This window comes from Xenopus laevis, chromosome 6S (assembly GCF_017654675.1).
Source record: "Xenopus laevis strain J_2021 chromosome 6S, Xenopus_laevis_v10.1, whole genome shotgun sequence".
Classification (NCBI taxonomy): Eukaryota; Metazoa; Chordata; class Amphibia; order Anura; family Pipidae; genus Xenopus; species Xenopus laevis.
In genome coordinates this window covers 129114523-129258701 of record NC_054382.1, presented here as the reverse complement: position 1 = coordinate 129258701, position 144179 = coordinate 129114523, and the positions used below count along the sequence as shown (strand labels likewise).

General features: G+C 40.8%; 2 protein-coding genes across 2 annotated transcripts in view; one reads left to right on the top strand and one right to left on the bottom strand.

Moving 5' to 3' along the window:
• Positions 1–3141, bottom strand: part of LOC121395121 (otolith matrix protein OMM-64-like) — a 3656-nt gene extending 515 nt beyond the window's left edge. Inside the window, exons 1-2 of the mRNA XM_041567705.1 lie at positions 3132–3141; positions 1–1575 (exon numbers count right to left, since the gene is read on the bottom strand). The exon at positions 1–1575 is cut by the window's left edge and continues 515 nt beyond it. Of these exons, the coding sequence (XP_041423639.1) occupies positions 1–1575; positions 3132–3141 (1585 nt within the window). The remainder of the gene's footprint in view (positions 1576–3131) is intronic.
• Positions 3142–26259: 23118 nt separating this feature from the next.
• kcnq3.S (potassium voltage-gated channel subfamily Q member 3 S homeolog) lies at positions 26260–120887 on the top strand. The gene is made up of 14 exons (XM_041568024.1): positions 26260–27164; positions 92921–93011; positions 93259–93385; positions 95371–95546; positions 97387–97542; positions 98418–98528; positions 99513–99608; positions 100860–100954; positions 113843–114045; positions 114266–114368; positions 114815–114946; positions 116013–116126; positions 117359–117437; positions 119611–120887. The coding sequence occupies exons 1-14, from the start codon at positions 26866–26868 to the stop codon at positions 120328–120330; spliced, it is 2502 nt and encodes an 833-aa protein (XP_041423958.1). The 5' UTR covers positions 26260–26865; the 3' UTR covers positions 120331–120887.
• Positions 120888–144179: the final 23292 nt, after the last annotated feature.

Sequence of the window (144179 nt, the reverse complement as noted above, 5' to 3'; positions counted from 1 at the left end):
GAGTAAGAGTTTCTACTGAATCATGAGTAAGCGTGTGTACTGAATAATGAGTAAGCGTTTCTACTGAATCATGAGTAAGCTTTTCTACTGAATCATCAGTAAGCGTTTCTTCCGAATCATCAGTAAGCGTTTCTTCCGAATCATGAGTAAGCGTTTCTTCTGAATCATGAGTAAGCGTTTCTTCTGAATCATGAGTAAGCGTTTCTTCTGAATCATGAGTAAGCGTGTCTACTGAATCATGAGTAAGCGTGTCTACTGAATAATGAGTAAGTGTTTCTACTGAATCATGAGTAAGCGTGTGTACTGAATAATGAGTAAGCGTTTCTACTGAATCATGAGCAAGCTTTTCTACTGAATCATCAGTAAGCGTTTCTTCCGAATCATGAGTAAGCGTTTCTTCCGAATCATGAGTAAGCGTTTCTTCTGAATCATGAGTAAGCGTGTCTACTGAATCATGAGTAAGCGTGTCTACTGAATCATGAGTAAGCGTGTCTACTGAATCATGAGTAAGCGTGTCTACTGAATCATGAGTAAGCGTTTCTTCCGAATCATGAGTAAGCGTTTCTTCCGAATCATGAGTAAGCGTATCTACTGAATCATGAGTAAGCGTGTCTACTGAATAATGAGTAAGTGTTTCTACTGAATCATGAGTAAGCGTGTGTACTGAATCATCAGTAAGCGTTTCTTCCGAATCATGAGTAAGCGTTTCTTCCGAATCATGAGTAAGCGTGTCTACTGAATCATGAGTAAGCGTGTCTACTGAATAATGAGTAAGTGTTTCTACTGAATCATGAGTAAGCGTGTGTACTGAATAATAAGTAAGCGTTTCTACTGAATCATGAATAAGCTTTTCTACTGAATCATCAGTAAGCGTTTCTTCCGAATCATTAGTAAGCGTTTCTTCCGAATCATGAGTAAGCGTTTCTTCTGAATCATGAGTAAGCGTTTCTTCTGAATCATGAGTAAGCGTGTCTACTGAATCATGAGTAAGCGTTTCTTCTGAATCATGAGTAAGCGTTTCTTCTGAATCATGAGTAAGCGTTTCTTCTGAATCATGAGTAAGCGTGTCTACTGAATCATGAGTAAGCGTTTCTGCTAAATCATGAGTAAGCGTGTCTACTGAATCATGAGTAAGCGTTTCTACTGAATCATGAGTAAGCGTTTCTTCTGAATCATGAGTAAGCGTGTCTACTGAATCATGAGTAAGCGTTTCTGCTAAATTATGAGTAAGTGTGTCTACTGAATCATGAGTAAGCGTTTCTACTGAATCATGAGTAAGCGTTTCTTCTGAATCATGAGTAAGCGTGTCTACTGAATCATGAGTAAGCGTTTCTACTGAATCATGAGTAAGCGTTTCTACTGAATCATGAGTAAGCGTTTCTACTGAATCATGAGTAAGCGTTTCTTCTGAATCATGAGTAAGCGTGTCTACTGAATCATGAGTAAGCGTTTCTGCTAAATCATGAGTAAGTGTGTCTACTGAATCATGAGTAAGCGTTTCTACTGAATCATGAGTAAGCGTTTCTTCTGAATCATGAGTAAGCGTGTCTACTGAATCATGAGTAAGCGTTTCTGCTAAATCATGAGTAAGTGTGTCTACTGATCTACTGAATCATGAGTAAGCGTTTCTTCTGAATCATGAGTAAGCGTGTCTACTGAATCATGAGTAAGCGTTTCTGCTAAATCATGAGTAAGTGTGTCTACTGAATCATGAGTAAGCGTTTCTACTGAATCATGAGTAAGCGTTTCTACTGACGCTGGGTAACAACATGGGACTGCCATCACTCTAAAAATGACAGTAATTCCAGGGTTCCCAGCAGACATTTGTCAAAAAAAACACATGCTTATTTTGTTTTAAAGGACATGTAAAGGCTACATTTTCCTACCATGTATATAAGTTCGGCAAATCTCCCCCACCCAAATGGCATTATTTGTACCAGCGTCATTACATTTCCATAAAACAAATAGCAGTTTTCACCCGGCAGTCATTTTCCCTCGGACACATCATCAGTGCATTTATATCTGCAAACAGCACATATGTGATGTAAAGTTCATGCAATTGAAGAATGCAGGCTGACACAGGCAGAATTTAGACAAATCCTGATTGAATTGAGCACTGTAATGATTACTCTGAGCTCAGGAGAGGGGGTTGGGATTTAAAAATATGATCAGAAATCTATAGCAGAGTTTTCCATGGGAACCAGCAATGTTGTCTCTTCATTGGCTGCTAGACTGGAGGGTGTGTTTATTAATCTGAGAAGAACTGAGCATGTTCAGTAGCCAACAGCCAAAGAAATTTCCCGAGGGAGGGGGCTGAGTGGGTTAGAGAAGCAGAAGAATCCTAAGTGATTAAGGGGATGCTGCAGCCTTACTATTAACCTTTGTACAACCAGAGTGGCAGTTATTTATAGTTTACAAAGAGGCTTTTCAATGTGAGTGGTTTGCATGTCCTTTAAGGCAAAGCGAACCCAATCCCCATTATGAAATTGTTAGCTGCCACTTGCACATGATTTTCAGACACATTACGCTTCTCTTGACTTATTCAGCACAAATGTGACGTTGTAACACCCCATACGCCCACATTTATGCTGGGATTGTGGGAAAAATGTGGCCTTTGGCAAGAGTGTTCCACTTTAAGGCAATCGATATTCACTTCTAACCGCCAGGCTATGCTAAGACCAGGGGCAAAACAAAATTTTATATAATAATACTTAATGCTAGACTTATAGATTTGACTTAATAATATACTGTTATTTCTATAAGGTAGCACTGTCAGCCCCAGGTCCTCAGTTATTAATAAACTAAAATTCTCACAGCTAGCAATGGGCAAATTTATTCGGCAGACGGGAATTTGCGGCGAATTCCTGCATTTTGCCGCTGGCGAAAAAAAAATCGCAAAAATTCGTCAGCGACAATTTGCCGGTGTCCAAAAAAAATGGATGCCAGCGGCGTTTCGTGATTTTTTTGTCGTTATCGTGAATTTCGAGGTGAAACGGGACAAATTTGCCTATCACTACTCACAGCTTTTGGGGGGGGGGCTGTATTCCGTTCACTGATATAAAATGTTTCTGTATTTCTCTTACTTTATTGTCTTCATTTTGGATTAATGGCACCATCTTGTTCTACTGTACCTTCCACCATCCTGCCCACTGCTGCTTCTTTATTTCACCTCACTATATGAAGGGCTCAACCTTGAGCACTAAAGCTCTAAGGGGTCCGTTTACTAAAGTGCGTTAAAGTTTCCGCATGTTATCGCTGAGAATATTTTTACGCCAGAATATTCGCAGCGACTAAGTTTACTAAACAGCGATACGCTCAGAAGTCATTGCGATCACTTGCGGTAACTACATTAAGGAACCAGCTTCCGTTAGCGGTAATTTTAGCGAGTTGCAAATTTTCTGGCGAAAAATTACATTTTTGCAAATATTTATGCTATAAAATAGTCTTGTTTTATGGCAGTTATTATGGCAATTTTTACTGTGACATTTATGGCCAGAAATGCATCCTCAAAACTCATGAACTTTATTGACTGATGATTAGACCATCCAACAACATCACCAGAGTAACACCAATCAAACATGTCTGCATCATATAAACCCTTCTGCAAATAGAATCATAGGAACAAGAAATGATACCAGTCAATCTCTTTGCTTCATAGAAATGCAGTGGCGTAACTAGATATTACTGGGCCCCAAAGCAAATTATTTTTCAGGCCCCCAAAATGTTTAGAGGTTGACTTGTTTCTCCAATATTTATTGAAATTGTATATGAATTAGGGTCTCATGGGGCCCCTATACCTCCTGGGCCCCCCTGCAGCCGCAGGGTCTGCTTCCTCTATAGTTACGCCCCTGTAGAAATGCACAGTTTAATGTAGCCAATCACAATGAAACCAAAAAAGCGTAGAGGCTGACGAATCCTTGGACTGTGATGCCGCTGCCAATAATACGCCTCTGAGCTGAAACTGCTGCTTTTGCACCATATAGAAGCAGAAGCCAAAACATGCTGTCAGCAATAGCTACAGATCTGTCTCCTGTCAGCAAAGAATGATGGGTAAAAAAAACAGTATTATGGGATATTTCCTGCCCCTTGAGAATTTTCTGGCGAAAAAAATACTTTTACGCCACTACATAGGTGGCAGTAAAAGGTTGCGAATATTCTGGTGTTAATTTTGTTGTTAGCACATTTAATGTGTACGTAGCGTTATTTTCAGCGAATGCGATAACTGGCGAACAATTATACTTGTGCAAGAAAATTTGCAAATTTATATTTACCGTAGGTTAGTAAACCGGCGATAACATATTTGGCGAAAATTCTGTCTATATATTGTGCGAATATTTTTAACGCACTTTAGTAAACGGACCCCTTAATCTTGCACCGCTCACGGTTAGAGGACGGATAGTTCATTGGTGGAAAGCGCCAACTGTTCTTGTTTCTCCATTTATCTCATCTCCTGCTGTCATTCACTGTCTTTGTGCTGCTTCTCTTATTAAGTTCCTTCTCGGATATTGATCCAAATCCACGCACTCTTTAGTTATTTGTAAAACACTTGCACAGTTTAAGAGATAAAAGCCGTAGCTGGGGAGGAATTAGGTTATCCTAATGCAACATTTTAGCCTTCAAAACGCTTCAGTTTGGTTAAACGGGTGATACATTGTAATAACGGGAAGCAGAATGGCCTCAGTCATTCATTATGAGCACCGACAGCTGATGTTTTAATTACGAGGTGCGAGAGGTCACAACCTATTAGATTTTATTTGGACGTTATAGGAAGGCTGATTGGTTGTGGGCTCAGATGTGCAGACAAGTGTTGCAACGAAATATATAGGTTGGCGTCAGTGTTGCTTGTTAAATATATCACAATTTCTCAAGCATCTGTGGCCTTGTTAGAAATATGGCCAAAGCAGAAACCTTGGACTTTAGGTCTCCCATGAGTTCAACAGCAGATGAAAAGGTGGGTGTAAACTGTTAACAGGCTCTAAAGGTAATACCATGCCCTCATGTTTAAAAAGACACTGACCTCAAATTCAGACAGTAAACTCCTGCATTGTTCACACCTGTAACACCTCTATTGTTCACACCCCTAAAGTCCTGTACTGTTCACACCTGAGACCCAGACTGTATGTAACCACGTTCACACTTCATAAAAACTGCTGAAGGGTCACCATCATTGTGTCACCATCATTGTGTCACTGTATGTAGCACAGTATGAACTGTGAGTTAGAGTTGTCCTTATAGGTTTCCTGTCTCCTGATGTAGTCTGCCTTCTTTATGCTCCCTGTGTGTGTCATACTCTGCCTGCCCTATGCTCTCTGTGTGTGCCATACTCTGCCTTCTATATGCTCCCTGTGTGTGTCATACTCTGCCTGCCCTATGCTCTCTGTGTGTGCCATACTCTGCCTTCTATATGCTCCCTGTGTGTGTCATACTCTGCATGCCCTATGCTTCCTGTGTGTGTCATACTCTGCCTGCCCTATGCTCCCTGTGTGTGCCATATTTGCCTTCTTTATGCTCCCTGTGTGTGTCATACTCTGCCTGCCCTATGCTCCCTGTGTGTGCCATATTTGCCTTCTTTATGCTCCCTGTGTGTGCCATACTCTGCCTTCCCTATGCTCCCTGTGTGTGCCATACTCTGCCTGCCCTATGCTCCCTGTGTGTGCCATACTCTGCCTTCCCTATGCTCCCTGTGTGTGCCATACTCTGCCTGCCCTATGCTCCCTGTGTGTGTCATACTCTGCCTGCCCTATGCTCCCTGTGTGTGTCATACTTTGCCTTCCCTATGCTCCCTGTGTGTGTCATACTCTGCCTTCCCTATACTCCCTGTGTGTGTCATACTCTGCCTTCCCTATGCTCCTTGTGTGTGTCATACTCTGCCTTCCCTATGCTCCCTGTGTGTGTCATACTCTGCCTTCCCTATGCTCCTTGTGTGTGTCATACTCTGCCTTCCCTATGCTCCCTGTGTGTGTCATACTCTGCCTTCCCTATGCTCCTTGTGTGTGTCATACTCTGCCTTCCCTATGCTCCTTGTGTGTGTCATACTCTGCCTTCCCTATGCTCCCTGTGTGTGTCATACTCTGCCTTCCCTATGCTCCTTGTGTGTGTCATACTCTGCCTTCCCTATGCTCCCTGTGTGTGTCATACTCTGCCTGCCCTATGCTCCCTGTGTGTGTCATACTCTGCCTTCCCTATGCTCCCTGTGTGTGTCATACTCTGCCTGCCCTATGTTCCCTGTGTGTGTCATACTCTGCCTTCCCTATGCTCCCTGTGTGTGTCACACTCTGCCTTCTATATGCTCCTTGTGTGTGTCATACTCTGCCTTCCCTATGCTCCTTGTGTGTGTCATACTCTGCCTGCCCTATGTTGTCTGTGAATGCCATACTCTGCCTGTGGGATGTGAGTCTGGTAGGGTTTGTTAGCATTTGAAATTGTTGTTAGGGGCCCCTAAGTTGTTTAATCATGTGCTGGGGGAGTGCTGTGTTATCCACAGGGGAGGATGCAGCATATGGATTTAAAGGTATGTTTTAATATGACTTACATTTTTCAAATACTGTATCCCACCAACCATTTGTTTTTTTTGGTGTTTTACCAGCAATAATGTGGACATGGTCTTAAAAGTTCTTGGGCGTGATTTAAAGTGGGTGTGGTTTAAAAACAGGGAGTGTCTAACACTCGCTTCCATTGTCGGCCCTCCAGCACTGGCCTATGGGAAAGCTTAGACTGTAACAGTGTTGTCATTTCAAAATGTATTTCTAAAGATTTTCTTACTGATCTTGTCGAACTTGCCGTTTTTACTAAAACCCTTTCTGTCCTTATCATATTTAAAGTATTTCAAGTTCCCTAGAACATCCTCAGAATATGATATTTGGTGCGTTCCCACCTCCCCGACCCATACGCAGTATGAACATCTAGAGTTATTGCTTCCATCTTGGCACTTATGTCCCCATGGAGAGAAGTTATCATATGTTTGGGCTGTGCCTAATTATAATTGCAAATCTGGAAAAGAGCCTTGATCAGGTTTAATGAAGAGTTTTCTCTTGCAACTCCAGTTTTTAATACTTTCTCTAGCCCCTTACTGAGATGCCGATATTCCTTACCCACAACCACAGAACTAGATAAGAGTATTACTGATTCTGTGCTGAGTCACATCTCGGGGACACTATTCTCATAGGGGCAGATTCATCAAGGGTCAAATTTTTAGTTTATGGGAGTTTCTAAAACTCCCATAAACTCGAAATTAAAAAAAAACAACCAATCGAAATTAATTTAAAAAAAAAAAAATCTAATTTTTTTTTAAAAAATGGGTGAATATGATCATGCTGCAAATTCGAATCAAATTTGATCAAATTCAATGTGAGGTTTTTCACCCCCAAAAAAAATTAAAAATAATTTTTTTGGGAAAAAAAATGTTTTTTTCAAAAGTCCACTAAATAACTCCAAATTGATTGTAGGAGGTCCCTCATAGGCTAAAAAACAATAATTCGGCAAGTTTTAGATGGCGAATAGTTGAATTTGAATTCTTAAAGGGACAGTACATGATAAATTCGAATTAATAATCTAAGTAATAACGCATTCGAAACGTACGATTCAAAGCTTTTCCCCCCCAAAAATCTTTGATTTTTAAAAGTCCACCAATTGACTCCAAATAGGTTCTAGGAGGTCCCCCATAGGCTAAAACAGCAATTCGGAAGTTCTAGATGGCGGATGGTTGAAGTCGAATTTTAAAGAGACAGTACATGATAAATTTCGAAATTCAAATTAAACCTTTTTTTCAAATTCGAATCGAATTTGGAATATTCTCTATTTGAAGTACACAAAAGTTAGCTTGAAATTCAAATTTTCATCTTGACCATTGATAAATCTGCCCCTAAAATAAACCAGAGAGCTTCCAATCTAACTTTAGTCCCCAAGCAAATAAAGATGTGTCCAGTAGCATGTAAATTGCTGCCTACATGCTGATCAAAACAGCCAAACATTGATTTTGTGAATTATACACCCAAGTGGCCATGGTTTGAACAGCAGAGTTTTGTAGTTTATGGCTGACCATTTGGATTTGAAAGAGGAAAGTAGGGGTGTCTCTGTCACTTCCATAGGCAGATGAAAATCAGTCTTCAATTCTGGTTTCAAGAGGTTCTCTGGGATCCTTTGTTACTGTAAAATAATCTGTCAAGACTGCCTGCTGCTGCCAATGAAGCCTCTATTTAAATAATCATGGCATTAATGTACAATAGGGGATACATTAGTCCATATACAGTTCCCTGTATAACTCAGCCTGCAGCCTTGTGCCTTTATATGGTCACAGAACAACCCCTCAGTGACTTCTAATATCCTTATCATTTACAGTACGGGGTACATTATCCCTTATAATACATGAGTGATACTCAGAGTTCCCTGTATAACTCAGCCTGCAGCCTTGTGCCTTTATATGGTCACAGAACCCCTCAGTGACTTCTAATATCCTTATCATTTACAGTAGGGGGTACATTATCCCTTATAATACAAGAGTGATACTCAGAGTTCCCTGTATAACTCAGCCTGCAGCCTTGTGCCTTTATATGGTCACAGAACAACCCCTCAGTGACTTCTAATATCCTTATCATTTACAGTAGGGGGTACATTATCCCTTTTATACATGAGTGATACTCAGAGTTCCCTGTATAACTCAGCCTGCAGCCTTTTGCCTTTATATGGTCACAGAACAACCCCTCAGTGACTTCTAATATCCTTATCATTTACAGTACGGGGTACATTATCCCTTATAATACATGAGTGATACTCAGAGTTCCCTGTATAACTCAGCCTGCAGCCTTGTGCCTTTATATGGTCACAGAACAACCCCTCAGTGACTTCTAATATCCTTATCGTTACAGTAGGGTGTACATTATCCCTTATAATACATGAGTGATACTCAGAGTTCCCTGTATAACTCAGCCTGCAGCCTTGTGCCTTTATATGGTCACAGAACAACCCCTCAGTGACTTCTAATATCCTTATCATTTACAGTAGGGGGTACATTTTCCCTTATAATACATTAGTGATACTCAGAGTTCCCTGTATAACTCAGCCTGCAGCCTTGTGCCTTTATATGGTCACAGAACAACCCCTCAGTGACTTCTAATATCCTTATCGTTACAATAGGGGGTACATTATCCCTTATAATACATGAGTGATACTCAGAGTTCCCTGTATAACTCAGCCTGCAGCCTTGTGTCTTTATATGGTCACAGAACAACCCCTCAGTGACTTCTAATATCCTTATCATTTACAGTAGGGGGTACTTTATCCCTTATAATACATGAGTGATACTCAGAGTTCCCTGTATAACTCAGCCTGCAGCCTTGTGCCTTTATATGGTCACAGAACAACCCCTCAGTGACTTCTAATATCCTTATCATTTACAGTAGGGGTACATTATCCCTTATAATACATGAGTGATACTCAGAGTTCCCTGTATAACTCAGCCTGCAGCCTTGTGCCTTTATATGGTCACAGAACAACCCCTCAGTGACTTCTAATATCCTTATCATTTACAGTAGGGGGTACATTATCCCTTATAATACATGAGTGATACTCAGAGTTCCCTGTATAACTCAGCCTGCAGCCTTGTGCCTTTATATGGTCACAGAACAATCCCTCAGTGACTTCTAATATCCTTATCATTTACAGTAGGGGGTACATTATCCCTTATTATAAAAAATGGGAGCAAATGACTTTTCCGTTACATATACCTGATGTTTGTTCAGCTTTTCAGAAGCGAAACACGAGGCATCAATTTTATTTTATTCCCTTTGGAAAACGAATACATTTTTTTCTCTAGCAAATGCAGTTGAGTTAATTAGAGACAAACTGCGATTCCATTAGTAATTAGGGAGCTGCTGATTAGCACAGGGTGGGTTATTGAAGGCAGACCCTTATTAATCACTAATGCTCGGCTTTCACAGTTTCACTAGATCAGATCACACTGCGACGGAGATTTGATTTCAAATATGAAAACTTTCTTTGGCAGCAGCTCAGATGTCTCTTATGTTAAAGGGCCGATGTTGTTAAATAAACAGTGTTTGGGGCTGAAAACAATGTGCCGTATTCAGTGAATAAAATACAAGAATTATATTTGCTTTGTTTTCACATCAATATAGCGGAGCTGCCATCAAAGTACCCGATTCTGTGCCGTTTGCTTTTTGGGTGTTTGTAGAATGAGAGGCAAGGGATTAGCCGGTCACTACACACACTGGTTTTGGGCGTGAGAATACATATTTTAGCCACATTTCTATGCCGAAATCCACTGTGTGTTCCCTGTTCTCACTGTTCCAATGTCCCTTCCTGTGATTAGTGGAGGAGGCTTGAGTCCTGACAGATATATAGACCCCCTGAGCCTCACAATATGAGCGTTGGAAAATGCAAAGACTCCTTATTGACTAAAGCATAAATAAAGGTGCAGTTATTGCTGTAAAATAAACAGAAATGAAGGTTTCCTTGAGCTTCTTTGCTATAATTGCACCTAGAAATGTTGCGGCAGCTGTTAGTTTATGGCATAGCGGAGTTATCCGTTTGGTATAAACATACCTACAGTACATTTATATAATTCTCCTTTATTTATTAAGGTAAATGGTAATAGCAGTTGATTTACTTGTTAAAGGAGAAGGAAAGGTTAAAACTAAGTAAGCTTTATCAGAAAGGTCTATATAAATACACCAGTAGTGATGGGCGAATTTGCACCGTTTTTGTTCGCCGTTTTTGATGCCGGCATCCGTTTTTTTTACATCGACGCCAGATTTCTGACGCAGACGCCCGTTTTTGATGTCGGCTAATTTTTTTTGTGACACCAGCGAATTTTCACGGCCATTGTGCGAATTTATTCGCCGGTGGCGATTTGCGCAAATTCGCCGCAAATTTTCGCCTGGCAAATCAATTTGCCCATCACTATACACCAGTAAACCCTCAAAGCAATGCTGCTTTTAGTCCTCTGACAAAAGAAACAGCACATTTCTTTCCTTCTATTGTGTACTCATGGGCTTCTGTATTAGACTAACTGTTTTCAGCTTAAACCTCCAGGGCTAGGTCTTGAGCATGCTCAGTTTGTTCCTCTCTCCCTCCTCCCCTCCCTGCTGTAATCTGAGCCCTGAGCTATGAGAGAGACTCAGGCAGGAAGTGATGTCACATCAAGCTAATATGGTAGCTGCTATCCTAAACAAACAGAGAGAGCTTCTAGAGCGTTTTACTCGGGTATGGTAAAGCATTCTACAGAATAAATATAGTGTTATAGTTTGCACTATTGCAGCTAATCTATTGGCAATAAAATGCCTCAGAAGCTTTCCTTTTCCTTTAATATGCTATATTCTAAAATATACAAGGATTTAGAGTGTTTGCCTCTTGTATAGGGGGCAAGACCACATCCTCCACAACAAGACTTGGTCAGATATCTGCCATTGGACTGGAAAATCCTACAGCATTGGGTGGTTGAGGTGACCCTTCTCAACAGGTCTACGTAGGCTCTTCATGCTATCTGCTCTTTGGAGCCAAATGGTTAGAAGAGCCCAATTTGTCTTATGTCATGGGTGGCCAAATCAGGCAAAGATCTGCTGGTTTGATTTCATCAGATCAGATCTTACCATATATGGCTGGCACAGCATATTTATTCATATCAAATACGAGCTATGCACAACATGCTTGTGTAGAGTCACCATAAAGGTGACATAAACAGTGTAGCAACAGAGAAACAGATACAGAGTACATCTAATAAAAGTCATTCTAAGACAACTGGACTTGCTGAGTAATTATTGAAGACATTTCACTACTCATCCGAGCAGCTTCTTCAGTACAACTGACTGGTGTGGGAAGTTCTCACCATATAAACTCTTCCACTAATCCAATCACAATGGCACATTGTAACTCTTCAGAGAGGTGACATCTGAAACTCACAGAGGTGTTGATTCTGTGTAGTTACTGTGATAGGGAAAAAAAAGGGACCACTGACACCTGAGCCCACCGGGAATTTTCCTGATTTCCCTGCAAACCAGTCCGACACTGGATGTGTCCACATTCTAACACAAATTGTGTACAAATTCCTTGTGAGCAGTCTGGCTAATGGATTTTAATTTCCCTCAATATTGGTCCATTATGAGTGAGCAACTTGGTGTTTGCCCACATTTACACTGGAATTCTAGGATTACACTTTGCATTGTGGCCACTGAAATAGCAAACGGCAGAGCTGCTGAATAAAAAGCTAAATAGCTCAAAAACCACAAATAATAAAAAAATGAAAATCTATTGCAAATTGTCTCAGAATATCACTCTCTACCTCTACCTCTCTCTATCAGGGATCCCCAACGGTTTTTTACCCATGAGCCACATTCAATTGTAAAAAGAGCAACACAAGCATGAAAAATGTTCATGGGAGGTGCCAAATAAGGGCTGTGATTGGCTATTGGTAGCCCCTATGTGGACTGGTAGCCTACAGGAGACTCTAACAGTACACTTGGTTTTTATTCAACCAAAACTTGCCTCAATTCAAATATAAGCCCTGCTTTGAGGCCACTGAGAGCAATATCCAAGGGACTGGGGAGCAACATGTTACTCACGGGCCACTGTTTGGGGATCACTGCTCTACAACATACTAAAAGTTAACTCAACTGTGAACCACCCCTTTAAAGGATCCCTACAGCTTTACATTATATACACCCTTCCCCTATGATATGGTTCCCCTTAAAGGGATACTGTCATGGGAAAAAACATTTTTTTCAAAACGCATCAGTTAATAGTGCTACTCCAGCAGAATTCTGCACTGAAATCCATTTCTCAAAAGAGCAAACAGATTTTTTTATATTCAATTTTGAAATCTGACATGGGGCTAGACATTTTGTCAATATCCCAGCTGCCCCTGGTCATGTGACTTGTGCCTGCACTTTAGGAGAGAAATGCTTTCTGGCAGGCTGCTGTTTTTCCTTCTCAATGTAACTGAATGTGTCTCAGTGGGACATGGGTTTTTACTATTGAGTGTTGTTCTTAGATCTACCAGGCAGCTGTTATCTTGTGTTAGGGAGCTGCTATCTGGTTACCTTCCCATTGTTCTGTTGTTTGGCTGCTGGGGGGTAAAAGGGAGGGGGTGATATCACTCCAACTTTCAGTACAGCAGTAAAGAGTGATTGAAGTTTATCAGAGCACAAGTCACATGACTTGTGGCAGCTGGGAAATTAACAAAATGTCTAGCCCCATGTCAGATTTCAAAATGAAATATAAAAAAATCTGTTTGCTCTTTTGAGAAATGGATTTCAGTGCAGAATTCTGTTGGAGCAGCACTATTAACGGATTCATTTTGAAATTTTTTTTTTTCCCATGACAGTATCCCTTTAAGGATTAAACTACTGATTTAGTGTGTCTGGATATCTAGATCCCTGTGGACTAGTCTCCAATGCATTTTCATAGGGGAATTTTAACTTTGTATGGATTCCAGGCACCAATTTCCATACTGATGTAAATACACTGGAGGTAATGAGAGGAGAACAAATCTATGGGTCACAACGTACATAGGGAAATTAATTTATTGATGAGAAACCCTCCTTTTAAAAAAAACACTCTTTAGTACAATTTTATGGAGCCTTTGGATGGGGTCTGTTTGATCCCCATAGCTTCCCTGCTTTGTCATATTCATTCTGAATTCAGCTTTTGGGATTATTTCTAAACCTGCCTCAGTGTCATTTTAAAGTGTTTGATTATGGTCCATTTAGAAATAAGCAGCTTACTGTGGCCACATGTGGGTGGCCGATAGGCTTCCTTAAAGGGGCGGTTCACCTCTAAGTTTAGTATGTTATAGAATGGCTAATTCTAAGCAACTTTTCAATTGGCCCTCATTATTTATTTTCCATAGTTTTTTTCATTATTTACCTTCTTCTTCTGACTCTTTCCAGCTTTCAAATGGGGGGGGGGGTCGCTGACCATCTAAAAACAAATGCTCTGTTAAGGAGGCCACAGACGCACCGATAATATTGTACAAATTGAATTTTCGTACAATATTTGGTATGGGTGTATGGTGGGATACGACCGATATCGTCAGAAGACTTCGATATCTGTCGGCTCGCCGATTGGACTGGACGGAAAATTTTAGGGTGGGTGCCTTTGTTAATGCTTGCCTTTTATGGCGCTCCACTCCTCTTCGGCATCCAAGATGGTGGCGCCCTAGCTGCCACGTGGATAGTGGCACCATCGCAGTGACGCCGGCGCACAGATGCGTGACATCATTATGTCGTGTCTGGTGCCAAAATTTAAAATAAAAAGACGCTGAGGTTACGGGTTCAATGCCCGATTATAGTAATTGCTGAATCGTGTTCCTGGGTTTTCTAAGTTCCTAAATTACTGTTTCCTGGATTCCTGACCCTCCCTGACCCCTGCCTTATTGAACTCTTGCCTGCCTTTGACTACACTTACGCTTGGCCCCTTTGGATACAACAAACTTGGACTTTAACCCCTAAGCTTCCTTCTTTGTTCGGACTTCTCCGCTAGGAGCCCCTGACAGTGTTAAATCGTCAGATAGAGGTAGAATTCTATTGTTCATATCTGTATATTTGATGATTCAGCTCTACACGTGTGTGTAAGGAAACCTTTAAAATAGGTGAATGTAAAATTGATGAGGGTGTTATTCTAAGCACTTTTGCAATGTACATTCATTATTTATTTTTCTTTAATTCCGAGATATTAAGGGATACATGTGCTGTTAATATGAATGAATTTTGTTACAACAGCGCCACCTGCTGGTCAGTTTCCCACCAGTCTGACCACCAAGTAGTCAAGGAAGTTGTCAGGAGAAAGAAAGAGGCTGATGTTCTTCTGCTTAGGAAAGATGTGAGAAAGGTTTCTATTTTTTTTTCTAGGCAGAAGAATATTAGAGCAGCCTCTTTCGAGAATGCTCGGGACCTGTGGTTTTCTGGATAATGGATCTTTCTGTAATTTGGATTTTCATACCTTAAGTCTACTAGAAAAATCATGTAAACATTAAATAAACCCAAAAGGCTGGTTTTGCTTCCAATAAGGATTAATTATATTTTAGTTGGGATCAAGTACAAGCTACTGTTTTATTATTACACAGAAAAAAGGAAATCCGATTATTTGGATAAAATGGAGTCTATGGGAGGCGGTCGTTCTGTAATTCAGAGCTTTCTGGATAATGGGTTTCCGGATAACTGATCCCATACCTGTGCAAGTTTACCTGTGGGGGTTATTTTATCATTTTCCAACGTGAAACAAATGCATCACCAGTAAAGATCTATAAGTCTCCGTCTTGGTTAAGGATTTATATATCTAATATGTATCCAGGTTCTCTGATATAAAAGCTGAGCGTCGCTTGCTCCCTAATGAATATTCATGGGCACGGCTCAGAGATTCCAAGCTGAAAGCAGAGGCGACACTGGTCTTAATAAAGACGCAGTCACTTACAGGATATTGTTTGTTGTGTTCCAGTCTGTAGCAAAGCCACTTATACACACACATACACACACACACCACTTTGTATGGATGCAAACTCTTCTCTCATTTGCTTTTGTGCTCTTTACTCATATACCAAATGCATGGGAGTATATGGAATAAGCTCATCTGGATTTAAAGGAAATCAACAGCTGAATCACAGCAGAAATACACAATCGCTAATTGCTAGACAGCCGGGAGAGTTATGGCTCTTACACACGGACGTTTTTGCCTTCACTCCCCTTCGCTGCGTTTTCTTCCGTTCAGCCGCAGGGGAGCGCAGGAGTAGACGCAGTCAATTATTGTGAAGGGGGCTGTACTCACACAAATGCAGGTGGGACGCGGCATGTTGCATTTCACCTGCGTTCAGAGCATACATGCGTCTGTGTGAGTACAGCCCCCTTCAAAATAATTGACTGCTTCTACTCCTGCGCTCCCCTGCAGCTGAACGGAAGAAAACGCAAGGGGAGCACAGGCAAAAATGTCCATGTGTAAGATCCCTAAAGGTGGTCATACAAGATAAGATCTGCTTGTTTGGGGAGGTCGCCAAACTAGCGGATCTTTCCTGATATGCCCACCAATGGCACGGCGTTATCGGGTTAATATGATCGGAATATACAAAGGAAATGGACGCCGATGGATTGTAGGAGCGCATCAAGTATCCGATGCGGTCCTCGATTGCAGGAAAAAATTAAACCTGTCCCATCTAAATCTGCCTGATTTTTGGGCTGATATCGATAGGGGAGACCCGTCAGATGCCCCCAAACACGGGAAGATAAGATGCTGAATCGGTCTAAAGGGCAGATATCGCCAGCTTTAATCTGCCTGTGTATGGCCACCTTTAGGCATAAAACGTTTGTGTCACTGACCCCGACAACCACAATGCAGACTGAAAGGAGAAGGAAAGGCTAAAACTAAGTAAGCTTTATCAGAAAGATCTATATAAATACACCAGTAAACTCTCAAAGTAATGCTGCTCTGAGTCCTTTGTCAAAAGAAACAGCACATTTCTTTCCTTCTATTGTGTACTCATGGGCTTCTGTATCAGACTTCCTGTTTTCAGCTTAAACCTCCAGGGCTTGGGCTTGAGCATGCTCAGTTTGCTCTTCTCTACTCCCCCCCTCCCTGCTGTAATCTGAGCCCAGAGCTATGAGTGAGCAGGGAGAGACTCAGGCAGGAAAAGTTGTCACACCAAGCTAATATAGCAGCTGCTATCCTAAACAAACAGAGAGCTTCTAGAGATTTTTACTCAGGTATGGTAAAGCATTCTACAGAATAAATATGGGCCGATCAATGAGCCGAACGTTATCCAAGCCAGCTAGAATGTAAATTGTCGGCGGGATGGCACTCGGATGGCACTTGGACTTCGGAAAACGAACTGCTCCGAGTGCCATCCTGTCAGCAATTTTCATTCTAGCTGGCGGGAAGGCAGGGTAAGGCAATTTGGGGAGATTAGTCGCCCCGAGGAAGAGGAGATTTGTCACCGTTTGTCTCTGCCCTAAGCCTGCTAGTCCAGCCACTGCCTAGTTTCTAAGGAAGGTGGGACCATAAACAAGAGGATATTTAATGGCAGAATCAAACCACAAATATAAGTAATAAGACCCATTAAAATGTGTCCTACCCCAGTGAATAGTCCAATGGGAATGACAAAAACAAAATAAAAAACAAACAAACCCACGGTACATTTGAAAAACACCATTTTATGAAACTGTCACCTGGTCTGTAACAGAAAGCTGTATAAACTTATATGGGGATAAAATGACAAATTCCTTGATTCTAATTCCCCAAATGGTCTTTCCTTATGACGTTATCTCCCCGTCCCTGAGCTCTTTCCAGCTCTATAATGTATATTTTATGAACTGGAGCCTGAAAGAGCTGAGAGTATTTACCAGTGATTGTAAAGTAGCTGAATAATACATTGACTTCATCAGTCTTGTGCTCAAGTAAAAATGACCCAATACACCGGTAATTTCTGAGCAGAACAGCACCTTGTTCTTCAGGAAGGGTTTATAGTAGGGATGCACCAAATCCAGGATTCGGTTCCGGATTCGGCCAAGATTCTGCCTTTTTCTACACGGCCAAACTGAATCCTAATTTTTGTCACAAAACAAGGAAGTAAAGAAAGTTTCCCCCTTCCCACCCCTAAATTGCATATGCAAATTAGGATTCAGATTCGATATCAACCCAAATCTTTTGCGAAGGATTGGGGGGTTCGGTGCATCCCTAGTTTATAGTCAACTGAAGGGTCTGAGCAGGGGGGGTGTTTCAGGACTCCTTGCCTTTCTGATGCCGCCCCCCTTGCACCCGGGCCATAGCATTTTGAGTGCTGGAGCAGGGGTATGGGGGGCACATTGCTAGTGCGGAGGCTTTTTTGCTGCCCCTGGTAACTTGAGGCTCCTGCAGCCTGAGGTGACTTTCTCAGTAGCAGCAACACCTCTGGGTCTGAGGACTGCCAGGCTTCTGCCATAGGGACCCCCGCTACCCGTCCCAGCTAAAACCCCCCTCCAGGCCCCCCTTCTTAACAGCAACCCCCCGACACCCCTGCACACACTGTTGTCTTGTTGAGTTCGGGGTAGAGTTTCCACCTTTCTTCTGGACTGGGGGCTTTGACCTGGGCAGCCTTTTAAAAAACTCGGCTGTCTGGGTTAAAAACTGTACAGGTGGCAACTCTAATTCGGGGGCAGTGCAGGGTCCCAGACAGGAGCGGGTCTGGGTCAGCAGGGCCCACTGGGTTTTTTCCAGCCCATTCCGACCCTGTTTATAGTCACTTTGTAATCTTTACTAGGGATGCACCAAATCCAGGATTCGGTTCGGGATTCGGCCAGGATTCAGCCTTTTTCAGCAGGATTCGGATTCGGCTGAATACTTCTGCCCGGCTGAACCGAAACCTAATTTGCATATGCAAATTATGGGCAGGGAGGGAAATCAAGCGACTTTTTGTCACAAAACAAGGAATTAAAAAATGTTTTTCCCTTCCCACCCCTAATTTGCATCTGCAAATTAGGATTTGGTTCGGTATTCGGCCGAATCTTTCACAAAGGATTCGATGGTTTGGCCGAATCCAAAATAGTGGATTTGGTGCATCCCTGATCTTTACTGACACTGACTGGGCCACTCACAGACCCTCCTTCAGCTGCATATTTGTGTTTATTCTTATCACTGGGGGCAGCCATGATTGTTCTGAAGAGTTAACCTCATCCAAAGACTGGAGTTATGTGCTTGGGCTTTCCTGCTCTTATATCTCAGCTGTTACATCATTTTCACTGCCGGCCATTACTACACAAGCAGAATACCGCTAATAAGAATTTAATGTATGCTCTCATGCACTGCACATTTACATTTAATGCTAATTTACCATTCAGCATGAACGTTAAGCTGTTCCTTGCTAATAACACTGTGCATTACAGATCTTAGTGCTTAGCTGCTATGCAACAAAATCTTCAAAGACGAACTTGGTGGTTAGGGTCAGGCCCATGTCCTAGTAAAGGCATCTTACGAAAAGAAACTACCGACTAGTGCTGTCGATAACTAATGTGGTTAGGGTCAGGGCCGCCATCCAGGGAGCACAGGGGGTACAAGTGTACACGGCCCAGGCCTAAAGGGGGACCCAGCAGTGCTGAACTTTTTGTCAAGGCCCCCCTTGACAGTGCCAAAGCCCGAAGCAGTGCCACCTCCTTCCAAAGTCCTGAATGCGGAAGTGCCGAAAAGCCAAACAGCTGAAGTCCCGAAGCGGTGAAAAGACTGAAGCCAAGAAAACAGGCAAAGCCAAAGTCCCAAAGCGGCGAAAAAACCCGAAGCCACGAAAATAGCTGAAGCCTAAGTCCAAAAGTGGCAAAAAGACCCGAATCCACAAAAATAGCCGAAGTCCCGAAGCGAGCAAAAAGACCTGAAGCCATGAAAATAGCCGAAGTCCTGAATCGGCGAAAAGACCCGAAGCCACAAAAATAGCCAAAGCCGAAGTTCCAAAGCGGCGAAAAGACCCGAACCACGAAAATAGCTGAAGTCCTGAAGAGGTGAAAAGACCCGAAGCCACGAAAATAGCCAAAGTCCAGAAGCGGCGAAAAGACCCAAAGTCACAAAATAGCTGAAGTCCTGAAGCGGAAAAAAGACCCAAAGTCACGAAAATAGCCAAAGTCGAAGTCCCAAAGCAGGAGAAAAAACCCGAAGTCAAGAAAACAGCCAAAGTCCTGAAGCAGTGAAAAGACCCGAAGCCACGAAAATAGCCGAAGTTGAAGTCCCGAAGCAGCGAAAAGACCCAAAGCCACGAAAATAGCCGAAGTTGAAGTCCCGAAGCAGCGAAAAGACCCAAAGCCATGAAAACAGCCGAAGTCCCAAAGCGGCGAAAAGACCCGGGCTGATATGCAACAAAATCTTCAAAGATGAACTTGGTGGTTAGGGTCAGGCCGCCATCAAGGGAGCACAGGGGGTACAAGTGTACATGGCCCAGGCTTGAAGGGGGGCCCAGCAGTGCTGAACTTTTGAAAGAGCCGGGCCCCCCTTGACAGTGCCGAAGCCCAGAGCTGTGACAGCTCCTTCCGAAGTCCTGAATGCGGAAGTGCCAAAAGTCCTAAAGCGCCGAAAAGACCTGAAGCCATGAAAATAACTGAAGCCGAAGTCCCAAAGTGACGAAAAGACCCAAAGCCACAACAATAGCTGAAGTCCCGAAGCGGCGAAAAGACTCAAAGCCACGAAAATAAATAAAGTCCCTAATCTCCGAAAAGACCAGAAGCCACAAAAATAGCCACTCAAACTCAAATCACTCAACCAGGACATTATTGTATTAGAGAGGGGACAGAGAAAGGCAACTAAGCTGGTAAAGGAAAAATCTTAGCTATGAGGAAAGACTGGCCAAATTGGGGATGTTCACTCTGGAGAAGAGGCGCTTAAGGGGAGATATGATAACTATGTATAAATATATAAGGGGATCATATAATAATCTCTCTAATGATTTATTTACCAGTAGGGCTTTCCAGCTGACACAAGGTCAACCATTCCAATTAGAAGAAAAGAGGTTCCAGCTAAATATTGGGAAGGGGTTTGTTACAGTGAGAGCTGTGAAGATGTGGAATTGTCTCCCTGAATCAGTGGTACAGGCTGATACATTAGATAGGTATAAGAAGGGGTTGGATGGTGTTTAGCAAGTGAGGGAATACAGGGATATGGGAGATAGCTCATAGTACAAGTTCATCCAGGGACTGGTCCCATTGCATCTTGGAGTCAGGAAGGAATTTTTCCCCTCTGAGGCAAATTGGAGAGACTTCAGATGGGGTTTTTTTTCCTTCCTCTGGATCAACTGGCAGTTAGACAGGTTAAAAAAAAGTTAAAAGGTTGAATTTATGGACGTGTGTCTTTTTTCAACCTAACTTACTATGTTACTATGTTAAAAAATAAATAGACACAAATTGCATAAAAAATGCATAAAAATGGGATAGGATTATGTTTCATGCATCTTTAAAATGAGAAGGCAGGCCGAGCAATAGGTTTAGTAAAGTCTGGTGTAGCAATCAAGCTGGATAATTGCCCATTGAGCCTTCCTATGTCCCAGCCCTGGATACACAAAGCTAAAGTGCAGGGTAGGTGAATAGAAAGACGGTTGCCCCTCTGGGGGATTCTGTACAGTCAACATTAACACCCCGGTGCCTCAGGCAAGGGACTCTGCAAGGGACAATTACACGCAATCAGCTTTTTTGAAGCCTCTGCCAGATGTCAAGGATCCTTGTTTGAGGAAAGATGTTAGAAATCTGGAGGCTGAAGAGCCCGGGGAAGCTTTATTTCCATATAAACAATAGGTATGTAGAAAGGCCTGTAGCTGAATCGTAGTCCCTCAGTTTGGTTGCAACCCTGAAATATGTGTAAAAAGTGCATTTTTTGGTGCAGCACAAAGTCAGTTTTGTCCCAAGCTCCGTCACAATTACTGATGCTCATGTAGAGTCATTCTATTAATGTGTGGGTCAGACATAACTTAACCCGCACCTAACCCATAAAACATTAAGCTAAAACCTTAAGGTACACGAACAGGAAAAACCGCCGCTCTATCCAGACAGTAAAAGTCAAAAATGTTAGTGAAAAACCGAAGCCTGATATATGACCTGACCTGGGTGTGTGGTCCCTGGTCCGTCGCTTATGGGCCCAGCATTCTCTAAAACATATCAGTCTGACGTTTAACCTATGAAATTTAGTTGCCTGTTAAAAATTATATCCCGATATCTTGTAAGTTTGTACATTTTTAATTCTATATTGCTTTATAGATCGTAGCTATATATACATTTCCTCTGGATATAACGTTCTAATAGTAACTATGTCTATAATTTAAAATTAATGATTTAAATGTTAATTTAATTAGATATATATAGATATATGTTTAATGTGTTGAACAGTATCCATAGGGTTGAAATCTGTATTGAGGTTTGTCCTCACGTCATGTCCTGTTTTGAGGTTGAAATATTTGGAACGGTTCGCTTTGAGTTTGTGCCTATGATTACGTAACTCTAGATACGAAACGCGTTAGGACAGTTGCTTTTAACCTATGGAATAAAGAATGAGATTGTGGTGTGGTGTGTAAAAGGAGTGCATGCTGATTCCACAATTTTCCTGCAGAACCTTAAGCTAACCCACAAAATGTTGCCTTTGTAGGACCAACCCATATCCACTTCATCCCAACCCATATCCACTTCATCTCAACCCACATCCACTTCATCTCAACCCATATCCACTTCATCCCAACCCATATGCACTTCATCCCAACCCATATCCACTTCATTCAAACCCATATGCACTTCATCCCAACCCATATGCACTTAATCCCAACCCATTTCCACTTCATCTCAACCCATATCCACTTCATCCCAACCCATATCCACTTCATCCCAACCCATAGCCACTTGATCTCAACCCATATCCACTTGATCTCAACCCATATCCACTTCATCCCAACCCATAGCCACTTGATCTCAACCCATATCCACTTAATCTCAACCCATATCCACTTCATCCCAACTCATATCCACTTCATCTCAACCCATATCCACTTCATCTCAACCCATATCCACTTCATCTCAACCCATATCCACTTCATCCCAACCCATATCCACTTCATCCCAACCCATATCCACTTCATCTCAACCCATATCCACTTCATCTCAACCCATATCCACTTCATCCCAACCCATATCCACTTCATCTCAACCCATATCCACTTCATCCCAACCCATATCCACTTCATCCCAACCCATATCCACTTCATCTCAACCCATTTGCACTTCATCTCAACCCATATCCACTTCATCCCAACCCATATCCACTTCATCCCAACCCATATCCACTTCATCCCAACCCATATCCACTTCATCTCAACCCATATGCACTTCATCTCAACCCATATCCACTTCATCCCAACCCATATCCACTTCATCCCAACCCATATCCACTTCATCTCAACCCATATCCACTTCATCCCAACCCATATCCACTTCATCCCAACCCATATCCACTTCATCTCAACCCATTTGCACTTCATCTCAACCCATATCCACTTCATCCCAACCCATATCCACTTCATCCCAACCCATATCCACTTCATCCCAACCCATATCCACTTCATCTCAACCCATATGCACTTCATCTCAACCCATATCCACTTCATCCCAACCCATATCCACTTCATCCCAACCCATATCCACTTCATTCAAACCCATATGCACTTCATCCCAACCCATATGCACTTCATCCCAACCCATTTCCACTTCATCTCAACCCATATCCACTTCATCCCAACCCATATCCACTTCATCCCAACCCATAGCCACTTGATCTCAACCCATATCCACTTGATCTCAACCCATATCCACTTCATCCCAACCCATAGCCACTTGATCTCAACCCATATCCACTTAATCTCAACCCATATCCACTTCATCCCAACCCATATCCACTTCATCTCAACCCATATCCACTTCTTTCCAACCCATATGCACTTCATCCCAACCCATATCCACTTCATCCCAACCCATTTTCACTTCATCTCAACCCATATGCACTTCATCTCAACAGGGCCGGATTTACATAGTGGGCGCCCCTAGGCCCACTGCCGTTTGTCGCCCCTGTCCCCTCCCCTTTATTCATGCAAATTTTCATAATCTGAACCAGAGCAATGGGGATTTAAAAAATGATTGTATCTCCAGCGCATCCCCAGTGTTTTTGAACCAATGCGGGGGTGGTTGGGCAGCATGCCGCCCCCCTAAAATCCTGCTGCCCTAGGCCTGGGCCTAGGTGGCCTTTCCACAAATCCGGGCCTGCATCTCAACCCATATCCACTTCATCCCAACCCATATGCACTTTATCCCAACCCATATCCACTTCATCTCAACCCATATCCACTTCATCTCAACCCATATGCACTTCATCCCAACCCATATCCACTTCATCCCAACCCATATCCACTTCATCCCAACCCATATCCACTTCATCCCAACCCATATCCACTTCATCCCAACCCATATCCACTTCAACCCACTCTGTATGCTATGGTTCCATTCAAGGGAATATTCAGGAGTGATGTAGGATTGTACTTCTTCAATCTAACCTGCACCCAACCCAACACAGGGGTCACCGTAGTTTTCAGGTCAACTATCCTGTTCCGCAGTTTGGTGCTTCAAATTCTATATAATAAGATGTTTGCTATTTTAGTTGATCTATGCTCATACTGCCAAAGCAAACTACTGGTGTGTTGCTATTGGTTACAAATTTTATATACGTCAAACCTATGTAAATAAAATCCCAATATCTGTTTAATATGATGGCAATGAGCTCTATAAGAACCATATCACGGATAGATATTGCCACATAAGGCTACGTGTTAATGTATTAAGGTTTTAGATTGCAAGCTCTTTTGGACAGGGTCCTCCTCATCTCTTGTATTGGTTATTGGTTGCTATGTGTGTAATTCTGTATGTTCAATGTATAAACCCATATATTGTAAATCGCTTTGGAATATGTAGGCACTTACATAATAATTCAGCCACATTCTAACACTTTAGCCAGGGGCCCCTGGTTATGGTTTCTCGGGAATTATACATTGCATGGAAACCAGGGAGACTCTTTCCATTATGAAGGGTAATTTGGGATTGAGTCAGCCCCACACACACACTAACAGCCTTTAATGGATGAATCATTTAGTAAATATGGATGAGCACTAATGCCTATATTAATGTATATTGCTGTTTCACATTAGCAGTGTTCCAGTGAGCTCAGATTTAGGTGTGTCAGTTTCCATTTGCACTTTCAAAAAAATTATGTTGCCCATTAAAAATAGCAGGAGTCACAGAACCCCTCGGTGACTTCCAATATCCTTATCATTTACAGTAGGGGGTACATTATCCCTTATAATACATGAGTGATACTCAGAGTTCCCTGTATAACTCAGCCTGCAGTCTTGTGCCTTTATATGGTCACAGAACAACTCCTCAGTGACTTCTAATATCCTTATCATTTACAGTAGGGGGTACATTATCCCTTATAATACATGAGTGATGCTCAGAGTTCCCTGTATAACTCAGCCTGCAGCCTTGTGCCTTTATATGGTCACAGAACAACCCCTCAGTGACTTCTAATATCCTTATCATTTACAGTAGGGGGTACATTATCCCTTATAATACATGAGTGATACTCAGAGTTCCCTGTATAACTCAGCCTGCAGTCTTGTGCCTTTATATGGTCACAGAACAACTCCTCAGTGACTTCTAATATCCTTATCATTTACAGTAGGGGGTACATTATCCTTTATAATACACAAGTGATACTCAGAGTTCCCTGTATAACTCAGCCTGCAGCCTTGTGCCTTTATATGGTCACAGAACAACCCCTCAGTGACTTCTAATATCCTTATCATTTACAGTAGGGGGTACATTATCCCTTATAATACATGAGTGATACTCAGAGTTCCCTGTATAACTCAGCCTGCAGCCTTGTGTCTTTATATGGTCACAGAACAACCCCTCAGTGACTTCTAATATCCTTATCATTTACAGTAGGGGGTACATTATCCCTTATAATACATGAGTGATACTCAGAGTTCCCTGTATAACTCAGCCTGCAGCCTTGTGCCTTTATATGGTCACAGAACAACCCCTCAGTGACTTCTAATATCCTTATCATTTACAGTAGGGGGTACATTATCCCTTATAATACATGAGTGATACACAGAGTTCCCTGTATAACTCAGCCTGCAGCCTTGTGCCTTTATATGGTCACAGAACAACCCCTCAGTGACTTCTAATATCCTTATCATTTACAGTATAAAACATGAGTGAGTGAGTTCCCTGACCTGTACAGATAGATCATTTACATTTTACAATATTAATGCCTATATAATTATATCCCTCTGATATCAGCAGGCAGGTTATTACAATACTATTATTGGACACATGCAGCTCTAGATCTGGTGCTGCGTTTCGGTAACATTGGACTAATAGCCCAATTTTGTGCTTTTTTTTTTTTTTTTACTAAACATGGGGAAGATGGAAAGGTGTGAATATATTATTTTTACCAATAATTGGTTTTCCAGCAATGGAGGGTAATTTTAGACATGGCTGTGAGACCTCATTTTGTAGCTGTTGTTAGACTACAACTCCCAGCATCTGCCTTTGAGAAATGCAGTCATGCCCCAGCCTAATAATGGCACTGGCTCTATCTAATAGCTCGGCTCTCTCCATTCCTGCGCTCACTTCTGTACATTCAGTTCAGTGTTATTATTATGTGACAGCCCCTCCTTCTCTCTCCTCCTTCCTCTGCTCTCTCATTCTCTTCCTCAGACAGCACAGAGCAAGCACCGGAGAAGGCTGGGCTCCAGGAAAGCAATGAATCAATGAATGAGTGGCAGCTGATTCCTACGCTCCCCCCCCCATGCATATTCCTTTATTTATGGGAAGAGCCCACCGTCATCTTCCATCACACGCACATAAACAGGGGGCAGGGGTTCTGTCGTTCCAGACCAGGAGGAGAGAAGGTTCTACGGGAATCATCTTTGCTCGGTAGCAGGAAGGAGCCTCAGTCGTAGGAGATGGACCACTTTGGTATCTATGGAGATGCTCTGGGGGCTCTCACCATCTAAGAGCTTTGCACATCTCTGCTTGGAACATGTGAGCGTCGGATGATGGGACTAGAACAAAAAAATGCAAATGAATCGGTGTCTGGGAGGTGGTCTCTGAATGCCTGTAATGTATAATGGACCACTCCCTGACCTGAGATTGGGGATTGAGTAAAAAAGGCACAGGACAGGGGCTGGCTGTGTGTTGTGTTGGCCATTCCCTGCTATGATAATCACATGGATTGAGCTCCTTCACCTGACGGATATGTAATTGCAGACCATGGCACTGGGGTTCCCCAGGCTTGCCCACAGCTCACCTTTCAGGACCAGTCACCATGGGGCTCAAGAGCAGACACTCGGCTGGGCAAGTGGAGAAGAAAGCTGCTCATGTTGGGGATGGTGAACAAACCTCTCTTGGGGCAGGAGTGGATAAGGATGGGACCTTGTTGCTGGTGGGACCTGGGAAGGAAGACGTCAAGCGTAACCCTCAGGGAATAGGGCTCTTGGCTAAAACCCCTCTGAGCTGTAGCAGACCCATCAAAAGGAACAACGCCAAGTATAGGAGGATCCAAACTTTGATATATGATGCTTTGGAAAGACCTAGAGGATGGGCACTGCTCTACCATGCCTTTGTGTGAGTAATAACCATAACTTCTGCCAGGGGGACACCATCAGGGACATGTTGTATATTATTCCTTCATAGAATTTTTTTATTATATTTTATTATAACAGAGGTTTGGGGATGTTAATAATTATTAATAATCTATCTATCTGTCTATCATCTATCTATCTATCTATCTATCTATCTATCTATCTATCTATCTATCTATCTCTATCTATCTATTTATCTATCTATCTATCTATCTATCTATCTATCTTTCATCTAACTATCTATCTCTATCATCTATGTATTTATTATCTATCTATCTATCTATCTATCTATCTATCTATCTATCTATCTATCTATCTCTCTCTCTCTCTCTCTCTCTCTCTCTCTCTCTCTCTCTCTCTCTCTCTCTCTCTCTCTCTCTCTCTCTCTATCTATCATCTATCTGTGTGTTGTAACTTGCTTTATGGGTGGAACATCCTAATGTTGGATTCCATTTAAGAAATGACACTCTCCCTCTCGGCTACTAAAGGCTTGCAGTTATATGTCAGAAGTACAAAGGTTCTGTTGATTGATAAGTGTGTAAATCATGTTGGTCGTGCCCAGATTTCATAGACATCAAGGCAATTTAGGAAATCTGAAGAATCAATTCGAAATGACTGGCAGCAATTCTCTAACTAGTTGTGGTTTGTAGACTATGTTTCATGGTTTTCACAAAAGAGCATCAGTCTGAGAGTAAAAATTTGGAAAAAGGATGGTTTCACCCTTGGTGTTATAATTATAATGACGTGGATCATGTGACTCTATGGCACCTACTTTCCCCATGATACAAGTTATGATGGAAAGAAAGGCTTTAGGTCATGGTTGGTTGGTTAACTAATCACTTGAGGTGATAAAGTTGTCCATAGAATTATAATCCTCCTCGTAAAAGTTGATGGATTGGAGAGGTTCTTACTGATTGTTACTGGGAATTATCAAGAGGGATTTTGAGGGAGCATGTAGATAAAGCCTGAAACCTACTCAATTCACTAAAAGGCGAATTTTCATCTGAGAAGGCTCCACCACATTTCGTGGCACTTCACCAGGCACAAATTCACTACCACTACGCTAATTAACTAAAATGCGAAGTTGAATCTCGCCAGCCGAATGCTGGTGAAGTTTCGCTAGCCTTAATTCGTCAGCGTGAACATTTCATAGAGAACTTTCACTAACATTAATTTCTGCCTAGCGAAACTTCGTTAACACATTTACGCTAAGGTCAATTTGAATAGGGAGGGTACATATAGGTCATATATATGTCTTTATTAGAGATGTTGGTGCAAATGCCACTTATTAATAAAAATTTCCAAGGAAGCAAAATAAAGACAAAAGAGATTCTCTAATGCCCTAGACATGAGCCCACCCTAAAACAAATGTTTTTTTTTTTTAAAAAAAGGCTACATTTTTTTAATAGTTAAAATATTAAAGGGAATGTAAAGTCTAAAATAGAATAAGGCATGAACTTACTGCACCACAAGCCTAATCAAACAAATGATTTATGCTTTCAAAGTTGGCCACAGGGGGTCACCATCTTGTAACTTTGTTAAACATCTTTGCAAGACTAAGACTGTGCACATGCTCAGTGTGGTCTGGGCTGCTTAGGGATCGTCATAAACAAAGCTGCTTGAGTTCTGCATGGCTGGGAAGTAAGGCGGGGGCTCCCCCTGCTGTTCATAAGTATGATTGTTTCCCTGCAGAGCAGTAAGGGACTGTCTGACAATTCCTATCCACAGCAGTAAATGAAGGGAGAATTTCACTGCATACAGTCAGGTTTCTTATAAAAACGGTACACATTTTCTAATTAAAGTATATTGGAGATAGGTTTCTTTTTCATTAAAGAAAGTAAAAATGGGATTTTATTCTTTTGCCTTTACATGCCCTTTAAAAAACGCCTGGTGCCTGGCGATAGGGCTTGAAACTGCGCTAGTGATGGTCTCTAGCTAATTGTCCTCTACGCCTGTTAGTATATTGGCGATGTCCCTGAGGATTGGATTTCTGGTGAATTTTCGCTATCGACGGCCACTTCACCCTTTAATCTGCCCGATGTCTTTACCGCAATTAGGCCATTTTTAATTGGTGGCTTCACTGGGATTTTGTCAGCATCTTCTATTTTAAAGGAAAACGTAATGGAGGGGGTGTCAAGTTGTTCCACTCCCCCACGTATTCTAAGCACTCTCTTTAGACTTCAGGCTGGTGCTCCTCTTCTTCTAAAAATTCACCGGCCTAGGGTACTTTTGCTCTCAGTGCTGCTCCGCCATTCTTTTTGGATTTCTGTACTGCGCATACAAAGATCGTTGAGGCACCAGAAGAGTGCGGTGACACTGAGAATAATAGTGCCCATGGCCTGCGCATTTATTGAAGAAGAGGAGTCAGGTTTATAAAGTTGTGGTCCTTGAATATCAGGTTTAGAGGTAAGAAAATGAGCAGTTAAAGTCATTATTTTCCATGTGTTTGGGGTGTTTCTATACCATGAAATTTATGGTATAGGATCTGTTATCCAGAATATTGGGTTTTCTGACTAAGAGTTCTTTCCATAATTTGGATCTCCATATCCTGTCTGCTAAAATATCATTTAAACATTAATTATACCCAAAAGGATTGTTTTGCCTCCAATAAGGATTAATTATATCTTAGTAAGGATCAAGTACTGGTATGGGATCCGTAATCCGGAAACCCATTATCTAGAAAGTTCCGCATTACAGAAAGGCCCGTCGCCCATAGACTCCATTTTATCCAAATAAGCCAATTTTTAAAAACGATTTCCTTTTTCTGTGTAATGATAAAACAGTCGCTTGTACTTGATCCCAACTAAGATATAATTAATCCTTATTGGAGGCAAAACCAGCCTATTGGGTTCATTTAATTTTTAAATAATTTTCTAGTAGACTTAAGGTATGAAGAGCCAGATTAGATGTTATCCAGAAAGCCCGAGCATTCTGGATAATAGGTCTCATACCTGTACAAGGTACTGTTTTATTATTAGAGAGAAAAAGGACATTTTTAAAATGTGAATTATCTAATGAAAATGGAGTCTATGATGTATATTTGTATAGATACACAGTATAAAGCAGCATGTACCCATTGTGCATGGCAGATTCATAGCAACGATTCTTGGCTCAAGGCAATAGAAGAGCATAGGGCAAGTGGAAACACGGAAATGTTATCTGCCCTGTTACAGATTAAACATCACGAGCATAAAAGAAAGATCTGTGAGATGAAATTGAGTTCATTATCTCGGCTACACTGAGAACTGGCACCTCCTTATCTCCAGGCTGCATGCCCTGTTCTTCTCATTCTGTACTGATAAAGAGAGGGGGGTGGAGAATAAAAGGAATATACATCTAGAGTTATGTCAAAGTCATGAGATATGTGCTGTTAGGCTAGTGACGCGCTAAGACTCGGCGAGATTTAGTCGCCCGGCGACAAATCGACTCTTCTTCGAGCGACTAATCTCCCTGAAAAGCCCTCCTGCCAGGTAAAATCTAAATCGCCGACGGTATGGCACTTGGAGCGCTACCTTTTGCGAAGTTGCCTCACGAGGAACCTTGGGGCGACTTCGGAATACAAAGCGCTCCAAGTGCCATCCTGCCGGAGATTCAGAATCTAGCCGGCGGGAAGGCTCAGTGTCGGACTGGGATACCAGGGGCCCACCCAAAAATCTTTGGCTAGGGGCCGACCAATTAATCTTAGACCAGGGCCCACTCTCAGTACTATTATTTTTCCTCTCCTCACTCAACCGCTATTCTCCTAGTCTCTTTTCTTTACATACTATAATCTATTATTCCATCTATTTAGCCTCTTTGTTCTCATAGAAATAGGGAATGGCCATGAAATCGGCCAAATGTTTATCAGCATGAGGTTCCACTGACACTTGGGCCCACCGGGACTTTTCCTGGTATCCCTGTGGGCCAGTCCGACACTGGGAAGGTTTTTAGGGGAGATTAGTTGCCTGAAGAAGAGGCGATTTCTCCCCAAATCTTAGCGTGTGTCACTAGCCTTATAGTGTCCTACAAATTATACAGGCAATAATGGACCTGTTGGGCCCAATTAACATAACAGGCGCCCCTAGGACCATTGCCGTTCATCGCCCCTGTCCCCACCCCTTTATTCGCACAAATATTAATCATCAGGACCGGAGCTATGGGGATTGGCACACTGGAAATTTAAAAAACTATTGTATGGAAACTCATTATCCAGACAGCTCCAAATTATGAAAAGGCCATCTCCCCTAGGGGCAAATTTAGTACCTCCAAAACCTCCAAAAATTCGCCAGCGACTGCTTTGCTCGCAGTGCATCACTTCGCCAGGCGTATATTTGCCAGGACAACGCTAATTCACTAAAATCTGAAGTTGCATCCAGGGAGTTGAACGCTGGCGAAGTTGCGCTAGCGGTACTGCGCCAAGCGAAGCGAAGTTGCGCTAGAGTAGGCTAATTTGCATACAGCGGGAAGTTAAAAAGCCTCGTACATGTTCAGAGCAGGTTTATCAGACATTCATGAGGCTCCTCAGCAGTTCCATTATCCAGAAATCTCCGACCCATTAAACAACACTTTCCCAAATGAGCTTGATTTCTTTGAGCAGCCGAACACATTCATTTCCATGGGGTGTTAGTGCTCAGTGCAGTGCTGATATCTAACACACATCCCAATTGGCGATGGGCAAATCTGACCCATTTTGCTTCGCCAGAAACTCTCAAAACGACGAAACTTTCACCAAATGCATTGAAGTCTATGGGTGGCACTTTTTTTTTTTTGATGCAGACAAATTGGTTTTTTTTTCTGACAATTTGCGACGTCTATGGTCGTCTTTTTTACTGCGAAACCTGGAGAAGAATTCCGTTCATCGCTACTTTAATCCCTGATTCAAATTTTTTGCAATGTGCGGAGTAAATTTTTCTCGTTGCATTTGCGTGAAAATGAGTCGCAGCACCAATAACTGTGTTGCCGTGCGATTCATTAGATGCAAGTCTGTTGAGTCTGTAGGTGCAACTACCCCAAGGCTTGGATGTCCTGTTCTTGCAGTAAGACAACAGGGCTCTATCGCATAGAATATTTTTTGTATAAATATACTTCCCCTTTTACTGTGGTTAGCAAAGTGTTATCCTCCTGGTTTCTGAGCCTCAGATTTCTGACAACCCCAGTCGTTAGGATTGTAGGCTTCTGAAATATCCAGGGGAAACTCGATCTGCGAGGGCTGCCAGCGCGGGGGTATCGGAAAGATCCCAAGAGGAGTAAAATGAGACGCTCAGCACCAGGGAATCCCTTTCTTTCTGCTTACACGAAATACTGTCTGGTGTTTTAAAGTCACAGGGAGACAAACTAACAGAATCATTTGTAGATAGCACCGAGCTTATTTTTTATTTATTGTGGCATTTATTTTTGCTTTGCAGGTTTTTAATTTGAGACTTCTGTCAGATCCTATCTGATCCCCATTGTAAGCAGCAGTCCTGTCCTGCTTTATGGTAGCTGAGATTCTAGCTACTGCCCCACTGTAATACATCTTTAAAGGAAATCCGATTAAGAACTATATTTGGGAAAACACTAATTAATAATCATATTGGGAAATCTTACAGATTTCCACAGGTGATAAAACGCTGGATTTGCAAACTGAATAACATTTCCAGAGAGTCTCCAAAAACTACAAGATATTGTTTCTTTTTTTTATGTTCTGTTGTGCAAATCAGTGTAGGACTGACTCCATCTCTCCCTACTATACCTGCTATCCCACAGTCACACTCCCTTCCCAGAGACTATTATCATTCTGTTACTATAGACACCATCTCTCCCTACTATACCTGCTATCCCACAGTCACACTCCCTTCCCAGAGACTATTATCCACTGTTACTATAGGCACCATCTCTCCCTACTATACCTGCTATCTCACAGTCACACTCCCTTCCCAGAGACTATTATCCACTGTTACTATAGACACCATCTCTCCCTACTATACCTGCTATCCCACAGTCACACTCCCTTCCCAGAGACTATTATCACACTGTTACTATAGACACCATCTCCCCCTACTATACCTGCTATCCCACAGTCACACTCCCTTCCCAGAGACTATTATCCACTGTTACTATAGACACCATCTCTCCCTACTATACCTGCTATCCCACAGTCACACTCCCTTCCCAGAGACTATTATCCACTGTTACTATAGGCACCATCTCTCACTACTATACCTGCTATCCCACAGTCACACTCCCTTCCCAGAGACTATTATCCACTGTTACTATAGGCACCATCTCTCCCTACTATACCTGCTATCCCACAGTCACACTCCCTTCCCAGAGACTATTATCCAGTGTTACTATAGGCACCATCTCTCCCTACTATACCTGCTATCCCACAGTCACACTCCCTTCCCAGAGACTATTATCCACTGTTACTATAGACACCATCTCTCCCTACTATACCTGCTATCCCACAGTCACACTCCCTTCCCAGAGACTATTATCCACTGTTACTATAGGCACCATCTCTCCCTACTATACCTGCTATCCCACAGTCACACTCCCTTCCCAGAGACTATTATCAACTGTTACTATAGGCACCATCTCTCCCTACTATACCTGCTATCCCACAGTCACACTCCCTTCCAGAGACTATTATCCACTGTTACTATAGGCACCATCTCTCCCTACTATACCTGTTATCCCACAGTCACACTCCCTTCCCAGAGGCTATTATCCACTGTTACTATAGGCACCATCTCTCCCTACTATACCTGCTATCCCACAGTCACACTCCCTTCCCAGAGACTATTATCCACTGTTACTATAGGCACCATCTCTCCCTACTATACCTGCTATCTCACAGTCACACTCCCTTCCCAGAGACTATTATCCACTGTTACTATAGACACCATCTCTCCCTACTATACCTGCTATCCCACAGTCACACTCCCTTCCCAGAGACTATTATCCACTGTTACTATAGGCACCATCTCTCACTACTATACCTGCTATCCCACAGTCACACTCCCTTCCAGAGACTATTATCCACTGTTACTATAGGCACCATCTCTCCCTACTATACCTGCTATCCCACAGTCACACTCCCTTCCCAGAGACTATTATCCACTGTTACTATAGGCACCATCTCTCCCTACTATACCTGCTATCCCACAGTCACACTCCCTTCCCAGAGACTATTATCCACTGTTACTATAGGCACCATCTCTCTCTACTATACCTGCTATCCCACAGTCACACTCCCTTCCCAGAGACTATTATCCACTGTTACTATAGACACCATCTCTCCCTACTATACCTGCTATCCCACAGTCACACTCCCTTCCCAGAGACTATTATCCACTGTTACTATAGGCACCATCTCTCCCTACTATACCTGTTATCCCACAGTCACACTCCCTTCCCAGAGACTATTATCCACTGTTACTATAGGCACCATCTCTCCCTACTATACCTGCTATCCCACAATCACACTCCCTTCCCAGAGACTATTATCCACTGTTACTATAGGCACCATCCCTTCCTACTATACCTGTTATCCCACAGTCACACTCCCTTCCCAGAGACTATTATCCACTGTTACTATAGGCACCATCTCTCCCTACTATACCTGCTATCTCACAGTCACACTCCCTTCCCAGAGACTATTAACCACTGTTACTATAGGCACCATCTCTCCCTACTATACCTGCTATCCCACAGTCACACTCCCTTCCCAGAGACTATTATCCACTGTTGCTATAGGCACCATCTCTCCCTACTATACCTGCTATCTCACAGTCACACTCCCTTCCCAGAGACTATTATCCACTGTTACTATAGGTACTATCTCTCCTTACTATACCTGCTATCCCACAGTCACACTCCCTTCCCAGAGACTATTATCCACTGTTACTATAGGCACCATCTCTCCCTACTATACCTGCTATCCCACAGTCACACTCCCTTCCCAGAGACTATTATCAACTGTTACTATAGGCACCATCTCTCCCTACTATACCTGCTATCCCACAGTCACACTCCCTTCCCAGAGACTATTATCCACTGTTACTATAGGCACCATCTCTCCCTACTATACCTGTTATCCCACAGTCACACTCCCTTCCCAGAGACTATTATCCACTGTTACTATAGGCACCATCTCTCCCTACTATACCTGCTATCCCACAGTCACACTCCCTTCCCAGAGACTATTATCCACTGTTACTATAGGCACCATCTCTCCCTACTATACCTGCTATCCCACAGTCACACTCCCTTCCGAGAGACTATTATCCACTGTTACTATAGGCACCATCTCTCCCTACTATACCTGCTATCCCACAGTCACACTCCCTTCCGAGAGACTATTATCCACTGTTACTATAGACACCATCTCTCCCTACTATACCTGCCATCCCACAGTCACACTCCCTTCTCCGAACTGCTATGCTACTTCCTACCAAGCTGAGTTGTAAAGTATTTGTTTGCACCACATAATAGTGACTTCCACTACATTTGGTTGGTTACAGTTGATATTCTCTTGATTTATGCTCCTGTCATCATACAGTAGAAAATGGTATACATCTTTTGCACTTGACTACTGGTAATTCCATTAATTAGGACCCAGGGGTCTCCACCCGAAAGAAGTAATTTATCTTGAGTTGGAGAGTAGATTGCACCAGTCCTTTTACAGTATTGATCCAGCTTCTATCTAAAGAAAATGTTACTATTCCGCATTTCCTTCAAGTTTCCTGCCAGAAACTGCTTCTGCCTTGCACTCTCTTCAATAGCCCATTAGCAACTACTAATGGTCAGAAAAATAAATTAGATATTCAACTGTTAAGGCATTCGTGGTCTGCTCCTCAGGAGCTTATGTACAAGTGAAGCCCATTTTACTGGCCATTTTTATGGGAGATGTCCCACCAGTGCTAATGCAACAACTTCCATATTTACACCATTAAATTCAGAAATAGTAATTTTTTATAGTATTTTGAATGATAAAGTGGTAAAAATACCTGGTTGGTCACAGTGTGGATTTGTGGACCTTCTTGGGACATGGAAGAAGAGAATACCTGTACAAATTGTAACCTTATGGCATTTCTCTGAGCTCCTTTTGTATTGGCTGTTAACACATTTAGATGGATGTTCTTGTTGTTGCTGCGAAAGATCATAACTGACTTCTTAAATGATCAGGAAGACTTCACCCAAGTCCTACTCGGCCCATTCAGTCCTTCTGAAGCCAGGTCAAATATATGATGGCAAAGATGGCAAGTTGAATACAGGAGAAGAGAAGCTCTTGGCATCTTCTGCAGCACCTGGTCAATGCCTAGGTCTGTATAGCAGGGAATGGAAGACGTTTTCTACGAGGAGGGTCTATCTGGGAGCAGATATAGTGGATGAGCTTTAGATACCATGTGAGCATGCTCAGCGTAGACCAATGAGACTGCAGTTGGGCCAGTACTTCAGAAGTCCCCACCAGAACAGAGAGCCAGAGTTAACAGAGATAAAGGTTCTCCTCAGGTTTGCTGGTGAATGTCTACAGAAGTATTTTGTGAACTGTACTGCTAAAATTCTACTCTAGAATCTAAAGGTTTGACCCTTAAATTAAAGTATATAACCCACCAACACCCAATATTTGTCAGCAAAGTTAGGTGGTGGCACACTGGTTGAGCTACACGTCCACTGAGACATGGGTCAAATATGAGTAAAAGTTGTTTTGAATTAATCCCTCCTAAACTGGAGGCATTATGGGTGCCAAATTTTAAATTCCTTCAATTATTATGCAAATTACATTAGATGAGCATATGATAATTAAGTCTCTCAATGAGCAATCAAACCTGATTCTCTGTGGGCTTTGGTCATGCTAATAAACTGCACTTCCTGCATCTAATTGTCACCTACTGTAATTGTCACCTCATGTGCAGCCCCAGGCAAGTAAGCAGAAAGTGGTGCACAATGAGCTTCCTCCGGCCAACAAGAATTACATATTAATGTAATTAGCCAGCCTGGCCCAACTCTGCCCTTATAATTAACCCCTATAACACTGGGAAACTGACATTTGCATATGATCAGAACACCATTGGGGGTTTAAAGGATAAGTAAACCTTTCAAATAATTGAATGTTAAATTGATGAGGGTGTTATTCTAAGGACTTTTGCAATGTACATTCATTATTTTTTTTTTTTTAATTCTAAGATATTAAGGGATACATGTACTGTTAATATGAATGAATTTTGTTACAACAGCGCCACCTGCTGATCAGTTTCCCACCAGTCTGACCACCAAGTAGTCAAGGAAGTTGTCAGGAGAAAGAAAGAGGCTGCTGGTCCTTAAACTAACAATTGGATCATCTAGATCCAAACAGATTATCTAACTTGTTTGCATGTGTATGGCACCATCCAATGGGCCTGAACAACCAATATCTGGCCAGATACGATATCAGTTGAGTAGGTTTGATTTTCCCATTGGATCAAGGAGAGCATCTGCATGTTTATGATCCAATTGTTAGTTTAAGGACCAGATCAGATTACCAAAAACTCCCCACCTCAGGGTGGGCATATTGGAAAAGGTCCACTCGTTTGGCAACACCACAAACGGGGGATTCTATTGGCAGCTTCACTAATCGGTGGAAAAGTGTAAGATGCAAAAAATGCCAATGATGCACATTGCACCCCCAGGTGCACCTGATGCTTTTAGGTGTAAACAGGGGTGATCCTAGGCATTTTGCCCCCCTGAGGTGGCCTTCCTTTTGCTGCCCCCACCCCTCCCCATGGCACTCACCTTTTCAGCAATGGAGGGGGTCGGGGGAGGTCCACGTCACACTCTGCACTAGAAGAGCCGAATATCCAGGTTGAAAAACTGAAATACGGCTCTTAGTTACCAGGAGCGGCATTTTTGCTGGGGGGTGTTGCTGTGACTCAACTCGCCTCATTGATGGACTGCCCCTGGGTGTAACTTCATGGGCTCCCATTATGAAATGCTATAAATTGTGACTCTCTATGTGAGGCATCTGCACTATGGGCAGAAGATGGATATCCCCTGGCAAGACCATAACCTGTATAGCGTTCAGACACCGGTATAACATTACTAAGTCAGACCCCTAGAAAAATACATTTTCAGGCCCAAACTCCCTACACTCACTTGCTGCAAATAGCAAGGAGTGGGAACCATACAGCAGACCATCACCCCCCTTGTTTACAGGGTCTACAGTATATCCACTGAATTCCGTCTATACAAGGGAAGAGAAATATTAGATTTAACCTCTGGTACGAATTGTCTTGATGCCACTAATTATTCAGCTGGGAAAAATAGACTTAGAAAATATCAAATAACAACATACAAATAGAAAAATATTATTGGCCCTATCATAAAAAAGTTCCTTTGGGATGTGTATGTAAATGATAACTTCTTGCTGAACAATTCATTGAATAAAAAAGAGCTAGTGCAGAATGTGCAGAATGTTTGCAATACAGGGTCGTCCATGTAAGAAGAAAATGGGCCCACAGTGAAGGAGGACGAAGGTGATCTGTACTCCACATGCACAAACAGTCCACTAAGCATGAAGTTGAATTTTCATGGAAATTTCAGCAGCACAGCTCATTGATTATAAAGAGATGAGCTCATTAGAACAATCATGGCTACCGATAAGGATAGATATGTGGATAAACAAAGGTCCAAGTGCAGAAAAATCAGTGTTGAGAAAATCAAAATCTCAAAGAAGTGGAGGCTGTTTTTCTGAAGTATTTCAACTTCAAAATCCGAAAAATTTCTAAAAAAAAAAACGACTCTGACCAAATCGGCACATATTCTTACCTCTTATTTATCAATACATTTTCCCGAAAATTCCTTGTGCGGGAAAAAACTTTGAATCGTATAAATTTTTCAGATTTGTAGACGAAAACTGCGACTTTTTTGTATTTGACACCCGAAAACCACAGAATCTTCAGATTATTGCACAAATCCAGTGCAGATCATATCTTCGGGATATCTCTCATTGGGGCTCATTTATCAATACTGGGCAAATTTGCCCATGGGCAGTAACCCATGGCAACCAATCAGATTGCTGCATTCATTGTACTGCTTGCAGCTGGCTTTAAAAAGCTGATCACCGATTGGTTGCTATAGGTAACTGCCCATGGGCAAATTTGCCCAGTATTGATAAATGAGCCCCATTGACTTCTACATGAACTCGGCAAGTCTGAGTTGAAGTACTTTTTTATTTAGACCCTCTGGGTTTTATAAATCATGAAAAATTCTAGTTTTTTTCCCCATGAAAAGGCCACTGAGAAAAAAAATATGACTTTAATAAATAATCCTCAGAGTGAGTGGACTACATAAATCTACTTTATTGTGAAAATCCAGCTTTTTAGACATTTTCAGGTGAATAACAACAAACACAAAGGAATTTCTAAAACCCTTTAGATAAACACAGTATTTAAGTCCCTAACTTGGACTGGTTCCCTACTGGGATTCATGGCTCGAAAAATGCAAGTCCACAGGGTCACTCTACCTTTTTGGAAATCATCTTGAAATGTGAGCTTTTTCTATAAAAAAGAAATTGTATTTAAAATATATCTTAAATTCAATAATAACTTACTTAAAAACTTACTTAAAAACTAGTGACATATTTTCCCAGAATTTACAGCTCATGAAAATCACGTGTTTGGAGAAACATTTTGCAGAACTACCCAACAGAATCCCGATTATGTGCCAGATGATAGTGGGCAATGATTTCACCAACATCATCAAAACAAAGATGTTTCATTAAATGAAACATAACATTTTATTTCATATTGTGAATCCCAGTTTATCTGTGGATTGAGTAGACTCCACTGGAAGTCACCATGCAAATGTGGTTGGTTGCAGACAGCATTTATTTATGTTGTATGTTAGGAGACAAACAATGGATGCAGATTAGAAGGGCCTAGGTTAGAAGGATGTTTTTCTACCTGCTGCCACCGTCAAAAAAGGATCTGCATTTTCAATTCACAACATCACATTTGTATGCTGCGTATACCCCAACTCCTAACACGTTTGCTCCCGAACTTTCTAGCTTGGTCAAAGCATCCTTATTTTTCCGTAGCTCCATTCAGCAGTAGACTCTCACGGGGGTAAATTTATCAAAGAGTGAAGTTCCGCCACTAGAGTGAAATTCTGCAGCTCTCAATTCATTTCTATGGGATTTTGAAAGGCGTATTTATCAATTGGTGAAAGTGAAAGTTCACCCTTTGATAAATACGCCTATAAAAATCCCATAGAAATGAATGGAGAGTGGCGGAATTTCACTCTAGTGGCGGAACTTCACTATTAACTTCACTCTTTGATAAATATACCCCATGGTCTGTAGGTGCTTATATCAGTACATCAGACACTCATACGAGCACTCAGCCTAGTGTGACCTTTGGAGATATATGTATATTTATTTACTTTTCATATAGTTACATACATATCAGGATGTCTTCAGTTATGGGGTCTGTTCAGTTTCCATACAGTTGAGTTAGATTATAGCAGTAATACGTTTAAATTTAAAATACAAAAAAAAAATACACAGAAGGCAGTTAATTGAAACAAATGCCCAGAAGTATTTAGAAGTGACAGTTCTCATTCAAGCGGCCAAGGGAAGTGTTAAAAATGTGTCTCGTATTTCATACCTACTCAGCGCTTTCCCTCGGTAATGGAGTGGTCTCATTTGCAAGAATTCTTGCTGAGAAAGCTTGTGCCTGACTGCCTTTTAGAGACGATTCTCGTTAATTCCCGTTCAATTAAATTTATCATTTGCATCCTTGGATAGAACAAGGCTCTGTGATAAAATCTGAAAATTCTGAAAACAAATCTGAAAATTTCCAAAATCTTATTATTACCTTGTTAACAACATGGGGTTAGTTCTTGGTTTTACAGTATATTATAATATATATGATATATATTAGGGTATATCTCTTCTGAAACATTTCTAAAGATTCTGTCTGGGTTTCCTAACAGCATTGCCCAATTTTCCCAGTTCAAGGAAAGTAAAAGCAACCAATGAGCAGTTATTTATTAATGGAAGTGTCCAGTTAGAAAGATAAAAGCAAACATTGTATAACAATCTGTTTACCTCGGATCCCGGAGGAAGGTAGCTGATCCAGGAGAACTGATGGTAACAGGAACCTCTCTACGGCTCCGGTATTCACCGACGCCCTTTTGGGGCCCCGGGCTTTCTGCTGCGGAGGTGGTAGAGAAGCCAGGCGAGTTACCAGGAGCGAAGTAACAAGGGATCAGGCAAGGCGTAGTCAAGTGCAGGCAAAGGTCGTTTCCAGAAGACGGGTTTCAAAGAAGCGAAGTACCAAGGGGTCAGGCTAAGGCGTAGTTAAATGCAGGCAGAGGTCGAATTCAGGCAGCGAAGGTTCGGAGGTCAGGAAAACAGGCAGAGGGTCAAAACCAGGAAACTCGAACAACCAGGGCTTTAGCAGGAACAGTAGGAACTGAAGCCAGCTTGGGCAATGTGAGGAGGAAGAGGAAGGTATTTAAGGGAACAGGAACCAATCAGGAGCAGGCTGAGGAAGACGGACACATCAGGGACCAATAGGAAGCCAGGCGCCTAAATTAGAGGTCATTGCTCCTAAGTATGTGAGCGTCCATTCCTGCGCAGGCGTCCGATTTGACGTGCACGGGCGCCTCGATGCCGGCGCCCAAGTTGATGCGTGCCTGCGCTTATGCGCCGGCGCTCAAAACCAGCGGCGGGTGTTACAGTACCCCCCCTTTCAGGAGACCCCTCCGGGGGCTCCCAGGGTTTGTCGGGAAACTTCCTGTGGAAGGACCTCAATAATCGGGGGGCATGTGTATCAGCAGCATTCACCCAAGATCTCTCCTCAGGACCAAAGCCTCTCCAGTGGACCAGGTACTGGACTCCCCTTCTAGACTTACGGGAATCGATGATGTCTTGTACCTCAAATTCTTGATGACCATTCAAGAGAACAGGAGGAGGAGGTGCTTCCATAGAAGAAAATGCGTTCTGGACGAAAGGCTTGAGCAAAGAAACATGGAACGAGCTTGAAATGTTCATGCTGGGAGGAAGGTCCAACCTCACTGACACTGGGTTAATGATTTCCTTAACCTTGAAAGGACCGAGGAAGCGGGGACCCAGCTTAGGACAGAACTGCCTGATCTTGATATTTCTGGAAGAGAGCCAGACAGTGTCCCCTACCTTGAACCTGGGAGCAGGGCGACGATGCTTATCGACAGCCACCTTCTGGCGCGAAGAAGCCTTAGTAAGGGCGGAACGAGCATCTGTCCAGATCTTCTGGAAGTCCCGAAACAGGGAGTCAGCCGCAGGAACATCCACCTTGACAGCAGTTGGAGGAAGAGCTGAAGGAGAGAGACCATAGACACAGAAAAAGGGAGAGCAGTTTAAGGAGCAATGCTTAAGGTTATTATGTGCAAACTCAGCCCAAGGAAGTAGATCCGACCAATTGTCCTGATTTTGCGAGATGAAACATCTGAGAAACTGCTCCAAAGACTGATTCGTCCTCTCAGTCTGGCCATTACTCTGAGGATGGTAAGCCGTGGAAAAGTTCAAGTGAATGTCCAAAAGTTTACAAAAAGCCCTCCAGAATTTTGAAACAAACTGAACACCACGATCAGAGACAATGGAGGAAGGAATGCCATGCAGACGAAAGATCTCCTTGACAAAAAGTTGAGCAAGAGTGGAGGCGGTAGGCAACTTCTTCAAGGGGACAAAATGTGCCATCTTCGAGAACCTATCCACGACAACCCAGATGGTAGTCATCCCTGAAGACTTGGGTAGGTCCACCACAAAGTCCATAGCAATGTCAACCCAGGGTCGGGAGGGAGTAGGTAGAGGTTGAAGAAGGCCACAAGGAAGAGATCTGGGAATCTTCTGTTGGGCACAGATAACACAGGAAGATACAAACAAAGAGACATCTTGTTTCAAGGAGGGCCACCAAAAATATCTGGACACCAGGTCAAAGGTCTTACCGACACCAGGATGCCCTGCCAACTTTGAAGAATGAGCCCAGCCCAGGACTTGAGGAACAGAGGAAGCAGGCACAAAGGTTTTCCCAGGAGGACACTCAGGAGGAATAACTGATACAGGAGCAACGATGCATTCAGGAGGGATAATGGGAATGGGAGGAAGAACCAAAACTTCATCAGTAGAAAATGATCTGGACAAAGCATCAGCCTTGGAGTTCTTTGAACCAGGACGATAGGAGATAATGAAGTTAAACCTGGAAAAGAAGAGGGCCCAACGTGCTTGACGAGGATTCAGTCTCTTGGCGGCAGAGATGTATTCCAGGTTCTTGTGGTCCGTAAGAATGGTAATGGGTTCAACCAAACCTTCCAAAAGATGACGCCATTCCTCCAGAGCCAGCTTAACCGCCAAAAGTTCCCTGTTGCCAACGTCGTAATTCCTCTCGGCAGAAGAAAATTTCCGGGAAAAGAAGGCACAAGGGTGTAGGGGACCCTGGAAATCAGGCCGCTGAGAGAGAATGGCTCCAACACCGGACTCTGAAGCATCCACCTCCAAAAAAAAAGGTCGAGAGACATCTGGATGAACTAAGACGGGAGCAGAACAAAAAGCTTGCTTCAGATCGTCGAACGCTCTCTGAGCCACAGGAGACCAGACAAATCGTGTTCCCTTCCGGGTAAGAGCAGTAAGGGGGAGGACAATGCCGGAAAAATTCTTGATGAATTTCCTGTAAAAATTGGTGAACCCCAAGAAGCGTTGGACTGCTTTCATATTAGAGGGAGGAACCCAATTCAGGACTGCCGAAACCTTGGCCGGATCCATTTCAAAGCCGGAGGGAGAAATGACATAACCAAGGAAAGAAATTTTCGACTGATGGAACTCGCACTTGTCGATCTTGGCGAACAAATGATTCTCTCTGAGACGTTGAAGGACTTGCCTCACATGAGAAGCATGGAGAGACTCACAAGAAGAAAAAATCAAAATGTCATCCAGATAGACAACAACAGAAGAATAGAGGAGATCTCGAAAAATATCGTTCATAAAGTCCTGGAAGACAGCGGGCGCGTTGCAGAGGCCAAATGGCATAACTAGATATTCATAATGGCCATCACGTGTGTTAAACGCTGTCTTCCATTCGTCCCCTTGACGAACCCGAATCAGATTATAGGCTCCCCTCAGGTCCAGTTTCGAAAAAATGTTGGCGTCCTTGAGTTTATCGAACAGCTCAGGGATAAGGGGAAGAGGATACCTGTTCTTAACGGTAATCTTGTTTAGACCCCGGTAATCGATGCACGGCCGAAGACCCCCATCCTTCTTCTGGACGAAGAAAAATCCAGCACCAGCAGGCGAGTTGGACTTCCGAATAAACCCCCTAGCCAAATTCTCCTGGATGTACTCCTTCATGGCTTGGGTTTCAGGCACAGACAGAGGGTAGGTTCTTCCCCTAGGAGGGACAGTTCCAGGGATCAGGTCAATAGGACAGTCATAGGGCCGGTGAGGGGGAAGAACCTCGGCACTCTTCTTCTCGAAGACGTCAGAAAAGTCTCTATAACAGGAAGGAAGAGACTCAAGCGTTGAGACGGAGCAAATGGAGACTGGAGAAGAGGATGAGGAGGATAAACAATTAGAGGAACAGCAGGAACTCCAGGAGGACAGCTTTCCAGAAGACCAATCAATCATAGGGTTATGTAACTGGAGCCAGGGTAACCCTAAAATGATAGGGGTCGAAGGACAGGAGATGGCCAGAAACGAGATCTCTTCTTTATGGAGGTCACCGACTTGCAAATACAGAGGAGAAGTGGAGTGGGTGATAAGACCAGGAGAGACGGGATGTCCATCAATCGCATGAGCCGCCAGAGGCACTTGAAGAGGGACAAGAGGTAGGGAAGAAGCTGAGTCAATAAAGGCTTGACAAGGTATGGTCCTGGAGAGACGTTTAATACAGCAGGGAACCAACAGACGAGAGAAATTTCTTGATGGAGAAGAAGTGACAGTGCCCAGGACGGTCTCCACCCGCCGACCTAGGCTTTGGAGTTTCCCTGCGGCCGAGTTTGAGGCTTATTAGGACAGGTCTTAACAAAGTGACCCTTCAGGCCACAATAAAGACACAGACCTGCTGTACGGCGACGAGACCTTTCCTCAGGCGTAAGTCTGGTAGCCCCCAGCTGCATGGGTTCCTCCGGCACAGGAAGAGAATTAGCCGGAGCAGCTGGAATGTTGGAGTCAAGGAGCAATCTATGGGCTTGTGACTTGGCCGAAAGCCTCTCCTTCAGGCGCACATCAATGCGGATCACCAGAGAGACCAGGTCTTCAAATAGCGGAGGAAGATCTCGAGCAGCCAATTCATCTTTAAGGGACTCATTGAGACCATTCCAGAAGGCAGCTACAAGGGCCTCATTGTTCCAGGATACCTCCGCGGCAATGGTACGGAAATCTATGGCGTACTCAGCTGCGGAGACTGCCCCTTGGGAAATTTTCAGGAGGCGGGTAGAGGCATTCTCCTTCCTGCCGGGGGCATCAAAAATCTCACGAAAAGTGGAAAGAAATGCCGTGGAGCTGTGAACCAACGGATCATCCCGTTCCCAAAGAGGAGAAGCCCAGGCCAAGGCTTTCCCATGAAGCAAGGTCATGACGTAGGCCACTTTGGACTTCTCATTCGGGAAGTGTGAGAGTTCAAAATGAATCTTGCATTGATTCAAAAAACCCCGACAGGTCTCTGGATCACCAGAATAGCGAAGAGGAGCTGAGATCTTGGGTCTCCAGGAAAAACTCTCCCCGCTGGACAATGGAGCCGGAACCAAAACTGGGGTTGGTGGTGCAACAGAGACAGGAGGCAGCGGAGTCTGGGAAGCCTGCAAGGCATCAAGGCGATTTGAGAGGTGCTGCAAGCTCTGGGCAAGGTGCAACTGAGAAGCCTCGGAGTTCTCGAGACGCTTCATAAGGGCCTCTAAGACTGTCTCCAACGAGGAAGAACGACCAGCGGCTTGGGAGGGATCCATCCTTTTGGGCCCAAGCTAACTATAACAATCTGTTTACCTCGGATCCCGGAGGAAGGTAGCTGATCCAGGAGAACTGATGGTAACAGGAACCTCTCTACGGCTCCGGTATTCACCGACGCCCTTTTGGGGCCCCGGGCTTTCTGCTGCGGAGGTGGTAGAGAAGCCAGGCGAGTTACCAGGAGCGAAGTAACAAGGGATCAGGCAAGGCGTAGTCAAGTGCAGGCAAAGGTCGTTTCCAGAAGACGGGTTTCAAAGAAGCGAAGTACCAAGGGGTCAGGCTAAGGCGTAGTTAAATGCAGGCAGAGGTCGAATTCAGGCAGCGAAGGTTCGGAGGTCAGGAAAACAGGCAGAGGGTCAAAACCAGGAAACTCGAACAACCAGGGCTTTAGCAGGAACAGTAGGAACTGAAGCCAGCTTGGGCAATGTGAGGAGGAAGAGGAAGGTATTTAAGGGAACAGGAACCAATCAGGAGCAGGCTGAGGAAGACGGACACATCAGGGACCAATAGGAAGCCAGGCGCCTAAATTAGAGGTCATTGCTCCTAAGTATGTGAGCGTCCATTCCTGCGCAGGCGTCCGATTTGATGTGCACGGGCGCCTCGATGCCGGCGCCCAAGTTGATGCGTGCCTGCGCTTATGCGCCGGCGCTCAAAACCAGCGGCGGGTGTTACACATTGGTTATTCTAGGTTATTGGACTTCATAATCCCTAGGGGCACATTTACTTAGCTCAAGTGAAGGAATAGAAGAAAAAATACTTCGACTTTCCAATGTTTTTTTTTGGCTACTTCCATCGAATTGGCTAATTCGACCTTCGACTACGACTTCGACTTTGAATCGAACGATTCCAACTAAAAATCGTTTGACCATTCGATAGCCGAAGTTCTGTCTCTTTAAAAAAAACTTCGACCAACTACTTCGCCACCTAAAACCTACCGAACATCAATGTTAGCCTATGGGGAAGGTCCCCATAGGCTTTCTAACAAATTTCTGATCGAAGGAAAATCATTCGATCGTAGGAAATGCGGTAAATCTTTTGTCTTCGATATTCGAAGTCGAAGGATTTTACTTCGACGGTCGAATATTGAGGGTTAATTAACCCTCGATATTCGACCCTGAGTAAATGTGCCCCCTAGTGTCCACTTTTTATAATCCTTTTAAACTAAGCAGTGTGTTTGGTAGGTATTAAAAATGTGATTTGAACACAGGACAAGGTGTCAGCTATAAGGAACTAGATGATAAGATCAAACTATATCATTTTGTATTTCTAAGATGAAATATTGTAATGCAGTGGTTCTGGTTAGAACTTGTGTTTTTCTAGGGAGATGATGAAATAACAATCTGAGACTTACTGTATATTCTCACTGTAACTTCAATATTAATGTTCTAGATCAGTGTTCCCCAGCCTTTTTTACCCATGAGCCACATTCAAATGTAAAAATAGTTGGGGAGCAACACAAGCATGAAAAAGTCCCTTGGGTTGCAAAATAAGGGCTGTGATTAGATATTTTGTAGCCCCTATGTGGACTAGCAGTCTACAGAAGGCTCTACTTGGCACTATACTTAATTTTTATGAAACCAAAACTTGCTTCAAAGCCTGGAATCCAAATATAAGCACCTGCTTTGAGGCCACTGGGAGCAACATCCAAGGGGTTGGAGAGCAACATGTTGCTCAAGAGCTACTGGTGGGAGATCACCGTTCTACATGAATGAGCCCTGGGTGTTGACTATGATAGAAGACCTCTGTGAAAAAGGTAGAGAACCAAAGAAGTCAACAATGGTCTTACGTCTGGTGGAAACCTTCTCTGAAGAGAAAAAGCTTTTAGTGGCAAAGGGAGGACCAACATCATATTCATACTCTTGTTTTGGGATTAGATGTTGGACAGGCAGGTGTCCACATACTTTTGGGTTTGTAGAGTAGATTTACCTCTTTTTTCAACAATATATGGATATGTAGAATAGATTTACCTTTTTTCAACAATATATGGAAATATATGGTTAGTGGAAGTTTCTCAGACCTGGTGGATACTCTAGGCTCATGAAAGCAGGCACATCAAGAAAATGATGATCAGTACAACTGGTTTGGGTTGAGTTCAGTCCTTCATTTTCTTAACTGGTGACCACTTTTTCCATAGTTCCCCAGGACGTTTGGCTACTGCCCATAAATATTCATCAGAATGCACACAAAGCAGGGCAATAACTAAGTGGGATGAAGACAAGAAGTGATGAAAAACATCTTCCCCATCTTCATGTGCTGGAAATTATAGCAATTTTATGCAAGCATGGCTGGTATCTCACAAGGGCTGTAGAAGGGCTGTAGAACTCAGAGAGACACTTTGACAGGCATCAGGGAGATTCTTTAGTATCAGCTGTCATATTATGTATTGTACATAACAGAACAAGGAGGCTTGACTGACATTTTGCAATACACAGGCTGATTTTCTTTCTTTTTTATTTTATTAAATATGGAATGTTTTTTCATGCATGGCCTTGGAACTGGGAATCTAGCGGTTATTTATCAAAATCTGATTTTTTAAGTAAAATAAAATCCGGCCAAACTAGAATTCATGATTTGACCTTACTTGTCATTAAAAAAAACTCAATAAAACCGGTTTGCCCGCAACGCTTGAATTTTTTCGACAAATTGCTTGAAACCCCAGATTTTTTCGGATTTTTGCCCGAAACTCAACGCAGACCATGATATCTTCAAATTTGAAATGGCACCTTTGACATTTACTTCTACAGGACCCTGACAGCTTGGAAAATTAGTATTTTCGGATTCTGACTTTTAGCAGCCTTGGGGTATAATAAATAGGGATGCATCGAATCCAGGATTCGGTTCCTTGTGCCTGGCCGAACCGAATCAGAATCCTAATTTGCATATGCAAATTGTGGGGAGGGTGGGATTTCACGTGACTTATTGTTAAAAAACAAGGAAGTAAACCAATTTTTTCCACTTTTTCCTTCCCCCGCCACTAATTAGCATATTCTAATTAGGATTCAGATTCGGTTCGGGATTCGGCCGAATCTTCCAAGATGGATTCGGGGATTCGGCTGAATCCAAAACAGTGGATTCGGTGCATCCCTAATAATAAATCACAAAAAATTTGAGTTTTTTCCCCACTAAAATCCGGATTTTATTGTAAAAAAACCTCGAATTTTTCAAGTTTTTGGCATTCAGAGTAATAAATAACCCCCTTAGAATTTTCCATTGGCTTAGCTGTCTGCTAAATAAGTTCTGTTTTATTGTGTGAATCTTTGACTGATGAAACTGTGTGCTGACTGGGTGCTATGGGTATAAACTTATACTTATACTAAGCTTATATAATAAAAGGTGTAGAACCTATACCAGATTAATAAACTCATAGCAACCAATCAGCAGGTGGCATTTGCTGGTCACGTGTGTAAAAGCAAACACGTATTAGCAACTATGGCTTATGACAACCTCGTTGTCTATTTTAGAGCAAAAGTGGGATAACACCGTTTTTTTGGTCCTGGTAATAATATTTTTTTATATATAATTAATGATGTATTGCCCCCCCCCGAGCACTGAGTGGTTGAGGTCAGATAAATATATAAAAATTCGGCTAAAGGGTTTCTGTTTCAAGAACAAAACCCTTAATTAAAAACAGCACACTCTGAAGTGTCCTTGTGTATGCGCAATTTGCAGGGAATTCGATTTTACAGGCGACGTCCTCCATGACTCAGACACACAGATTTCCCAATAACTTTAATTTGTGAATGACTGCACCGTTCAGTATGATTTATATTGGAGGGAAGGCTGTGGAGGATTGTGTTGGTTTTCATTGAGAAGGGAAGAGCTACCGACACAACTGCAAATTGTGAATCAAGATAAATTGAGTTGGTATCTGTAAATATTTCTTGTACAATAATGGTCTCCCGTGCCTTTAAATCCATAAAGAACCTCCTAAACGTGTAGCCTTAAAAAGACTTATGACTCATCCATGAAAATCCATGGTTGAATTCACAATAACATTGGGTGAAGGAGAGGTTATTTGGTGATCATGTAAAGCCGCACGAGTTATTGTGACGTCGGTAGGGTTGTAAAAAAGGGGGGCTGATTAGAGAAACATATAGACTTCTGGGCTTTTGTTTCATTAAAATCTAATGATTATGATGGCAGCTCTGGAAAAATGATCATTAAACACTTAGGGGCTGATTCACTATGGGTCGAATATCGAGGGTTAATTAACCCTCGATATTCGACTAGGAATTGAAATCCTTCGACTTCGAATATCGAAGAAAATTTGATCGAAGGATTATTCCTTCGATCGAACGATTAAATCCTTCGAATCGAACGATTCGAAGGATTTTAATCCAACGATCAAAGGAATATCCTTCAATCAAAAAAACTTAGGCAAGCCTATGGGGACCTTCCCCATAGGCTAACATTGACTTCGGTAGCTTTTATCTGCCGAACTAGGGGGTCGAAGTTTTTTTTAAAGAGACAGTACTTCGACTATCGAATGGTCGAATAGTCGAACGATTTTTAGTTCGAATCCTTCGATTCGAAGTCGTAGTCGAAGTAGCCCATTCGATGGTCGAAGTAGCCCAAAAAAACCTTCGAAATTCAAAGTTTTTTTACTTCGAATCCTTCACTCGAAGTTAGTGAATCAGCCCCTTAATCTGTGCAGCACCCCAACCTGATTTTATAAGGGGGGCAATTTGTTTTTTTTGGATACGAAGAACCTTTAATTTTTGCAAATATCTGAAGACCCCTATTTGTTAATACTATAACTAAAACAAATATATACAAATGCAGTCTAAATAAGAATAACATCTTTCAATCATGATGATGATAAGGTACCCGGTACCTGACCAATCAAGTCACCTCCAAACTGGAAGTATATGTTATTTTTAATGGTTTAGTTCATGAATAGAAAAGACTGAGATTCCCAACCTGCCTCAATAACTGGCCTTTTCAGAGGATGCACGGTAGCCACTTCTGGTTGGAGCTATTATATTGAGAAGACAATGTGCTGGTCGAAGTGTTGATGGGAGAGGCAGGCCACCACCTGTTCCAAAATGACAGTTATTCATTATGATTTAGTGCTCATCAATGCGCCACCGTTTTTTGATTTGTCAGCGAATGGTGGAGCTGATGGAAGTCCAACAATAACAGCAGTAGAAGCTTTTAGCTGTTCCTAAATAATGGAAGAGCATACATGTGTAACACCTATTTGGGCTGCATAGCACACAAATAGTTAAACTGTCCAGCTAGCAGTAGAAGCATGGGTTACACGTGACTTCACACAACAGGGTCAGGGCCTTCGCCATATGGAAGTGTTCCCTCTATGGTGTAGTGCAACTACATCCCCCAGGCTACTGTGCATACAACAAAAGATGGGCGCCAGGAGGTTCTTGCAGTAAAACAGAAAACGGTTTATGTAACTATGCACGAGGCAAGTGACCACAGGTTTAGTAGTCACACAGGAGCTGAGGCAATAGCACATTTCTCACACAGAGCTGCAGGCATTAGGCATTTCTCACAGAGGAAAGGTCTCCATTAGGCATTTGCAGAATTCACACACATTCCCTCCTGGAAGTTGTCAGGAAGCAGCTTGTACCCTACAGTCCCTCTTCACTGAGGTCCCTGACTGGAGGCAACACACAGAGCCTCTGGGAAGCTCCTCCCTTACTGCAAATCCTTGTTGGAGCTTCAGCTGCTCTTTCTCTCTCACCTCTCTGCCTTTCTCTCCTAGAGAGACTATGACAAGTCTGCCCTAGTGTAACTATTCCTTATTCACGGGGTTACCTGGTCCCCGACTTCTTCTCCAAAGCACATGGGCCTTTCTGGGCCTAGCTGTACCCAGTCTCCCCTGAGCCCACCCAGCTGGATCACCATCCACAGGCCAAAGAGGAAGTGGCCACTCCCTACACACACTATATAGCAGTGTAGCAGGGGCGTGTCATTCTCTCCTGGCAGATCACTCTAAGAAAAAAGGTGGGGGCCTTAAAGCTGCAGGGCAGATTACCCAGTAGGGGTCCCTACATACACCCGGGGGAAAAACCCATTTCGTCCCGACAATGGTTTAAACATCCCCAACATATATCAACTTACAGTACCATCACATCCACTTCTGGTATCCTCTCCTAAGGCATACCTGGTAACAATGGTCACTGTAAAGGAAACACAGCATGCACAATACTGTATCAAACATTTTCAATTGCATAATAAACAGTTGCAGTTGGTCAACTTTATTACACATCAGCAAAAATACTTCTCCCCCTCCCAAGGGTCCACACAGGCCAGTCCTTGGGTGCAGAAACACTACTCAGCGAGTAGGTGAAGGCAGAAGAAATGGTGGTGGGGATCAATAGTCCTGAATTAGAACCCACTTAGTCCAGCAGTCCTTCCAGCCACAAAAAACAAGCAAGCAGCACTCTAGGCATCTCACTCTGCAGGAGTCCATAGAAGAGCTGTAGCAAACATCAGAAGAATCCATCCTCCAGGTTCTCCTCTTCCAGATCCATGATCCGGGATCACACATGAGCAGGAAATGGCTCCATCCGGGACATCCATCTTCCTCCCATCCAACTGACATCCTCAGGCCTTCGTGAAATTCGGGGCGAACCTCCAAGCCCGAACCCACGGCCAAATACTTCGAAGGAAATCCATACGATTTGAAGAATTCGTACGTTCCGTTTATCCACTTTGAAAAATTCGTACGATCCATTCGTACACTCCGACAAATTTGTACATCCATTCGTACGATTCGAATAAAACAATGCACAGCCTGGTTTTAGGGAATCGAGCCCCACGTTGGGCAGCCAAATGTAACACCTATTTGGGCTGCATAGCACACAAATAGTTAAACTGTCCAGCTAGCAGTAGAAGCATGGGTTACACGCGACTTCACACAACAGGGTCAGGGCCTTCGCCATGTGGAAGTGTTCCCTCTATGGTGTAGTGCAACTACATCCCCCAGGCTACTGTGCATACAACAAAAGATGGGCGCCAGGAGGTTCTTGCAGTAAAACAGAAAACGGTTTATTTAACTATGCACGAGGCAAGTGACCACAGGTTTAGTAGTCACACAGGAGCTGAGGCAATAGCACATTTCTCACACAGAGCTGCAGGCATTAGGCATTTCTCACAGAGGAAAGGTCTCCATTAGGCATTTGCAGTATTACACACACATTCCCTCCTGGAAGTTGTCAGGAAAGCAGCTTCTACCCTACAGTCCCTCCTCACTGAGGTCCCTGACTGGAGGCAACACACAGAGCCTCTGGGAAGCTACTCCCTTACTGCAAATCCTTGTTGGAGCTTCAGCTGCTCTTTCTCTCTCACCTCTCTGCCTTTCTCTCCTAGAGAGACTATGACAAGTCTGCCCTAGTGCAACTATTCCTCATTCACGGGGTTACCTGGTCCCCAACTTCTTCTTCCAAAGCACATGGGCCTTTCTGGGCCTAGCTGTACCCAGGCTCCCCTGAGCACACCCAGCTGGATCACCATCCACAGGCCAAAGAGGAAGTGGCCACTCCCTACACTCACTATATAGCAGTGTAGCAGGGGAGTGTCATTCTCTCCTGGCAGATCACTCTAAGAAAAAAAGGTGGGGGCCTTAAAGCTGCAGGGCAGATTACCCAGTAGGGGTCCCTACACATGTTTTCCTCCTAGTCACATTTCTATGGGCTTGTACAATTACATACGTTTTGTAGAATTATATAGGGTTTGTAGGATGATGTGGCCTTGTTGGGTTTATAAAATGCCGAGGAATGATATCAATGAAGGCTCATTCTTAGCCTATAATATCAAATGTTTTCATCATTAAAGACCCGCCATTCTTTAGTGTACCTTAAGCTTCAACCTCCTCTCTTCTTACTTCAAGGGAGGTCCTCTGGTTTCCTCTAGGAAGATCTACTGGAGAACAAAGAACCAGAGGATAATGGCATTGAACAGACTGCCAGTACGGCTGCTCTCATATATAAAAATAAGCAAAAATATGGAAAATATATTCATTAGCAGAATTATGTATATAAAATACTATTTGGACAGGAACAGGACAGAATATTTTAACATTAAAGAAAGGAAGCTTCAGTACCAGTTTCTTACAGTGAGTGCTGTCTTCATGAAGAGGTGGTACAGGCAGATACACCCTCACTCCCAAAATACTCCTGCTCCCTTGTCTTTCGAAGGTAGAGTTGTGCAGTTGTCAGCTATTATATTTGGGGGCAGATTTATATAGGGTCGAATATCGAGGGTTAATTAATCCTCGATATTCGACTGCCGAATGTAAATCCTTCGACTTTGAATATCGAAGTCGAAGGATTTACCGCAAATAGTTTGTTCGATCAAATGATTAAATCCTTCGAATCGTTCGATTCGAAGGATTTTAATCCATCGATCGAACGATTTTTCTTCATCCTAAAAATTGATAGAAAGCCTATGGGGACCTTCCCCATAGGCTAACATGGTACCTCGGTAGGTTTTAGGTGGCGAAGTAGGGGGTCGAAGTTTTTTTTAAAGAGACAGTACTTCGACTATCGAATGGTCGAAGTCGTAGTCGAAGGTGGAAGTAGCCAATTCGATGGTCGAAGTAGCCAAAAAATCATTTGAAATATGAAGTTTTTTTCATTCTATTCCTTCACTCAAACATTCACATTTGGTCTCTTCTTTGCTCCCTGGCACTGATCATAAAAAAAGATGCTAAAAACCAATTTAATCCCAACTTTTAGTGCTCTTGCTTCAGGCTGCCTATTGTTATCAAGGATCAGAAGTGAATGAACGTGGTAGCCACCAACCCAGTGCTCAGTACATCGGGGGGGGGAGGGGAGGACAATTTTGCTGAGGGGGATTCAGTATGGGACATCTAAAGGGGTTCAGTTCTCTTTTATCTCTTTTGGGGCTCATGGATCAGATGGGGGATCTTGCCTTCTCTGGATTAACTAGCAGGTTTCATATAAAAAAGTTGAACATGTGACATCAGAAATCACGGGGCCCAGTATAACAAAATTTTGTGGAGACCCCCAAGCCCCAACCCAGATCCTGCCCACACCACAGTAAAAATGGCCACTAAGAGCTAAAAACGGTAAACCCCCGCCACACAAGTTGTAAAAAGCCCTTGGTGTTCAGGACCACCTCATAAGTTAAAAAAAATCCATTGGTGCCAGGGCCCCCCATAAAAGTTTTTAAAAAAACATTGATGGTCAGGAACCCCCCCATAAAAGTTTTTAAAAAAAGATTGGTGGTCAGGGCCCCCTACAAGTTACAAAAAAATTATTGGTGGCCAAGCCAACCCCCCATTAATTAAAAAAAAAAACCAGTGAATCCAGGGCATCCATAAAAGTTTTAAAAAAAACATTGGTTGCCATGGACCCCCTGACAAGTTAAAAATAAAGACTGGTGGTTATGGGCCCCATAGAATATTTAAAAAAAACATTGGTGGTCAGGGCCCCCCTATAAGTTAAAAAAAATAATAGATGGCCAAGGCCCTCCCCAATGAATTAAAAAAAAACAAACATTGACGCCAGGGCCCCCATAAAAGTTTTAAAGAAAACATTGGTGGCCATGAACACTGGTGGTCAGGGGCCCCATGGCCATGAACACTGGTGGTCAGGGGACCCATAGAATATTTAAAAAAAACATTGTTGACCAGGGGTTTAATAAAATAATTTAAAAAAAAATTGGTGTTCAGTGGAAATTAACTTACCGTAGGCTCCTTTCATGGCTTCAGGTCTATTTGCGGCTTTGGGGCTTTAGCTTCAGCTCCTTTTGTGGCTTCCGACCTTTTCGTGGCTTCAGGACTTAAACTTAGGGTCTTTTCGTGGCTTCGGATCTTTTTGAGGCTTCTGCTCCGTTCCTGGCTTCAGGTCTTTGGTGCTTCGGATCTTCTGGACTTCAGATCTTTGGGTTTGGTGTTTTGGCGCTTGAATTCTGTCGATGTCAAGGGGCCCGGCTAATTGAAAAAGTGTAGCACAGCCAGGCCCCCTTTTTAGTTCCGGGCCCGATACAACAGTACCCTCTGCCCCCCTGATGGTGGCCCTATGTGACCACATTTCATCTAACTTGGTATCTACTCCATATTCTCTACATGACTTAATTCTTTCTGAGACACCATTTTCCCTGTTGCAGACATGGAAGATCATTCTCTTTCTCTCTCTTCTCTCTGTGCATCAGTTGTATATTGCTCCGGCTCTGAGCTTCCCCCATACCCTTATAAAATATTTATTCTTGCTCTGATTGTATTTTCTAACATTAGCATTGAGCAAAGGAAACAACTGACTACTGAAGGGGCCTTATGAAATCTGAACTTTAGTTCTCTATTCACTAGCTTGATAGATAGTGGGTTAGGGGTAAGATTTGCCTTTTAATGTTGGCACTGAATGAGTGCTTGCATGAAAACACTGCCCCTCTCTGGGGCTGGCAAGTAAGTGCCACTGTTTTTCTTCGGTTTATACTTAATTAACGGCCAATCTTATTGCTTATGAGAGTGCAATGAATAAATGTGATGCTCGTGGGCAGAATCCAGGGTTTTCAGCTTTGCTACAGTAACAGAATGATGCCGCATCCTCCTGGGAAATCATTTTCCAAGCAACACTGTAAACTCAATTAAGCTTCTTACCATTATTTAATTTGAAAGCTGCAGTTTGTAAGTATTAAAAGATTAGTGTTTGGGGTAATTATTAGACCACAGTCCTGTTTAACCAGCTAGGGAGTTCCTCACAGTGATACTCGTTCACTACTCACCTGTTACACTGGTGCACAGGAGGTAGACACATGGGAGAGGGAATACCCTAATTTTCATTAGTTCTACAGTGATATAGATAGTAATAATTAAAGGGCATGTAAAGGCAAAAGAATAAAATCCCATTTTTACTTTCTTTAATGAAAAAGAAACCTAACTCCAATATACTTTAATATAAAAACGTGTACCGTTTTTATAAGAAACCTGACTGTATGCAGTGAAATTCTCCCTTCATTTACTGCTGTGGATAGGAATTGTCAGACGGTCCCTAACTGCTGAGCAGGGAAACAATCATACTTATGAACAGCAGGGGGAGCCCCCGCCTTACTTCCCAGCCATGCAGAACTCAAGCAGCTTTGTTTATGATGATCCCTAAGCAGCCCAGACCACACTGAGCATGTGCACAGTCTTAGTCTTGCAAAGATGTTTAACAAAGTTACAAGATGGTGACCCCCTGTAGCCAACTTTGAAAGCATAAATTATTTGTTTGATTAGGCTTGTGGTGCAGTAAGTTCATGCTTATGTTTAGTATACAAAATACAGCATTTCTAGCCTTATTCTATTTTAGACTTTCCTTGTCCTTTAAATAAATAGGGAAAGACCATAAAATAGGCAAAACTAAAATGACATACTGAGCCAGTAACACTTCTCCAAGAGTTTGAGAAAATAATGTACATGGAAAATAATTCTACTTTGAGAAAAATTACAAGGAAATTACTATTTATGAATGTGTATTTGTTATCGTCTCATCATTAACATGTGAAATCCTTGCCCTACTAAGAGGGGTACAGTAATAGTGATGTCCAGTTTGGCCCACAGTCCCGGCGCTTCAGGCTGAATTCCACGCACTGTTTGTTTGTTTTTTTCATTCTCCTTGCCTACTAGCGATATGCGGGCCTGCCTGAAGCCCATGGTTTTGGGCCAACTTGCGCACAATGTCTTTGGGCCACGGGTGGGTGCGGGTTGAACTTTAGCCTACGCTGACCCTACTCATGATCATCTACTGCCCCACTTCCACCTCCATGCGCAATCTTTCATATACTCAAGTCCCAGTCCCCTTCTGTGACATCAGAGTGGGGCGGGTGCAGGTATATAAATGAGGGAGCACACCAGGTTAGGGTTGGGTGCAGGTGCTGCTATGCTGGGTTAGGATCAGGTGCGGGTCTAGTTTTAGTCAACCCACACATTACTACCACCCATGACCTTACTGTGTCATCTTCTTCTGGCAGCCAATATTTATAGGCACATGCCTGCCCTCTTTTACATCATCTGAGATGGGCAGGTTGGACGTGGGTTCAGGTCAGGTGTGGAGTTTGTGGGTGCAGGTCAACTTCTTGTCAACTCACACATCAATACAAAGTACCTACTATACAGATCCATTCATGCCAAGCCTCGCTGCAGCTAATGTTACATTGGACGACACTTTCAGTTGTTTATCCGCTGTATGAGATAACCTATAGCCTGCCCCATTCATGCCCAGGTAAGTGATCCAAGCTGGTAGCTGTATTCTGATCTCTGCTCTACTAATGAATCGATGACTATACAACAGAATGTTATGGGCCACCACACACGTTGGTCATTATTATTGAGAATAATTTATATAATTATAATTCTGGAAATACCTTTCCTTTAAAATCAAGTCATATAGAAATAGAATGCTGTATATAGTTATATATATGTTAAAGGAACCGTTCCAGAGAATTCTATTAATAGTTCAGCTTCATGGAAGGCAAACAGGCTGGCACAGTGTGTTCAGTAAAATGAATTATCCCATTCTCAGACAAAATAACATTTTATTTGGCTGAAAGCCATAAATAATCTTGTTTTTGATACTTCTAGCCTAAGGTTATGTTCCCTGGCCCCTCCCCTACCCTCGGTCATTGGGCTGGAAAATCAAGTACGAGACAATTTGTCACCGTGTCGCATAAACCTCATGATTCTCTGCTACGTCCCACAATGCACTGCGGCTCCCCTGGGAATAACCGTCAACATACAGCAGAAACCAGATGGAGGCATTTCTCTCCTTTATGTACCATCTGTTTAATATTGGGCTCGGGTGTGTTCCAATTTGATGCTGTTCCCTTGTTTGACTCAATACATTATTTGAGCCTTTTCTGCTTCAGACGTGACCCGTGTCTTTGTGCTGAGATAGAATGTGCAACAAATGGCAACATAACAAGGCAAATGTTCAATGCAGATTTAGGAATAGTTACCCTTTTATTTGTTACAACAAAGCTCTTGCTAGTCGCCCTGTTAGAATAATCATGGATGCCTCTCATCCCTATGTCTAAATACAAGTTTCCAGAAAAATCTGAATCCCAGTGAAAAATAACCTGTGCCAATATGTTTTATGAAATTATACAATTATACATATCCATTATACATATCCATGAACTTCCCATAAAAAGCACTAAAAGTCTAGTCCAAAATTAACTCTATGGTTCTAATTGTTTGCTGTGGGTTACTAGATCATAGTAACATAGTTAAATTGGGTTGAAAATTTGGGTTGAAACAAGTTCATCAAGTTCAATCCCTCCAAATGAAACCCAGCCCCATAAACACACTGACCCCTCCATGCCCTCACATAAACTATATATACTCATTCACTAACTATAGAGTTTAGTATCAAAATAGCCTTGGATTTTCTGCTTGTCCAAGAAATCATCCAAGTCCCTCTTATAGTCATTAACTGAATCAGCATCACAACATCACCCGGCAGTGCATTCCCCAACCTCACTGTCCTGACTGTGAAGAACCCTCTACGTTGCTTCAAATTAAAGTTCTTTTCTTCTAGTCTAAAGGGGAGGCCTCTGGTACGGTGATCCACTTTATGGGTAAAAAGGTCCCCTGCTATTTGTCTATAATGTCCTCTAATGTACTAGTAAAGTCTAATCTCTAATGTAAAGTGTAATCATGTCCCCTCGCAAGCACCTTTTTTCCAGAGAAAACAACCCCAACTTTGTCAGTCTCCCCTCATAATTTAAGTCTTCCATCCCTCTAACCAGTTTAGTAACATGTCTCTGCACTCTCTCCAGCTTATTTCAGGTGCAGACTTTGCTCCTGTTATTACAGAAAGGTGGCCATACACGGCAGATAAAAGCTGCCGACAAACCAAGTTGGCAGCTTATTGGCCCGTGTATGGGGCCCTCCGATGGGCTTCCCTTATCAATATCTGGGCACAAGTAGGCCAGATGTCCATCGGACAGAACTAAAAATCCCGTCGGATTGCGGACCGCACCTGTTCGTTGATGCTGTCCTGCGATCTGACCGCTCGTTTACGATTTGTTATGTTCCAATCGTTGGGACCTAGGGGGCATATAGTGGAGAAATCCGCTTCTTTTGCCGATGTTTGGAGAGGATCTCTACATGTATGGCCACCTTTATATTCTTCACGTGTAAATTTACAGTTGGTTTATCTGGCCGATTCATATAGGAAACCCTGAGCTATTATTAAAGGGCATGTAAAGGCAAAAAATAAAATCCAATTTTTACTTTCTTTAATGAAAAAGAACCCTATCTCCAATATACTTTAATTAAAAAATGTGTATTGTTTTTAAAAGAAACCTGACTGTATAAAGTGAAATTCTCCCTTCATTTACTGCTGTGGATAGGAACTGCTCTGCAGGGAAACAATCATACTTATGAACAGCAGGGGGAGCCCCCGTCTTACTTCCAAGCCATGCAGAACTCAAGCAGCTTTGTTTGTTTCCCTGTAGAGCAGTCAGCGACTGTGTAGAGATTTCTATTGGATTTTTATTTTGGCTTTTTTCAACCCCTTTAGGGCAGAGACACACACTGCTATTTTGGGAGATTGGTCACCCAGCGACAAAACGCTTCTTCTTCGGATGACTAATCTCCCAAAACTGCCTTCCTGTTGGCTAGAATGTAAATTGCTGGCGGGATGGCACTCGGATCACTTCGGCTTTCCGAAGTCGCCTGAAGTTTCCTTGTGAGGCAACTTTGGAAAACAAAGCTTTCCTAGTGCCATCCCGCCAGCGATTTACATTCTAGCCGGCTAATCTCCTGAAGTAGCAGCGTGTGTCTCTGCCCTTACTGTTTCCAACTCCAGCTGCAGGGACAAAGATCATGGAGCAAGATTTAAACAGATAAACTTGGTTTCTATTTGGAGGATTATTTTGCTGCAGCCACTGGTTCTGCAGAGTTGGAGAAAGTTTGTATTAAACAATACAAAATATATAAAATCCACATTGGATATTCTGATTATTAATCAGCCTTGCTGTATCGGCTTCTGGCAGATATTATTTGACTTTTGCAGTTTTGATAATTTATGAAGATCCCTAAGCAGCCCAGACCACACTGAGCATGTGCACAGTCTTAGTCTTGCAAAGATGTTTAACAAAGTTACAAGATGGTGACCCCCTGTAGCCAAATTTGAAAGCATTTGTTTGATTAGGCTTGTGGTGCAGGAAGTTCATGTTTATATTTAGTATACAAAATACAGCATTTCTAGCCTTATTCTATTTTAGACTTTACATGCCCTTAATGGCTCTTGTCAGTGATATCATTCACATGACATGATGCCCCTCCCACCAAACAGAGCTTTTTTTAAAGAAATTTCTCCACTATTCCTTTGGGAAATGTGGCCATGCTTTTACCTTCCTTTCTTGAGATCAAAGGGCAAGTGTTCATTTCAATTGAGAATGCAAGGCCGATGGAGGATATTGATTTTTGCTTTGTTCATTTGTCAATATCTGTACTTGTCTTATATAGACCTTTTAGCAGCACAAAAAAGGGTCTTTGCTGAAATGTTGAACCTGTGGTGGCCATAGTCTTCTTCAATATCCAAGAATCAGTTCTCTTATCTGGAAACCCAAAATCCAGAAATCACCAAATTACCGGAAGGACATCTGCTATAGAATCAATTTTCTGAAAGCAAATAACTCTAATATATCTTTGTACTTGCTAATGATTAATCTGCATAAAACTATACTGGTGCCAAATCTAATGAGTTTATTTAATGTTTCAATATCTTATAATAGACTTGAAGCATAGTGATCCAACCACTTAAGCCATAAACCCCCATGTCCCAAACATTCTGGATAGCAGATCCAATACCTTGAACTATTTTTGATGGACACCATAGCAACATTTTAAACAGAGGCTAATGTCATAACTCCTTTGCAGTCATTTCTAATGAGGATATAATGTTACAACTGTCATATTTTCTTCTAAACGGCCTCATTATGGAACTCAAAAAATGGTGCAATGTAATTGTAGGGGAGTATTGTAGAAGTTCTCAAGCTGTGAGGCCATCCTGAGGGTCACTTGCAATTCTGTTGAGGCCTCCAGACTTTTACTCAAATACTGAAGATATACTCATTTGTGTTTCTAGGATACGCAGTGTCAGGTTTCTCATATGTTTTTATGGGGTAGCAATTTTTTTTGACTTTGACAAGAATGTGAAGCCTTGGTAAAAAGATTGAAAAAGCCCTGGCGTAGTGGATAGTCTTTTCTTTACATATTTTGTTACATGTTAAAGAACAGCTGAGAAGAAGACCATGTATGATGTCCTACTGCAGTACAACATGGGTTTCCTGAGCATTCTTTGGTCACTGCATGATGATGGATAAGGTTTGTGTCTGTACGTCATAGAAACACCCAAGAAGCCATTTATCAAGCTTTTTAACAAGTCTGGAAACTCCATGGGAACCTCATTTCATTGTACTCAGAGGGGTCTGAAAGTGTTACAAAAAAGATTGGCTTTGAAATAAATCATATATTGCCATGATAGCTATTGTAATACAACCCAGTTTTAAGATGTGGAGTTCATTTTGGTGTAGCAGGGGCTACAGTTCTGTAGTAAATAGAGGTTCTTCACTTTCCTTGCCAGCTCTGTTGATCTATGATGCTTGGCATGTTGTCCATAAACACGACATACAGCACAGATTAGACAGAAGCATAGGCTTCACAGTTTTTCAGAGCTTGTTCAGGCAATCGGGTGAATCCAGGGGAATTCAAAACTCTGGGGAAGGTTGTAAGCAAAAATATATATTTATGAGCAAGTGTGAAACAACACAAGGACCGGTCCAGTCATATTTTTCCGAGGTTGCACCTTGATTGCTGGTGCTACTTTAGGGATGTATATGTCATGTTGTTTTGACCCACTTTAGTGGAACAGGGATTATGCTATCTAGAGAACTTATTCTCAATGATGGCCACCGATGGATCTTCAACAATAACCATTTATCAGATACAAAAGAGGGAATAAAAACTACCCTTGATGATGTTGTGCTCCTAGAATACTTCGGCTTGGGATATAACTCTAACACTGGCTTATTCTCATTCACTTGGTATTCGGCACTAACTCAGGCTTAAGGTGGCCATAGACGTAACAATTATGATCTTTCCAAGAAAGATCGTTCATTTCAATACACATGTGTAGAGCTGAATCATCATTTATACAGGTAGAAACAATAGAATTCTACCTGTATCTGATGACTCAGCACCAACAATGGGCGAGCAATGGTCAAAGTTTTCCGTCTAGCACGATCGATGAGCCGAAGGATATCCAAATCTTCTGCCGATATCGATCGCCTGTTTTCCCACCATACACGCACCGAATATCGTACAAAAATTTGTTTCATACGATGTTATCTGTACGTCTATGGCCACCTTTACACTTAAATCTAAAAGACTTCCATGACTTATATGGTACATTTTATACATTTGAGCAGTGGTTGCCAAGTTATGGTGGGGTGGTTTGTTAGGTGAGATATGAGAAGCATTCTTATTTGATGCCTGTTAACTACAGCTAAAAGCTCAGCTTGAAGGTTAGCTTTATGGGGTGAAAATATCTTAGATATTCTTGGAACTATGGCTAAATGTCTTATACACCAATGTCTTTCATTATCTGTAAACTTTATATTAACTATGGGGTCTCTGACCAAAGGTTGTCCAACCAAGGGGTCTTGAGCTGAAAAAGTCCACCAAACTAAGGGACCACCTGACATATTCATTAAGTCATTGGTGGGGTCACACTTGTTCTCCAAGTCTCCCTTGCCCCAGGAAACCCTCAAAACTTGACATTATGATATGTTGCTCTGGATGTTTATTAAATAACATGCCTACATATATAAACTGTGTATCCTACCTGTACAAAGAGCATTCTTAAAGGATTTATTTAGATTTAGGGGGATCAGAAAGGGTTAAGCTCAGCACGGTTATGTTTAGGTGTTTAGATTATACTTTAAAATATCCGTGAGGTTTGTGCCGCTTTTGTATCGAATTTGTCGTACATTTGCTTTGATCAATATGTCATCTAAAATGTGTCATTTTTCACAAGCAAGTTGACAGAAACACCGGGATTATAGATCCATAAAATTGCAGTCCTTTTACAGGCGAGTGCTTCGAAAATCAGAACGATACAATCCCTTGGTTATCTTGAGGATTTGCTAGTTAATGAATGTGGAAAAGTCACTGATTGGTTCCCATGAGCTCTTGTCATATTGCATTCGTCCTGTGAATTCCCCCGAGGACCGGAATTGATGTGAAACTCAACGGATAGAACTGAAAACGCAGTTAGAGAACGTTTGGCCAGTGGGAAGATGAGGAAATGATGGCCATTGTGCAGGACTCTATTTAGGGGGTGCAAATAGGTTGACTACCACAGGTTTGTGTAGCAAGGCCTCACAAAGGAATAGTTGTGGATAGGAAGAGTGGAAAAAAGAGCACATGGGCAAGTATATCCCTAAACAAGAATCATGTTGGAGAAAAGAACAAGAGGTCTACAGTAGAAGATGATGATGCCAGTTACTCCCAACAGTTGACATTTTGACCCCTCAGCTGTTTCTGACACATACAACTTCGCAGTGTCCCCAACAGTCAAGGCAGCCATACTAAAAGAAGATTTAAAGGGAAGGCATACAATTTTAAATGTAGGGGGTTATCTTCCCTTTAATTCCCCTCCCCATATTTCTAACCCTATTGTGACCTAAGGTGGCCTATGACCAATGATTGGACCTTCAAGGTGGGGGTTTGAACAGAAAAAGTCAACAACTCTTGTCTTAGACAGTATGGTATAGTATATGAGAAAATGGCTTATTTTGTTTTGAAGCATAAGATCATATTTTTGGCCAATTAAATGCAATATATTGACTTTAACTGCAGCAGAGCATTGCATTTAACCCCCTGCCCATAATAGGCGAAGAACAGGAGCTCTTCGTAACAAACAAAAGTGTCCCGCAAGGACAATAAATTGCTTTGCTGCTCTCTTAGGATGAAATTTGTCATGCAAACAGATAATACTTTAATGTGAGAGGACTAGTTCCAATCGATAAACCCGGCACTTGTCTCCACAGATGACGCCAAATGCAGCTGCAGGCAAAATGAATATATGTAGGTGATGATAAATGGATACAGATGCCCAGTGGGAAGGTTATTTAAGGTGCAGTTTGGCAATGGGAACAGTGCGGTGCCACTATCAGAATGTTGCGGTGCCGAGAGTGCATGGCAGTGGTTCAGCTGATTACTGGAGGAGGCTAAGATGGAGCAGAATGCTGTTGATTTATAGGTTTAGCTGATTTCTGTAAAGCAGCTTTTAGTGGATGCATCATCTCTCAGCGCTGGCATTGATATGTGCCGTTCCAAACTGTATTTATCTACTGAAATGGATTGTTTCCGCAATAGTATGCCATCTCTTGAATTGGTGCATGCCATGTTCCCCTTCTCCTAAATGTTTTGTGCTGTTGGGTATCACAGTTCTATTGTTTGCATTACAGCACTTCAGATATATTTATAGAAACATGCCAGTCTACTTGAATCTATTAATATATACAAGAACCAGGCCCAAAACTAGGGGTGAGGCACATGTCTTGGACACAATCGAAGGTGGAGGCTTTGGAGAGGGAGCAATTGGTGGTGGAGGGAGAGGAAGGAAACGGGAGCTCGGGAGCCATGTGGACAATAGTGGAGTTTGGGTTGAACGAGTGAGTGAGGGATACAGGGGTAGGCAGGATCACTGTGCCAAGTAGTATTGCACAAATACTGACAAGAATTATGAATAATAATGTGGTTTATGTTGGTGCCAAAAAAATCTATATAGGTACTACTACAAAACGAATTAGTGATTCATAATCAAATATTAATGAAGTTAAACATGGGGAATATACTCACAATTCACCCCAGTCCTAGGGTGTAAGTCCAAGTCAACATTTCAAAAGAGAAAAATGTAAGTGTCCCCCAAAATAATGAATCAATCAATTAAAAAAATGAAACATTTATTAGGACTAGGTCTTGCTCTGATGTCCTAATACATTTTTCATTTTTTTAATTGATTGATTCATTATTTTGGGGGACACTCACATTTTTCTCTTTTGAAACGTTGACTAAGAATTATGAATATCCTGCAAAATTTAGTGGTCATCACTTAAAATTATTGTTTATTGATCTCATCTGTGTCACATGACTCCTGTTTGTAGGTGAAACCCAAGTATTATTAAAAATGTTCTGTCCCTGTTGTAAAATATGAGAATATTAGACTGCACCTCGTAGTTCCTTAACCATATAATGGTATGAGGACTATAGATTATTTATCTAAAACGATGGTTTCCAAACTGTGATGGAGAGCCATAGCAGGGGTTCTGGGGGGGCCCAGCTTGGCCCTAGATATTCTTAGCACTATGGCTATATATATATTTATATTGTGGTGAGTTTACCACTAGGATACCTGGGAAAGTCCAGGATGGAGCTTATTTATGTCCCAGTTCCTAGTAGAGTGGTTCCGGGACTGCTAGTCCAGCCCTGGTGTTTTGTGTTTTCTCAGACACAGGGAAGCTGCCTATGTGAGCTCAATGAGAGGATTGAAATCACCACAACGTTTGGGAATTTGTTTGGCTTCTGAATGTTCTCTGTTTTGGGGAGACAGGCAGTAGGCCTACTCCTGGTTAGTTAGGATAACTGACCTGTGTTAGTTAGAAGCCCATTAAGTGACAAGGATTTTATTTTGAACTGTTTATTTTGTTTATGTGCTGCAATTGAAAATAAACTGCAGAAAAGAGACTACACTCTCCTGAGTTGTGATTGTGCTGTGGGCTGCTTTACCCCAACAAAGCTGATCCCTTACAATATATATATATAGGTATAACTAAGGGTGCCCTTTCTAAATACGAGAACCTTAAGAGGGGGGATTGTACCTGAATAAAACCTGTGCAGGTTACTGGCTGCAATTGTAGGTTATAGCAATGTAAGACACATTTAATGCATACTCTCAGGCTACACTCGTTAGATATCTTATAAGAGGTGTTTGTGCTGGGTAAGTCAAGGGGAGATTAATGGAGCAGAGATGAAATCACTAAAGATGGTCCACTGGTAGAAACAGCAGGATGCAGTGCAGCAGGACGTGAATGGCAGGCAAGGGTGCTTATTATGTGGGTGCCCATTATATAATGTAGGACATTGCTTTTCAAGGAGAAAGTAGGACAGCATGCAGTATACACTATATATATAAGACAGCATGCAGTGCACACAGTAAGATATCCTTTTATATTTGGCATATGTTTAAGAGAAGCCCCCCTGGCAATTTTTATGGGGAGCATTAGACGTCACATGCACATGAAAGTGACCCGCACTGCTTACATGCAAGTGGATACGGATTTCAATTTAGTCATGGGACTTGACCATGCCAACAAAGACTGTTTATATATGAGCACTTCAAATATCAAGAGTTAACAGGCAAGTTGTCAATAATCCAGTGTTTTATGGTAAACATGAGGCTTATTAATCCACTCTGGAATCTCCAGCCACTTAGCTTCATACTCTTTCATGATACAGTCACTGCACTTTTACATAAAATACAATATGTACCTATAGAATCCATGTCCATTTAAATTAGCTCGGGCATTTAATTGCAAGTTTTGCATCCTACAATTATCCAAACACTGTTTAAGGGGTTGTTCATTTTATTATAACCTTTTAGTTTATTACAGATAGACTTTCACTAACTCTGAAATTGGTCCTCATTATTTATTTTGTATGCTTTTTGAATGTACAGGTATAGGATCCGTTATATCCAGAGCGCACTGAGTTCTTTAAAGGCCGACTCCCATAGACTTCATTTTATCCTTTCTCTCTGTAATAATACAACAGTACCTCATACTTGATCCTAACGAAGATATAATTCATCTTTTTTGGAAGTAGAACCAGCCTTTTGGGTTTATTTAATGTTTAAATAATTTTCTAGTAGAAGAATATTCAAATTACGAAAAAAAAAATACATTATCCGGAAAACCCCAGGTCCCAAGCATTCTGGATAACAGGTCCCATACCTGTATTAGCATTGCACTCTGCGTTTTATCTAGCCTTTAAATAAAAATGCTGTCTGGTTATTGGGGCAGTCACAGACCCCAGCAACCCAAAAAAATCCCCAAAAAAACAAAAAATTGACTGTGACGCTTCAGTGTTATTTTCATTTTTATTGGTAAATTGGTAAATTTTAGGTTTTAGCCCTTGCTTATTATTCTTCCATTCTGACTTCAAAACCGATGCCTGGTTGCTAGGATAAGTAAGTCCTTACAGCCATATAACAGTTGATGTCGTAATCCTGACAGTTGAAGAACAAAAAAAGTAGATATTTTATAATAAAAACACAAAAATAAATGAAGGCTAATTGCAGAATTTGAATACTGTAACTACGTAATGATACATGTTCATCTTAAGGTCAACCATCCCTTAAAGGTTTAATAATGAGACTGTTTATTTAAGAATAATAATAACAATCATATATGGCTGAATAACATAATTGTTGATTTTGCTCAGGCAATAGCAACCTAGATTCTTGTTAGTGGCATAAAATAATCTAATGCTGTCTCTAGAGAAATTGATTTTATTGTAGAGTGTGCACATCAGCATTATTGTTAATATCCACCATAAATAAGCTCCTTCCTTCCAATCTCAGGGGAATTGCTGACATCTTCTATGTAAAGTCACATTAAAGCTTTGCCTTAACCCAGTAATCCATGAGCAGTTACCTTTATCTTGTCTAGTCCAGTTAGAATAATGAGAGGTCACTTGTAGACACATTTGGAAATCTTCCTTGTCAGTTATGAGGATGCAGTGCTCTAGGTAACGTTGCATCGATGACATATGATCAATACTTTCCAGCTGTGACTGTAACACAGGACAAATGTATAGGTAACAGGATGGGTAAATTCCAATAAGAGTTTTTTTTTGGTTCAGGAAACATATGATCTGTCTACTCTGCAAAAAAAAAACCCATCTTTTATAGGAGGAGTCAACTGATCAGCCATTCTGGCCTCTTTCGTGGCATCTGACTGGAGGCATGGAGGTCCACTGGGGCTTCTACCACAGCCCCTCCATCTTGGTCCCCATCCCCTAGAGACCCCCAGCCACAACCTACCCTCCGGACCCCTGCAGTACCTGTGTGATAGTAGCAGCCATTATCAGGGGTGAGGTGGTATGCCTTCAGGAGGCAGTAGGGGCTCACCGGGGCCCACCAACCCTGTGCCTTGGTCAACACTTTTAAAGATAATTAAACCTCATACACCAGTATATAGAAATACTCTTTAATTCACTTATTCTGACCCATGTCCCAGTGGGGATTACAGTCTAATTCAATTATTTTGTGCATGTTGAATTTAGGCTTTCCTTTTAAGCTGCAACATTTGGTAGAATATGTCTTACCTTAAAGTTACAGACATGCTGAATCCGTCCTCCTGCCAGAGTTCCAAGAACAGGATTGACTGGCCTGCCAGAGTACCAGAGGATCTTCTTCTGGGCAAAAAGCCTAGAGAAATAGCTTTCCATCAACCATTTTTAATTCCCACCATAGACCTGTACAATTAACATTGTCTCCAGCTAGCTGTTGAGAAAGTGGGGCCTAGATGTCAGGTTCTCTGTTTGGGACTAAGGAGCCCAGTCCAACAATACCTAGGAAAGCCAGTATTTTTCCACACAAAGTCCGCTCAATTAATCTACAAGGTGGGTGTCCAGGAATATGTTGGAGGACAAGAATGTCCTAAATCTCCCTTTAGACTGAGCACCCTTATTCAGCTCCTATAAGGGGGAGAATCCCTATGTTCTAGTAACCAAACGTGCCTATGAACTAATGAATCACAGAAGTGTTTGACAGTATCTTACACTATAACAAAGTAATTAAAACTTAACGAGTGAATTGGTTTTCAGTAGCATTTTTTCCTCTTGAAGAGAAATTCATTATAGCCTTGTCAGCTACTTTGACAGCTGTGCCAACATCAATTTAATCCATTAAAGCAGTTACTGTAACTAACAGAGCCCTTTGTGGGTCATTACTGAGTCCAAACAATGAACCCACCAGGGTAACGTTGAACATATAAAATAATCATATGATTTGATACTTTCATTAACAAGATGACCACTTCTGAAGGTTCAGGTTGTCGTAGCTGTTTGTGCAGTAATTGCCATTTAGTAATGTAATGAGTAGAACACATGAATGCATAGCCAGGGGAAGTGTAAAAGGACAGGTAATGGAATAGAAAGAAGCAAACACGGGCAAATAACTGCATTGTCTCTAAACACAAGGATGCAGTCATAAGTTGAATTGTGGGATCAATAGAGAAGAAGATACAGAGCAGAAAATTGATTGAATGCTTACCAGGGCAGGTAAGCTTTAACTAAGGACCCAACAGAGGTGGGGGAGACTGGGATAAGCCTTGTTTTTCTCCAGAGGAACAATGAGTGGAACCCTACAGGTGATGGTGACAGGTGTTCATGCTTGTAGACTTCTACTAGACATTTTTCTTGCTGTTCAACTGATCATAAACTCATGAGTGCTACGCCTACAGAATCATAGCAGAAGGCAACAGTCATAGGAGAATACAAAGTAGACTTCAAAAAGTAACATTAGTCTCTTTAGATTGACCTTTCCTTGGTTCTCTTGAGTCCTGAAATCCTACAGAAAGCATTTGCTGTTTGTTTCTATGATAACAAAATTAGATTGCTGGTCACCAAAAAAAAAGCCAGAGAAGAAAAGGGGTGATATACTCAACCAAATTTAATTCTGGCCTGGTATCAGTTGACCTCTAGAAAGTGACATAGTAAGTATAATAGGGAGAGATGGTGCCTATAGTAACAGTGGGATAATAGTCTCTGGGAAGGGAGTGTGACTGTGGGATAGCAGGTATAGTAGGGAGAGATGGTGTCTATAGTAACAGTGGGATAATAGTCTCTGGGAAGGGAGTGTGACTGTGGGATAGCAGGTATAGTAGGGAGAGATGGTGTCTATAGTAACAGTGTATAATAGTCTCTGGGAAGGGAGTGTGACTGTGGGATAGCAGGTATAGTAGGGAGAGATGGTGTCTATAGTAACAGTGGATAATAGTCTCTGGGAAGGGAGTGTGACTGTGGGATAGCAGGTATAGTAGGGAGAGATGGTGTCTATAGTAACAGTGGGATAATAGTCTGTGGGAAGGGAGTGTGACTGTGGGATAGCAGGTATAGTAGGGAGAGATGGTGCCTATAGTAACAGTGGGATAATAGTCTCTGGGAAGGGAGTGTGACTGTGGGATAGCAGGTATAGTAGGGAGAGATGGTGCCTATAGTAACAGTGGATAATAGTCTCTCGGAAGGGAGTGTGGCTGTGGGATAGCAGGTATAGTAGGGAGAGATGATGCCTATAGTAACAGTGGATAATAGTCTCTGGGAAGGGAGTGTGACTGTGGAATAGCAGGTATAGTAGGGAGAGATGGTGCCTATAGTAACAGTGGATAATAGTCTCTGGGAAGGGAGTGTGACTGTGGGATAGCAGGTATAGTAGAGAGAGATGGTGCCTATAGTAACAGTGGGATAATAGTCTCTGGGAAGGGAGTGTGACTGTGGGATAGCAGGTATAGTAGGGAGAGATGGTGCCTATAGTAACAGTGGGATAATAGTCTCTGGGAAGGGAGTGTGACTGTGGAATAGCAGGTATAGTAGGGAGAGATGGTGCCTATAGTAACAGTGGATAATAGTCTCTGGGAAGGGAGTGTGACTGTGGGACAGCAGGTATAGTAGGGAGAGGTGGAGTCTATAGTAACAGTGGATAATAGTCTCTGGGAAGGGAGTGTGACTGTGGGATAGCAGGTATAGTAGGGAGACATGGTGTCTATAGTAACAGTGGGATAATAGTCTCTGGGAAGGGAGTGTGACTGTGGGATAGCAGGTATAGTAGGGAGAGATGGTGCCTATAGTAACAGTGGGATAATAGTCTCTGGGAAGGGAGTGTGACTGTGGGATAGCAGGTATAGTAGAGAGAGATGGTGCCTATAGTAACAGTGGGATAATAGTCTCTGGGAAGGAAGTGTGACTGTGGGATAGCAGGTATAGTAGGGAGAGATGGTGCCTATAGTAACAGTGGGATAATAGTCTCTGGGAAGGGAGTGTGACTGTGGGATAGCAGGTATAGTAGGGAGAGATGGTGTCTATAGTAACAGTGGATAATAGTCTCTGGGAAGGGAGTGTGACTGTGGGATAGCAGGTATAGTAGGGAGAGATGGTGCCTATAGTAACAGTGGATAATAGTCTCTGGGAAGGGAGTGTGACTGTGGGATAGCAGGTATAGTAGGGAGAGATGGTGCCTATAGTAACAGTGGGGATACAAGGTAGCATGACGTATCAGTATTTCTAACCTAAGGAAATGTTTTGCCATGCACAGCTTTTTTTCAGGTTTCACAGAATTATTTGACTTATTTACCATGAATCTCTATGGGAAGTGAAACAGCTCAGTTCTCTGTGTGGAGCAGAAAGCCATCGCTCATATAAATTATTCAGGGCGCTGTAGGAGGGCTGATACTTTTAGTGTCGGGTTTGAGTAGTTTCTCTCATTTTAAGTCATTAACAATTTATTTCAGGATGATAATTAATTGATATTATGGTTACTCTGCAATTGTCATTAAATTAAATAAAAAAAAGACGATCTCTTAGTTACATTACTGGATAATAATTATGTGTTTCAATGTGTTGGAATATTATGTGCTTTAATCTGAACGCATGCAGTTAACCCCACTGTGTGACCCTATGGAATGTTTTACTTTTTATGCCCGTGTCTTTATTACTCATTGAGCGCTGCACAGTTAAAGGGGAAGCTCACATTTACGTTAAATTTGTAGTATGTTAGAAATGGTCCAACTCTAAGCAACCTTTTCAGCTGGTCTTCATTATTTATTTATTTTGTGCATTGGTTTTATATTAGTTGTTCTATTCTGCTTTTATCCTGTCTGCAGTTGGTAAATGCTGTCTGGATGTGAGGGTCACTGACCCTAGCAACAAGAGAACAGATTAAAATGCTTTTATTACATATCTTTCTTTTCAGGGCCTCTACTCTTCATCTTCTATTTGGATCTGAAAACTGCTCTCTGGTTGCTAGGGTAATTAACCCTCCTAGCGACCCCATATATTTCATTTTAAGACAGAGAGCTTTATAACAAATATGTCAATAAAAAAAAAAAAAAAAAAAAAAAAAACAAATAACAAAAATTTAAAACTGTTGCAAGTTGTCTTAAAATGCATGAGCTTGTTCATGCTGAAAATTCAAAAATAATCACCTGCTTTGAGGCCACAGCCAAGGGGTCGGAGAGCAACATGTTACATACGAGCCACTGGGTGGGCATCACTGTCAGCTGTAACTGTCAGTTATACAGTATTGTGTGCGATATCAGAGGACAGTCTCATGCAGGAGTCACATAATTGCACATTCATGACACGGCTGGAAACACACGTCAATTAAATTCAAATCTTTCTCAGAATGTTGTTTCCTTGGTTTCCCCATAGGAATAAAATGGTAAATCTGCCGGTATAACAGGAATTTGTGTGAATTCCAACAGCCTCCTAAGCTGTTGTCAAAGCAACCAGTTCGGAAAGCTACACAAATAAAATGTATAAGGGAAAGTCTCTTATTATGTTGTCCTAATGCTTCCTAGCCAGGAGCTTGCGTGTTAAGACTTGGGGCAGATTTACTAAAGGGCGATTTGCACACATCGCAACACTTCACCAGACACACATTCTCTAACGCTACGATAATTCACTAATATGCGAAGTTGCACCCTGGGCGCTGAACGCTTGTGCCTTTTCGCTAGCGTTACTTCGGCGGTGTGAGCATTTCATAGTGAAGATGCGCTAGCGTTCGTTTGTGCCTTCGCTAGTGATCTTGCGCTTAGGTCAATTTGCATACAGCGAGTAATTTAAAGTTGTAGGGACGTCTTTATTATAAATGTCGGTGCAAATGCTTGAAGTTACCACTTTTTATTACACAAGTCCAGGGGAGCTTAATAAAGACAAGAGAGTTAATATAAAGCCCTACACATGAGCCCACTGTAAAATGAATGTTCCATATGTTATGAAATGTCTAGAGAAAAACAGTTACCCAAAAAAAGTCTAAAGGTGGCCATAGACGCAAAGATCCTATTGTACGAACCGAGGATTCGCACGATTTTCGGACCGTGTGTGGAGAGTCCCGACATTTTTCGTCCGGCGGAGATCGGTCATTTGGTTGATCGGACAGGTTTGATTCCCGCCGGAGCCATAGGACCGAATGTTCAGATTAGCCCTGATATAGCCATGCCCGTTGGTGGCGTATCGGGTAAAGATCGGCTCATTTGGCAATGTCGCCAAACGAGTGGATATTTTCGTCCATGGCCACCTTAAATCAGGACTTTTGAAGCCAATCCCACTTAAAAAAAGGAAAAGTCGCCAGTGTTTTTTGAACTTTGATGCATTTTCAGCTCACAGGATATGATGTAAGTGACAGAAGATTGAGGAAGATCTGGCTGCTTTTTAGCACTTCGCTTGGTCTGAGGTGTCACCAAAGTCAACTTGAAAGTGAAAAGTGAAAGTGGTAACGTTCAGTAATATCCACAATTCAGTGAATTTGCGGAGTAACTATTGTTTGCCAGAGCGCAAAGTCGCCTGGCGATAGAGTGTGAATGAACGCTAGCGACAGTCCCGTTCACTAGCAAATTGGCGCCTGCACCTGTAGGTGGCAACGCTGGCGAAAAGTCACTAACTTTAGCCACTTCGCCCATTAGTGAATCTGCCCCTTGGGTGATTATTTAGCAAAATTCTCATGTTTTAAATAAAAAAAGACCAACCAAACTAGAATCTATGATTTACCCTTATTTAGCAATAAAAAAAACACGAAAAAATAGGATGGGGAAAAAACTTGACTTTTTCGTATTGTCTCACAATTTTTTTTTTTGGTTTTGATGCCTGAAATGTCCGAACTGAGGAAAAGCCCGAATTATCATACGAAACCCAGCGCAGACCATAATATTTTCAAATTGCGAATAGGACTTCTGCCATTGACTTCTACAGGACCTCAACAGGTTGAAGATGGAGTATTTTTGGATTCAGACTTTTTGCAGCCTCGAGGTATCATAAATCTCAAAAAAAAATTGTTTTTTTTTCCACTAAAAATTTGGATTTTATGGTAAAATAAACTCAAATTTTTTTGAGTTTTTACCATTTGGACTTCAATAAATAACCCCCTTGATATTGTTGGTTATCCTGGAAGGCCTTGCCATTGAAACCTGTTGGCGGAAGAGCTGTCTTTTTAGAGGGCAAGAGGGGGCAAGATGGTGCCAGGGAAGGAGCTATATGGTTGTATGGATTGTAAGTCCAGCTTGGGTTGGTTGGTGTCAGTAACACTTTATATACCTGTAGTCAATGATACAAGCTCCAACTCTTGGTGACCTACACATTTCAAGATGTATCAACACCAAAAGGCTCTAACGGATTGTTGGGAGTTATATTTATTGATGCACCAAATCCAGGACTCAGTTCCAGTCTAGGCAAGGTTGCATTGTCCCATCAAGTCTTTGTCTTTATATTTTACGTGTATTGGTTTTATCTCATTCATTATATGATACACAGCTCATCTGAGAGGAGGCTGCTCTGTGTATCTATCTGCAATATACTTTTATTCCATTTCAGCCTCCTTCCATTTCCAGACTGTCATCTCTTTCCAGCTGTCTCCCTCTACTGAAAAACACTCCCCCCCTAATAAGCTGGAAACTGCGATCCCTTCACGCTGATGTGCCTGAATCCTCCCACTCACCACTCGCTTCATATCCTTTTTTAAGCATTATCTTGTCATTCATTTTTATATGATAATTATGGATGTTCCTTCCTCATGTTCATGCATTGGTGAGAACCTGAGCCCTGCTACTGTATAATGCAATGGAGGGCACTGTGGGTGGACATGTAGCCTACCTTTCCATGCAAATTCCTTCAATGACTTCATTTTTGCTCAAATAAATATATATATATATATATACACTATATATATATATATATATATATATATATAGTATAATGTAATATTGTCTTGTCATGTTAGTGCTTAGTATCGCATACAAGTAGTGATGGGCGAATAAATTCACCAGGTGCGAATTTGCGGCGAATTTTCCCGTTTCACTGCCAGCGAATTAATTCGTGAAACTGTGGGGAAAATTCGCTGGTGAAAAATCTGGCGAGTCAAAAAAATGTTGGGTGCATGTCCGCATTCGCATAAAAATTGTCGCGCGTCAAAATTATTTGGATGCCCCTTGACTTGAATGCAGTTGGACAAAATAGGCACGCATATAAAAATTATCGCGGGTGACGAAACTGACGCGCGTCAAAATTATTTTGATGCCCATTGACTTCAATGCAGTTTGCGAAATTTTCACCGTTTCACGAATTTCGCAGTAAATTCGAAATTTTTTCCACGAAGCGTAATGGAGAAATTCACCCATCACTAGTTACAAACGTTAGACTATTTATTAAACTTACCAGTGCCCCTTCCTGCATCTCTACCTTCATCTCCAAATAATTACTCCTCACAAGGTCTATGCTTTTGGCCTATGCTTCTTTAGTCCTTTCGTAATCTCTTTTACAGTTGCAGCATTTCTGTTGAGCCTCTCCTATCACAGACTACCAGACTCTATCAACCTTCAAGTGCTCCATGAAACCCATCTGATTCAGGATTCCATTATGGGCCAGAGTTACAGATGAGAGGTCTCTGTAGATTGCAAGAAGACTGAGGTCCATTCTGAGGGGAAAATCTCATGATTTTTCCTTTATAGTTGCTTAGAAACACATTTTATTCACTTAACTGACCTTCTTCCTGTCAAAAAAAAAAATAAAAATGAATATATTCAAAGCACAGCTTCAAGTTTCCAAAAGGTCTTTTAACTTATAGCAAACAATCAGACAATAATATCTATAAAGTAGTAGAACTGTTGGAAACATGGATCTGTAGTTTTAATGTCTGAAAGTACTTCAGTATTTGCTCCAGACAGGAGGTCAATACATGACTACAAATGACTATATACAGCATGTGATTTCCCCACAGAATGGAATTAAGTCTTCCTACAATGCCATGAGATCACCCATCTGTAACTCTGGACCTGAACATTGACTTACTACTAAAGATAAGTCTTCATGGTGGGTAGGAAAAGGGTATGTTCTGGTAGACATTGACAATAGAGGCTCAACAGAATATAGATCAAATTAAAAGAGTGTTTCCCAAACTATGGGATGGCCCCTATTTTGGTCCAGAGCCTTGAATAGGGCTGATCAGCCTGTGGGTCATTTGGACTGAGATTTGGTTAGAATGCTAATTTGTTCCCCTAGAATAGATTCTAATGGAAGTCAAGCTTGATGGCCAACTTGAGTAAGATATGGTTGTGGACACGGGATACTGTATTTGCTGCCCTAGATATTCTTGGGACTATTTCTGAATGGCTAAAAAAGTTCTGTTGGAGGTCTTTACCTTGTTATAAACTAAGGGGGCCCTGGCCAAAAATTGAGCTGTGAAGGGAGACTTGACCTGAAATATTTGAATACCACTGCTGTTATTGTTACATGTTGTTATTGTTACATGTATTGTTGACCCTGAGTTAAAGGGCATGTAAAGTCTAAAATAGAATAAGGCTAGAAATGCTGTATTTTGTATACTAAATATAAACATGAACTTACTGCACCACAAGCCTAATCAAACAAATAATTTATGCTTTCAAAGTTGGCTACAGGGGGTCACCATCTTGTAACTGTGTTATACATCTTTGCAAGACTAAGACTGTGCACATGCTCAGTGTGGTCTGGGCTGCTTAGGGATCATCATAAACAAAGCTGCTTGAGTTCTGCATAGCTGGGAAGTAAGGCGGGGGCTCCCCCTGCTGTTCATAAGTATGATTGTTTCCCTGCTCAGCAGTTAGGGACCGTCTGACAATTCCTATCCACAGCAGTAAATGAAGGGAGAATTTCACTGCATACAGTCAGGTTTCTTATAAAAACGGTACCCATTTTTTAATTAAAGTATATTGGAGATAGGTTTCTTTTTCATTAAAGAAAGTAAAAATGGGATTTTATTTTTTTGCCTTTACATGCCCTTTAAAGGACAAATGTGTTCATGCTGGAATAACAGTGGGACCTCTAGTTTAAACCAGTTTTATTAATTAACAAATTATTACAAGGCCCTACAGGTTATATCAATATCAGACAAGTTTGACATATTCAGTTAACTGATTGGATTTAAATTAAAATGAACTGCTCTTTGCATTTGTTTGACATGCCCCTAATTGTGTCATAAGATAGTAAAGGCAATAGATAGCGTGGGGTTTAATAACTCCAATTTCTGTTCTGGGCTGCAGTTAGATAGACATTATGGCAGCTTTGCCTCCTGTATAAATAATTCTTCCATATTGATTTTATAAGATTTGTTGGTTCAACAAAACCTGATTTTTATCCCCATGAATACGGCACATTTTAGTTCTTTCATCCAAAGAAACATTTTTGCATAAAACATCTGCTCGCTCTGTTCCATTGTTTCTCCACCGCGCAGCCTTTGCCGTGACTCTGCCCGCGAATCATGAAACGGCATTTCCTTTGGCAGATGGGGTTGTATCTGCAGAGATACAGCAATAACAAAAAGAGACTTGAAAGTAGCTCGGATAACTGGGAAAGATGCTCAGCATGATTGAGGCTTTGGCAGAGATGAAACTATAAGCTCAGAGCCAGCTCAGAGAATGGAGACAATAACAACGGCCTGTAGACCAAAGACACTTGTTAATGAAAACTTGAAAGCTGAGGCAGCTCTTAATAAAACGGCAAATTGAAAAGCAGCCCAACAAATGGAGCAAAGTGTATGCAGCTGCTGTAACAAGGCTTAATTCATTCGAGAACAAGTTTTCCTTTGATGGCAAGAGAAATTATTGCTATCATCCTATCTTTGCTCCTCCTATGCGGTTCCTCACTCAGGTCTCACATTGTTTTGGAGCTGGCATGAAAGGAAAGAGCTACACTAAGGGGCTGATAAAGGGTACATGTCTGGGAGGAATTAAAGGGAACCTGCACCTTCAATGGCTGTTTTAGTAGAATGAGATTAAAAAAAATTGTGATCAGTTAAAAAAATGTTGTGTGTGACAAGTAGCAAGGTGATGGAGTCATCAGATGAACTGAATAAAGATTACCCTTGGATTACTAGGAAACGTGTTTTTGTTGGTGAAGCCCCTTATGAAGGTCCAAATTTTCCTTGGGGCCCCCATTAGCTAATGCTGAGGTTATTGATATATAAAAAAACACTACTGGGCCACCCATTAAACCATATTCCAAGAATATCTAGGGCAGACCAACCAAAATCTACGCCTAATTAAAAGTTAAGCTGGGCTTTCAGGGTTACCTATGTCTGTTTTAGGTATCACTACTAGATATACCAAGGGAATCTTTGTAAAGGGCCCAGCAAAGCCTTATTATTATTATTAACATTTATGTATATAGCACCACCATATTTCACAACGCTACATAAATAAAAGCCTTAGAGAAATATTTCACAAACTGTATGACTGACCATCACCCATGGAGCACTAAATAAGTTGGGGAGGCAGCCTGAAATTAGAGAAAAATGCCAAAATTGGTGCCAATTGTATTTTTTTTTGCTGTCTTAGATATTTCTGGAACTATGCAGAATGACAATGGCAAATATATGTTCATATGTGCCTGACCTTGATTCATGCTATAAAGACAATGTCAAAATGTCCCATGTCAGGCCCATTGCTGGGTATGAGATCTTCATTTAAATCTCACCCAATAAACAGTTCTGGTACAGATATTTTTACATAATTTACATGATTCCCATTGTCAAATGAGGGTGCTCGCAGCCAGCATCAGATTTATATCTGCACTAGGCCCCTTCTCCTATCCGAATGATGTTTGTGCACTTACACCAGCCATATTTCTCAGCAAGTAGCTGGTGGTGGGCTGAGGGCTTAAAATTATAGGAAGCCACATTCCCACCCAAGATGCTTCCCTGGGCGCTGATCCTGGGGTAGAGTGAAAAAAACATGATAGGTAATATCCCCCTAAATCAGTATTGAGATATGTAAGTTTGAAAGTAGCATAGACTACAGTTTATCAGATGACAACTGCCTATCTTATATTGATCTTTATAAAATGAAATGTTCTTCATATGTGGTTCATATGCCCCTATGTGTACCAGAGCATCTAAGGAACTCTGCCTTTAAGCCACCTTTCATGATATGAAGTGTAAAACATTGTTCAAGATATTCAGCAAGCCTACTTATGTGCTTATAACTCATGGTTAGTAATTTGGATAACATGTAAAGAGCCCTTTGTTGGGTTCCCTCTTGACATGTAATATTGGTACAAGGAATGGAAATGTTTTGCAACACTTTTCCTTTCTGCTCTTGAATTTCTCGTATAACTGAGTCATCGTCCCTCTGAGATTGACATGGGAATTTCACAAGCTTAAAATACAGAGGAGTCAGGCAGACCAGAAAAACAAGGCCAGCAGATTGAGATGTCTGCATCATGGAAATGAATGTCGGCAAGCCAAAAGACACTTTGGATTTCTTAAATAGAGTTCACTGGGCTGTAGGTCACAAACGTATATTATTAAGAGAGAGAGAATGTCAGAAATTATCTTGTGGGAAATGTATTTGGAAGTTGTGTGGCACACTATATGGCACCCTATATTTTAAAGAAAGCAGGACTGTGTGACCTTGGTGCCTTTGCTCAGTGGGCACTGAGAACTGTAAACCAACATCAGCTAAAGGGCACAGGTTGAGCAACACAGAAAGATATTTACTTTGGCCATTTTGGTTTAATGTCGCCATATTGCTCTTCTGTTGGCATCTTGCTTTCTCCTACCTCTTCAACTGCTACTGCCAAAAACCAGTATGTGCAGGACCCTAGACAGTTGTCCCCATATAAGACAGCTATAAAGTTCATATTCTTGCCTACGTGATATTAAGCATTGATGTGTGTACTTTTACATAGTTACATAGTTAAATCGAGTTGAAAAAGACCAAATTCATTAAGTTCAACTCCTCCAAATGAAACCCAACGCCCATACATACATACACTCACATCGACCACTCCATACATTCACATAACCTAAAATGTATACCACTATCTATTCTAATTGTAGATAATTGTAGATAATATCCTTGTATATTATGCTTGTCCAAGAAATCACCCAAGCCGCTCTTAAAGGAATTAACAGAATCATCATCATTTAAGTAGTCTTTGGCGCCAAAAATTCAAATTAGCCGCATCCTGATGACGTCATGACGCCAGCATCACTGAAGAGATGAACCTGGAAGTGCATGCGCGCCATTATTTGCAGAGAGATGCGCCAGGTGGTAAGGTCCCGAGGAAATTTCCCGGTGTGTCTTACAGGCTGGAGCATGTTCAGAGCAGGATGTTTTTGGAGATCTCTGTACTGTGCAGGCGCACAGCTTCAATCAGGACCGGGGCATCCTAGGAGCCTAGAAAAGATGGTGCGGCAAGCTCTGCATAAAGTTTCCCAGGGCTGGTGCAGTTTTACGGAAGAAGGTTGCCAACCCAGGGTAGGAGCTTAGCGTTTATAATCACTGGGTGGTGCCCAATGAATGTGTACTAGTGATGTAAGGGTTAGAGAAAAACTCAACCCGCACCCAACCCTAAACCGCATAATGTTGCCATTGTAGGCCCTGCCTCCAACCTGTATCTGCATGTTCTCGCTCTGTACATTACTTCTGTCCATGACTCAGAAGCATTGGAGGAGTGTCCTTCCTCTGTCTGACCCACACACAACCCTAACCTGCAATTGTTGGCCAAATCTCAACCTGAACCTGCCCAACCAGGGCCGGAACTAGGGATAGGCATGCGCCTACTCTGCGCGCAAAATCCGGCTAGTTGCACTTGTTTGCTTGCCTGCGCACGCATTAGGGGGGGGTCAACACTCATGCTCATGTACGTGCGGGCTACAGAGGGGGCAATGGGGCAGACCGGGTTGTCTCGGGCGCCTGGCTGGTCTGGCACGGCCCTGTGCTCAACCGATGGTAAACGCACACATCACTAATCTCTAATGTGTACCCCCTCTAGTGAGTTAGTTTCTTTTTTACAAACAATATAAAATCATGTCCAAGTGTCTAAGAGAAAAGACTGATTGTTATTATTAAAGCAGTGTCAGACTGGGACACCAGGGGCCCACCCAAAAACCTTAGACCAGGGGCCACTCTCAGTACTAGTTTCTTCCTCTCCTCACTCAACCTCTATTCTCTTAGTCTCTTTTCTTTATATACTATAATCTATTATTCCATCTATTTAGCCTCTTTGTTCTCATAGAAATAGGGAATGGCCATGAAATAGGCCAAATGTTTAGCAGCATGAGGGGCCACTGACACCTGGGCCCACCGGGACTTTTCCTGGTATCCCGTTGGGCCAGTCCGATACTGTTATCAAGAATAGCTGATTGTGATCATTTTCTCCAAAATGGTTCTGTGTACCCGCAGGAAGCCGACTGAAGCGATAATTCTGTGGTATAATGTGCCCTTTATTTCCTGCCGCTGCTAAAAATGCTCCATAACACTGGAGTATCAGCTGCTGTGGGGAACAAACAACACACAAGGCCCCGGTTTATTTGCATATTGTATTAATTACCATTTCCAGCAGTTACTCGCTGTCAGTTACTACGTTTCTCATTAGCGGGTGATGCCAGTGCACATTTCAGCTTTTGGAGGTGTAAAGAAACGGAGCGCAGAGCCATGGAAACAGGAGGGAATAAACAGTATAACGGCAAAGTGGAAATAACTGTTATTTTTGGATGAATTCTAGTAAATAAAGAGGTTTTGGGATTTTGTTGTTTGGGTAAAGCTGGGGACATGGACAAGGCTTAATGGTCCTAAAATTCCATAGAGAGCAATGAGACTGTTGACCCTTGTTTATATTCCTGGGTAAGAACGAAACCCATTGTACTCTACAGAGTTTATCTGCCATGAAACCTGTTCCCTAATTCCCCTTTTTCAACTTAAACTGCTTCCCACTTAGCTACACAGCAGCTTATTGATACAACAATAATAATAATATATAAATAAAAAATGATATATTTATTGATATAAATGTTTTCTAAAGCAAGCGCCCAGTTGTTACCAGTGCAGGACAACAGCACGTTGTATTTAAATCTTTCATTTGAAAATGATTCCCTGATAAAATATTCCAGCAGTTCCAATAACAACGGAGGAATCCACGTAAGCTTTTAAAGACATCATTTGCAAACACGAAACGAAAAGTTATATCAAAAGTAAACGTTTATATGTTATAAAGTCTTTCACTCTGATTGGCTGGGCTGGCAGGGGCATTTCCTTGTAAAATAACCGGATTGGCTAGGCTAGCATGGGTTTTCCTTGTTATGTGATTGGCTGGGGTGGCATAGGTTTTTCTTTATAATCTGATTTTACTATCTTGGATTCCTTCTAATCTGATTGGGGTGGCTGGGCTAGTATGGCTTTTCTTAGAAATCTAATCCAGTGCCTGTAACATGAATGCGGCAAAAAGGATAATACTGACATGTGAGATCTCAATTTGATCTTGGAGATAAATCTAACACAGGACGACAGAGAGTTTAAATTGGATTAATGGAATTCTTATGTTTGGGAGGAATGAGACTGCCGGGGGACATCACTAAATAAAACATCAATTCTGATGTGCTGAGCTTAAAGGGAAACTATGCAGCAGTGTACAGGAATGGGATCCGTTATCTGAAAACCCGTTATCCAGAAAGTTCTGAATTATGGAATGGCGGAGTCTCCCATAGGCTCCATTTTATCCAAATAATCAAAAATTCCTTTTTCTGTATAATAATAAAACAGTATCTTATACTTGATCCCAACTAAGATATAATTAATCCTTATTAGAGGCAAAACCAGCCTATTGGGTTTATTTAATGTTTATATGATTTTCTAATAGACTTTAGGTATAATCCAAATTATGGAAATATCTGTTATCCGGAAAACCCCTAGTCCCGAGCATTCTAGATTACAGGTCCCATATCTGTAGTACTTTCCCTTTATATTGTTTATTTAAAATCACTGGCTATTCTGTATAGAGAGCAGCACCTAGATTTGTATTTGTATCTTTTAGTTTCAGTGGTAGCTGCCATATTGTATTCCCTGCTGAGATAAGATACTTTTTATTTATTAAAATTATAATTATAATTAATTATTATTATTATTATTACTATTTTACCTCTTACCCATCTCTGCCAAATATATTTATCCTCTCCTTATGCTCCCCTTGGCTATTAGTAGGGAAGCACCAAATCCACTATTTTGGATTCGGACGAACCGCCGAATCCTTCGTGAAAGATTCGGCCGAATACCGAACGAGCCTTCCCCTTGGTGGGACTGGGAAAACAGCTTTAACTTCCTTGTTTTGTGACAAACAGGCATGCGATTTCCCTCCCTGCCCCTAATTTAGAAAATGCAAATTAGGATTCGGTTCAGCCGGGCAGAAGGATTTGGCCGAATCCTGCTGAAAAAGGTCGAATCCTTGCCAAATCCCGAACCAAATCCTGGATTCAGTGCATTCTTAGCTATTAGTGTAGCCATAGCACAACAGGGAAGAAATAGAGACAGGGTGCTATAGAGTGCGCGAGACAGCTCCAGTTGAATAACAGGAATTATTTGTAACAGTGCAGATTTATTCCTCCGGAAGGCAGTCATTTCATGAGTCATTGGATCTCCCCATTCAGTTTTCAATTTTATTTCTGGGAACTTGAAGCGATTTAATTTACAGCAGAATCATTAATTCTCTCTGCTTGTGTGTTTCACTATTAATCCCGCATGCTGCGCACTCTCTGAGCCTGCAATGAATTCAGACTTTGCACTTGGTGGTACATGACAGCAGCTTTATAGGAAATTGTGACATCACTCATGGCCGTCTTCCACCGTTATTTGCACTTGAGTCCAGAAGGGGTTGCATCGCTAGTGGAATGAGCCCTATTGCACTCGCTGCACTAGCCGTATTCTGTGTTAAAAAACCCATGGCAGGAGCTGCTCTGCACTCTCTACTTCATAAAATTTAATTTAAAGGTGAACAACCCCTTTAAAGGAGTTGTTCACCTTAATGGAAAAGGAAAGCTACCGAAGCAGTTTATTGCCACACAATAGTGCAAGCTATAACACTATATTTATTCTGCAGAATGCTTTACCATACCTGAGTAAACAGCTCTAGAAGCTCTCTCTGTTTGTTTAGGATAGCAGCTGCCATATTAGCTTGGTGTGACATCACTTCCTGCTTGAGTCTCTCCCTGCTCACTCATAGCTCTGGGCTCAGATTACAGCAGGGAGGGGAGGAGGAACAAACTGAGCATGCTCAAGCCCAAGCCCTGGAGGTTTAAGCTGAAAACAGGAAGTGTGATACAGAAGCCCATGAGTACACAATAGAAGGAAAGAAATGCTGTGTTTCTTTTGACAGAGTAGCATTACTTTGAGGGTTTACTGGTGTATTTATATAGACCTTTCTGATAAAGCTTACTTAATTTTAGACTTTTAGCCTTCTCCTTAAAAAATTATTTATTTTTTCTATGTTATAATAAAACAACACCTTGTACTTGATCCCAACTAAGATATAATGCATCCTTATTGGAAGCTCTGGGCTCAGATTACAGCAGGGAGGGGAGGAGGAACAAACTGAGCATGCTCAAGCCCAAGCCCTGGAGGTTTAAGCTGAAAACAGTAAGTCTGATACAGAAGCCCATGAGTACACAATAGAATTAAAGACATGTTTCTTTTGACAGAGGACTCAGAGCAGCATTACTTTGAGGGGTTACTGGTGTATTTATATAGACCTTTCTGATAAAGCTTACTTAGTTTTAGCCTTTCTTTCTCCTTTAAATCACTTTTTTCCATTCAGTTGGTTTCAGATTGTTAACCAGAAATAAATACTTTTTCCAATTACTTTCTATAGTCTATGTGAGACTGTTCTTCTAATATTGAAGAGTAAAGTTTTAGAGAGGGGGGGTCACCGACCTTGTAAAGTGTTCTAAATGGATACATTTAGCTGATACATTTGTTATCTTTGTCCCTGCTGAGCAGAATCTCTGGGTTTCATTACAGGCAGCTGTTAGAATTGATACAATAGTTGCTGATATTCCAGCAATGCTGCTGAGAAATGGATCAACTAATTGTTGCAAAATTGTAACAGAATCTGCACCTGAATTACTTAGATTTTGTAAATCTTAGATTTTGTAAATCTGGAAAACAACTGAACTGGAAAAAAAAGGGTTTGGAAACACTTAGAAAGAAAGTTATGGAGACCAGGTGTTCATGAATTAAATCAATATCTCTTCATAGTTGTATTTGATATTGATACATATCCTACTTTTTCTTTCAATATCCAACAAAAGATCATTACTGACTCATTCACAGTGACCCCAGCCCTATAATTGCCACATCTCCTATTTAACGTTATTCAATTCCATATCCTGCTCTACCTGAATTATAGTTCACTGCAGTTTCTATAGTTACACAAACAGTTTTCACAGCCGCAAACTGCAGGCTTTGTGGGCAAAAACAAAATGTAAGCAGTTTCTCAGCATTAGATTTATGAATACATTCAGTATGGAACACATGAGGCAGGGGTCCCCAATGTTTTTTTACCCGTGAGCCATATTCAAATGTAAAAAGAGTTGGGGAGCAACACAAGCATGAGAAAATCCCTTGGGGTGCCAAATAAGGGCTGTGATTGGCTATTTGGTAGCCCCTATGTGGACTGGCAGCCTACAAGAGGCTCTTCTTGGCACTATACTTCGTTTCTATGCAATTAAAACTTTCTTCCAAGCCTGGAATTCAAAAATAAGCTCCTGCTTTGAGGCCACTCAAGGGGTTGGAGAGCAACATGTTGCACATGAGCCACAGGTTGGGGATCACTGACATAAGGGGTAATGAAATAAGTGGTTCAATGTTTTCTACAAATCTATTCAAAAATAACAGCCAATCAGCCTACAATACATTTTTAGCCTTACAGAGCATTTCTTTGAAGATGGGGGTCAATGGCCCCCATTTGAAAGCTGGGAAGAGCCAGAAGAAGAAGTCAAATCATTAAAAACAACTATAAAAATAAATAAATAACGAAGACCCATTAAACTGTTGAATTAGCCATTCTATAACATACTGAACGTTACCTTAAAGGTGAACCACCCCTTTAATATTCCTTGTAGGATTCAGCCGAACCCCCGAATCCTTCGTGAAACATTCGGTCAAATACTGAACCGAATCCGAATCCTAATTTGCATATGTAAATTAGGGGTGGGAAGGGGAAAATATTGTTTACTTCCTTGCTGAGGCAAAAAGTCACATGATGTCCCTCCCCACCCCTAATTTGCATATTCAAATTAGGATTCAGTTTCGATTCGGCCTGGCAGAAGGATTAGGTTGAATCTGAATCCTGCTGAAAAAGGCCGATTCCTGGCCGAATCCCTAACCAAATCCTGGATTCGGTGCATCCCTATTCCTTGTGAATTTGTCTAATGTTCATGCCCTGGCCACACCATTCTTTTTGTTTTGCTTCATTCTACCTAGCTTCTATGAAGGTGTTACTGACTTATCTTGCAGTTTTAGGCTTGTCCAAGATTCCTTTGACTCCCAGTACCCTCCTGTTGTGTTATCAACCCCTAAAAAGAAGCCAGAGTGGCTTAGCAGGCCTTTATGAAGGAGACTCATGATGACAGTTTTTCTTCTACCAGCTCAGTACAAAGATTGCCTGTTAAATGTAAAGAAAAACATAAATCATAGTACAGCATCACTGGCGTAGGTATACAGCTTGGGAGTTGGCAGTAGGGCAGTAGGGCAATATGGCAACAATAGGACAAGACTGTGATAGTAGAGTAGTAGCCAGATGGTGACAGAAGAGACAGATGAAGGCTTTTCCCTACAGTTCTGTTGACCTGTGGATCTTCAGCTGCTTCGCTCAACAACAAAAGAAGACCATGGGTCAGGCCATTCTGCATTGTTTAAATATAGATCCCCACAAAATCTGTTTTGACACTGGTCCTTCCACCACCAAAATTAGCCCAGCTATCTTAATTTCATTATTCATTAGGTTCTACCACCAATTCTTCCCAATGTGCTTTTTCTAATGTGGTATACTTATAGTAACGGATTCGCACACACTCAAGTTAATGTAGTCGGGGAGTATCCCCTTTTATTTAGCCACCAAACATTCAACGTTCGGTGGGAACACCCTCCCTTCATCAGGCTACAATTCTTAGTGCAGTAACCCATTTAAACCCAACTTCCCACGTCCCATCCCAACACATTTTTCGGCAACATTTTTACACATTCTACACACTTTTCTAATAGGAATGAATTTAGTTACAACAGCGCCACCTGCTGGTCATTTTCCCACCAGTCTGACCACCAAGTAGTCAAGGAAGTTGTCAGGAGAAAGAAAGAGGCTGCTCTGATGTTCTTCTGCTTGAAACCTTTCTCACATCTTTCCTAAGCAGAAGAACATCAGCCTCTTTCTTTCTCCTGACAACTTCCTTGACTACTTGGTGGTCAGACTGGTGGGAAACTGACCAGCAGGTGGCGCTGTTGTAACTTAATTCATTCATATTAACAGTACAGTATCCCATAATATCTTGGCATTTAAGAAAAATAAATAATGAATGTACATTGCAAAAGTTCTTAGAATATTCCCCTCTGTATCTGATTCCGCTCTCACCTTCATAACTGGATATGAACACTCTACCTCATATATAATAACGTACGGCTTTTAAGAGCTGCCTGGTGTATTTGCGTGTTCCCTAACCAGCGAAGCAGGGAAAACACAGCAAGGTCAAGATTGCCAGGCATATTAAATAATTTAGAGTGATTCCCTTGACAAAGGACTTACTTACATCGCATTAGTGCTCCCAACCATACCGTGAGCGCAATGGAACAAGACAAGAGAACAATAGAGGAACATAGCACTTACTTCAATTTCTTATACTTTTAAAAATGCCTTCTTTGAGGAAATGAATATACAGTAACCATATCAATTATGGGTTCATTAAGTGTGAAGTTGGGGGGGGTATATTAACAATTTCTGATTTTCTGTGATATTGCTCCCACAACAAAAATTCACACCAAGGTCCTACATCATCTTGGGGTTGAAGCTCGCTTTTGCAGAGCAAGTTTTTTGGGCCATAAGAAGGTTAGAGATATATAAGATATCCTAAGACTTACCATCATTATATGGTATTTAGCAGTTAAATATAATCACACAAATGACTGTATATCTGGATTGATGGTTCAATTAAGACAGGGGGCAGATTCACTAAAGGGTGATGTGGCTAATGCTAGTGACTTTTTGGCAGCGTTGCCACCCGCAGGGACATCGCCAATTCACTAACCAGTGAAAAGTCGCCAGCGTTCGATCCCTGGGACGCATTTTAGTGAATTAGTGTTGTCTGAGTGAATTTTCGTCTGGTGAAGTGTAGAGAAGGGTGCGAAGCAGTCGCTGGCGACTTTTCACCCTTTAGTGAATCTGCCCCTTGATCTAATACTCTGAGTCCCCAGAATATAGGGATTTTCAGGGATTTGACTCCCTTTGGTCTCTTCTCGTTGGAATTCTTTCATGGTCAGATAAATGTAAATTGTATCTAAACAATACAAATGGTCACCTCTAGTTTCTAGCAAAACATTTAGAAATTTCTAATTCTCTCATGGGGAGGCCCACTTGCCTTCCCCAAAAAGGGGGGGTGCAATTAGCAATTACAAGTTGAGACAGAACTCTCTGTGCTCTAGTCTAGAAGAAAAAGAGATGTTCCTCAAGGCAAAACCACAGGCAGTAAGTGGACCAGCCAGTTATGGGTAATGCATACAGTATAAAGAGAGTGTTTCCTGGTTACAGAATTCACTTACTTATCATTTATGTATCAGAAGAACTTCATTAAAATGGAAACCTTCCAGATACAGATGTAGTTGAGGCTGGGCTTCCTTAGTCATTATCTTTATGACTGACTGAGGACATGGCTACTTCCCACAAGCAATAATTATGGCCGTGTTTGTTAAATTCATTTCCATCCCAAGGAACTACTCGGGGAGAGGTGGGTAGGGGTTGCAATTATGGTAGGGTGAGACTTTGGAGTGGACACAAGAAAATGGGCAAATATATGGATTTTGGGGTGGTGTTTAAGGAATTTTTGGTCATGAGATGGTGTGAGAGCTTGTGGGTCTCTAGTTACACTGCTCATTCTCTGTTTGGTAAAAGTTAGGACTATCTTTAATGTAAAGCTGGCCATCATGTTCCCAGTCTTTTGCACTTTGCACCCTGATCTGCACAAACAGCAGTAAATGAGCCCTTATGTATGAATTATTGCATTACTTCCACAATTCTCCTGATCATTCTCACAGTTACACCCCATTTTAGTAAAGCCGCATGCTGAGCCACTTACATGTTTATAGATGCCGGGGGGACCAAGCGAATGATTAACACTAATCATAATCCTAATTCAATGTAATTACTGCCTTTCCCTAATCTGATCAGAGGCGTTTGCTTTGGGCCTGTCCTGTGCTGGTTCTAGAGCAAATATGTCATATGTTCTATTCATTGTTGCCTTAATCTCCCTCTGCTGCTCCAGATAAATGTCCCTGTGGCTCTTGAATATTTGGATCCCAGTAATGGGGGGGGGTCTGTTCTGAGCTGATAACTTGTGACAGTGCGTAAGTCTATCTTCAGCCAAGAAACCCCCCTCCATTCTGTCTCTTGGCAATCTCCCCCGTGCACCATGATTGCCCGATTCATTGATTAGAATCACAAAGAACGTGTTGCTGGCACCAATGTGCACATGTTAATTATTAGCAAAGAGGAGGCAGGATTTGGGATGATGTGTCAATCAAGGCCCAACAGTTCAGCGGAGGAAAGAATTCACAGCTCTGATGACTTGGAACAGGCAGACGCTGCCCTATATTTAGGATCTGGCTTGGAATTTATAGTTGCTATGGTAAAAATGATTAATGTTTATTTCAGATCCATTCTGCCCCCCTTTCAGCCATGAGATTCATTATGAAAAAGTGAAGAAAGGCTACTTTACTGCTTATATATCTTCTGCTACATGTGGGTCTATCTGCTTTCCTCCAGTCATGTGACACTAGCTCTGTCTCATCGTCTCATTGGTCTGGAACACTACAAGTGCTTGCCTATAGACGTCCCCATAGGTGTCATTTGAAGCTATTGGCACATTAGGCTTTTTCATGTGTTCAGAGACCTCCCAGCACTGGGGACCCCATTGAGAAGGATGACTTGGGTTTACAGGAAAGTAGACTGGGTTTAGGGTGGATCTGGTCTAAGAAAAACTGGGTGTGGACAGGTTGTTTCCCGACCATGAAATTAAACTTCCTGATTTTACATAGTAGATAAGGTTGAAAATGAAACCTTTGATCCCAACACTAATGCTCAGAGCGGCCATTGGACGGGTGTAGGGTATACCTTAATCAGGGGCCCTCTGGCAGGGGCCCTGTCACGACACCTTTCCGTGAGAAGACATGGGCATAGGGCAGGACTCACACAACACAGCTCCTTTAGGGAATGCAGCTCTTTATTGTATCATGGCAACGTCAACCTCACAGGTTTAGAGGGTAGCCAGCCGGCATTCAGTAGTTCTACTCGTGAATGATGCCCGGGTTGAGCACTGCTAATTTTGGTTACTGGAGCATGTGGGGACAGCTGTGATGGTCTACAGCCGGGCAGTCTCTGTTATCCTCCATGTATGTAAAAAGACTAACAATTTGAAATTGTAGGTAGCCAACTTTGTAAGCCAGAAAGGGAACAGCCCCTGTCGTAAATGCAGAACAGGGTTTGATTCCCTCTGCCAACCTTCCAGAAGGGCCAATAACATGATAGACCAGGCGGGCCATTATAAGGCCTAATCTGGCCATGAGTTTTAATGATGCCAATCACAACTAAGACTGCTGGGCCAATGGGGTGCCAATTGGGAAGCATGCCCAGTTTAGTCTGAATGTAGAATCCAGACAGTACACAGCTCTTGCATAGGGTCTCTGGGCCAATTATGTGTATTGTGTTACAGAGGGTTCTGGTTTGTTTGCCCTAATGGTAGGGGTCACTTACTAAAAAATGCGGGTCTGGCTATACAACATCAAAACAGCAAAGGTTATCATACACATACCATTTGTTGAAGCAGTTAAGAGCAACTAAAGTTTGTTTTATCACAGGCCCCAAGTGATAGAAAAGTGGGATGTATCAGGTCCTAAAGGGGCGGGGGCAAGGCCTGTGTCGAATGGGCTGGGTTTGGGTGGATTGTGGATGGGGTTTTGGTAAAATGGATCGTGGCTGTGGTAAATCAAGGTCTTCGGCCATTTTTTTTAATTGGGACCCTGTTTTGGGACCCTGTTCTCGTTGTTGCCTTCCATGCAAAGGACTTGATAACCAATGGTTACAAACTGGGGCCATTTAGGGCCCTGCTAATGTAGTACTATGGGGCCTATGAATTCTGATGGAGACCCTGCTAACGCTGAGTACCAGGAGTGGTGGTAAAGCAACTTATGCGCCATTCACCAAAAGCAAATGGTAACTTGCAGCACTGGCGAATCACACACAAGTTGCAAGACACACTGGAGATCTGGGGAAAATACTGCACCATGGGTAAAAAGCATGCTGACTTGCATCTAAATATTGCTCTTAGTGCATGTTGTGAATGAGCCCTTATATGATCAATGAACACCATCAAAAGAGGCCCCATCTATTCCCCTAATTGCTCTGTGATAGGAGAAACAGCTTTATAAGTTCCTATGCCACCCACAGTGCATTCCCTTTCTTTATATCAAGTGTTGGCCTCAGTATAACAATTATCCTTTTCTAATTTCAGGTTCCTGATAGTCCTGGGGTGCCTGATCCTCGCCGTCCTTACAACCTTTAAAGAATACGAAGACGTTTCTGGCGACTGGCTCTTGCTTTTAGTAAGCCATTACTCTCCCTACTGTTTTTCATCACATTTACACATTACAACCATAAAAACATTAGAATTACTTTATATTGAGAAGCTGCTTAGAATCATTATTTTCTTTCAATAAGTAAGATTTTATTTTGGGGTTGATATCCCCATTATTAATTCTGAAGAAATGATACTGAAAGTAGAAATCCCGATGGTAGGAAAAAAAAACAGTTTCAATTTTCCAGACTATCAGAATATTTTTTTTTTACCAGGAAACTTTTGCCTTGGTGATTTTCGGAGTGGAATTTGCCTTAAGGATTTGGGCTGCTGGATGCTGCTGCCGCTACAAGGGCTGGAGGGGGAGATTGAAGTTTGCAAGGAAACCTCTGTGCATGCTGGGTAAGCACTGGAGTGACACTTGTTTGTAGACTGGATCAGTCCATAACCTGCTCTTATTGTATATACAGTTAATCACCCCCCCCCCCGGCTTCCATCAACAAGGGAAGGAGCACAGTTTGGGAATTAATGTCACCATCTTGGCCTATTGCTGCCACCTTGCTTCTCAGTACCTGCTGCCCAACATTATGCTTACCTACAACTGCTGTACAGGCTCCTTGTCATGTGCCCCTATGTGAACCCCCTAAAGACTGGTTCTTACCAATATCTCACATCTTTTGGAGCAGTTTGTTCCTTTAAAGCTAGAAAAGCTGTTCTGAACATATGAACATATGACTGCAATTGTCTTCCCTTGTAGTGCTAGAGCTGCTGGGTCCTTTGGATGCATTGTCCATAGCATTGCAAGGGATGTCTTCATTTGTGGAGCATCTTTACGAACCCTGGGAAATTTCGCCCCAGTCTAATAACCCAAAAGCAAATTGCTAATTGGTTACATATGAACCTCCCCCAGTGGTTCCAGTGGATCTTGGCTTAATCTGTCTCATAGGATTGCCATATGATTATTGTGGGGAGATCATTCTTTGGCTTGAGTGCTAATGGAAATTAGTGCCAACTTCTGCTGGTGGGAAAACAGGAATTCATTAATGCTAAACCAGTGAGGGGATGTTGGCCAATGACGATAAAAGTACCATGTAGACGGGCCAATGATATTTACCATGAAATCCCAGTTTGAAGGACATTCTATGAATTAAAAGTAGACGGGCCAGTGATATTTGGCATAAAATCCCAGTATGAAGGACATTCTACAATGTAGAAGTAGATGGGCCTGTGATATTTGGCATGAAAACCCAGTTTAAAGGACAGTCTACGATGTAGAAATAGATGGGCCAATGATATTTGGCATGAAATCCCAGTTTAAAGGACAGTCTACGATGTAGAAGTAGATGGGCCAGTGATATTTAGCATGAAATCCCAGTTAGAAGGACAGTCTATGATGCAGAAGTAGATGGGCCAATGATATTTGGCATGAAATCTCAGTTTGAAGGACTGTGTACGATGTAGAAATAGATGGGCCAGTAATATTTGGCATGAAATCCCAGTTTGAAGGACAGTGTATGATGTAGAAATAGATGGACCAATGATATTTGGAATGAAATCTCAGCTTGAAGTACAGTCTACAACATAGAAGCAGATGGACCAATAACATTTGGCACAACATCCCATCTTTAAGGACAGTCTATGATGTAGAAGTAGATGCAAGCCTGGATTTGTGAAAAGGCCCAGGCCCAGGGCAGCAGAATTTTAGTGGGGCAGCATGCTGCCCAACCACACCCACATTGATTAGGAAGCACAGGAGATACAATAGTTTTTAAAATTTCCTGTGCACCAATCCCCAGTACTCCAAACCCGATGCTGAAAATGTATGCATGTGCACAAAGGAAGGGGAGGGGATGGGGGTGTTGAGTGACACCGGGCCTAGGGGCACCCGTTATGTAAATCTGGCCCTGAGTAGATGGGCGACAGTAGTTGTGAGGTTTTTCCAGCTCAAGCTGCCCTTAACTCATAATAAGGTTAAAGGTATATGAATATATACATTTATCAGCCATTGATCCAAGAATATCCAAGATAACAAATACATGTCCACACGAAATCTTACCCCAACTGCCCTTCAAGCTGGTATTTCATGTGTATGTAATTGAGCTAATAGGTGATCTCCTAAAATCTCAACCTAATTGGCCTTCAGACTCACTGCCATTATGCCAAGCCCCCCCCCCACTCCCAGGGTTGAGAATCCAGGTTGAGAACCGCCGGCCTGAGATGTTTTTGTGCACAGTTTAATAACGTGCTGTTCCACCCAGAAAAACATGGGCAACTAATGATTCAGTTCATTGGCTGCACTGGGGAAGCGCATGGGGAAACACAGACAGTCATGCCTCATATCATATTGTCATTTCCATGCTAAGTGCTGCCTTGTTGCCCCCCCACAGATATCTTTGTCCTGGTTGCTTCTATACCGGTAGTGGCTGTTGGGAAAAGTCAGGGAAATGTCTTGGCCACGTCGCTTCGAAGTTTGCGGTTCCTTCAGATTCTCCGGATGCTTCGAATGGACAGGAGGGGAGGAACATGGAAGCTTCTCGGATCTGCTATTTGTTCCCATAGTAAGGTCAGTGCAACAAACAGAGGCTGAAAAACAGCATCCAGAGGGTTAATCAAGTGGTTATATCATGTTCATGTCTTGGAATCTTCATCCATCAGGGCACTTTTCTTTGCAAGTTGGTGACCCAACCCATCCTGCAATTTTCCCTGGACCCCAACTCTTAAAATTCTTTCCAGCACCTCTTAAGAGATGAAAGAATGTGCCAAACAACTATGCCTTGCCCTAATAATCCAGTTTGGCAATAGCAGATCTTTTCTTTGGAGATGCTGACATCTAGTGGCCAAAGTGTAAATTACCAGCAACAACCAGAGGCAAAAAGATGCAATAAATAAACCAGCTACCAATGGGATCAGTTTGACTCTACAGATTATGTTATTCCTGGTTTTAATTATTTTAATTACTGGTGTTCACTGTATTCACACAAATTAATGTTTTGCTACTTGCACCCCGCTAGTTACGCCATTACTGTTCAGTTATAAGCATTCATATAGATGTCACTAGTATTGTTCTTTAATACCATTTGTATTGGTCACATGGGTTTCAGAAAGGGATGCTTATGTTGTCCTGAGCATGTTCATTTTACAGAAGCCATCAGACTGTTTTGCGTGCCTTATAAATTTAATACCAATGTGTGCTAAAAAAAATTGAACAATGGCCCTATAATAAACATGCACTTGACTGAAGTTCTGCAGTGGACAGGACAGCAACATACACAATGAATTCATACCAAGGGGGTGTTTATTTCTAACAATAGGTTGTTAGAGGTGGTGTTTGCCCCTTGAGATTGTGATTGCATGTGCAATGTTAACAGTCTGCAGTGGGCAGTAGTGATTAGCGCATCAGGAATAACTCAACCTGCACCCAACTCTAAAACTCCAGTGCTGTCCTGGACCTCTTTGTGTATGTGCAATGCTGTCGGTGTAAGTGACGTCAAGATGTAACATACATGCTTGTGATGTCACTTCTGCCGCTGGAATTTGTCGGAATATAACTGGTGGCAGGGGAAGGGATTTTTATTGTAAAAAATGTATTTACCATAGGCATCTGAGGGAAGCCTGCTTAAAGTTGCCACCCTAGGCACAAGCCCTTGAGTGCCTATATAGTAAATACTACCCAGATTGCAAAATTGTGCCATTGTAGGACCTGCATCCAACCTGTACCTGCATCTTCTTGTCTTCTTGTTTTGTACTTTGGTGCATGCCTCTGGTTAGAAATCTTCTGGAGCTAGGGTTGCCACTTTTCCCCCTGATGAATTCCAGGGGGAGGCGGAACAGTGATGTAACGGGGGCGGGGCAATGACGTATCAATCGCTGATTGGTCAATCGTCAAATCGCTGATTCAATTTCAGGAAATTCTGCCCAGTTTTCCAAATTTGGAAAACCAGGCAGCCAGTTGCAACCCGAACAGCCCTTCAAAAAAACTGGGCTGTCCAGGTCAAAACTGGACAGGTGGCAACCCTATCAGGAGCAGAGGAGGAATGTACTTCCCCAGTATGACCCCCCACCCAACCCTTACCTGGAATGGTTGGCCACATTTCAACCTAACCCATCCAACTGACAGTAAACCTTTGGGTCCCCATGGATTTTGGGTCAACCTGCACATCACTAATGAACAATGTCTCAATTGAAGGCACCAAGTCCCACAGCCTTTAAGAAATCCTTAGTCGGTAGTTGATACCTGTCTTACTTGCTGATCCTTTATTTGAACTAAGCTTTGCTTCCTGAGGGAAAATTCAGTGATTGGCTGGAGAAAGGGCTGAATTGGTTACGGTACTAGCCTCATGTAATTTGGCTTTTATTATTCTGGATCCAAATGGAGCTGATTTTATAATTTTTCCCCTTTCTAGGAGCTCATCACTGCCTGGTACATTGGCTTTCTGACTCTTATCCTCTCCTCATTCCTTGTATATTTGGTGGAGAAAGATGTTCCAGAAAGAAATGAAAAGGGAGAGTTGATAGAGGAAGAATTTGAGACGTACGCTGATGCTCTTTGGTGGGGTCTGGTGAGTATCTGCAGAAAACACAACTATCATTCAACAAGATAAGCCAGGAGGTCCCCTAAGGAAGGATATGCAAGGTAAGTGAGGAGGCACCTCCATGATGGAGGAGTACCAGGAGGATGAGCCCCAATACCTATGTTCACCTGCACTGTAACAAATGAAAGGAGCACCATACTTAGCACTGTTGAGAACATTGCTCTTCATAAAACATTCCAGGGTTCAACTACAGGAAAAGTGCAGATCTCTTTTTTATTGATTCACTGAGGTCATTCTCTGCCTTGGTCATGGTGCAAGCAGCCTTATTACACAGCCCCCCCTACACATAGCGATTAGGGAGGGCAGGGAAGCTCTGTCAAACAAAGACTGAACATGTGGGATAATCTAATTATAGGCGTCCGATGAAGGCACCTGCAGTTAATAGTGCTGAGTTTCCAGTCACTGTCACAATTATTACCCCATCCATCTGATAATGTTGGGAATGGGAGCAGATCATACCACGCGTCAACCATGTGTAGGAATGCCTGTGCTTACATGGTCTGAATATGTGATTGTAGCATTGCTCTTGTACTGTGGGGGTTTGGACCCTCTAGGCTAGAACTAGGCTTGGCTTTCAGATTATTGGTGACTGAGCTTCCTCTTTCTGATCAGTCCACTAGTCAGGAGGACTTATTTCTATCCAACAACAATTTGTTAAGCCTTGGTCTAAGAGTGAAGGTTGGAGGGCATGGGTTGATCAAGTCAGCTGCTTTGGGGGCTTCCCCATCTACCTGAATATTGAAATTAAATGTGTATTTGTATTGCTTGATGTGATTGGTCAGGTGATCTCCAGAGTATGACAATGTTTTTTTAATAAATGTTTCCTTTCATTTCTTTTACAGATCACTCTTGCAACCATTGGCTATGGGGACAAAACGCCCAAAACTTGGGAGGGACGGCTTATAGCTGCCACATTCTCGCTGATCGGTGTTTCATTCTTTGCCCTTCCTGCGGTGAGTGCACATTTCTGGGCAGAAATAACAGAAATACTTCAACAAGTGCCCATCCCAACATGGGACCATCCCAACATGGAACTTAACACATCCATTGAAAGATATTATCCCTGTGGAACTTAAAAGCCAGGAAGGATACTCTGATTGACAAGTTGTTGTAACCCTACTATGGGCAGTCCCTGTCTGAGGTAGAGTCGAATTGGTACTGGCAAGACAAGGGTTTCCCAATGGTTGATAAGACTGGGTAAAAGCTATGCTCTAGCTCTTGCTTTGTCCTTCAAGAAGAATCTGACTGATGAGAGGAAAAGGTCCCAGCAAATGGTAAAGCCAGAATGGGGACCTATTTAGAAATGCATACATTTGGCATAAATTATCTGTAAAATATATCCTTATAAACAGAATAGTGATGTCATCAGCTGTAATTGCTGCTTAGTGATGTCACATGACAGCTTAGAGTCCCAACAAGAAGTATCCTCAGCATTAGGTAAAGGCTAATGAGAAGTCCCCTAAATGTTCCTGGTGGTTACCTGAAGCTATTTGAATTGTATGGTGATGGTTATTTAGAAGTCTTAAACACTTTAAAATTCTCCCATTGTATTCCTACCACAGAAGAGCAAGGCAGCTTTGAGGATTGGGTGAGCGATGGGCATAGACCTTCTTGTACCAGATATGGAGGCAATAACACACACTTTCATAATTAATGAAATTATTCATTATGAAAGTTGGGAGAGAAGCTCTTGTACACCCCAAATATAGCTCAGAGAGGCTTCAGTCTAATGTCAAGTCTAAGCTTATACCTTAAATCGCACTAACACTACCAGTACCACCACAGCCTAGGCAGGAAGAAGAGTATAGTTGAACATGAGACTCGTTGACTAGTTTGCTTTTCTTAATCATCACCCTTCCACACTATCAGTGGATTTTGTGTGAGTTTCACCAAAACCAGAGGAAACCATCAATGACCTTTTCATTTTGTCCACTCAGGGAATTCTGGGTTCTGGGCTGGCTCTCAAGGTTCAAGAACAACATCGGCAGAAGCATTTTGAGAAACGAAGGAAACCAGCGGCAGAACTTATCCAGGTTAGGAAAGTTGTACCATGGTTTGTCCTGTTTCCTTATGCACCGAAACCACTTTTTTGGATTAGGCCGAACCCCCGAATCTTTTGTGAAATATTCAGGCTGAATACCGAATCCGAACCCTAATTTGCATATGCAAATTAGGGGTGGGGAGGGAAAAACATTTTTTACTTCCTTGTTTTCCGACAAAAAGTCACGCAATTTCCCTCCCCGCCCCTAATTTGCATATGCAAATTTGGTTTCGGTTCGGCCGGGCAGAAGGATTCGGCCGAATCCAAATCCTGCTGAAAAAGGCCGAATCCTGGCCGAATCCCAAACTGAATCCTGGATTCAGTGCATCCCTAATTTTGTGTGCTTAAGAATGCTGGACTGTCCCTTACAGCATGTACAAAAAGAGCTATACAAAAATGAGCCCTATTAACTCAGACTGGCCAATATTGATAAAGTCAGTTATAATGGAAGATTACAGACTGAGTTGACAGTTTATTGGCAGTGTATGGGGCCCTCCAATGAAGAGGTTGGGCTAGTTCTTATTTTCCCAGAAAATTGGCCAGATATCAATTGAATGGGTTTAAAAATTCCATCGGACCACATCGGTTTGTTGATGTTGTCCTCACTCTGAAGGCCTCACTCTGAAGGCCTCTATCTCTTTCATTGTTATCTGATTGTTGGCCCTAGGGTTCAACAATTGGATCAGTCTGATATCTCCCACCTCAAGGTAGCCATATTGGTGAAATATCCTCCTTTTTGGCAACCTTGCCAAAGAAAGAAGCTGCTCTGATGTTCTTCTGCGTAGGAAAAAATAGAAACCTTTCACACACCTTTCCTAAGCAGAAGAACATCAGAGCAGCCTCTTTCTTTCTCCTGACAACTTCCTTGACTACTTGGTGGTCAGACTGGTGGGAAACTGACCAGCAGGTGGCGCTGTTGTAACAAAATTCATTCATATTAACAGTACATGTATCCCTTAATATCTTGGAATTAAAGAAAAATAAATAATGAATGTACATTGGAAAGGTTCTTAGAATAGCCCCCTCATCAATTTTACATTGACTTATTTTAAAGGTTTACTTATCATTAATAGGTAAAATCTATTTAGAGGCCTCTATAACCAAAATATATAGGAGCATTATCCCTCTGTACATACACACAGTCAGGGGTCATGATGGTCAAAACTGTCATTGATGAAATCAGTTAAATAATTATAGTGTTAATATGACATTTGCTTATTTTACCCCCATTCTTGCTCTTTAGGCTGCATGGAGATTTTATGCCACCAACCTCAGCCGGATTGACCTGATCGCCACATGGAGATACTATGAAACCACTGTCCAGTTCCCATACTTCAGGCAAGTATTCTGGAATGGGCTCAAAGAGTCTCTAGGCTGCAGCTCTCCCACTGACCGTAGGGGCCATGGCAATGCTGGAGGTTCTTTCCTTTGACTCTCAGATAGGGTAACTGCCCAGGCAACAAAAATACAATGTGATTAACAGAGACAAGTAGAAGCTGAGAAAAAATGTGGCAAACCTACTCATAACCTATAGCCTAAAATTGAACCCTGTGTTATGTCTGGAGCAGGCATAAGAGTGGTCTGTAACATTATTCTGTAAAGTAAGAATCCACCAAGCAGGATATACTGTATCTCCATACACAGATTGCCTTGCCCCCCATTGTGGTTCTTACATGGGGCAGTGACATAATAGGACCACCAGGGCGAAATTTTTATTTACATATGGTATGGGATCTGTTACTCTGAAACATGTTATCCAGAAAGCTCCAAAGACCATCTCTTTTAGGGGTATATTTATCAAAGAGTGAAGTTAATAGTGAAATTCCGCACACATTTTTATAGGCGTATTTATCAAAGGGTGAACTTTCACTTCACCCATTGATAAATACGTCTTTCAAAATCCCATAGAAATGAATTGAGAGCTGCGGAATTTCACTCTAGTGGCGGAACTTCACTCTTTGATAAATTTACCCCATAGACTCCATATTAGTCAAATAATTCACATTTTAGAAAATGATTTCCTTTTTCTGTGTAATAATAAAACAGTAACTTGTACTTGATCTTAACTAAGATATAATTAATCCTTATTGGAGGCAAAACCAGCCTATTGGATTTATTTAATATTTATATGATTTTCTAGTAGACTTAAGGTAATAAAATCCAAATTATGAAAAGATCCATTATCTGAAAAAACCCAGGTCCCGAGCATTCTGGATTCAGGGTGGAGGGAAAGACCAATGATCTATAAATATATATAAGAAGAAACAAAAACAAATTTAGGAGCTAATACAAAGTGTGGAGAGGAGCATAGTGACACGATGAGAAGAGAAAAGAGGAGCAGAAGGCAGGGGAATGTTAAAGTGATGAGTATTAGTAAAGAGACAATGGAAGGAGACATACAGAATTAAATGAGCATAAGGATATGAAATATGGGGAGAGATGACAAGAGAGATATTGGCACATGGGAGATATAGGGGTAGAGTAGAGTTTGGGGGAATGAGAATAGAATAAGGGGGGGGAGCAACTGGTAAAGCTTAAATAATAAGCCATAGGGGCACTGAAGAAAGAATGGGATATGTGGAGAGATAAATAGGGGATGGAAGGAAATTAAAGAGACAATACCACATGGGTGAAATGGAGATGATCAGGGTGGGCTTGTTCTTCTCCCTTCTACGAGTTCTCCTGCTTGTCTGGAACTAATCAAGTCTGAAACACAGCCAGTTCAGAGGGAAAGGAAAGCCAGAAGGAGAACAGTATAAAAGGGCTATGAAGTGAAAATATTGGGCCAAGTCAGATTACAAATGAAGTCCTACAGAAGACTGAAACTGCAAGCTGAGTCATCAGCTCTTTGATCCATTGCATTTTCTAAACACTGAATACATTTTTTCACTCTCTCATTCTCTTTCCAAATCCCAAGTCCCAATTGTTACATTCGTGGGCAGATCCCAAATAATAAGATCTAAGTGGGACCAATGTCTCCGTGACCCAAGATACCATTGTAACACGTGTCTCATTTCTTTTCTCCCTCTTCGCTTTCACATAAAGGAAGGAGCAGATGGATGGGACCAATAGGTAGGTTTCTATAGTAACTGGCCCGCACAATGACCTTCTAATGCAAGGATGCATAATTTTTTACTCAGTGGATTTCTTCTCATTGTTAATGACATTAATTTGTTGCATTCTGAGATGATCAGGGTGCTTGCGACTGCTAAGTCTCCTAGGATCTCAAATCTGTAGGCTGGCTATAGACATTGAGCCAATGTTTGTTAAATAAAATTCTCGGGGGAGGCCTAAATGGAAAAATATATCCTACTTCTCTGTCTTGGTCATCTGCTCTTAGAGCAAAAAAAGAACAATATCAGAATCTGAACCAGGTCTGGCCTCATTGAAAAATGGCTAGAATGCTGTTGGCATATGGCAGGTAAGACCTTGTGAACAATGTATCACAGTCATATTTATATGTAATATATCATACTCATGAATCCATCATAGATCAGCATAATATTAACTCATTTAACTCATCAAACGGTAAAAAGTGGCAGTTTTACAAGCTCTGTGCCCTGGTACTCATAGTAGTATGGGATGCCATTAGTGAAGGACAAGGGTGGAACTAGTGATGGAAAATGATTACCTCCAACATAGTTCCCCACCATTGGTTTTAGAACCTCTGACATCCAGTTATCTACATGTTACATAATCTAACTCGGGGGTCCCCAAACTTTTTCACCCGTGAGGCACATTTAAATATAAAAATAGTTGGGGAACAACACAAGCATGAAAAAGCCCCTTGGGTTACCAAATAAGGGTTGTGATTGGCTATTGGTAGCCCATATGTGGACTGGCAGCCTACTTGGCTCCACTTGGCAGTACATCTTGTTTTTATTCAATTAAAACTCACTTCCAAGTCAGGAATTCAAAAATAAGCACCTGCTTTGAGGCCACTGGGAGCAACATCCAAGGGGTTGAAGAGTAACATGTTGCTCACAAGCTACTGGTTGGGGATCACTGATCTAACTAATGCCACTTTATAATGGGCCTTGATGAGCTGTAAGGAGTCAGATACTGTATATTCCACAACCTATCCAATGACAAGAAACAAATGGAGTTACACAGTAGCACCCGTGTAGTCTGAGTGATCACCCTTTCTCTCCCAGCAACCCAGTTCAGACGGCCAAATACTTTGAACTCTGACTTAGCATAAACGTAAAATTTAACTTTTATTGTTCATCATAATTAAAACCTTGTGCACAACATTTGACAGAGACAAACAAATCACTTCACAGACTCACTGCGTTTCCTTCCATTGTGCAGTGCCGGACCATAGGCGTAAAACACACAATTAATTAAAAACTCTCATAAGGTGGATAGGTGGTTGAGCGCTAACACTTAGCCTGCTCAGTGTATAGTTAAAGAGTCTCTTATATTAATCTGTGATCAGCTTTCAAAAGCCCTTTCCCTTCCATGAATTTTCATAGGCGTAACCTGCCTGTCTGCCACCGTCCACCTATGCCACTCTATGTATAGTGTTACCGGCTTCTTCAGGGGCATAAGTCACATATTCCACAACCTTTAAGCAAATGTATGAACCCTGTATAATTTACAGTATAGGGAAAATTATTAGCCTTGTGCCTTTATATGGTCACAGAACCCCTCAGGGATTCTAATATCCTTATCATTTAGAATAGGGGGTACATTATCCCTTATAATACATGAGTGATACTCAGAGTTCCCTGTATAACTCAGCCTGCAGCCTTGTGCCTTTATATGGTCACAGAACAACCCCTCAGTGACTTCTAATATCCTTATCATTTACAGTGGGGGGTACATTATCCCTTATAATACATGAGTGATACTCAGAGTTCCCTGTATAACTCAGCCTGCAGCCTTGTGCCTTTATATGGTCACAGAACAACCCCTCAGTGACTTCTAATATCCTTATCATTTACAGTAGGGGGTACATTATCCCTTATAATACATGAGTGATACTCAAAGTTCTCAGCCTGCAGCTTTGTGCCTTTATATGTCACAGACCCCATCAGTGACTTCTAATATCCTTATCATTTACAGTAGGGGGTACATTATCCCTTATAATACATGAGTGATACTCAGAGTTCCCTGTATAACTCAGCCTGCAGCCTTGTGCCTTTATATGGTCACAGAACAACCCCTCAGTGACTTCTAATATCCTTATCATTTACAGTAGGGGGTACATTATCCCTTATAATACATGAGTGATACTCAGAGTTCCCTGTATAACTCAGCCTGCAGCCTTGTGCCTTTATATGGTCACAGTGTGACTTTTATTATCTGTATAAGTGAGACATATCTCACTATGTAATGATTTTATATGAAATAAAACTGTTTATACGTTAGGCCACTGATTTGTCTTGTGGCTGTGAAATAACATGTGAAGTACAATCCTTGTTGTTTGGTGCAGACTATTGTACAGGCTGGAGATTTCTGCTGCAGGGTAAAGTACTGGAAATCAAATTTGCTTTAAACTGTTGATATCAGTTTTTGCCACTAGGGGCCACTGTGGTTGCAGCAATAAATACAGTAGCAGTGGCTGCTTCATAAGTAGGGCATTACAATCTCAGAAATTAAAGACATAATTAATTTTACAGTTACATCTAAATTAGGAGATCAAATTCTACTTAACTGAACAGCGGCCTGTTTCTAAAGGACAGAGTCTTACTTTTGTAGGTCAGCGCCTTGCCTTTTGTGATAGGACAGACGGTAATCAATTTGATCAGTGATTTAAATTCCCTGATATAAATTTAATGAAGACAATATGTCATGACATTTATTTGGAAATTTTCGAGCAAATTCAGATTAAAAACACTGTCCAGACTAATGGAGACGTGGGAACGGCGGTGCAAATCTACAGCCAGTGAAGGTAGGGGGTTATGAGATAAATTCTCATGAACATACAGGGTATTAAATACAATTTCCCTTCTGTAAAGTCTTGAGACATCCACTCTGTGCCCTGCCAATATCGCTGCCAACGGAGTCTCTTTCATCAAAAATATTTAACACCCTTCACCCCTCCCTAGGGCCAAACAATTGGATTTTAATGAAGGAATTGGCTGCCGATGGAAAGAGGATCACATCAACATGCGGTCCACAATCACATAGAAAAATGAAACCTCCCTGATCGATATCTGCCCAATTCTTTGCCAGAGATCGATCAGGGGACACCAATCATAAGCCCCCATACACTATCAGATAAACTGCAGAATAAATCGAAAGGACCGATATCGGCATCTTTAATCTGCCCGTGTATGACCTTAAGTAGCATGGGGCCCCATGATTTCTAATGGCGGTCCTATGGATAGTTCTCCATATTGGTTAAAGGATAAGTAAACCTTCAAAATCAGCCAATGTAAAATTGACAAGGGTCCTATTCTAAGTATTTTTGCCATTTACAGTCATTATTTATTTGTTTTGTTGTTAATTCCAAGATATTAAGGGATGCATGTACTGTTAATATAAAAAATATTGTCATAACAGCATCGCCTGTTGGTCAGTTTCCAACCATTAAAGTTGTCAGGAGAAAGAAAAGAGTGCTGGTCAGAGGTTCTTCTGGTTAGGAAAAACTTTACCAGTAGGTGGCGCCATATTAACACTTCATGTATCCCTTAATTAATATCTTGGAAACAAAGGAAAGTAAATAATGAATGTGCATTGCAAACGTTCTTAAAATAGCCCCTCATCAATTTTACATTTACTTATTTTAAAGGTTTACTTATCCTTTAAACGAACAGTAACACCAAAAAATTAAAGTGTTTTAAAGGAATGACTATATAATAACTATTATAGTTTATATAAACAAGCTGCTGTGTAGCCATGGGGGCAGCCATTCAAACACAGGATACACAGTAGATAACAGATAAGTACTACTATAGTTTATATAAACAAGCTGCTGTGTAGCCATGGGGGCAGCTATTCAAGCACAGGATACACAGTAGATAACAGATAAGTACTACTATAGTTTATATAAACAAGCTGCTGTGTAGCCATGGGGGCAGCCATTCAAGCACAGGATACACAGTAGATAACAGATAAGTACTACTATAGTTTATATAAACAAGCTGCTGTCTAGCCATGGGGGAAGCCATTCAATGCTGAAAAAGCAAAAAAGGCACTGGATATACAGTAGATAACAGATAAGTGCCGAAGATATACTACAGAGCTTATCTGTTATCTACTATGTATCCTGTGCTTGAATGGCTGCCCCCATGGCTACACAGCAGCTTGTTTATATAAACTATAGTAGTACTTATCTGTTATCTACTGTGTGTCCTGTGCTTGAATGGCTGCCCCCATGGCTACACAGCAGCTTGTTTATATAAAATATAGTAGTACTTATCTGTTATCTACTGTGTATCCTGTGCTTGAATGGCTGCCCCCATGGCTGCACAGCAGCTTAATTATATAAACTATATTAGTACTTATCTGTTATCTACTGTGTATCCTGTGCTTGAATGGCTGCCCCCATGGCTACACAGCAGCTTGTTTATAAAAACTATAGTAGTACTTATCTATTATCTACTGTGTATCCTGTGCTTGAATGACTGCCCCCATGGCTACACAGCAGCTTGTTTATATAAACTATAGTAGTACTTATCTGTTATCTACTGTGTATCCTGTGCTTGAATGGCTGCCCCCATGGCTACACAGCAGCTTGTTTATAAAAACTATACCAGTTGTACCAGTGCAGCACAACACTACATTATATTATCATTATTTTAAAACAATTAAATTTTTTGGTGTTACATATCCTTTAAACACAGTAGTGAGCTATTAACCCCCCCCAGCTATATAGGCAGTAAAATATCCATGATCTCTGCAACATTTTACTTTCACATTTTACTTACGATCTCAATGACATTCCAGACACAGTATCGTTCCAATTAATTGCGTAGTCGGCGGGGCCGGTGCTGATTTACGTTACCCCCGTGCCACTCATATAGAGGTAACACTAGCCACATTGCCAGGGGTTGGATTGAGCAGGGAACATGTGACCTTCCAGCCCATGTCGCAGGGTGCGGGGAGTAGAATAGCAGCTCGGGGGCACAGGTTCTGAACAGCAGGAAATTAGTGTAACTGGAGCAGCGGAATTGTATATCCATTTATAGGAAAGATTTAACTTGATCCAAACAACGTAGCATTGTTCCCCTCAGTCCCAGCTGAGTCTCAATCCACCGAGCTATGTATTAGCTTCATGTTCCCATGTTACCCTGCTGCTGCCTTCCTCCACTGCATTCTTCTGCATAAACTCAGCTCTCAAAGTGTGCTGGGAGTTGTAGTCTAGCAACATCTGGATATACTTTATATTACATATTTATTTTATTTCCTTTGCAGAGAACACTGTTCATATCCCCAGCAAATGTTTATTATTATGATTATTCCATGTTCTTTAACAAGGACTTTCTATTTCATGTGTGGTTGGTGTCTCTGTGTCTATATGAATGTGTTGAGCAGATCAGGCCAATTATAAATGTAAATAGCATCTAATCATGTTGCATTAAAGGGCCACTATAACACTTGGGGCTGTTCCTGCTGGATTGTGTTTAGTACAGGCTAATACCTATGCTGCCATAATTTTATGGGATCTCTCTGTACAGACTATGAGCAAACTTAGGGGACTGTTCCTGCTGAATTGTGCTTAGTACAGGGAATACCTATGCTGCCATAGTTTTATGGGATCTCTCTGTACAGACTATGAGCAAACTTAGGGACTGTTCCTGCTGAATTGTGCTTAGTACAGAGGAATACCTATGCTGCCATAGTTTTATGGGATCTCTCTGTACAGACTATGAGCAAACTTAGGGACTGTTCCTGCTGAATTGTGCTTAGTATAGGAGAATACCTATGCTGCCATAGTTTTATGGGATCTCTCTGTACAGACTATAAGCAAACTAAGGGGCTGCTCCAGCTGAATTACCTATTCTGCCATAGTTTTATGGGACCTTTCTGTACAGACTATGAGCAAACTTAGGGGACTGTTCCTGCTGAATTGTGCTTAGTACAGGGAATACCTATGCTGCCATAGTTTTATGGGATCTCTCTGTACAGACTATGAGCAAACTTAGGGACTGTTCCTGCTGAATTGTGCTTAGTACAGGGGAATACCTATGCCGCTATCATTTTATGGGACCTCTCTGTACAGACTATGAGCAAACTTATGGGACTGTTCCTGCTGAATTGTGCTTAGTACAGGGGAATACTACTAAGAAAGGGGGGGAGGAGTAAATGAAAAAATACTACACTTTCACCAATTTCCATGGTGAAATGTCAAAATAAAGTTATAGTGGTCCCTTAATACAATATTTGTGTTATTAGTTAATGTTTCTTTTCAATTTGTAAATTTTTTTTCCTGCTCAAAACTCAAATTTGTAATCAAAATTTAGGTACAAGCCAATGCATTATTTATGGTGAACTTTTTGTTTGTTGCTATCACGCCGGCTTTGCACGTCTGATCACTAGTATCCATTTAATCATTTTCCCTTCACTTTACAGTAAAGTCATGTTTAGTAGGGATTCATTCATTGGATCGAGCATCAAAAGAACATTTAGGTATAACAGTACTGAGCATATCCACTCATTAACTGCATGTCCCTCCCTTGCTTGCCTTTTCTTTCTATGCACAAGCTATTTAAGGGCGAAGACACACAGAGCTATTAGTAGAAGCCACTTGTTACAGCTACGAAATAGACAATAGTGAGAGTCGGCTTTGCAAAAGACACTACGGGGCACATTTACTAAGCTTGAGTGAAGGATTCGAAGTAAAAAAACTTAGAATTTTGAAGGTTTTTTTTGGGTACTTCGACCATCGAATAGGCTAGTTCAACCTTCGAATACGACTTCGACTTCAGATCGAACGATTCGAACTAAAAATCGTTCAACTATTCGACCATTCGATAGTCAAAGTACTGTCTCTTTAAAAAAAACTTCAACTACCTACTTTGGCACTTTAAACCTACCGAGCATCAATGTTAGCCTATGGGGACCTTCCCCATAAGCTTTCTATGCTTTTTTTTGATCGAAGGAAAATTGTTCGATGGATGGATTAAAATCCTTCGATTCGTTCGTATTTGCGGTAAATACTAGTAGCTAGATGTGTCTTCACCATAAAGGGCAATTTCACCCAATTAAATGTGTAGTTGGCTGTAGGCAGTAGAAATCTTAATAACCTACCTACCTTCCTTCCCGCATTCCTTCCTGCATTCCTTCCTTCCTCCCTCCCCCTCCCTTTTTTCCTGCCTTTCTTCCTTCATCCCTTCCTCCTTCCTTTCTTCCTTCCTTCCTTCCTTCCTTCCTTCCTTCCTTCCTTCCTTCTTTCTGTCCTTCCTTCATTCTTTCTGTTCTTCCTCCCTCCCTTCTTTCTCTCTCCTACTTTCTGTCCTCCCTCCCTCCATTCCTTCCTTTTTTCTTTCTGTTCTTCCTCCCTCCCTCCCTCCCTTCTTTCTATCCTTCCTTCCTTCCTTCCTCCCTTCCTTCCTTCCTTCCTTCCTTCCTTCCTTCCTTCCTCCTTTCTGTCTTTCCTTCTGTCCTCCCTCCCTTCCTTATTACAAACCTAATGAATTAATTTAAATGTATTAATAGGTGACATTTGGGTGAATTTCCCCTTTAAAATGCATGCCTACAGTGATGTGTATTGCATACATAAACAATATTTATTGATGCATCTGGTGCACTCAGCCTTGATTTCATTGGGGGGCATAAGAGTGTGTCTTTATGCCAGATTCATCTATTAAGCTTGCTCCATCTGTATACAATATTTCAGAAGTGTTACTATTACAGATGGAGCAGGCAGTGTGACAAGGGAAAGCAAGGCAAAGGCAACCATTAGAAGAAACCTGCTGTAGATGTTCTTACATGGGTTGCATTGGGGAAGTTAGTCCAGCGGAACGGACTCCTGCATGTCATAAACTGTTTATTTTTGCATTGTATTTAAACACCCTACAGTAATGAAGATGCTGTAGAATAAGTAGTCAGGCAGGTCATGCAACCTCACAGACAGTCTTGTCAATTAACTCAAATTGGATACTTCTTTGGACAAATAGTCAGTAGCCATTAAATGGCTCAGCATTGTTTTACTGGGTACATACTGGGAACAGGTAAAAAGCCAGTTGGCATTATATGTAGGGGTTGAGGGACAATCAAGCACCACAGAATTACCCAAGGGTCTGGAGATCAGTGAGGACAATAATTCCCTTGTCTACTACCCCATTGTGTATATGCTAAGGAGAGTTGAGTATTCCCTTCTGCCTCATGGGGTTAGGTAGTCTCAGGGGTTGTGTACTGTGTAATCCCCCCCCCCACTACACTTTGCAGAGAAAGGCATAACCATACTGAGTGAGATAGTGCACCCAGGAAACCCATAGTTATTTTTTTTATGTACCTCCCCCTCAAAATGGAATGATGGAAGTATTGTTTGTTAAATACAAAAGTGACTCTCACGGGATGAGGAGGAGTCGGCCACATGGGAAGTTTTGGTCTGGTTGTATCTGAGTGGCCATCAATATCTGGAATCTTGGCATCTATTTTGAATTTTTTCTTGGATGGCTGAAAAAAATAAAAGAAGTGTTTCTGGATGCCCAAATTTTCAGCCAAATTCCTTACAAATTCCTTCCTAGACTAAAAAAATGGGTTGCTGGGTGCTTGGAAATCTGGGGACATTTCAGGGTGCCTTATTGCATGTCAGATATGGGTCCAGTCCAGACATATTTACAGGGATAGTGTCATTATTGGTCCAACTATACCTCCTTATTTATTTCACTCTTACATTATTTAGCCAGCGACAGCCATTCCATGTTGCACCTTCCAAGTCACATTGCTTCATCATCATCATCATCATCATCATCATCATCATCATTTAATAGAAAAGAGGTTCTTCAAACACAATCACAATACACAGTTTGCATTGCTGTAGACATGCACTATTGTACAAGCGCACTGCTTGCATCCCATGAGCACACTGCACTCTATTTTTTCGCATGTGGATTTTTGTCTGCTTTGCTGAATAACCCAGTAGAATTATATAAATATGTTTAAATTAATTTGCATAACTTCCTGTTTACTGTTAATACATATCTATAGGGTATCTTAAGCAAAACAATAAGCTGGAACAACTTCATTGAATTCCTTAAAGAAAGCGTTTCCGCCAACTCCCAGGAAGCTGTAAAAGCAAAGTTCTACTGTAATTGCAGCTTATGGCGAGATACCAAATCACAACTGACATTTTGCAAATTACATTGACTGTAATTTGCTTTGTTTTTGAAATTTTTGGGTTTTAGCTCTAAAAAGCCAACAAGTTAGCAAATTCTGCAGAAATTATAAAATCATTTTCAATGTAGCAAGGAGATAACCCAAAAATCTTCACATTCATCAGCCCTTTTAGCTCTTCCATTGGGTATTCCATAGAATCACATTTTGTTCCTCACAAGTTCTTCTTTTTATTACCCCACCAGCATCCTACCAAACCACCAGCACCAGGAGACTTTTGTGTTTCGTTCCCCCTTGTGCCTCTCTAAAGGTGGCCATAGACGTATGTCACCAAACGAGCTGATCTCTTCCCGATATTCCCACATTGAAGTGGGCGATATCGGACCGATCCGATCGTGTGCCCTTGGGCCCAACAATTGGATCATAATGGATCTGATACGGGTGGTCGGATTGCGGTACCGCATACACGCATAGATGTGGCCGCGATCCGACGGGATTTTTTAACCTGCCTGATCGAGATCTTCTTGACTTTCGGCCAAATATCGACACACGGGCCAATAAGCTGCCGACTCGGTCTGTTGGCAGCTTTTATTGGCCCGTATATTGGGGCCTTAAGACACAAGGGGGCACAGAGTCTCTCTTAGACCTTCATGTTGCCAGGAGACGTTGTTTTTGAATGAATAAATGTCTCACCTGTTATTTATACCCTATGAGTCAGTCATCCATGAATGTGACATTCTTTGAATTTTTGCAACTCTTCCAATTATGGTTTCAAAGAGTGCACTGTGCTGCGAGTGTGCGAGAATGACTAATCTCTAGGGGCCTTTTTATAAAACTTATATTATGTATTTTTTTTCCCTTTGATTGAGACAAATACCAGAAGGTTCATTTCTTTTCAGCTGGGTACGACACATGGATCTGCCTGTGCTTGCAGCTTTTTCTTGCAGCAGAAATGTCACCAAGTGAACTTTAGCCCATTGTCTGCAGGGTTAGTGAAGCAAATGTTAAGCTTCATATAGGTAATTTATTGACAAGTACTTTTGTATCTAGAGTTACGATTTTATGCAACTTTTTTTTTTTGGGGGGGGGAGGTGGCACAGCAAACTGGGAACTTTCCCCAGCTAAGAGGGTGCCTGGGAACTTTTGGTGATATGATGGGATTGTGGTACTATATGGAGTGTCACAGGCTTGAAACCCAAATGCATACATTACTTCTTATCTACAAATTACATTTTCAGTTTGGCCTCCACATTTCCAAAATTGACCAGGGTCTATTCTTCTCCAGGCTTAGAGGTGGAAATATCCTCAGTGTGACTAATGCAGCGACATGTGCCAAAGAAGCCTATGCGAAGCTTTGGGCCAATTAAGGTTTCTGATGGTCTGATGAGGAATGAAGACTAAGTGACTACGATTTCAGGAGTATTGACTTAGAGGACTATGAAAGTGAATCTAGTTAATTGTTTTGATTTGAATATCCCCCTAGCCTTGACCCAAAAGTCAATATTTAAAGTTACAAATTGGCATTTGAGCAGAACAGGGTGTGGAAATCTTATATTCAGCATCCGTGTTCATGGCCACCATTTTGACAGATAACTTGTAGGTCAATCCATCACCTGGTGTGTTATCAAGAACTGTCTTTCCCCGATGCACAATTTAAATAAGTTTTTGCACACTCTGTAACATTTACCACTATCAAAAGCTTCTCCAAGTCCGATACCGCACAAAAAAGTAAAAGGCACACAGAGGGCCAAACAGAGTCTACACATCGATGGAGATTGATGAAGACTTCATGCTCAAAACTATCTTGTTCAGCAAATATTCCCTCCCAGCCTTAACATAAATTCCAACGGGGAATATTCAACTCAAAAGTGTTCTTTTTCTTTCAGTATTTTCAGTTGAATGTACAATATAGTCACTGTGCTAGATTGATATGTCCTTGATGGACGACCTCTTTCAAACTTTCCTGCTTTTAACACTAAACATTATTCCCTTTAGTCAAAAATGGAGCCTCTTGGATCGTGTACGACTTTCCAATCCCAGAGGAACCAGCCCGAAAGCGAAGACATTTTCCCCATTAAACATTGAAGGAGCTGAAGAAAGTCCTTCCAAAGAGGCCAAGAATATCGGATTGAGTAATAAGGAGCGTTTCCGGACTGCACTAAAAATGAAAGCCTATGCTTTTTGGCAGAGTTCAGAAGGTATACCGTGCCCCCCAACACAAAGGCAGTGATTCTGAAGTAGAATGGAAGTTGAATAGTAGAGGGATACAAAAAGAATTGTGTCCTACAAAATAAAGAGTAACCATAAACTAAGCCATCACTTGAGTTTTTTGGTTGCTAGAGCCAGAAACCCTTACATTTGCAGGTCCAGACTGTAATTAGGCAGGATAGAAACATTAATACTTTATTCTCTCTATAGATGCGGGGGCAGCTGGAGACCCGATAGCTGATTCAGGATATGGTACCGAATTATTGGTGGAAGATTTAATACCAACGATAAAGGCAGCTATCCATGCATCTAGGTAACGAATGTTTCTTCGATTTTGATGATACTATAGAACTAAAGATTCTTGTGTTATTTGAAGGTAACACTGTGATCCTTATAAAATAGAAGCATGGGATCCCTTATCTGGCAACCCATTATCCAGAAAGCTCTGAATGACAGGAAGACCATCTCCCATAGAGTCCATTTTAAGCAAATAATTCAATTATTTTTTAAAATGATATTCTTTTCCTCTATAATAATCAAATAGTACCTCATACTTGATGGTAACTAAGCTGCATGAATCCTTATTGGTGGCAAATTATTGCATGGTACAGCGATCCGAACTGTGGAAAAATCTCTTATATTAAAAATTATGTTTGTAATTGCAATATTGGAAAGGCAGTGATGACTCTGCCAAGGGTGGAGTTTGGTAGGAGAAGTTGTCGTTCATTACAATTGATTACAACTATGGTTTACACACAGAATACTTCAGTTTCTGTTGCATAAGAAAAAATTTAAGGAGACTCTACGGCCTTATGATGTGAAAGACGTCATCGAGCAATATTCAGCTGGGCATCTGGATATGTTGTCAAGGATTAAATACCTCCAAACAAGGTACGGTAATCTTGGCATTGTACAGGTATGGGATCCGTTATCCAGAAACCTGTTATCCAAAAAGACGCCATTTTATCCAAATAATTCCTTTTTCTCTGTAATAATAAAACAGTCGCTTGTACTTGATCCCAACTAAGATATAATTAATCCTTATTGGAAGCAAAACCAGCCTATTGGGTTTATTTAATGTTTACATGGTTTTCTAGTAGACTTAAGGTATGAAGATCCAAATTACGGAAAGATCAATTATCCCAGAAAACCCAAGGTCCTGAGCATTCTGGATAACAGGTATCATTCTTGTACATTGTATTAGCTGGCCCTCAAGAAAGGGTGGACAATGAAGGGTAAGGTGGGTGATGAAAAGATTGACCAAAGATTAGCATTAAATAGCATGGAATAAAATGAAAACTAATATGGTGTAGAAAATAATAGAAAAACACATTTTATGTCCGTATTATTACAATAGATGACCCATATTTCTTCTGCTCACTGCATGTTAGATTGCTATAAATTCACCACAGGGCCCATTTATTAAATATCAAACTGGGTAATACTGGGTATGGTGGTAAGAAAACTCCAAAGGTTTATGGACCTATCTAAGCACATTTTTTTGGGGTGAAACCATTTTACCTGTATAAACAACAGTATTTTAATATATAAATGAATATTATTTTCATACTGGGCATCAGTGTCGGACTGGCCCACCAGGATACCAGGAAAACTCCCGGTGGGCCCAGGTCTCAGTGGGCCTCTTACTTCTAACCATTTGGCTTATTTCATGGTCTTCTTCTTTATGGGAACACAGAGGCTTAATAATGGAAGAACAGAGTATAGTATGTAGAAAAAAGAGACTAGGAGAATAAAGAGGTTGAGTAAGGAGAGGATAGTTTGGAAATTGGGCCCTCAGCCTAAGGTTTTCTGGTGGGCCCCTGGTATTCCAGTCTGACACTACTGGGCATGTATTATACATATTGTATCATGACTGCCAATTCTGGTTCTGTTGAAGGTACCAGGCATGTTCCAGTGACATATAAATGTAGCTACTTGCGCTCTCTCTCTTCTTCAGAATAGATATGGTCTTTGCTCCTGGTCCCCTCTCAACCCCCAAGCATAAGAAGTCTCAGAAAGGAACTGGAGGGCTGGGTGGTGGATATGGCTACTCATCACAACAGTCTCCAAGGTGTGTTACATTCAACAAACTCTACAAAATATCATCCAAAGTTACAAATGCAACATTTACCAATTTTCCAAGAAATGTGCAGCCTGGCAGCAGAATAGGCAACTCTTATATACTCTTATACATCTATAGTATTATATATTAAAGATGAAGTCCAATAACATTTGTCTCTATATTGATCCACTGGTGGACTTGCTAACCTTTCTAGCAGGCAAGCTAACAATTACACAATAATTGACCAGCCATTCATTAATATCTCTCCCCTTGTAAGAACCTTCATAACTCTCGCCCATGTATGGCCACCTTAAAGGGGCAGTATTCTCCCTTGTTCAAATGAGCACAATGAATAGGGCTTATGCTGAACATACTTTTTGCCTATTGTTTTAATCATGAAAACGGTATGGCTTTTGTAATTTATAAAAAAAACAAGGAAACTAAAGCTTCTCCTTGTTGTTGATTTGTTTGTTGATGTTTGTTAACGGAGTACATTGTAGAGGGGGATTATCTCGGCACTTGTGATCTATCTACCAATTTCCATTGCCAATTTGCCCAGGTAGCTCAAGAATAGTGATCACTGTTTTCACAAATTTTGGTGAAACGAGTCAGATCACTACTCAAGGAATAACAAAAAACATAGTTTTTGTTTGTGATTAAAACAATAGGCTAAAAGTAGGTTCAGTGCAAGCCCAATTAACGCATGTTGAATGGCACGCGGGGGGTGTATTGTGCCACTTTAAATGCAATTTGACTAACTTGAACCAAAGCAATATGAAACCTTTCATTTATATTGTAAGGCACATACAGCATTTTGACATACAGCGATCTTGGGGCTCCAATGCTGCCCCTCCTACCCCTCCTTACTTTAAACTTTAGAATCTGAGCAGGTCAAAGGGGGGCAGAATTACTATAACACTCTCTGCACTAGCGGAGCCAAATTTTCAGTTTACATAAAAGGAAATTCGGTTCTTAAAGTTAAAGGACTCAGCTTTTTGCCGCCTCTTGTAACTGGTCGCTCACTGCCACCTGAGGCAGAATTCTCTCCTTGGCTCATGGCAGGAACGGCCCTGTTTTGACTGCCATGAGAAAGTCATGGAGAAAAACGTTGAATGGTAAACACTCTGTCCATGGCAGGTAGGGAGGATTTGGGAATGCCAAAGCAGGCATGACCAGAGACATGGACTTCAATATCAAGATTATGGTTGATGCCAGTTATTAAAATAACCTTTTCTTAATAGACATGATCCATATTCAGTGAAGGTTCCAGAAATTGAAGACCAAAGCATGATGGGAAAGTTTGTCAAAGTGGAAAGACAGGTAAGGTACCTTTAAACCTTTAAGTAGAGATATACACTTGGATATGGCATATTAAAGGAACAGTTCAGTGTAAAAATAAAAACTGGGTAAATAGATAGGCTTTACAACAAAAATAATGTATCTAATATAGTTAGTTAGCCAAAAATGTAATGTATAAAGGCTGGAGTGACTGGATATCTAACATAATAGCCAGAACACTACTTCCTGCTTTTCAGCTCTCTAACTCTGAGTTAGTCAGTGACTATAAGGGGGGCCACATGGGACAGTGAGTTTGCAATTGATCCTCAGCATTCAGCTCAGATTCAAAAGCAACGGTTATGACCCATGTGCCTCCCCTCAAGTCTCTGATTGGTTACTGTCTGGTAACCAATCAGTGGAAATCAAGAGAGCTGAAAAGCAGGAAGTAGTGTTCTGGCTATTATGTTACACATCCAAACACTCCAGCCTTTATACATTACATTTGTGGCTAACTAACTGTATTAGATTAGATTTTTGCACAGTCTATTTATGTATTTAACCAGTTTTTATGTTTATACTGAACAATTCCAAAGTCCAGGTCTGTTAAATCATTTCAACCAATCAGCATGTAGCATTTACTGCTTCTGAAAAAAAATATCTGACCCGACAGACAGCAAGACCTAATTTTTTTATGAACAAGCTGCTGTGTAGCCATGGGGGCGGCCATTCAAGCACAGGATACACAGTAGATAACAGATAAGTACTACTATAGTTTATATAAACAAGCTGCTGTGTAGCCATGGGGGCAGCCATTCAAGCACAGGATACACAGTAGATAACAGATAAGTACTACTATAGTTTATATAAACAAGCTGCTGTGTAGCCATGGGGGCAGCCATTCAAGCACAGGATACACAGTAGATAACAGATAAGTACTACTATAGTTTATATAAACAAGCTGCTGTCTAGCCATGGGGGCAGCCATTCAAGCACAGGGCACACAGTAGATAATAGAACGTTCTGAAGAATCCCATTGTATACTAGAGATCTTATCAGTTATCTGTTGTGTATACTGTGCCTTTTCTCCTTTTTCAGCTTTCAATGGCTGCCCCCATGGCTAGACAGCAGCTTGTTTATATAAACTATAGTAGTACTTATCTGTTATCTACTGTGTATCCTGTGCTTGAATGGCTGCCCCCATGGCTACAGAGCAGCTTGTTTATATAAACTTTAGTACAGTTTCTGAAGCAATCACACCATTTGTACCAGAGCAGGGCAACACTACATTACACATATTGTCATTCAATTAAAACACTTGGACTTACTGTTCCTTTAAGGAAAAAACAAAATAAAATAAATGCCATTGGAAGATATTTATTATTTTAGTCAGAGACCTTGAGTTCCCTGTGGGTTATCAAAGTCCAGAGAAGCAATTTAATCGTCAGAACAAACAGGACATTCACTTATCCATTGGTACAGCAGGAGAGCTCAGTCTCCTGGTAAGTGTAATTGAAGTTAATGGCAGTTAACTTGGATTCAGACTCCACAGAAATGAAAATTTTCAGCATCTTAAGCACTTTATGGTGTCATTCGTTTTTTATTTGCTGTAACAATTTTCCATCTGTCCTTGAGCTGCCAGAATAGAATCAACACCTTGTATGTGTGGTTTATGAATAGAAAAAAGGATATATTAAAGGTTTAAATATTGCGGATCTAGAATTTTGTTGATAATGTATGTAGACACTGTTTATTCTTCTTTTTAATCATCTTTATTGGTTCTTCCATTTACAACATTTATTGCCTGTCTGTGCATTATAAGAGAGTAGCCATTTGTAATTCTATTGTAGACAAGTAAAAAGTCATGTAATAAAAGGAGGAATGTTTAAAGCGATATCAATGGCTCCCACCCCATTCCAACATCACAATCCCATCACATAAACACACACATAAAGTTCAATTCAATCAGGAACGAATGACTTGCTTCTGTTTGGAGTATGGGAAGAATACCTGGAGGAAACCCAGACACAGAACATACAAACTCCTTGAAGATAGGCCATGGATGGAATCAAACTTAGGACCCCTTTGCTGCAAGGCAATGATGCTAACCATTCAAATATGTCTATTTAACTGATATTGTATGCTTTATTATTCATTGTTCCACAATGGCAATGTTGTGGTCTTTCTCTAACACAATATTTTCCTTTTTGGGCTAAAGGTACAAGATATGGAAAAGAAACTGGATTTTCTTGTTGACATGCACATGCAACACATGGATCAGCTACAAGTTCATATCACAGAATATTATCCACTTAGAGAAACACTTGCAGAAGATGAGGGTGTGGGCAGCAGATATTCTGAAGTTGAGGGGTTGATTTATAACTATACTGAATCGTGCTCCCATACCAGCCCATACCACCCTTTGCACCAAGTTTCCTTCAACAAGACGAACCAGTATGGTTTCTTTGAAAATTACCCAAGGAGTTTTACTGCACCGTTGCCTTTTAATGGTGAAAACTGTTCACGGGTGGCTACACCTCCTTCATCTTATACGGAAAGGCCAACAGTTTTGCCTATTCAGACCTTAATAGACACACGGGTCGACTATCAAGACAGCGGAAAGACTTCAAACCCATATTTAAAAGAGGCTTCTCCAGTGCAAAGGAGAAGTTTCAGAGACAGCGACACGCCATTGTCTCTTCTTTCAGTTAACCACGATGAACTCCAGCGATCTCCGAGTGGGTTTAGCATTTCTCAAGAAAAAGAGGATTTCAGTTTTGGTAACAATGGTTCTAACTGGATGAAAGAGAAACGTTTCTTAGCAGAAGGGGAAACGGATACCGATACAGACCCTTTTACTCCTAGTGGTCCCATAACCTTGTCTTCTACAGGTGATGGAATTTCAGATTCAGCATGGACTCCTTCCAACCCTGTTTAGATTGAAGGAGTCCCTGCATCATTTTTTTCAATATACTTACTCTTTGTATATGTCACTTTACATTTTCCAAAGCGCAGTAGGTCCAGCTCCAATGGCTCCATACGATGCATGCTTAAAATTAATAGTCATTGCACCATCTCTGATACTTTTAATTTATAGTTTATACCACTGAAATGAAGTTCGGAGCATGATCTGCATGCAAAAAGTGTACACAATATAGATGTTACAGACATGCATATTTTCTTTTTTATTGATACGGCACATAATGTGGATCTATGCAGAAAGACTTGTTTGTCAGTTTTTTTTTTTATAAAAATGGATTTTTAAAAAAACAAAACCGTGTTCAGTGTTAAAGAACACATGGTTATAGTCATAGTTTTGTGTTTACCAGAACTAATTTCTATTTCAAAATACCAAATGTAGGGTTTGATATACTAGTGGACCTCCTAAAGGATAAGTAAACCTTTAAAAAAGTGAATGTAAAATTGATGAGGGGGCTATTCTAAGCACTTTTGCAATGTATATTCATTATTTATTTATTTTTAATTCCAAGATATTAAGGGATACATTTACTGTTAATATGAATAGATTTTGTTACAATAGCGCCACCTGCTGGCAGTTTCCCACCAGTCTGACCACCAAGTAGTCAAGGAAGTTGTCAGGAGAAAGAAAGAGGCTGCTCTGATGTTCTTCTGCTTAGGAAAGATGTGAGGTTTCTAATTTTATTCCTAAACAGAAGAACATCAGAGCAGCCTCTTTCTTTCTCCTGACAACTTCCTTGACTACTTGGTGGTCAGACTGGTGGGAAACTGACCAGCAGGTGGCGCTGTTGTAACAAAATTCATTCATATTAACAGCACATGTATCCCTTAATATCTTGGAATCAAAAATAAATAAATAACGAATGTACATTGCAAAAGTGCTTAAAATTTTACATTCACTTATTTTGAAGTTTTATTATCCTTTAAAGTAAGAACTGGATTTAGTTACTGAGAAGAAACAATTAAAACCTAAATTCTCACAATGCTTTCCTTCTTCAGACATGATGAGGCATGCGAAAAAAAAGCCCTCACTGCATGTGACCTAAAATATCAATTGGTACAATCACAAAGAGTCATTTACAGCAATGACCAAAATACTCTTCCTATTGACTTCTTCATTATTATTTTAGCTTTCTTACTGGCAAGCTAGTCAGATGTTGTATAGCTCTCATTGTACAGTCTGAAAGTTTACTTGTACAGTAGATGGCTTATCTACACTTTGAGGGATGTTTTTTTTTTAACCAGAATATGAGATGCCGGATACATAACACTTATGCACTGTGTTCCATGCAGTTGTAGACTCTTGTGTCATTGTCAAAAAGCTAACAAGTTGTGAAGAAGACCATAAATAATCACATCCATTAGTGTGAAAATTATATATACAGGGGAGGTTAAAGGTTGTGTTGATACTTTACCCTTATGTGTCTTAAGGCATTCCAAGGGATTTCCAGATATTTAAAAGGAAATCCTACTCATGGCATTTTTAATTGGAAAGGGCATTAAATGGGTGGTTCACCTTTCAGTTAACGTTTAGTATGTTATAGAATGGCTAATATGCAACCTTTCAATTGACATTTATTTTTTCCTTTTTTATAGTTTTTTTTAAATTATTTGTCTTCTTTGGACTCTTTCCAGCTTTTAAATGGGGGTTACCGACCCCGTCTGAAAAGTAAATGCTCTTTAAGGCTACAAATGTATTGTTTTTGCTACTTTTTATTACTCATCTTTCTATTCAGGCCTCTCCTATTCATATTCCAGTCTCCTAAAGGATAAGTAAACAGTTAAAATAAGTAAATGTAAAATTGATGAGGGGGCTATTCTACGCATTTTTGCAATGTACATTCATTATTTATTTTTCTTTAATTCCAAGATATTAAGGGATACATGTGCTGTTAATATGAATGAATTTTGTTACAACAGCGCCACCTGCTGGTCAGTTTCTGACCAGTCTGACCACCAAGTAGTCAAGGAAGTTGTCAGGAGAAAGAAAGAGGCTGCTCTGATGTTCTTCTGTTTACAAAAGGTTTGAGAAAGGTTTCTTTTTTTTTCTTAAGCAGAAGAACATCAGAGCAGCCTCTTTCTTTCTCCTGACAACTTCCTTGACTACTAACTACTTGACTATTAACAGTACATGTATCCCTTAATATCTTGGAATTAAATAATAATTAGAGATGTCGCGAACTGTTCGCCGGCGAACTTGTTCGCGCGAACATCGGGTGTTCGCGCTCGCCGGAAGTTCGCGAACGTCGCGCGACGTTCGCCATTTTGGGTTCGCCATTGTTGGCGCTTTTTTTTTGCCCTCTCACCCCAGACCAGCAGGTACATGGCAGCCAATCAGGAAGCTCTCCCCTGGACCACTCCCCTTCCCTATAAAAACCGAAGCCCTGCAGCGTTTTTTCACTCTGCCTGTGTGTGCTGAAGAGATAGTGTAGGGAGAGAGCTGCTGCCTGTTAGTGATTTCAGGGACAGTTGAAAGTTTGCTGGCTAGTAATCGTTTTGATACTGCTCTGTTATTGGAGGGACAGAAGTCTGCAGGGGTTTGAGGGACATTTAAGCTTAGGTAGCTTTGCTGGCTAGTAATCTACCTTCTACTGCAGTGCTCTGTATGTAGCTGCAGTGGGCAGCTGTCCTGCTTCTGATCTCATCTGCTGACTGCTGCAATAACAGTAGTCCTTGTAAGGACTGCTTTTATTTATTTTTTTGTTGTTTTACTACTACTACTACTACTACTACTATAAGAGCCCAGTGCTATTAGTCTAGCAGTGTTGGGGAGTGGGACTGGTGTGCTAATCTGCTGCTCCTAGTAGTTCAGCAGCACCAACTTTAATTTTTTTTTTTTAATATTCATTTTTTTTTATTTTACTTTTTTTTATTTTACTACCGCTGTAATAGTGTATAAGTTGACCTTTTAGGCATTATTTGCCCTGTAGGCATTATTTGCACACTGTTTTCTTCAACCCGCCATCGAGCTGTGTGACCTTGTTCACATTCTGTCTAAATATCCATAATATTACCGTCTCCAGAAAAAACACCGGAGTCACTTTTTTCAAGCAGCATTCATATATTTTACGTAATCCGTATCCACCGCTGTAGTAGTGTATACGTTGGCCTTGTAGGCATTATTTGCACACTGTTTTCTTCAACCCGCCATCGAGCTGTGTGACCTTGTTCCCATTCTGTCTAAATATCCATAATATTACCGTCTCCAGAAAAAACACCGGAGTCACTTTTTTCAAGCAGCCATAATATATTTTACGTAATCCGTATCCACCGCTGTAGTAGTGTATACGTTGGCCTTGTAGGCATTATTTGCACACTGTTTTCTTCAACCCGCCATCGAGCTGTGTGACCTTGTTCACATTTTGTCTAAATATTGATAATATTATCGTCTCTAGAAAAACCACTTGAGTTACTTTTTTTCAAGCAGCATTCATATATTTTACGTAATCCGTATCCACCGCTGTAGTAGTGTATACGTTGACCTTGTAGGCATTGTTTGCCCAGTTTTTTTGGCCACAGCCACTGAAGCACAGAGGCCAGAAAAAATATGCCATATAAATGCTGAAAATAGTCATTTTTTGCCATACGTTGACTCAACGTATATGGCAAAAAATGACTATTTTCAGCATTTATGTGGCATATTTTTTCTGGCAACTGTGCTTCAGTGGCTGCAACCAAAAAAACTGGGCAAACAATGTCTACAAGGTCAACGTATGGCGAAAAATTACTATTTTCAGCATTTATATGGCATATTTTTTCTGGCAACTGTGCTTCAGTGGCTGCGTCCAAAAAAACTGGGCAAACAATGTCTACAAGGTCAACGTATGGCGAAAAATGACTATTTTCAGCATTTATATGGCATATTTTTTCTGGCAACTGTGCTTCAGTGGCTGCGTCCAAAAAAACTGGGCAAACAATGCCTACAAGGTCAACGTATGGCAGTTGTTTAAAGAGAACAGTAGATTACTAGCCAGCAAAGCTACCTAAGCTAAAATGTCCCTCAAATCCCTGCAGACTTCTGTCCCTCCAATACAGAGCAGTATCAAGCAGATTACTAGCCAGCAAACTTACTATCATCTGTCCCTGAAATCACTAACAGCTCTCCCCCTACACTATCTCTTCCAAGCACACACAGGCAGATTTTTCAGATACATTTTTGCCCTTGATCCCCCTCTGGCATGCCACTGTCCAGGTCGTTGCACCCTTTAAACAACTTTAAAATCATTTTTCTGGCCAGAAATGTCTTTTCTAGATGTTAAAGTTCACCTTCCCATTGAAGTCTATGGGGTTCGCGAACCGTTCGCGAACCGCTCGCATTTTTGCGCAAGTTCGCGAATATGTTCGCGAACTTTTTTTCCGACGTTCGCTACATCCCTAATAATAATACATAATGACTGTACATTGCAAAAGTGCCTAGAATAGCCCCCTCATCAATTTTACATTCACTTATTTTAAAGGTTTACTTATCCTTTAATCAAATCAATGCATGGTTGTGAGAGTAATTTGGACCCTAACAACCAGATTGCTGAAATTGCAAACTGGAGAGCTGCAGAATAAAAAGCTAAATAACTCAAAAAACACAAATAATAAAAAATTAAGACCAATTGCAAATTGTCTGAGAATATCACTCTCTCAGGGGCGTAACTATAGAGGAAGCAGACCCTGTGGCTGCAGGGGGGCCCAGGAGGTATAGGGGCCCCATGAGGCCCTAATTCATATACAATTTCAATAAATATTGGAGAAACAAGTCAACCTCTAAACATTTTTGGGGCCTGAAAAATAATTTGCTTTGGGGCCCAGTAATATCTAGTTACGCCACTGCACTGACTCTCTACATCATACTAAAGGTTAATTTAAAGGTCAGCAACCCATTTCAAGGGATTTTACAATGAAGTGTTAGCTCTGATGTGTTTTACCATTGTTTATTGCTTGCATTTTTTTCCAGTGAGTAGGAGGTTGCATAGAAATAAGTAACATTGCTCAGATCTTGAATGCTTCAATAGAGACAAGTTATATTGACATTCCCATTCATGCGCATAAACGCAATATGTAGTTAATATTATCCTTAAGCTGTAACCTTAAAGAAAATAAATGGCAAACAAAAAATCCTCTTATAATTAGGGCTAATATACCATTTAAATGCAAGTGGCCATGACTGCTTATAATATACAGTACCACAAATGGACCAACAGATATAATGTTCTGATTTAGCATTTTTACTATGTACTGAATGCGTATTTATGCAACCATTGCAAGTAACAAAATTTGCAAAAATTACATCTTTTGTAAGGATCTCTGTTTTCTTCTTCTCGATACTTTGATTCATGATATTGACTTAGAAGGCCAATGTTCACCCAAACTTATGGGAGGACCAAGCTGAGTCAAAACAATGTGATTTATAGGTATGGGTAGTTGATTACTGATGATTTTAGCCACTGGTTTCTTAAAAACATGTAAATGTATTGGGTAAGTGATAGGGGAGGTTGCAACCTGACAGTCGAAGACAATGACAGCTTTGGTAAGAGTGAAACTAACTTTGGGTTAGTGTATAGTAACTTAAAACATATATATGATTTGCTTTCATTGTACAATTGGCAGTAGACTGGTTGCTGATTGGTTGATTGGTTGAATATCTGCCAGAAGCCGATACAACAAGACTGATTAATAATCAGAATATACAGACTGCACTGGGTCCTGTGTTGTCATGTCATCTAATGGGGATTTTATAGTTTTTGTATTGTTTAATACAAACTTTCTCCAACTCTGCAGAACCAGTGACTGCAGCAAAATAATCCTCCAAATAGAATCCCAGTTTATCTGTTTAAATCTGAATCCATGATTAGGGATGGGCGAATTTTTTTCGCCTAGTTTCGCCACAAAAATGACTCCCATAGACTTATATGGCATTGTGCGTAAAAAAAAAAGACGCACGTCAAAAAAAATTTGCCGCACAGCAACATTTTTTTTTACTTTAATGGGTGTCGGCGACGTTTCGCCGGCAGCAAATTTTTGGCAAAACTAAACGGGTCAAATTCGCCCATCCCTATCCATGATCTTTGTCCCTGCAGCTGGAGTTGGAAACAGTAAAGGGGATGTAAAGGCAAAAATAAAATCCAATACAAATCTCTACACAGTCGCCGACTGCTCTACAGGGAAACAAACAAAGCTGCTTGAGTTCTGCATGGCTGGGAAGTAAGGCGGGGGCTCCCCCTGCTGTTCATAAGTATGATTGTTTCCCTGCTCAGCAGTTAGGGACCGTCTGACAATTCCTATCCGCAGCAGTAAATGAAGGGTGAATTTCACTGCATACAGTCAGGTTTCTTATAAAAACTGTACACATTTTTTAATTAAAGTATATTGGAGATAGGTTTCTTTTTCATTAAAGTAAAAATGGGATTTTATTTTTTTGCCTTTACATGCCCTTTAAAACAATCCATTGTTTGGTGTTGCTGTTCCTTTAAGCATCCACGCTACTAGGTTTTTAAGAGCGGGCAAATATCGAACCTGCCTTGATTAACATGTAACCCGTAAATATAAAATCTAGGGCACTGAAACCAAACAAAGAGGTAAACAATGATACCTGCAAATATTTTCATTGGATGAATAGAATTATTAATTAACTATGTACAATACACACATTGATTAATAAACACATTTATCTAATACATTGGATTGGAAAAAGCCCCTCCTTTAGCAAAGTTATATTGATGACATCCCTCTAAAAAATAAAAAGCCATATTGTTTACAAAAAGTAGAAAAAATAAAAATTGTTGTGTGTGTGAAAATGTCCTAGAAGCCCCAAAGATTATTTTTCTGCCTGAAACATTGTTCTCACTGCTTGATAAATCCAAGCCTTTGATTCTGTAGGATTAGCACTTTAAAGCATATATAGGAAAGGATATATCTGACCACTTATTTTTGCATTGGACACCAGAAGTGTGTCTCATTTTTTTTCTAACTTTTTGTATACTTTTTTAATTTGAATAATTTAAGTAAAACCACTAGGCATGATCACATTATTTGCTCAGGGAAAATTCAGCAGATAATACAATGTTTGCATTTTGGCAATTCTAACCAAATGTTGTAGCTTTTTTAATGAAGGCAGGGTCATTTGATCTAGAATAATATTTTTTTCCCGGGATAAATCTGACGGGGAGCGAAAATTCAGTTGTGAAACTGAAGATTTTTGAATTTAGAACAACTTTGTACTAGGTCTTCTTGAGGTGTCAGCTTTCTGTGATCCAGGATTCCAGATATTTGAATGAAGAAATTCAGAGTTGGTCAAATCAGCACACTTAGAAAATATATTCTAATATCTTCTTGGCAGCCTATGGGATGTCCCATTGACATTTTAATTAGAGTTTTTCACAATTTCCCCTTTTTGCAATGTGGCTTTCAAGGTTTTAGAAACAGCAAACAAAGCAGGAGCTAATTTTCCTCCTCAAACACTTATTCCCATTTCAATTACCATCAAACGCCCCCTACACAAATGATATGGTGTATTTAAACAGATAAGATCTTAAAACATAAAGGGTTTTATTTACAATACTGTATGTTATTGCTGTGACTTAGATCTATAAAGAGCTAAGATTTATGTCTCATTAAGCCATAGGAACAAATAAAGAAATAAAACATTATCAAAAAAAGGTTAGCATGTCTGTAAATATACCTTTATATGAACAACTTTATAAATCTTGCTTCAGGAATTTTTCAAGACCAATATTTGAAGTGACATAATAAATTAAAGTCCTCGTTTTTTATTTGAGATGACACAATATGACAAGTGTTGTAATTCTAATAGTCAGGTCTCATGATTATGAACGTCTATCCTTCACTGTGACATAAGGCTTGTCCTCTGAATTATGTTGGGAGAAATTTAAGACCTTGAGAAAGATAACCAATGAGTGATATAAGAGTACATCTACTTTTCTTGAATGTAAATTGATAATAACTGAGATGATCTAGAGATGAGGAAAGGTCTCAATTTCGAGAAGATATCTTCATGCTCATAGGTCTTCATATTAAACACAAGCCTTCTGGTGTACAATCTATATATGTAACTCCAGGTTTTTATTTGTAGTTACAAATCTGCCAAATAGGAAAAATGTCCATGTCCATTAGGTCTTCTCTTGGTCCAGAAGAAGACAAGATGAAACCTCAGATATCTATCTGTCTTGATTATCATGTTTCTATAATGATATTGAAGGCTGTAACCCTTTATCCCTCTGATTGGCATAAAGCTTTGTTTTTCCCATTTTCAATATATTTAGCTGTTTTTGAACAGCACCACCTGCTGCTCAGTTTTCCAACCATGAAACAGTCAGAAGAACGCATCAAAAGAAAAACAGAGAACACTGCAGATGTTCCTCTGCTCAGGAAAGACATGAGAAAAGTCAACTGAGGTTTCTGATCTCTTTCCAGAGCAACATCAGAAGTTCTCTGTTTTCCTAACTGTATCCCGGTCAGAAAACTGATCTGCATTGGAAATTTGTAAAGGTTTATATTTCCATTGAACAAACATTGACTTTTTAATCTGCTTTATGTGATTAGTTTTTTTTTTAAACTAAATATTTTGTAATAGATGTAAAAGGCAATGTAGCATCTTTCTCAATACAAGCCTCAGCTTCTGGATAATATATATGGATATATAATTTTTTTTAATAATATTCAAGTTTTGTTTTATAATGTGAAACCATGTTAGTGATTTTTAAATGAATTTTATACAAGTGGCCAGTAGTTACATGGGTTATTTAGATCATCATCACCCTGTTTATTTTTTTTAATCACTTGAGTTTGTTTTATATATATGTTGCCCTTAAAATGATGAGGTAAAAATTGCCATTCTATGTGGATTTGCAGTTTATCTTCCAGTATCTTTCAATAATAACTTTTTGGGTTTGGCAGCTTTGTTGGGGTTAAACTAAAATCATCGATTAGACTAGGAACTACGAGTAGAATACAAAATGAATAGAAATATAGGAAATTAGAGAAAGTGGTTAATAATAATAATAATAATATGTAATTATTCCATGAATAGGTTTTTAAATTTGGTAGACTACTATGATTTACCTAAATCACCAATGTGCTTAGGTGGTTCACTTATTAAAGCCTTGTTAAAACCTCACCTTTATAATTTAACCATATCAGTAAGCAAGTTCTGGGGCAATCGTGCTCTGTTAAAGGAGAATTCAGCCATTTAAAAAAAAACAAAAAAACCCTACCCCCCAGAATAGATTTAGGCATCGGAGTTCCATTCCGGGTCTTCGGTAAGCTGAGTGGGAGACTGGCGAATCGGCAATTTGCTGGTCTGCGACAACTGCGCATGTACCGAAACTCACAAAAATTGGCAAAGCGCCGTAAGAAGACACGAAGACCCAGATAATGGCTGACTGGAACTCCGATGCCTGAATCTGCGTTGAGGGGTAAGTATAAAGTTAGGAGCATTTCCACGGGGTAGCTATGCTGGGGGGGGGAGGAGGGAGGGGGGTCTACATGGGGTATGGGGTAGGGTTTTTTTTAAAACGGTTGAATTCTCCTTTAATTTGATGAGACATTGGTAATGCATTTGCTGTGACTGTGCCCTGGATCCTAGGAAAGATAGCACCATAATGTGACTTCTGCTATCTTGAAACATGGTTGCACTATGGTGTTTTTTTCACAGATATTTTCTGTGAAACAAAAGTCATGGATATTCTTCCAGCATGTTGGTTTAGGCCTTGTCTAAACAAACCTCCTTAAAAGGTGGCGATACATTATAAGATGTAGAGGTCACCAAATGAGTGGATCTCCCCGGTATGCCCACCAAAGGCAGGGCGATATCAGATTAATCCGGTCATACAGCCCTAGGGCCAAATGATCGGATTATAACGATGGGAGTAGGTGCCGATAACTGGATGATTTTTGGCCAGATATCAGTTGGGGAGGCCTGTTGGAAACCACAGACATGGGCAGATAAGCTCCCAAATCGGCAGTTTAAATCTGCCGTGTATGGCCACCTTAAGATCTATTTAGGACAATGGAAAGCCATACTCAATCAGCAGTAAGGTTGAAATATCATTATTTTTAAAGGGGTGCAGAATATAAAGCAGACTAGGTAAACACTGATTGTCCTTCACTGAGGGCAATCTATTGATTTATTTTTACTAACCCTTTAAGATATAAGGTACTTAAGAACTGCTGGACTGTCGCTACCAGGTTTGAAGAAGAACAGAGTGGGTTCTTCCTCTAGATCTTAGAATTCCAAGGCCCCAAGAGTCAGAAAATAACATATTAACTTAAATATATTTTTAGTAATTGTGTCAGAGGTGTGCCCAGTCCATCAGATGGGTGTTGAATTGCTGCGCCCAGCATCCCAGATGCATCACATGGGGTTTGCTGGAAGTTGTAATTTAAAAGCTGCAGAGCCTTAAGCTGGAAATCATTTTTGGATAGTTAGATCATTTTATTAAAGTTGGCACATTGTATGGGTTTCTTTCTTCTGGCCAGCATCAGCCATGGTATTTTTCTAGAATGTACTGTAGCAGACTGGAACTTGTTCTTAAATGTACGATAGATGACTGGGACTTGTTCTTGAATGTTTAGCATCAGCCATGGTACTTTTTCTTGAATGTATGGTAGATGACTGGGACTTGTTCTCGACTGTACTGTAGTTGACTGGGACTTGTTCTTGAATGTATGGTAGGTGACTGGGACTTGTTCTTGACTGTACTGTAGTTGACTGGGATTTGTTCTTGAATGTATGGTAGATGACTGGGACTTGTTCTTGAATGTACTGTAGTTGACTGGGACTTGTTCTTGAATGTACTGTAGTTGACTGGGACTTGTTCTTGAATGTACTGTAGTTGACTGGGACTTGTTCTTGAATGTATGGTAGTTGACTGGGACTTGTTCTTGAATGTACTGTAGTTGACTGGGACTTGTTCTTGAATGTATGGTAGGTGACTGGGACTTGTTCTTGAATGTATGGTAGATGACTGGGACTTGTTCTTGACTGTACTGTAGTTGACTGGGACTTGTTCTTGAATGTATGGTAGATGACTGGGACTTGTTCTTGGATGTATGGTAGATGACTGGGACTTGTTCTTGACTGTTCTGTAGTTGACTGGGTGTCAAGTGAGCTAACCTCACCTAATGAACCTATTGGGAAAGATTGGTCAGGCAAGTCACACAAGGTGATTGACTATAAGCGATTCCCAATTATAATTAGTCTATCAATATGTCAGCAGTTCCATCCCATGGCGTTCTTCTACTCTCCTATGCCACATCATTACTTTATAAACTGAACTCCTTTGCCTCTCACTGGACGTGTTTGGTCTCATTGTCCACATATTTAAAGCTCTTGGCACTATTCCATTTACAGCTATTGTACACTAACGCAGCCTCAGTAGCAAAAGATTAAATGAACTTTTACTTAAAATTCCACCATCTCATACATTATAAGACCATCACAGTCTGAGCCCTGATAAATTTGTTCTGACTTTTGTTTTATTTCATTCACTGCCTCCCTCCGCTCCCCGCGGCTTCATCTCGTCATTCCCATCATTATATGTCTTGTTCGGAACGCTTATTTATTTTTTATTCATGACGATTCCTTCTATCTGCCTTGTCAACAACAATGTATATTCTCGCACTTGAAAGCTCAGACAGATTTTTCAAGGTCACAAACCAAAGGTCCTTATGTGGTTGCTCTATTGTTGCCTGATTTGCTGCAGTTGGTTGCAGTTTTAAAAGGAGAGGTGGAAATATTCAGCATTACTTTAGGGCATTTTATTTACAGTATACTGAGAGGTGTCACAAGTTCATGGACCAGGTTCTGAAAAATATCAACTGCTAGCAAAAGAATGCCTACCTTTTAGAGATGTCACATGAATCAGCCACTTTCATTGAAATCAGAGTTTAATATGACACAAAACCATGAAAAGTATCGTTGTGGTATTATATATATATATATATATATATATATATATATATATATATATATATATATATATATATATATATTGAGTAAAACTTTTATCAATAATAAAAAATAGAGATGGCTTTACTTATCAACATGAATGGGGAAAAAAGTATTTCTTCAGCATAGACAAAAGGTATAACAGTTCTTGACATCCAAAGGCTAACTGCATTGAAAAAAGATAATGTTAGGAAAATCCCTTTAGTCTATACCAGTACTTTCAAATTCTCATCTCTTGATCCATTAAATAGATTGGATTATGGAAAATAATGATGCCATATGAAGAAGTTAGTCGGAAACAGGCTTTGAAAGGGCTTCAAAATATTTTTGATGGTTACATTGAGCCCACGTGACAACAGCTTCATATTCCTGATTAATACTATTTTGGAGACTGTGCCATATATGTTTGAATTGTTTTAACAGTCTATACATAATTTTATTGGGCGAATATAAATATATATCCCTTCCCTTTCCCCATAAGAAATATCTAGGCTAATTTATAAGACAAAGGGTAATTTTGGTTGCAATTTCGCCATGTTTTTATGCAGCATTTTTCCCCCCCAGAATTTCAGCATCAATGATACCACAAGATGGAGTTGCATCTGATGCTATTGCGGCCAATGAGGCAAGACACTTGCAATTGTGCATGGTTGGTTTAAACAGACACATTTTTGGAGTTGGGGTAGCATTATTTCTGGTGCTCAGTGTCTGCGTGTGATTATTTATTCATAAGTCTGCTGTGCCTATCGACGTAGCCTGCAGTGGGAACCCTGGAATTACTGCCAGCTAGAAGGTGGCAGTAGCTCCAGGTTTCCCTTGTTCAGGATTTAGTAAAGTAGGTGGGACAGATGACTTACCACTGAGTACAGCTATATGGAAGTGCAAAAAGGGTCTTTGGACACAATCACCTTTAAGGGAAAAGGAAAGCCCATAATGCCAAACTACTCCAAACTGTAGTCCATCCTAGCTCCTTCACAGTTTTTTGTGGCCATGTTGGTTCCGCCAACGTCATCCAGGATTCCATCAGAATTTTGGTAAGAATTCCTCCATGAATTGGCAGAAAGAGACCCAAAAGATATGGAATCTCAAGATCAGTGAGACATTTGGCTGAAACACACAGGCCAAATGCAGGTATGAAATCTGTTATGCAGAATGCAATAAAAGGTGCAGTGGTTTCTGCAGGTCACCTATAGCAACCAGTAAGGCGGTAGCATTTAGAAGTCACCAGTTTAAAAGCAAAATATTGTTGCTATAGGTTATTGCACCTGCGCAAACTTTGTGCATTGTATTTATATATTGGGTTTAGACCAAATAGTATTGTTCATCGTACAGCAGGTGTAGCATTGCTAAGTTACCATCTAGTACAAACTATTGTCTTCATACAACAGAGAAACAGCAAATAAGGGAAAATAGAAGAATATGGCAACTTTTTCTATAAATACATGTTACCAATAATCATTTTTAATCCATAAAAGCCAACCCAATGTTTCTTTTTGTGCTTCAGAGTGCAGTAGATTTGTAAATGTCCCATACAGATTGGTTGCTGGACCTGGGAAATGTTGTCACTGTTATGACATCACACGCTCTCTCCTACTCGCCAGTTTTTAACAGCTACCTGATAGACTGACGGACGAAGGTCTCTCTCCGCCACCCTGTAGTCAGCAAATTCTTCACGTAGGGCATACGATTAAGACTAGTATTTGTGCCTTGCTTGCTACTAATATGTTTTTTTTTATGTTGCTGATTTTTTTGGTTGACAAGGGAACACAATTTTTATACAAGTGGCCTTTTGTGCTATTTACACTATTATTTATTGTACTTTTTAAACGGTATGTGTGTAATTTATATTCAAGCACTGTTCAAAATTTGAAAATAAAACTTTAATATGTTTATTTCAATATATATATATTATGCAATGGGTACTTCTTATCTGAGTTTTTTTTATGTTCAGTCAATAAAACACCGATTATTAATATTTGGTTCGATGTTTTGATTTTCAAATAAAAGTTTCTGTTTTCTACAATTGACAGTCTATACTGTATATTATGTTATTCACAATGGGGGCGTTTAGCAATAAAATAATAATCAATGGTAAAATTCCCATACTTCTGTACCATTCACCAAAACATGTTTAATTGGATATAAGTCCGGTTATACTGCATTTGTTTTTTCTTCCACAGGGTTTTTTTGGGGCCCTCAAGTCCCTGAGGTCATGTAGTCCTATCCCCTACACCCCCTGTAGTTATACCTTTGACTATAGCATATTTATATACAGGTATGGGATCCGTTATTTGGAAACCCGTTATCCAAAAAGCTCCAATTCACGGAAAGGTCGTCTCCCATAGACTCCATTTTATCCAAATAATCAAATGTTTAAAAATGATTTCCTTTTTCTCTGTAATAATAAAACAGTAGCTTGTACTTGATCCCAACTAAGATATAATTAATCCTTATTGGAGGCAAAACCAGCCTATTGTTTTTTTTTAATGTTTACATGATTTTCTAGTAGACTAAGGGGAAGATTTATCAAGGGTCAAATTCAAAATTGAAATTCAAGCTATTTTTGTGTACTTCGACTATCAAATAGGCCAAAATTCGATTCGAATTTTAAAATAATTTAAATATTCGAATATTGAAACTTCAATGTACTGTCTCTTTAAAACTTTGTCTTCGCCATTCGCCATCTAAATCCAGCTGAATTGCTGTTTTTAGGGGCAGATTTATCAAAGGATGAGGTGAATTTTCGAATGAAAAAAATTTAGACTAGGGAATAGTACAAATTTGATTCGAATTTGGAAAAAAATCAAAAATTCGAATATCGAAATTCATCATGTACTGTGTCTTTAAAAATTTGACTTTGACCATTCTAAATCCTCCTAGAACCTATTTGGAGTCATTGGGGAATTTTTGGATTTGGTGAAAAATTTAATTTTTTTGGGCAAATCGAATTTGATTGAATGCGGTTAAACTTCAATTCAAACGATTCAAATACAGCCTATTCATCCGAATTTAAAAACTTCGCTTTTTTTAATAAATTTCGATTGGTCTTTTTTTCAAATTTCAAAGTTATGGGAGTTCAAAAAAACACCCTTAACTTTGAAATTCTACCCTTGATAACAGTTCCCATAACTGTACTATACTACAGCTCTATATTTTTTAATTTTTTAAGAGTTTTTTAGGTTGAAAAATGACACATGCCCAAAAATTCAGTTGCTGAAAACAAATCACTATTTGAGTTTTTTCATGATTGCTAGCATATTTATTAAAAAAAAGTACATTAAAGGGCAGATTTATCAAGGGTCAAATTTCGAATAAAAAATAATTTTGAAATTCAAATCAAAAAAGACCAAACCAAAATGTATTTGAAAAATTTGTTTTTTTTGTCAAGTGAATATTCTGGTTTCGTTCAAATTTGAACCATATGAATCGAAGTTACATCGTATTTGATCAAATTCGATTAAAAGTTTTTTCCAAAAAACCTTAGATTTTTCAAAGTTCATCAATTGGCTCCAAATAGGTTTTAGAAGGTCCCCCATATGCTAAAACAGCAGTTCGGCAGGTTTTAGATGGCAAATGGTCTAAGTCAAATTTTTAAAGAGACAGTACATGGTAAATGTCAATATTCGAATTTTTGATTTTTTTTCAAATTCAAATCAAATCTGGACTATTCCCTAGTCAAAGTACACAAAAAAATTGCTCGAAATTCAATTTTTTTTTAATTCGAATTTTCACTTCAACCCTTGATAAATCTTCCCATTAAAATCACATCCTAGTCTGGAAATGCACATGTAAAGTTATTCTTGGCTACTTCAAACAGGTATGGGACCTACTATCCAGAATGCTCGGGTCCTGGGGGTTTTCGGATAATGGATCTTTTTGTATTGTGGATCTTCATGCCTTAATTCTAAATAAACTCAATATGCTGGTTTTGCTTCCAATACAGATTAATAATATCTTAATATGCATCAAGTACAGGTATGGGACCTGTTATCGAGAAAAAGGGAATTTTAAAAATTTGGATTATTTGTATAAAATGGAGTCTATGAGTAGTGATGGGCGAATTTATTCTTCAGGAGCGAATTCGCGGCAGTTTTGCGCGATTCGCCGGCGTACAAAAAAACGGACGTCGGCATCAAATTCGCCATCACTATCTATGAGCAGGTGATTATTTTTGAATCCCAGGCTTGAAGGCAAGTTTTGGTTGTATAAAAAGTAGATGTACTGCCAAACAGAGCCTCCTGTAGGTGCCAATCCACATAGGGGCTACCAATAGCCAATCACAGCCCTTATTTGGCACCACTCAGGAACTTGCGTGTGTTGCTCCCCAACTCTTTTTACATCTGAATGTTGCTCATGGGTGAAAAATGATGGGGACCCCTGCTCTAGGAGAATAAGAAAGAGAGCTTAAATAGGAAAACCAGGATTGTAGTAGGCAGTAGCTCTCCCCTAGGCTCTGAGTTTGCCTATTGTGAAGGGACCACAGTTGGATAAGGAATCAGGCTTTAGATTTATTCTTCCTGATTATTCACTATATGGGATCTGGACCCCTTTAAAAGAATACTAAACATAAAGATTTCACGGCAACACAAAAGAAGACCTTTGGACTTATCCTTAAACCTGAAAAAGTTTCTTCTAGAAATTGACGAATGCATATAATAACCCTTCCCATCACAGCCAGTATGCGAGTGGTTCTTTGCTTCCATTTTGGAACATGATAAAAAAACAGAAAACAGAAAACAACTTGCTTTGATAACATTATGGCAGCCATGTGAAAATAAATGGTCTCGAGAAAAAAAGTTTTGACAAGAATGACACAACAGAAACACAATAAAATCCATTATCTTCAAATTTACATTCCCCAGGGAGACCATTTTCTTTTCATGCTCCGTAATTTCCGTTGAGTGACATGATAATGGGCAGACGCAAATCTTTTCAGAATCATTTGGCACGGCTCTCCATGGCAGATCTTTCAAATACAAACTACTTGCTATAGATTTAAATCAAGAGATCGTTAAAAAGCCCAGCTTTCAGCTGATGTTACAGTACAAACTTGGGTTTCACCAAATCGCTGTTGCATAATATTCACGTGTCTTGTAGCACACACCCGCTTTGTTCTCAAGCTAATCCATTAACTTGGAAGGAATAATTCAACCAAAAGCTGGAATGAAAAATTCCTCAACACATACAATTGTAAACAAAGCAAGTTACACAAGAAAACGTAGGAAATTGGAGACTGGGAAAGAATTCATCAGGATCCATGTTTCCAGTGTAACAAAAATCCTACCTCAGATGATTGAATGGTACAAATATATTTTTTTCGACAAATATTCATTCTACATTTATATCCATATAATACACAAAAGCCATGAATATCTTGTAAATTATATCCTTATAAACGGTGAGTTCTGATGTCATCAGTTATAAACTGTGAGTTCTGATGTCATTTCTGTCACATGACTCACTGAAATTTGTGTATTATAATAAATAAAGTACCCCCAGTTGTAAAATATGGGGATATTAGAAGTTACCTCGGAGTTCCATGACCTGTATAAAAACACTCGGCCTTCGGCCTCGTGTTTTTATATGGTCATGAAACTCCTCGGTAACTTATAATATCCTTATATTTTACCAGAGGGGGTACTTTATTCACTATATATCATTCAGTTATAAAGCCTCATTTGTAATCATCTAAATGAGTATATTTTTATAGTGGGTTAAACTTGGCTCTGTGTATTAAGTGATCTGCGTAGTCGCTAGTATGGACCTCTTGCTCTTTGTTCTTCTTTTCAAGTGCAGTTGGGTCTTCTGCAATGAGATTAGTCAGAATTGTTTACAAGAATGAAGAATCTTCGAGAATTGTCACACTTTTTTCCCTCGGATTAAAGCTCCCCATAGACGCGACGATTCTTCTTGCCGAACGACCGATTTTAGCTAAATCCGACCAATCCTTCGAAATTATGTGCGGTTAGTGGGATTCGAACGATCGACCATCTTATGATTTTTCAGCCGACATCTGTCAGGAAATTGATCGGCCAGGTTAAATTTATTGGTCCCAGTGCAATGTATCTATGTTTGCAGGGCCAAGCAGGCAGCTCCCCTTTGTTTTCCTGGCAAATTGGTCTTTTTAGTTGATGGTAAATTCGTACGATCGTTCTGAGAAAATCGTGGTCTCACGATGAGGATCGGATCTTTTAAAAATCTCAACATCTATGGCCAGGTTAAGTAAGGCAACACATTTAGGGGGTTATTTATCAAAATGTTCTTACTACATAGTAACATAGTAAATTAGGTTGAAAAAAAAGACACATGTCCATCAAGTTCAGTCTTTTAACTGTTTTCTGAAAACCACCTCGACCAAATCCGCACGGACTTTTCCCCCGTATTGATGAATACATTTTTGCGAAAATTTCTAGAAGTCTAAAAGACTCGATACAATTGTGAAAAAATATGCGTTGTACATTTTTTTCCTGATTTGGCTCCTGAAACCTGTACCTTTTTGGGATTGGACGCCCGAAACCACAAACTCTTCAGATTATTGAACGAAACCCATCGCAGAACAGAATGTCTTCAAAATGTCAACGGGACATCTGCCATTGACTTCTACATGAATTTGGCAGGTCTGAGTTGGATTCATTTTTTATTTGGACTTTTAACACCATCAGGGTTTAATAAATCTCCAAAAAAATTACTATTTTTTTTTCTATAAAAAGTCTGACCAGAACTAATTGGACTTTAATAAATAACCTTAGTAACAAAGATTGACTGCAAGAGTATGATTAATTTATCTCGGAATTTATAATTATATTCATCTTTCAAGACCAGTTCCCATACCAGGGAATTCCTAGTTTTCCATAAATCATATAGTTACGCTCTTCCATGTTATTTCACCAGTGTTTAGGCACATTATTATACACTAACCTATTACCATACCTGAATCAATCTTTGTTCTAGTGAGTACATTCCCCTCATTTTTATTCATGTATTCCTACCCCAGGTGTGTGCACTAGGATGAACTTAATCAGAAACCAATTAAAGAGGTTGTTATGATTTTATGATGCTGTTTTTATTTCTAAATTACACTGTGTATATCACAAATATATACCATTTTATTCCTGAGCCAACAAATGTTTTTTTAAGCTGTATTATTTGTGTGTCGGCAATCATCTCAGGTCATTGGGCCCGATCCTGTGCTTTCAGAAAGAGCCAGCACATCACAATGGAACTGCTTTCTGACAGGCTATTGTTTCTCCTACTCAATGTAACTGGAGGAGTTGCAGTGGGACATGGATTTTACTGTTGTGTGTTATTCTCGTATCTACCACTAGGTGGGGAATGAGCGTCAGGGAGCTATTATCTTGTTACATTACCATTGAGAGGGAGGGGTCTTGATATCATGCCAACTTGCAGTGCAGCAGTAATTAGTGACTGAAGTTTATCAGAGCACAAATCACACGACTGAGGGCACATTGAAAACTACTACATGTCTAGCTCCATGTCAGATTTCAAAATGAAATATAAAAAAATTGTTTGCTCTTATGAAAACAGATTTCAGTGCAAAGTTTTGCGGGAGTAGCACTATTAACTGATGCGCTTTGAAAGAAAAAACTTCTTTTCCCTTGAGAGAATCCCTTTAACTAAACAATAGGTTTTGAACTGTAGGGTGAAAACCTTCAAGGATTAAGTGGTCAAAATCAAACGCAGGACCCTAGTACAAAAAGGCAGCATTGAACACTGTTTCATTGTGCTGTTCAATCAGTCTTTTCGCAAGTGTGAGTTTAGCGAAATCATTTCTATATCACTTTACATATCCTTTATTATAGCACTCAAGGAAGGCCGCAGTAGGCAAGAACGCATACTACCCAATCAAGTGACTTGCCCTGGTTCATAAGTGTCATTAGCATAAGAACATGTATCTAAAAAAATCACTTAAAGGGATTCTGTCATCAGATCATCAGATGAAGTGCCCAATAGTGCGAAACGCGTCAGGAGGGAGTGGCTAACACAAGGTAGAGAGACTGGGGGGAGACACTGCACTGTGGTGTGTTTTTGAAATGTATTGATATGAATTTTTGCTGTGAATAAAATCCACAAATAAATGTCTTAAGTATGAAGCTGTGCATGTTTCTAATTCATATTAATGACACTGTTTACACTGCAAATAATTCACTCTACAATGTAAAATGTCATTCCTGAACCAACAAGTGTATTTTTTTAGTTGTAATATTGGTGTGTAGGTGCATCTCAGGTTATTTTGCCTGGTCATGTGCTTTCAGAAAGAGCCAACACTTCAGGATGGAACTGCTTTCTGGCAGGCTGTTGTTTCTCCTACTCAATGTAACTGAATGTGTCTCAGTGGGACCTGGATTTTACTATTGAGTGTTGTTCTTAGATCTACCAGGCAGCTGTTATCTTGTGTTAGGGAGCTGCTATCTGGTTACCTTGCCATTGTTGTTTGGCTACTGGGGGTTGCGGAGGGGGTTGATGTCACTCCAACTTGCAGTGCAGTAGTTAAGAGGGGCTGAATATTATCAGAGCACAAGTCACATGACTGGGGACAGCTGGGAAACTGACAATATGTTTAGCCCCAAGTCAGATTTCAAATAATAATATTAAATATAATAAATCCATTTGCTCTTTTAAAAATTGGATTTCAGTGCAGAAATCTGCTGGAGCAGCACTATTAACTGATGCGTTTTGAAAAAAAAAAATGTTTTCCCAGGATAGTTTCACTTTAACCTCTAGGCCAACAACTCCTCAGTTATATAATATTCTTTGTATTTGTGTCACTCTTTTAATCTGTTGCTAGAGGACTTTTTGTACATTACTGAAACTTTGCATTTTCCTGTACAAGTGATTTGGGCACATAAACTTTCAGTTTCTAACCTGAACTTGCTGCTAAGTCATCCCTCTTAGGAGATTCAATTTACAACATATCTTGGACACTTTGCCTGAATGTTATCTGGTTACACTTTGCCTCGTCCTCCAGGGCACCATCGTACGTTTTTCACAGGATTGAAATCAAGGTTATGTCAGTCGCATCCCATTATCTTCCATTTCTAGACTCTCCAGCGTGGACTGAGTTGGGCTGGTTACTGTTACTTATGTGAATTTAAAAGTCACCTTCATCGCACATTATTCGGAGTCGAGGTAAGTCCGGATTTTATCTCCAGTTGTAAAATGTTTTGCATTTTCTTAGCTCAATAAACATATAACGGACAGCTTGCAGGATTGACACACTACTGTATATCAATGGACCACCTTCAAATAACTTAAAAAGAAAATTTGCTCTTGATCATTTTTTTCCCTTCTTAATAATTGACTTTTCTTTGTACAGTGCTTGGCAGCTGCTATACGGTATGGGGATATTGGAACTTTCTTACAGTGTGTGTTGAACGAAGTATCGTTCTCCAAATCCATTTATTTATTCAGTCGAAGAATTCAATTTATTCTCTAAAAATATTGAGCCGAACAGAAGCTGGTGATGTGATTTGTTAGAAAAGGTATCATTTTTCTGCAGCAAACTTGTTCAATTTAAACAAGAAACTTTTTAATTGCTATCTATAAAGTAATGAAAAATGACAATGTGTTCTGTAAATCTTCCATTTACTTTGTTCATTGTACAGGGAATATTTTGAGGGGTAGTTCCCCATTTGAATTAACTTTTAGTATGATGTAGAGAGTGATATTCTGAGACAATTTGCAATTGGTTTTCATTTTTTATTATTTGTGGTTTTTGACTTTATTTAGCTTTTTATTTATCAGCTCCCCAGTTTGCCAATTCAAGCAATCGAGTTTCTAGGGTCTAAACTACCCCAGCAACCATGCATTGATAGGAATAAGATACTGGAATATAAATAGGAGAGGCCTGAATAGAAAGATAAGTTATAAAAAAAAGCAATAACAATACATGTGTAGCCTTAAAGAGCATTGGTTTTTTTAGATGGGGTCAGTGACCCCCATTTGAAAGCTGGAAGGAGTCAGAAGAAGATGGCAATTAATTCAAAAAACGGTAAAAAAGAAAAAATGAAGACCGATTAAAAAGTTGCTTAGTGTTAGCCATTCTATTACATACTAAAAGTGAACTTAAAGGTGAACCATTTATTCTTATGAGTAGGAGCTACTGTACTTTATTGGTTTCCTTAAGTCTACATTATACCTTCTTGTGAACATGGAATATCAACTTTTTGTACAGGTATGGGACCTGTTATCCAGAAAGCTTGGGACCTGGGTCTTTCTGAAAAATGGATCTTTCTGTAATTTGGATCTTCACACCTTAAGTCTACTAGAAAATCATGTAAACATTAAATAAAGCCAATAGGCTGGTTTTGCTTCCAATAAGAATTAATTATATCTTAGTTGGGATCAAGTACAAGTTACTGTTTTATTATTACACAGAAAAAGAAAATCATTAAAAAAATTTTGGATTATTTAGATAAAATGGAGTCTATGGGATAACAGTTCCCATACCTGTATATGTGCAGTTAAATATGGATATGAGCTTCCATACTGCTTTCCCTTCTCTGTTTCTTTATATGGCTACATATGGGTGGGTGTGATATTGCTTATATTGTTTTATTAAATACAGGAGAACTGCACACTTTGTGGTTATAGTTTATTTCTTATGTTGCTGCCGTGGTCTACGCAGAATGTTCTGATAATCCTCATTGGGATAAAAGCAGCAAGGAATTAAGTGACTCCAGTTATAATAGAGGTGAAATGCTATGTTTCACTTAGGGGCAAATTTACCTAGGGTCGAATATCGAGGGTTAATTAACCCTCGATATTCAACTGCCGAATTGAATTCCTTCGACTTCGAATATCGAAGTCGCAGGATTTTGCGCAACTCGTTCGATCGAACAATCGAAGGAATAATTGTTCGATCGAACCATTAAATCCTTCGAATCGAATGATTCGAAGGATTTTAATCCATCGATCGAAGGATTATCCTTCCATCAGAAAATTGCTAGGAAGTCTATGGGGACCTTCCCCAAAGGCTAATATTGGCCTCGGTAGCTTTTAGGTGGCGAACTAGGGGGTTGAAGTATTTTTTAAAGAGACAGTACTTCGACTATCGAATGGTCGAATAGTCAAATGATTTTTAGTTCCAATCGTTCGAATTGAAGTCGAAGGTCGAAGTCGAAGGTCGAAGTAGCCCATTCGATGGTCGAAGTAGCCAAAAAAAACATTCGAAATTCAAACTATTTTTCCTCTATTCCTTCACTCGAAACTAAGTAAATGGGCCCCTAATTGTTAAAAGGGCAAAACCGGGGTGAAGAGAAAGAAATGCATTCTGGTGCTGTGATGAACAATTACTTAGTAGCCAAAAAATGATAGGCAGTGCTGTATACAGAGTTCAATGCCATTTTTTGTTCTACAGGGCAAGAGCAGCAAAGCTGAAGGGGCAATGTTCAAAACCATAATTGTTTATTGCCCTATTGTTTGCAAATGAATCTTATGTAAGTGAAAATCCTTGTAGCAACAGTTTGGGTGATGCTCTTTCCCATTTTAGCAGTGCAATAGCCCCTTGTAGAATTTAAATTCCATAGAGGGATATGAGGGTGGAATAACATGTCTGGCCTGCACAGATCCATGACCTTAACCCAAATGAACACAAGTAGGATTCATTAGAAAGCAGGTGTGAGCCAGGCTGGTTCTCCAACATCTGTGCCTAACCTCACTAGTGCTCTTGTAGCTGAATGGAAGCCACTTCCACCAACAATGTTCCTACATCTAGTTGCAACCTTTCCAGAAGAGTAGAGGGTAAATGCTGGTTTAGCAGGAACGAGATAACCAACTTCATACTAACATCCTTGGTTTTAGAATGAAATGTCAGGAAGGTAGTCCATTAATCA

Bases quoted from the DNA above. Each gene is read 5' to 3' on its own strand.
- kcnq3.S (XM_041568024.1), top strand. From the start codon at position 26,866: ATGGGGCTCAAGAGCAGACACTCGGCTGGGCAAGTGGAGAAGAAAGCT. The intron at 97,543-98,417 runs GTGAGTATCTGC...TTTCTTTTACAG, and splicing joins ATGCTCTTTGGTGGGGTCTG to ATCACTCTTGCAACCATTGG. The intron at 114,369-114,814 runs GTAACGAATGTT...GTTTACACACAG, and splicing joins GCAGCTATCCATGCATCTAG to AATACTTCAGTTTCTGTTGC.